This window comes from Oryctolagus cuniculus, chromosome 1, assembly GCF_964237555.1.
Source record: "Oryctolagus cuniculus chromosome 1, mOryCun1.1, whole genome shotgun sequence".
Taxonomy (NCBI): domain Eukaryota; kingdom Metazoa; phylum Chordata; class Mammalia; order Lagomorpha; family Leporidae; genus Oryctolagus; species Oryctolagus cuniculus.
Genome location: NC_091432.1, coordinates 117,853,089 through 117,995,463, shown reverse-complemented (window position 1 = coordinate 117,995,463; position 142,375 = coordinate 117,853,089). Strand labels below are relative to the sequence as shown.

Here is a 142,375-nt window from a genome sequence, read left to right as displayed (position 1 = left end):
TGCCTCCCTGGACATCACAAGCACCAGCCCGGGTAGTCCGGGGCTGTAGGCAGAGACCTCACATCCTACCCAGATTACTGTAGTAGATACGGGAGGAGACAAGTTGCATTCCTTCCCTGGCTTCTTTGCTCACTCATCTTTTCCCACTGGCCATACGTCCTGCTTCCCCTGCCCCTGCAGTCTCTTCTTCTGGGTTCCATGTCCCCCAGATCCCCCCACCCCCACCCCAGCCACCAAACCACCAACTCATATTCTAGAGCCCACCATGCGTTCAGTTTCTCTACTTTAGAAACACCGCTGGAGAGGAGGGGCAGCTAAGAAAGCTCCACCAAGAGCCCACTGTCCTTTCACAGTCCAACATTGCTTCCTGGAGCACAACATAACGCGGGAGGAGACAGGACGGGGATGTGTTATGCTGTGCTCCAGGAGGTGGGATTATAGGTGAAGTTCTTTTTATACTTCCCTCTAGTTTTTACATTCTCTAGGTTGAGCATGTACCTTTTAGAATAAGGGGGAAAATAGCAAATTTTTAGAGGAAGGTTGAAATACAGCTATTCAAACCAGGGCCAGGCTGGAATCCTGCTTCACACTTAGGAAAAATCACTTAATTGTTCTAAAGTTCAGTTTGCACATTCGTGAAATAACACCTACCTCACTGGTTGTTGCAATGCTTAAACGTAAAATGCTAGGTTCATGGCAAGCGCTCACAGATTGGCAACTACTCGTGATACTTGTGAGTTAAAACTACAACCACCAGGACTCGAGCCTACATTCTCTCTGCCTCTTGGCACCCAGGTGTGGGCAGGGAACCTGCCTCTTAGACAGAGTTGCCCTTTCCTTCCAAACCTCACATTTTTTTTTCCTTTCGTAGGCTATGGAATGAGTGGACGGTTGGGAACCTGCACAGTCAGTAACTGTCCTGAATGGTTAGTTGGGTTGGTTGAGTGAGAATGCGAGGGCTTTGAAGCAGTCTTTCTCCACCCTTAAGGGCTACAAACAAACTTACAACATAAAAATCTTTTATATGCTGAGCCAGGCGCTCTCATACCGGGCCTCCTTAGCAGCAACCTGCTTGGCGTTAGGCATTTGCAGCAACCAGGTTTCCGTGTGGGCGCTGACAAATGGTAGACACTTCCTTCCCTCGCCAGCAGGGCTCTCTCGCGGTCACTTCCCCCAGCCCCTCCACAGCTAGAGGCCCACAACCCCTCCCCAGAACCACACGAAGCCAACCAGAGTGAACCGATCGCAGCCGGCGCTGTACCGGGTGCTTAGGGGCTCGCAGGAGAGTCGCGAGGACCAGCCTGTTCGCCCACCGACGGCAGCGGCAGCAATATGGGGCTTGGGGTGGGGATCCAGAGCTGGGGGAAAGGAGTCGCTGCACCTTCGCGGAGCGACGGTTTGCAGTGTCTCAAGGTGGAAGTTCCTCCCCCTGTCTAACCTGCAGCTCCCCTGCATCAGAGCCCTGGCTCAGCCCGCAGTTCCACCTGGATTGCGCGGTGGATGGGCGCTCAGACGCCCCCGCCGAGGTGCGGAGCATTTTTCCCAGGGCTTCGAAGCCGGGCGGGCGCCTTCCACCACCCACTAGCCACCACCCTCCACCCTCCGCCCCCCGCCCCCCACCCACTTCTCGGCAGGCGCCCCTGTTTGCTCCTAGGTCTCCGCACCCCCTTCCATCCCAGACCCTTTCACTTACGGTGCAGCAGTCCATGCCGGTGTTTGGGGGGGCTCTTGGCTGGGGCGCGGGGAGGGGTGGGGTCTGTGTGTTTTGGGTGGGGGGGCTCTGGGGCAGTCGGGCGCCCGCCGCCGCGCGCGGAACCTGCGGCTCTCCTGTCGGGTCCTGTCTCCCGCGCTCCGCTCAGCTCGCGAATGTAACCTGAGCCCCGCGGTCGGCTAGCCAATTGGGGGACGCCTAGGGCAGGGTGGGCGGGGAGAAACGGGGCGGGCCCCTCCCTCTCTGGGCTGGCTGCGCCGCGCTCTGCTCCTGCCCCAGCCCGCCGCCCACACACTTCCATCCATCTCTCCTACACGCCCCATCCTCCCAAACTCGGCCCCCTTGCTGGCGAAGCGGCAGACTGCCGGGCAGATGTATCCCCGAGTAGGCAGAAGGAGGCCCTCTCCATGCCAGGCACATCTGGGCGCGCACCCCCTCCCACCTGCTCCCGCTTCCACCACCTAGCTGGAGTCCCGAATATGGCTCCCCCTAACTTCCCTCCCCCTCAGGCGGCTAAGAAAGGCTTCCTAGGACGGGCGGCAAAAAACATCCCACCGTCGCTCCTAGCGCGGGACGCAGAGAGCTGCTGGTGCTCAGCGCTGCGATGGACGCATAGCCACACACTAGCTCGCAAGCCCCACGTGCCCGTATATGATATTCCCCAGGCTAGCTAACCGTGCCTTTTTTTTCCTGTACACAATCTGCAAAAACAGCCATACAGACACCCTACGTTATGGGCGTGTGCAGGAGCAGTCAGTCACCCTACTCAAGATGTTTGCACCATCTATGTATCCATCCATCTATCTATGGTCTATCTCTCTCTTTCTATCATTTACCTATCTCTATGCCCTGCACCAAACAAAATCCTCTGTGTACAACACCATCTGTATGTATATAATCTATCCATAGAGATCTGGAGGCACAGCCTCCACCCCACACCCCTCTTTTCTTAGGAGACTCTGCTTAACTTCTTGATCCATTGCTTCAGAATAAGACAAAAACTGTCTCCCCCTCCCCCACTCCCTCTTCTCCTCCTGAGACAAGGAACACTAGGCAAACCCAAGTAGTTTAGGGGATTATCGGGAGTAGTTGGCTCTTTGGGTGCGAGATGAGGAAGGCTGTGGGCTGTGGGAGAGGCTGGGAAGGGGAGATAAGGGAGAGGCGTCCCAGAGGGGCTTCCTCCTGGTTGTCAGAGGCCCAAAGCTGGCACGGGGCAGGCTCTGTTGCAAGGTGGGCCATCTCTGAGAAAACCAGACTGCAAGGCTTTCTCAGCCAAGATGCCAGAGGTGAGAACGAGGCAAGAAGGGCTGATCAGAGCTTAGGAGGGGAAAAACGCCCCCCACAGCTCCAGGCAAGACCCAGGGTCTTGCCTTCATGCTGTAGGGAACACACAGCCACTGGCAAGCCATGGCACGGCCGTGGCGTGCTCCCTTCCCACCTGAATGTTCGGGCCAGAGGTTTTCCTTGCCAAGTCGAGAACTTGAGTGGTAGGGACATGCCAGTGTCCATCTGGATGGGGAAAGTGTTGGCCAGCTTGGGGCCAGCTGAGCAGAATGCTGGGTGGGATTCCAGGGCATGGGGTGTAGGGGTGTCTCTCCCAGCATGCTTGGGACTCACCCACCCTTGTAACTGAAAATCTGTTCCCCAATCTGTCTCTGGCACATCTTCCAAACCCCCCCCCCCCCCACCACCAAATGGCAGGATGTCCTGGGGACTCAGGCCGTTGCCTTAACCATGGGCATACCTGGGGCCTTAGGTTGTCCCACTTCCCCCTGAACTTCATCTCCAGATCCCAGAGGGGAGAGGGAAAGAAGATTTTGGACGGTCGAGTGGATTCAGGCCTGGGCTCTGTGCTTTTTCCTTCCCAAATTAGAGCTGAGGAATTCGGGATTTGGTGAGTTTGCAGTAAAGTCTCCCGAGTTGCTAGGCAACATCCCTCTGCAGCCTGCACTGCCTCTGGGCCCTTCTTCCTGCTGGTCAGAGCTGAAAGGGGGGGTGTCTTTACAACACCCCCCCCCCAAACTCCCACACAGGCAGCACAGCCCTTCCCTCTTCCTGAAACACCTTTGTGTGGGGGTGAGGGTGTCTGTGAGCACTGGTGGGCCCTGGGGGAAAGAGACGGCTACCGTCAGCTCCACCCGCAAAACAACCCTTTCAGCGACAGCCCACTTGAGGCGCCTACGCAGAACTGGCCACAGTGCTGGCCCTGGGGGATGGGCAAGCTCTGAGGTGAGGAAGAAGACAGAGACCAAGGCAGGGCCCGGAATGAGAAGACAGACACTCACACAGTCAAGCTCCAGAGGCGGGAGCAGCCACACAGATGGCCTCATGTAGGTGATCCGTGCCCGTAGGCGGAAGGCACGGCATGCAGGGACTCACACCCAGAGCAGGTTGTCGCCACTGCTGTCCCATTGCACATACTCACCCCATGAAGAGGCCCCTGGAGTTTGGCAGCAAGATAGCTGACGTCAGCCCTAAGCCCACAATTGTTGACTGGGTGAGCTTGGAAAGGTGCCAGGTGCACTACGGGATGCTGGGATCCGCTGGCTCTGCGGAGTGATGCCAGATGATCCTCCCCACAGCTGCCTGCCCGACCTGGGGTCTGGATGCCACAGGTCAGCTGTCAGAGTTTTGCCTATTAGCCAGCTGGGCTCGGACACTCTTGTTGCTTTCCTTCATGTCCAACTTACAAAGCTCTCCTCTGCCCTTGCCAGCCCCTCTGGCTACTTAAGGAGGAGAGCTGCAGGCCTGTCAAGCAGCTGAGCTTTGGAAAACCTGGGTTAGAAAGGGCCAGCTCTGTGGCATAGTGGGCTAAGCCTCCACCTGTGGCTTCAGCATCCCATATGGGCACAGGTTCGAGTCCCAGCTGCTCCACTTCTGATCAAGCTCTCTGCTACGGCCTGGGAAAGCAGTGGAAGATGGCCCAAATGCTTGGGCCCCTGTACCTGCATAGGAAAACCAGAAGAAGCTCCTGGCTCCTGGCTTCCAATCAGCCCAACTCTGGTCCCTGGTCTAGCCATCTGGGGAGTGAACCAGCAGATGGAAAACCTCTCTCTGTCTCTCCCTCTCTCTCCCTGTAACTCTACCTTTCAAATAAATCTTTAAAAGGGAGCTGGGGCCTGTCAGTGCAGGGTGCTCGAGTCAACAGGAATGTGGAAGTAGACAGGTGAGGAGTAAAAGCCACGGCAGGCAGGAGAGGAGATGGTAGCAGAAAAAAGAGAGGATGAAAGATGGGTTAGCAGGAAGCTTCTGTGGTCCTCCACCGATCCTTCTTGGGACAGATGGAGGGGGATTTGGAGTGGACTTGGTCCTAGTAAGCAGGGAGAAAAGCCAAGGCATGTGACAGTCTATTCGCCAATACTCATGGCTTCCCCTCCTCAGAGTGGGCACTTTCTGAGCGTGATGTCTCAAGCCCACAGAGCGGCTGCGTGCTGAGAAGAGGATGGGAAAGTAGGAGGCCTGTGCCTTTGTCAGAGCTGATCTGGGGGCTTCTTAGGTCAGGATTTCACCCGATTGAGTGGAGGGGGTGGGGGTAGCAGGAAATTCAGTTTTCCCTGCAAATATTTCAGCTTTTGCTGTCGCAGTATTTTTAGCAGCCTGGTTGGCAGAAGAGGAGCCTGGGTACATTTTTAAAGGGACCTCTGCCAGACTGGAGGCCTCTTTCCACCCTCACCCCACATGTTAGAAGGAGAAAGCAGGAGGCCCGAGGCAGACGGTACATTCAAACTGAAAAATCAGGTTTGTTGGGGCTTAGGTGACCATCTTCACCCCTAGTCCTTTCCAGGCAACAACAGCGTTGTCGTTGGTGGCAGCGTTGTCAAGAAGAGTAAATAGTGGAGCCTCTGCTGTGTGCAGGGTGCTGCCAGGAGTACAGTACGAAAGGCTCGATTTCATATACAGTTGGCCCTCTGTGGATTCAGCAACTGTAGATTGGAAATAGCTGGAGGAAAAAAGTTGTCTGTACTGAATATGGACAGGCTCTCCCCCCGTTAGCCCCTAAGCAGTATAGAATCACAGCTAGTACATAGCGTTTACATTGTGTTAGGCAATGTAAGTAACTAGAAATGGTTTGCTGTGCACAGGAGCTGTGCATAGGCTACTGTGGATACTGCATCATTTTATACAAGGGATATGAGCATCAGCAGGTTCTGGCATCTGCAGAGTCTTGGAACCAATCCCCCATGAGTGGGGTGGCGGCGGCGGTGGAGGAGGGATGACTGTGCTTGGTAAGGCAGGGGACAGAACCAATACCATTGAGTGAGTACTAGGATAACTCTGAAGAGTTAAGGACTGTGTGAGGAGGCATTGTTATTTTCATTTTATTTTTTATTTTAAAATTTATTTACTTATCAATTTCGTAGGCAGATCCACACAGAAAGAGAGGGAGAGAGGCAAGGGAAAAGAGAAAGAGAAAGAGAACGAGAGAGAGAGAGAGAGAGAGAGAGAGAGATTTCTTCCTTCTACTGGTTCACTTCCTAAATGGCCACAACAGCCAGAGCTGGGCCAGATCGAAGCTGAGACCCAGGAACTCCATCCAGGTCTCCCTGGATGGAGGTGGCAGGGGCTCAAGTACTTGGGCCATCTTCCACTGCCTCCCCAGGCTCATTAGCTGGATTTAAAGTGGAGCAGCTGAAGTTCCAATCAGCAGCCTGATATAGGATGCTGGCATCATAGGTGTTGACTTAACCTATGTACAACAATGCCATGCTGGCATTAGTATTTTAACCCATTTTTCCTAGTGGGAGCCTGAGGCCTAGCAAGGTTAAATGGCTTGTTAGTTGTCCTGTTAGACCCCTAATGAAGTGCAGAACTGGGTTTAAGACACAAGAGTTCTGACTTTGAATTCTGTGTTTTCCCTCTAAAGGCTCCCAGAACTTGGAATCAGATAAAATCCCCTTTTTTCCCCTAGACTATATAATCTGATCCAAAAAGATGTATGCGTGTGTGTGTGTGTGTGTGTGCGTGTGAAATAATCAGAGATATATGTCAAATGAATGATGCAGATAGTAAATGTTATGGGAGTTGAGGTGTGGGAGAAATGCATGGGAATTTGGATGATCAAGAAAGACTTCCGGGGCCAGCAATGTGGCATAGTGGGTTGGGCCTCTGCCAGTGGCACCAGCATCCCATATGGGCACCGGTTTGAGTCCTAGCTAATCCACTCCTGATCCAGCTCTTTGCTTATGGCCTGGAAAGGCATCAGAAGATGGCCCAAGCGCTTGGGTCTCTGTACCCATGTGGGAGACCCTGAGGAAGTTCCTGGCTCCTGGCTTCTGATTGGCCTAGCTCAGGCTGTTGTGGCCATTTGGGGAGTAAACCAGGGGATGGAAGACTTCTCCCTCCCTCCCTCTGTAACTCTGCCTTTCAAATAAATAAGTAAATCTTTAAAATAAAAGGACTGGCAGAAGGACATTTGAGGCAGGGCAGATGTTTTGAGTTATGCAATGTATTTAATGTCATTGCAGTCCAGAAGGACCCCAAGGACTGCTACCCTGACTCCTTCCTCACACACACAAGATTTTATATCTAAAGTTTCAACTTTATCTATGGTGACAGAGCCCATCAGGACCTGGAAGCTCATTCCTGCTCAGCAGTCTTGCTATTCCCTAGAGCTCTGACCTATACATGTGCCACTGTTCCTATTGATGGGTGGAGTGTCTGCTCCCTGCACCCTCATCCCATTATTTTTTCTGGGTCTCAGTATAATTCAAAATACTTGACATATGGACATCTGCTTGTCCTATTTCACTCTCCTTCCCTCAACCTTCTTCCTCACTTTTCCTCTTGAGTAAAAGCTCATGATGGCTGAGCAATATGCACCTGCTGGGCCTACATATCCTTCCTGAAACATTCAACAAACACACCTGTTTTTTTAAATATTTATTTTATTTATTTGAAAGGCAGGGTTATGCGGGAGGGGAAGAGAGACAGAGGAGGGAGAGGTCTTCCTTCTGCTGTTTCACTCCCTAAATGGCCACAATGGCCAGAGCTGGGCCAGGTCAAAGCCAGGAGCCAGGAACTTCTTCCAAGTCTCCTGTGTGGGTGCAGGAGCCGTCCTTCACTGCTTTCCCAGGAGCACTAGCAGGGAGCTGGATTGGAAGTAGAGCAGCTGGGAATAGAACTGGCACCCATATGGGCTGCAGGCGGTGCCTTTACCTGTTATACCACAGTGCCAGCCCCACAACACAACTGTTTTAATAGCAAAACAAATACCATCTTAATAAAATTTGAGCAGCACACCCTAGAGCAGATCCAATAATAACCACTTCAATTTGGATCCAGACAAATGCCTGCTTTAATAGATTTTTACAAGAAATCTTACAGGAGGTAAATTCTCACCTTATTTGTAGTCCAGTTAGGGACTTCTGTTTTTTTCTGGTTCAGCTGGACAGTCAGATTAAAGAGATCCCTGGTTCAGCCAGAGATGTGGGTCTGGTAACCTCAGTGGGGCTCAGGTGGAAGTGGGGAGCTGATCCAGGTGATAGAGAACTTCTTAAAGCCCTCAAATCATCATTTTATATACCTTGAGAATATACAATTTTTGTCACTTATGGAAAAAAGGTAAAAATAGAATAATGAAAGAGATTGGAACTGTTTCTTTTAAAATTTTTATTTATTTATTTGAATGGCAGAGAGAGAGAGATAGTGGAGAGAGAGAGAGAGACAGAGATCTTCCATCAGCTGGCTCACTCCCCAAATGGCCACAATGGGTAGCGTTGAGCCAGTCTGAAACCAGGACTCAGGAACTCCTTCCACATCTCCCATGTTGGTGGCAGGGCCCCAAGTATTTAAGCCATCTTCTGCTTTTTCAAGCACATCAGCAGGGCACTGGATCAGAAGCAGAGCAGCCATGGCTCAAACAAGCTCTCTAATATGGGGTACCAGCCGCATAAGTGGTGGCTTAACCCACTGCACCACAATGCTAGCCCCTGGAGTCATTTTCTTTATCACTGTAGTCTTAGCACAATATCTGGGCCATACTGGGCACTGAATAAAAATTTTCTGAATGATTGGATGAGTACAGGAGAGAATGAATGTCGAAATGAATGTCGAAAGGAAGCAAGGAGTAAAGAAAAGTATGTACGGCTTGGTCAGGCATGACCTGATTTGCAGAGATTCTAGTAGCCACCCAGGTATGGCTTCCAGAAGAACTTAGAAGGTGGCCTTAATTAGGGAGGCACCTCTTCATCTCTCTGAGGTTCGGTGTCAGGGCTTCCATTCTGAGGCGCCGACACACTGACACGTTCCTTGGAAGTCTGCACTGAGGCAGGCCCCTTCATGGAGGCAGCACGGCAGACACAACAGGACAGGGCCTGAAAGCTGGGGAGGAGCCATGGCTAGACCAGTTCACCTTGTTTGCTGTCACTCTCTCTTTAAATTTATTTCCTTCGTTTAGCTTGGTTAAGAGTTTCCATTTTGTCTCAGTCGTGCAAGAGGACATTCATGGGAGACTTATATACTTTGTCTTGGGCCAGAAAGTCCAAGGTTGGGCAGTCCGTTTGGTGGCAGCAGTTCCTAGAGAGGCATTGCAAGAGAAAAGTGGCTCTCAAGTTTTGTGGTCTATTGTGCTGTCTCATTTGGAGATTCCTTTTCCAGGACTAAGCTCTGAGGGGTTTCTTTTTATTTTAAAAGGTGGGACATTTCTTTGACTGGGTCATCTGATATGGTTGATCCCAACTGCCCTGAATAAGTTCACGTCTTGATGACTTCTGCCTATCAGGTCTAACCAGTAGCCTATCAGGTGGAGGAAAGCCAGCCTGTCATTGCCATTTATAAGGAATTGAGGATCTAGCACCTATCACTTTTTTTCCTTTCCTTTTCTTGCATTATTTATTTATTTGGGGGCAGGGCAGGGAGGCAGAGACAGAGAGCATTCCCATTCACTGGCTCACTTCCCAAATGCCTGCGATGACTGGCCAAAGCTGGGAGACAAGAACTGTTGCCTCCCAAGGTCGACATTAGCAGGAAGCTGGAGTCAAAAGCCAGAGCCAGGTATTGAACCAAAATGGGATGCAAGCATCCTCATTACTCGGTTAAATGCCCACGCCTATCATTTTCTTTAAAACAGTCCAGATTAGTCATCAGGTTGAAGAAGGTGTTACCAATAACCATCTTGCACTGACTTTTCATATGAGTTCCTCATAGAAAGCGTTGGTGTGGAAGGGAACTACCCTTAGGCTTTGGAAGGAAGGACATGTTGACAGAATTGTCCCAGGGAACTGTCGTACCATATGGCCAGGATATAGGTGAACAGCCCTTGTAGGGCCTTCACGATGGGCTAGCAGTAAGAGATAGCTTCCTTTAAGGGCACCATCCAACATGGAAGACACTTCACATACCCCTGAGATTGGATCATGACAGAGACATTTGGTCATTTGGACAAACAACACCTTTTCCTTGGTAAATAATGAAAATAATGCTATTCAGATAAACTCTGGCTCTTCCCTTGGGAAATGAGGATTATTTTGTTTGGGTTTTGTTTGTTTGTTTGTTTTTTGGCCAGACTGAAGCATTGAAAACTAAAAGATTATTAACTACAGGTTTTTGTTTATAATTGGGCAAAACATATAAGTTTAATGAGGTATGTACTAATAGTTATTTGGGTTGGTATATTTGTGTTATTTTTGCTTTGCCTTCATGGATTGTGTGTTGGAGTAGAGTGAGGGTGGGGAGAGCTGGAACATGAGCTGTTTTTGGATTTGGTTGTTAGTGGAAATGTTCCTGCTGCTCAGAGAGAAGTCACGCTAGGTAAAACCACACTTCCTCTTGCCCCTGTGGCCTTTGGATATTTCAGTAGATTTTCTGCCGGGTTCAGTGTTCATATATATCTAATAGACTCAAAGTTGTGCTGTAGACAAACTCCTGTGTAGTAGATATTCCTCAAAAGAGAAAGAGTATATTGGCTAGCCTTATGGCATAGGAAGTAAAGCTGCCTCCTGAGATGCTAGCATCCAATGTGGGCGTCAGTTCATGTCCTGGCTGCTTCCCTTTCGATCCACCTCTGGCTAAAGCCTAGCAAAAGCAATGGGAAGATGGCCCAAGTGCTTGGGCCTCTGCTACCCACATGGGAGACCTGGATGAAACTCCTGGCACCTGACTTCATCCTGGTTCTGCCCTGGCCAGTGTAGCCACTTGGGTAGTCAACCAGCAGATGGAAAACTTCTCTCTCTCTTTCTCTCTCTCTCTCTCTCTCTCTGTGTAACTCAGATTTTCAAATAAATGAATCTTTTTTTAAGAGTAAAAAGCTTGATTGCTTGGTCCTTATAGAAGAAAGAACACTTCCAGTTCCATTGGGAACAAGATGGTGGAGCTTTGCTACATTATGATTTGATGAACACAAATCAGATCATGAAAACAGAAATGTCCATAGTTGAGATAATATGTAGGATATGTACACCTTCCTAAAACCACCATGTAGACACTGTTGCTTTCTTAGCTAATATCTATGCATTTCTCCTTCTTGCTTGCTAATACACCTGCAATTTTGTTAAACCATTTCTAGTTGCTGAAGTCAGATTGACCACCTTTGCCCCTCATCTCTCTCTCTCTCTCTCTCTCTCTGTCTCTCTCTCTCTATTTCTATCACATTTGCCTCTCCCAGTTGTCCCATATTTGGAGTGTGGACTTGCTATAATTAGAATGACTGGTGATAAAGGGAAATTCTTTTAAGACAGAGATGAGAACCTAGAGATAGATGAGGACTGGATGGGTTTGGGCATCTTGTCTCTAACCAGATGGCTGATCTGTATTGATTTTTAAAAAGCAAAAAGTGGTAAGCCCTTAATTCTTACAAATGGCAGTGGTAGGCTGGTCTTCATCTACCCAAGTGGTGGGCAGAAGTCATTAACATATCAACTTGTTCAAAGGAATTAGGTCAATCATATCAGACCACCTGATGAAGAAACTTCCTAACTTTCTTAATAAAAATAAAACCCTCCAAGGTTACCATTGGGAGGAGATAGAGCTAAGGCAGAGCAGATATTCACCCAGAGTCCCTCATTTGTACGACCTGTGAGGTTCCTTCAGGGACAGCTTTGTCTTCCACCATTCCTATAAACCATATGGTTGCCAATGTATTATATTCTGAGCAAATTAATTAGATACTCTTAGGACAAGGACTCTCCACCAGTTCTTTGGCTAATGTAACTTTATCTCCTTTAAAATGGGATTAACTTAAATTCTTTTCTTTTTCTTCTCATTTTATTTGAAAGACTGTGGGTGGGGGGAGAGACAGAGAGAGAGAGAGAGAGAGAGAGAGGAGACTCTCAAAGATAGAGACGGAGAGACAGAGCGACAGAGATCTTCCGTATACTGATTCATTCCCCAAATGCCCACAATGTTCAAGGCTGGACATGACTGAAATCAGAAGCCTGAAACTCAGTCCAGGTTGACCACATGATGGCAGGAACTCAAGCACTTGAGCCATCATCTGTTGCCTCCCAGGGTGCACATTAGCAGGAAACTGGATCAGAGTGGAGGAGCTGGAACTCAAACCCAGGCACTACGATATTGGATATGGATGTCCCAAGTGGCATCTTTTTTTTTTTTTTTTAAAGATTTATTTGTTTACTTGAAAGTCAGATTACAGAGAGAGCGAGAGCGAGAGTGAGAGCGAGAGCAAGCGAGAGAGAGAGATCTGCTGGTTCATTCCCCAAATGGCTGCAACTGAGCTTCGGCCTGGATCCAAGAGTTTCATCTGGGTCACCCATGTGGGTGGCAGGGGCTCAAGCACTTGGGCCATTCTCCACTGCTTTCCTGGATGCATTAGCAGAGAGCTGGATCAGAAGTGGAGCAGCAGGGACTCGAACCAGTGCTTGTATGGGATGCTGGCACTGCAGATTGTGATTTTACCTGCTATGCCACAGTGCCAACCCTCCAAGTGGTATCTTAACTGCTGCACCAACCACTCATCACTGGGCATTACTTTGAACTACTATATGAGAACAGCTTGTATCAACAAACGGAAGCCTTTGGAACACTGAGAGTTTCCTTCATTTTATTATACATTATGATCATTGTAAAGTTGTGTGTGTGTGTGTGTGTGTCCATACATATGGATTTCTGAATTAACCTTAAGTTAAAGCTAATATTCCAAGATTCCAAAAGTCTGGCAGGTCTCAAACCATTATCCTGGGAGCCCTTTCTGTGCCAAATATTTATTATGAGCATTTAGTATGTGCCATTTGTTTTATACGAAGTGCATCACATGCTATATTCACCAAGATTCTTTGGCTGAATGGGATAGAAACTCAAGTGGAACCTCAGGAGAGTCAGATCCAGCAATGTCAGCTCTTAAGACTCTCTCCCTTCCTTTCTGATCTCTTGTCTGCTTCCTTCTGCACAAATCTGCCGGACCCATAATGTTGGCAATGTCTACAGGCTTCTCTGAACTTTAACCCTCACAGGCTTGGGAACATACAGACTGGGGAAGAGTGAGCAAACCCCAGGAAGGGATTCTGGCAGTCAAACCAACACATGTCCACATCAACACCTAAGAAGGCAGAATCTTCAGAGAGTACAGAGTTGTGGGCAGTCCCCTCCTTCCCTCCAGCCCCTTACACGGGTGTGTGCAGTATTAGCAGATGTCACACTGACTAGTCACTGTTTCCATCTTCCTCACTAGGCTGTGAATGCCTGTAGAAGCAGGGTTTAGTCTTTCAAAAAACATCCCAGCATCTAGCATAGTTTCTGACATGTGGTAGGAGTTCAATAAATATTTATTGAATGAATGACTATAATAGAGTGCTATAGTTCGTGTGGCTAAGAAAATAAGCATTCTGTGGTGTATACCACAACAATAAAAACTGCCACTTAAGATACTATTGTATATAGTTTGCAAAGTAAATTATAAGTACTTTGCCAAAAAATTTATGGATGCTCCTTGTTGCAAGCTAAACACAGTGAAAAGCAATGTACCACTGCATCTAAGCCTTGTGCTGAGCTGGGTGCAGAGGTCTTGCAAAGAGAGAGAGAGAGAGGAGAGAGAGAGAGAGAGAGAGAGAGACATAACCCAGACAGGTAGAAATCCTTTCCCAGACAGCACACAATCAGCTTGTCCATTTGAACTGATGCTCACTGCTCCCTGGAATAAGTCCAAGGTCTGCTAGGGTTCCAAGGAAGAACTGGGAGATATATTTGGAGCGGGGTTAGAAGAGTGACAAGGAGAGAGCTAAAAAAACATGACATGTGTGGAAAGGTTAAAGGAACTGGAATGACTCAGGTGGGAGAAGAGAAGGCTGAGAGGAAACTGAATGAGTTTCTTCGAGACAAAGAAGGGGCTGGGCTGGAGGGGGGTGGGGGGGATGAGGGCCAGCTGTCCGTTTTTGCCTCTGCATGTAGAGCACAGGGAAACGGACGCAGACCGAAGGCAGGGCTAAGATTAGAGAGCAGGAAGAACTTGGCAGGGAAGGAGGTTGTATAACCTACTTCTGGAGACAAGTTGGGGATGGAGGAGACTCCCACGCTCCTGGTCTGGGCCCAGTGGCTGTGGCTGTGGGGCTGTTCAGGCCCACTGGCTGGGGGCAGGGGAAGAGGTCCCTGTGGCGGCCTCTTTCTCCGTGTCCTCGATTTCCCCATTGGAAGTTAAGTTCCCAAATTTTGGAGCTGGCAAGGCAGCATCTCCCCCACCCACCACGCACCGCACCAGTGTTCCTGGGCTGGGTAATAATGCCTGTCATTTCCTCTCCCGGGGGAGTGGGGCTGCAACGCCCTGACAGCCCCAGGGATTGAAGGTAGCTAAAAATAGTGCATTAAATATCATCTGTTGAGGGGTACATTTGCATTGCTTTTCTTTCCCCCTTGCCTGCCTCTTCATCCTTTGTAGCAGGCCTGGCCTTGGCCTTGCCCTGGGCACTGGGGATCAGGTTCCCAGTACAAGTCGCTTTTGTTTTGCTGTAGAAGCACTGTCTAGACAAGAGGTTGGAAGAAGCAAACCCAGCGAGTAGACTCAAAGCCCTCTCCCTCTCCAGGGTTGCCCCTGCCGCTCTTCCTCATTTCCTCCTGGGGCCTCTGGCTTCTTCCGGTACCTTAGGTGCAGGGAAAGGAGCTGGGAGTGGGGGAGGCAGTGTTGACAAGGAGAGCCAGCCAGGGCTTTGTTCTCCCATCAGCCACTTCCGTCTGCTGCACAATCTCTCTGAGGTTAAATATTAATTAAGAGCAGAATGACAGTGAGAGCTGAGCAGTGTCACTTTCTGTCCCAACACAAATGCTAATTTCTTTCCCAGTATAAAGCGACTTTGGAGTGGGATTGGCAGCCCAGGGAGAAAAGCTGGGGAGGGGGAAGGAGAGGAAGCAACAAGGTTCGGGTGGTGGTGAAGGTGGCCCTGCCTCAGGACTCCTACGAGGATTGAGGCCAGGGCGGTATTGGTGCTGGCATTCTAGAAGGGAGACCAGAGCTTGCCAGGTTATGGCAGGTGCGCTCACAGCACAGTACCAGGCTCACCATGCTTTGACAATAGTTCAATAGTTGGGGCAGGGCTGGTTCTCCCCATTTTTCTAAGGCCAGGTTCTAAGAGCACTGGGTTCAGGGCTCATCAAACCCTGGAAATTGTTTGCAAAACTGAGAGAGAGAGAGAGAGAGAGTTGTGGGTTCCCAGCAGGGTTGGTACAATCTACCGCATCATCCTCAACAAGTGGAGCCCGTCTTTGAGGTCACCTCATGGTCCAGATGGCTGCCAGAGACTTAGCGCACATTTATATTCTAGGCAGGAAGCAGGAAGAGATGGGGTGGTAGAAGCATAAAAGGTCCATTCCCGTTTTCTGTTCCTCTCCTGACAAGATTTCCCAGAAATCCACTTCCATTTAACTGCGCATACGTACCTGCAAGAGAGGCTGGCAAGTGTGGCCTTGTAGCTGACCACGTAGCAGCTACCTGTAAACCAGTATTTCTGTTGACAAGATGCTTAGACAACCAAGAATTTCTGCTGCAGTCTCATAAAAGACCAGGAGCCTCTCATGTGGGACAAGGAGATGCTGCCGTCTGAGATGGCTGACATCTGAGAAGGTGTCCATGGCCACTGTCCAGATAAAGCCCACAGAAGAAGTCTTGAGAGGGCTACTTTGGTTTGGATCCTGATCCCACAGTTGGCCTTCAGAAGTCTCCCTGAGTGAGAACAGCAGGGTTAGTCTTTGATGGAGGAGCAGAGGAGGGAGTGTTGGCCATTGGAAAGGAGGAGTACGAAGGGCGAGGCATGGCTCTGCAGGGGCTTTGCAGCGAGCGCGCCTCGGGACAGCTTTGTTTGATGTCTGAAATTGTCTTCCTGGCAGCACATGGCTTCCCATAGTCTGGAACAGGTGGCTGAGAAGTGCAAAACATTTTTCCTTCTTAAGACAAGATGCCAATGGGAAAGGGTCTGGGCTGTGGCTGTGACCTGGGCAGTGTGGGATTCCACTTGTTTAGGGAGTGTCTTCAATTCAGTGCCTTGGTACAAACTATTTCATCCCTGATGGACTCATTGATCTCTCTCCTAAGTCAGCTCCACAAAACTGTTGCTGGCTTCTCTTGTCCCACCTCTGTCCCTCCCTGCCTGCCCACCGCACCCCAGGAACCTTGCAGTTCAGTTCTGTGATCCTCTGTGCCTGTCTTCATTACAACATTTATCACATTGTGTCAAATGGTCTACTTGGCTTCCTCCTTTGTCTTAAGAGCTCTTTAATGGTAGGGGAACTTTTGTGACCACTTACTGTATACAGTTTTTTTTCTTTAAGAAACAAACATTTATTTTATTTATTTGAAAGGCAGAGCAACAGAGAGAGAGAGGAAGAGGCAGAGAGAGAGAGAGAGAGAAATCTTCCATCTGCTGGTTTACTCCCCAAATAGCCACAGTGGTGGAGGCCAGGCTAAGATGAAGCCAGGAGTTAGGAACTCCATCTGGGTCTCCCATGTGGGTGGCAGAGGCCCAAGCACTTGGGCCATCCTCCGCTGCCTTCTCAGGCACATTAGCAGGGAGCTGGATGGGAAGTGCAGCAACCAAGACTCCAACGGGTGCTCTGATATGGGATGCTGGAGCATCACAAGCGGAAAATTAACCTGCTATGCCACAACTGACACAGGTATACAGCTCTTTAAGTATGGCTCAAAAAGTGTGTGATGGGCATGAGCAAATTTAAAGTCTTAATGAGCCCTTCCTGTGAGCAAAATGCTCTAAAAGTAAGAAGTGATCAACATTAAAAATGACCCAAGGGAGGGGGCCAGAGTTGTGGCATAATGGGTTGAGCTGCAGCCTGCAACACCGGCATCACATATGGGTGCTGGTTTGAGTCTGCTCCCTGCTAATGTGTGTAGGAAAGCAGCAGAAGATGGCCCAAGTCCTTGGGCCCCTGCACCCATATGGGAGACCCAGAGGAAGCTCTTGGCTCCTGGTTTCTGCCTGGTCCAGCCCTGGCTGTTGAAGCCATTTCTAATGGGTGGAAGATCTCTATCTTTCCATCTCTCTGTCTCTCCCTGTAACTTTGCCTTTCAAATAAATAAAATAAATATTTTTTTGACAGGCAGAGTGGACAGTGAGAGAGAGAGAGACAGAGAGAAAGGTCTTCCTTTGCCGTTGGATCACCCTCCAATGGCCGCCGCGGCCAGCGTACTGCGGCCGGTGTACCGCACTGATCCGAAGCCAGGAGCCAGGTACTTATCCTGGTCTCCCATGGGGTGCACCTCCACTGTACTCCCTGGCCACAGCAGAGAGCTGGCCTGGAAGAGGGGCAACTGGGACAGAATCCGGCGCCCTGACCGGGACCAGAACCCGGTGTGCCGGTGCCGCAAGGCGGAGGATTAGCCTAGTGAGCTGCGGCGCCGGCCTAATAAATATTTTTTAAAAAATGACCTAGCCACTGGCTTGTAGGAGTTTAAGTCTAGTAGGGGAGAACGAGGACTTGGTGATAAGGTGCAGGAGTCCTTAGCACACAGGAAGGAAAAGTGAACAGAACTGAAGAGGATCTGGGAAGGTCCCACTGATTTGTGCTAGGTCTTGGAGGCAGAGTCGCGTCCCTGTGACTTTAGGGCAGTGCCTGGGAACAAACGGGAAGGAAAAAGGAGAAAGCAGAAGCCATCTTTGGAGCTTCAGATGCTTTGGATTGGACAAGCCACATGGGAATCTAGAAGTGTTTCTATTTTTTTTTTTTATGATCTGGGGGAACTGGTGCTGTGTGTGTTGAGTTGATTTCAAGGTTTGACCTTTGTCTGCTTTTCCTGGAAGGAAACTTCAGCTGTTCTGTTCCCGGGTGGTTTGGAGGTGCTTGTGAAGGTGTCAGGATGGGGCGATGGTGCAGTTCAGGGAAGAGGAGGTGAGAGGCCTGGGTGGGAATGGGAGGGGATGGTTGTCATCTTGGCCTGAGGGTTTTGGAGGCCTGTGGGAAGGAGGACCCATGCTGCGCTCGTCCCCTCACCCTTCCCTTTTCTGTCTTTCTTAAAATACTCTGTGTTCCTGCAGCAGTGTGGCTGCTAATCTAAAATAAAAACAGCAGGAATTGCAAATGGTCAGGTTCTCCTAGCAACAGGAGCCGACCCACGCAGGGCGCGTGGAGCAGAGCAAAATTGTCCTGAGGCTGAGATGCAGGTGGCTGGGGTGAGGAACAAGTCTCCTCCAGAAACCTGGCCCCTCAACTTCCAGGAAGGATGGACTCCGGGGCAGCTACCTGCTGTGCAGAAGCTACCCCCATGAGCTGCCCTGGGGCAGTTGACTGAGGTTGTGTGGGGGGGGGAATGCAAGGGTAAAGAAGGGGGGTGATGGGCAAGAACAACAGCCCTTGTTGAAGCCGCCCTCGACCTCAGTAGCTGGGATGGTGCACCCCAATGAACTGTCGCCAGGATCTATCCAGGTGCATGACCCGGAAGGGCTTGCATTATTGTGCATGTTTCTACCTGTACATTTCAATCAACCCATGGAGCCTTGTCATTCCTAAGGTTATGAAACAAAAAAGGGGTAAGGTTTCCCAGAGTCCTAGGTAAGGGGGCCAAAATCAGGCAATTGCAAAAACTCTTAGGGACATCCAGTCTAATCCCTTTCTATTACCAACAGAGGAACTGAGGTCCAGAGAGGTAGGTGCCTTTCCTGCGAGTCAGCCCTCACCAGTGGCAGAGGTGGCACTGGTAAATAAGAGTGCAAGGTGAGACACTCCATTTTAAGTAGAAGATACAGATGTCCTGTCTCTGCTGATAAAGAGGCAATAAGGAGCCACGCATGACAAGCTTTCTGGATCACTGGAAGAAAACTGTCCTCTTGAGCACATCAAAAAAGATTGAAGACATCCGAAATAACTGGGGGCCCTAACCCCAGTGGGGGCACCTGAAGGGGAGAGAGGCTCGGATGGGAGTAGAAACAAAAGAATGTCACTCAGAGGGCCACACAGCCTCCCGTGAGTGCTATTCCTTGGGGGTCTCTGTAGGAGACAGGGGGTGGGGGTGAGAGGGATATTGCCATGTTGAGTTTTCAAAGCAGGAAACTGGAGAAAGTGATGTCTGGCTCAAGAAGACAGACCCAAGTGTGGGAGAACCTGGAAGAGAGTCCTGGAATCCTGGATTCCAGGGCCGCCCCTGTGCCCTAGACAGTGTGGTTTCCTATTACATAAGCAACTCTTGTGTTACTCACGTTCTGGCCTCCTCCTTCAAGACTCCTACAGCATCTCCCCTAGAAAGCACAGTGGGAGAAATGGTTCTGAGTTCCAGCTGAGTGCTGGTGACTGGAGCTGTGGTCACCCCTGAGGATTCCAGGGTGGCCTGCGGGGTGGATGACAGCAACAAACCAGGTAGGAAAACTGGAGCAGCAAGAGCTTGATTTCAGAACCATGAGTTCATGAATGATCTGGGCACATATCTGCACACTTTAATTTCCAATGTCTGGTGGCATGCCGCGGTCAGAGCCGTACCAGGATACCTTCGGTCCTAACCTTCCTGTGCCGCCCTATCCTTCCTGCCAAGGCCCAGCTGAAGCAGTTGGTTGATGAATAGAAGAAAGAGCACTGCCTTGGCATGTGCAGCCTGGGCTCAAAGTCTGGCTTAGAAACTGTGTGATCTTCGTTTCTGATTACTGGATTCTTTATCTGCAAAACAAGAGCATGTGTGTCTATTTCATAGATGTATGTAAAATTCCAGCACAGCCAGACATACAGTAGGCACTCAACAAATATTGGTTTCCACATTTCTAACTTGTGGTTGCAGTTGCTCAGGGACCAGGTGGGAGTTTCAACTGCTATTGCCAAGGCGGGGAATGCTATTTTTCAGGTAGCCCAAGATGGAGCTCAGAATGCAGTTCTTGCACACACACACAAGTTAACTTGCTTCACTATTTTTTAAATAGGTTTTTAGGGGTTAACTTGGGCATGGAATATCTGTGTCTATTTTTCACCATTGCATCTCCAGCATTTGCTAAAGTAAGCACTTAATAAACACTTGTTAAGTGTTGTTTATTTGAGAAAAGGCACTCAAAATGACAGATAAGCCAGCTTACGAAAGAAAATGTGAAACATAATGATTTTCTAATTCAGTTTGCTTGTCGAATCTCTTTGGGGTCAGGAGCCCAGGGTGAGTTTCTGATGTGCGTGTGGTATGCCATGGCCCTTAGCCCAACTGCTGGACAGCTCCCTGGCTAGGCCAAGACACAGCCTGCAGGAATTTCTAGAAATTTTTTTTTTGGGGGGGGGGTTGGGGGAAAGGGGAACTTTTATCTTTCCAGGAGATCTCTGAGGGGCTGTTGGGCCCAGCAGAGTGGATGGTCAACCTTGACCTTGGCCACTGCAACCTCTATCCTACCCTTCCAGCAGCACCGCTGAAAGACATATTCAACAGAAGTCTGCAAGAAGTCTGTTCCCCTAAATGTGTTTGCCTTTGGTTTTGTTGTAGACACACACACACAGAGCTATGAGTTTGAGTATGCATTCTGCCATCTTAACTCCAAATTCTGTTTCTCAGATGTGGATGTGCTGACTTTTGTCCCATTGTGAGATACCAGCTCCCTGTAGGGGTGCAGCAAGACTTCTGCGTTGGGCCTCAGCCCACTCCCCCTGGGAAGAATGAACTTGTAGACCTTATTTATAATCTCCTGGAGTCCTAGACTCATCAAGTGCTCAGATCTTATTCATTTATTTATTTGAGAGGCAGAGACACAGGGAGAGACATAGAGCTCTCACCTGCTGATTCACTCACACCAAATGCCTGCAACAGCTAAGACCGGGCCCAGCCAAAGCTGGGAGCTGGGAACCCGATCCAGGTCTGCTACGTGGGAGCAGAAATCCAGTTACTTGGGCCATAGCCATTGCTTCACAGCATCCACAATAGTAGGAAGCTGGAGTTAGGAGTCAGAGTCAGGAATCAAAGCAGGTGTAAGATTCAGGTGTCTTTTTTATTTTATTTTATTTGACAGGTAGAGTTACAGAGAGAGAGAGAGAGAGAGAGAGAGAGAGAGAGAGAAAGGTCTTCCTTCCATTGGTTCACTCCCCAAATGGCAGCTACGGCCAACATTGCGCTTATCCAAAACCAGGAGCCAGGTGCTTCTTCCTGGTCTCCCATGGGGTGCAGGGCCCAAGCACTTGGGCCATCCTCCACTGCCCTCCCGGGCCACAGCAAAGAGCTGGACTGGAAGAGGAGCAACCGGGACTAGAACCTGGTGCCCATATGGGATGCCGGCACCACAGGTGGAGGATTAGCCAAGTGATCCGCGGCGCCAGCCCAAGGTTCAGGTGTCTTAACCACTGTGCTGAATGCCTGCCCCTAGACCCTTTTCTTTTAGCTTCCTGTATTGAGCACATCCTAGATCTGCAAGAGGAATCAGAATTCCAGATTCCCCTTGTGAGAGAAAGTGTTTGGTGTTAGTTTTTCCCCTTCTAAAGGAAATCAGGCTGCCTGACACCAGTATCCATGAAAGTGGTGGAGAGTAAGAAAATCCCGTTTCTCTACACAGGTGGGAAATCAGGTCATCCACACAAAGGTATAGAACCCTCCCCCAGGCAGTGGAGAGCACGTTCTGGTTTCTACCCAGGAAAAACTCCAGAGGAAAACTGTGGCTGCCTACTACTGAGTATCAGGGGGGAAAGCAGAGATATTTTTAACATACGGGAATATCAGTGAACAGAATGCTAAGGAACTAGAAAACTTATTCCAATAAATATGAAGCATATGCTCCGCCTAAAGCAACTCCAGCTTTCGCTATATACAAATCTCACGCAGGGAAAATCATGTCGGAAACTGCAGAAGTATCTGACCGTGAGCAGGCTACTACCACTGTCTGCAGGGCGCTTGGAAGGCTGCACAGATGGACTGAGGAAAGTGAGGGTGGGCCAGGGTGCCTGGGGTCCTCGGTCATTCTGCCACGTGTGTCTGGGATTCTCCAGGGCTCTCTGGAGTCCTAGGGGTGGGACCCAGGCTGCAGATGGGTGCACCCACGCACACACAACTCCAGTTTGTAATGTCAGAGTGCGTGTCACTGACAACAGGAACTGCACGTCTAGCGTCACTACCCTGAATCCTCAGACGTGGAAAATGCCTGCAAGTGGTGAGATTCCTGAGCTTAGTGAAAACGGCACTTTGGGTTTCAGGCGACAGGTTCTTCCTCTTGCCACTAGGAAAGGCAATTTGTATTCATCTCATTAGTGAGGCTCTAGTAATTGGGGATATTAATTTTATTGCTAAATCTGACAAATATTTTACTCTCTCCTGTAGTGGGTAATTGCATCCCCAACAGCCTCTCCTTTTGTGCTGCCAGATGGAAAGGATGTGTGTTTGCCATTTTCATTAATACAATTAGTACCTTAGCATGCCGCCTGCCCCCTCCCTGGCTGCAGTCTCCCTGGGACCCGGAGGAGGAAGGGGAGATGAAGCAGGCAGCTTAGGTGCTGGGGAGGCTGGGGGGAGGGGCTGGCAGGAGAGCTGCTGGGAAGCGCAGCCCAGAGCCAAGTGAGTGCTGTGGAGTAGGGGGAGGTGGAGGAGAGGCGGGGCGCTGCCAAGCGCTAAACCACAACAACAGCACCACCGCCGCTGCCACTGACAACTGTGTGGTTAGGGAGCCACAACCCGTCAGCTTGCCTCCAACTCCCCCTGCATCATCTCGGTGCCAGCACAGCTCCCTTATACAAAGGGCACCGCACGCGTGTGGGCGCCACTGCCACCCTGTTCCCCCTGCAGCCTGAACACTGACAGCTGCTGCAGCCACTGTTGCCCACAGCTGTCCCCACCCTCAGACTCCCCATGCAAGGGGTAGCTGCCTGTTCCCTTTCGCATGGGATTAGGGTCCGAAGCCGTGCTCCGGCTGCCTCTTTGAATCCTTCCGTTCTCTGTGCTCATTCGGAAGGCTGAGAACTTTGTCAAATATTTACTATGCTCTTCACCCAGGCTCCTCAGCCATCACGGGACTCTGAGTGGCAGACGCTCGCTTCTGATGCAGCTCCCCTCTCGCAGGCATGGAGGCAGAAGCTGTGTAGCCCCCAGATTTTTTTTTTTTTTTTTTTTTACCAGTGGTCTGACAAAGGACATCCGTGATTTGCTGGCTGTTTGCTGGGACTCCCCTGGCTCCCGTCTTAGTTAGCCCTGGTTGCTGTTGCCAATATATCATAGATGGGGTGGCTTAAACAACAGGCATTGGTTTTTCACAGTTTTCGAGGCTAGGAAGTCCAAGATCAAGGCGTTGCAGAGCCAGTGTGCGGCAGAGGGCCCTTTTGCTGTTTTGCAGACAGCAACCTTCTCATTATATCCAAGAGAGAGCGAGAGTGAGTGAGAGAGAGAGAGAGAGAGAGAGGGAGAGCGAAAGATCCTATCTTAAAAAAAAAAGATTTATTTATTTATTTGAAAGTCAGAGTTACACGGAGAGAGAAGGAGAGGAAGAGAGAGAGAGAGAGAAAGAGCGAGAGCGAGCGAGCGAGAGAGAGAGATATCTTCCATCCTCTGGTTCACTCCCCAATTGACCACATTGGCTGGAGCTGCGCCAATCCAAAGCCAGGAGCCAGAAGCTTATTCCAGGTCTCCCACGCAGGTGCAGGGGCCCAAGGACTTAAGCCATCTTCTACTGCTTTCCTGGGCCATAGCAGAGAGCTGGATCAGAAGTGGAACTGCCAGGACTGGAACTGGTGCCCGTATGGGATGCCGGCACCATAGGCAGCAGCTTTATCTGCTATGTCACAGCGCCAGCCCCCCTTTCTCTTCTTACAAGTGCACTAATCTCACTTTATCTCCATGACCTACTTTTCTCCCTAAGGTCCTCCCTCCAACGCCATCGCATCAGGGATCAGTGTTTCAACAAAATGATTTTGTGGGGACACAAACAGTCCATAGCAGCTCCCATCTTAATACTGCTGTCAATGAAATGGGCACATGGTGCCGCTTATTTCCAACCTTGCCACAGCCAGACACAAAGCAAACTGGAGAGGACCCTGTCTCCTGCTCTTTCCTTCCTCTGGCCTCTGAGTGCTGCTTAGGGATTATCAAGGAAGAGTCCCAGAGGGGAGCCAGCTTTAGGACTGCAACAGACTGCTCCAAGGAAGGAGTCTGTCCTTTACGGACTGTGGTTGTTAGAGATTGGAAAATATTTTTTTTAATTGTCCTTTGGGGTTCAACAGGTTAAGCTGCCTCCTGGAACACCTGCATCCTGTATTGGAGTTCCTGGCTTGAGTCCCAGCTACTCCGCCTCCTACTGATGCATCTGTAAGGCAGCAAATGATGGCCTGAGTACTTAGATTGCAGCCACCCACATAGGAGACTGGATGGAGTTCTGGATTCTTGGCTTTGGCCTGGCCCAGTTCTGGATGGGGGAATTTTGGTAGTAAGCCAATGGATGGAAGATCTCTCTCTCTCCCTCTCCCACTCCCGCCCCCTCTCCCTCCTCCCTTCTCCCTCCCCCCTCTCCCTCCCTCTCTCCCTCCCCCTCCCCTTCTCCCTCTCTGATTTTGCCTTTCAAATAATAATAATAAAAATCCTTGGAAAGATCAGATTGTAGTGGCTGTAGCCACTATATTGTGCAAACAGTTTGCACACATTCGTATCACATCCTTTTTACTCATTTTGGGTTGCTTCTCGATAGCATCTTAGCCAGTGATGGCATGGGTGACAAAGACTTACTTTAAGACGCTCAGACTTATTACATTACATTGGGATTTGTGACACTGGGGTTGGAAGAACTTGAGTAGAAGCAAGCCCATGGTTCCTAATCCTGGTTTTGTTACTAGGAAACTCTGAGTTTCAGGTGACCTCTCTGATTTAGGAATAACACTTCTTGTTGAGAAGAGATGCACCTGACATTTATCTGTTTTCTCTGAGTGGAATGGACGCATCCTTCCCTTTCAGCGTCTGATCTGATCCCATACTCTTCTTCTTCCAAGAACCTTTCCTTGGCTACAGCTGTGCAAATTAATCCTCGTGAACATAACACCTGTCCCATTCATCTGCCACTTGGACAGTCTGATCTGGCATGATTACAAGTGCAGGAACTTATTTGGCAACCTGGTCCTGTTGCAAAGTTTTTTCTTTCTTTTTTTTGGGGGGTGGGTGGGTTCTGGACTCCACTCAAAACTAACAGCTTTATTATGAGCTCCTGATAAGTGGGTAAGAGAAACACAATCCTGTGTGGTATATGTTGCTTCTAAAGTCCAAAGAAGCCTGCCAAGCATCATGCCTCTTTCTTGTGGGTAGATGCAACCAACTGTCTTTTACTTTAGAAAGTGTATCTCGGCCGGTGCCATGGCTCACTAGGCTAATCCTCCAGCTGCGGCGCCAGCACTCTGGGTTCTAGTCCCAGTTGGGGCGCCGGTTCTGTCCTGGGTGCTACTCTCCCAGTCCAGCTCTCTGCTGTGGCCCGGGAAGGCAGTGGAGGATGACCCAAGTGCTTGGGCCCTGCACCCGCATGGGAGACCAGGGAGAAGCACCTGGCTCCTGGCTTCGGATCGGCGCAGCCCGCTGGCCGTAACGGCCATTTGGGGAGTGAACCAATGGAAGGAAGACCTCTCTCTCTCTCTCTCTCACTGTCTAACTCTGCTTGCCCCCCACCCCCCCAAAAAAAAGTGTATCTCGACATGAACCAGACCATTAGACTCTTAGGAACTTCACTGATGTAGCAAGCCAGCAAGTCATTGGATTCCCTATCATGTTACCAGTGAAATGGACTGATGGGCCATTCTATGGAGTTAGCAACACGATTGATGCAGCAGGTTATGGCTCAAATTCCTGCCAGGCTTCTGGCTGTGGCCTGCCCCAGTTCTAACTGTTTCAGGTATTTGGGGAGTGTGCCAATGGATGGAAGATCTCTGTTTGCATGCTTTTCAAATAAATAAATATAAAAAAAAAAAAAAGAAAATGAGATTACAGGATACAAGCCTCCACAGGGAGCTTTAGGAGGATTTTAACATTCAAATTCTCAGCCTCATCCATCACAAACATCTCATTTTGTATCATGGGGTCCCATTTGTTTCCTATCAGCACCCTGAGATTATATTAAGAAGCAAGAGAGTTTGAATATTTAGTTGGGTTTGCAGCTCTGCAACCATCGAACTAATTTTTTTTTCTTTAAGATTTATTTATTTATTTGAAAGGCAGAGTTACAGAGAAGCAGAGGTGGAGGCAGAGAGAGAGGTCTTCCATCTGCTTGCTCACTCCCCAAATGGCTGCAATGACTGGAGCTGGGCCAATCTGAATTCAGGGGCCTGCAGCTTCCTCCAGGTCTCCCACATGGGTGCAGGGGCTCAAGCACTTGGATCGTCTTCTGCTGCTTTCCCAGGCACATTAGCAGGGAGCTGGATTGGAACTGGAGCAGGCGAGACTCAAACCAGTGCCCATATGGGAGCTGGCACTGCAGATGGTGGCTTTTCTCACTATGCCGCAGCACTGGCTCCGTGAAATAATTTTCTAGACATGGTCCTCATCCATGTTAGCCCAGAGACTACAGAAGGACTCTTCTGGAGTGACCATGGAAGCTTTCTGATTTCCCATCATATTCTGAGTTGGGTATTCGAGGCTTTCAATATTTTTTCCCCTGTTTACTCATTTTAGAGCCATGGGAGGGAGTCAGCTGACTCCACAATCTTCATAATCACACTACTGTCGCCATGGCGACCAAGTATCACAGTCACTTCATTTCTGTTGCTCTTCACCTGCATCCATTCCTTGCTCCCACCAGTGATAAGCTGAGTCACTGTTGTGCCACTGAATGTCACGATTGCCCGGATTCCGTTTTCCCCAGTGAGGAAGTTAACTGTGTGCTTCTTAAATACGAGAGCAATAAAAGATCAGAATCCCATTATGGGGCTCTATTTTCTTGGGCACTCCTTGGTACTTATTACGGCAACTATCTACATCCTGGAAGGCAACAGATGACACACTCAAAGGGCGGTAATTGAGATGGATTGAATGAAGTGGATGTTTATAGAGCTGTAGACAGGGGTGGCTGACTTCAATTCTTTACCCTTGTATGTATCCATACCCTTTCCTGTCCTCCTGATGAGTGAGTATACTTCCATGCCTCACATCACTGGGCTGGGCTGTGTGACTTGTTTTGGCTCATCATATGGTATGTGAAAGTGAGCATGCCAGTTTCTTTCTTTTTTTTAAGATTTATTTATTTATTTATTTATTTGAAAGTCAGAGTTACACGAGAGAAGGAGAGGCAGAGAGAGAGAGAGAGAGAGAGAGAGAGAGAGGTCTTCCATCCGCTGGTTCACTCCCCAATTGACCGCAACAGCCAGAGCTCTGCTGATCTGAAGCCAGGAGCCAGGATCTTCTTCTGAGTCTCCCACATGGGTGCAGGGGCCCAAGCACTTGGGCCATCTTCTACTGCTTTCCCAGACCATAGTAAAGAGCTGTATTGGAAGAGGAGAAGCTGAAACTAGAACCAGTGCCCATATGGGATGCCAGTGCTTCAGGCCAGGGCTTTAACCCGCTGTACCACAGCACTGGCCCTGAGCATGCCAGTTTCAAGGTTAGGCCTCAAGAGGCATTGCATACAGATAGCCTCCAACTTACAATGATTTGACTTAGTGACTTCAACTCGAAGTGCTATAACTGTAATACTTATTCGGTACAAGCCATGCTGTGACACTTGAATTTTGATCTTTTCCCAGGCTATCTGTATAGTGTGATACTCTTTCCCACCCTGGGCAGCAGCAGTGAGTGCAGCTCCCAGTTGCCTTGCAATCGTGAGAGGAAACAACCATTCTACTGTGTGTTGTGTTGCCAGTGCTTTTTTTTTTTTTTCTTTTGGGGGTGGGGGCACAGAGAGCAAGTTTATTAGTCAATACTGATGGCAGGCATCATCAAAGAGAGAGAGGAGCTTGGAATGGTGCTGTGACCGGAGAGCCTGCTACAAGTCTCACACAGGGAAAGACATGGGTTCTGGGGATACTGGGAATATCCTCTGGCATTCAGCACCATAGAGACAAGCTCTTTGTAGTTGATACAACCATTGCTGTCCTCATGCCCTGCCACCAGCATCTCTACTTCTTCCTCTGTCATCTCACCCAGTGTGACAAGAACATGATGGATTCAGCACCCACGATGGTGCCATCCTTCCCTTGTCAGACACCTGAAGGCCTTAAACATAATCCTTGTAGGTTCCCTGGTCCTTGTTCTTGGCCAGTCTGCAGCATGGGCAGGAGGTGCCCACAGTCCAGCACCTTCACATCCATCTCGTCACTCTTGGACACTAAGCACCGAGACAGGACATTGACCACCTTGGTGTTGCTGAGGTTCTGGCCCAGGGACCTCATCACGGCCCTACACTGGTTGTACAGGATCTTGCCATCACCTGTCTGGTCAACCAGCTGGATGGCCTCCTTGAACTCTGCAGTCTGGCCCTTGATGCAGTCACACATCTTGACCGCTCAGCTCTGTAGGATCTTTTCCTACAGAAATGTCTGCCAGTGCTTTTTGTATAAAGGCATTCAGTAAATTGCATGAGACAGTCAACAACTTATTATATTTTTTCTTTTTAAAGATTTGTTTTATTTATTTAAAAGTTACAGAGAGAGGCAGAGACAGAGAGAGTGGTCTTCCATCTGCTGGTTCACTCCCCAGATGGCTGCAACACTGTAGCTGGGCTGATCTGAAGCTGAGAGCCAGGAGCTTCTTCTAGGTTCCCCACGTGAGTGCAGAAAGCCAAGCCCTTGGGCCATCTTCCACTGCTTTCCCAGGCCATCTGTGGAGAGCTGGATCAGAAGAGGGGAGGCTGGGACATGAACCAGCTCCCATATGAGATGCTGGTGCTGCAGGTGGAGGCTTAGCTACAGAGCCACAGAGAGAATGCCACAGAGCCGCCCTGAGAATCTTCTTTTTTTCTGGTGAAATTTGCACAATTTTTTTTTACCATGTGCTTTAATGTGAATTTCCATTATCCATTATTCTGGACACTGAGAAGGATCCTTTCAATCTGGAAACCTATGACCTTCAGATATGGAAATGTTTCTTGAATTTTTTTTCATTGATAATTTATACTATTCTATTTTCCTGTTTTCTCTTTCTATAAATTTCCCAAATTTTCCCTTCAATCCTTCTATTGGGTTTTATTTTACAAACTTTTTTTTTTTTTGACAGGCAGAGTGGACAGTGAGAGAGAGAGACAGAGAGAAAGGTCTTCCCTTTCCGTTGGTTCACCCTCCAATGGCCGCTGAAGCTGGCGTGCCGCAGCCGGTGCACCGCGCTGATCCGAAGGCAGGAGCCAGGTGCTTCTCCTGGTCTCCCATGGGGTGCAGGGCCCAAGCACTTGGGCCATCCTCCACTGCACCACTGGGCCACAGCAGAGAGCTGGCCCGGAAGAGGGGCAACCGGGACAGAATTCGGCGCCCCAACCGGGACTAGAACCTGGTGTGCTGGCACCGCAAGGAGGAGGATTAGCCTAGTGAGCCGCGGTACTGGCCTATTTTACAAACTGTTTAAAATTGAGATATGTTTCACATGATATAAAATTCACCATTTTGCAGTGCATTGCTTTGGTGGCTTTTAGTGTATTTACCATGTCGTGCAACAACCATGACTATCAAGTTCGATCACCCAAAAACATTTTTTCATCCCCAAAAGACACTCTGAAACTATTAGCAGTCTCAACTTTTTCCCACCTGCCCCTCCCCTGTAAATCACAAAACTATTATTTTCTGTGTGTATAGATTTACTTATTCTGGACATTCTATAAAAATGGGATCATACAATATGTGATGCTTTGTGACCAGCTTCCTTCACTTAGCATAATGTCAGTAAGGTTCACCCATGTTCTAGCATGTAACAATCTTTCATTCCTTTTTATGGTTAAATAATATTCCAGTGCATGGAGAATCCACATTTTATTGATCCATTCATCAACTGATCATTTGGGTTATTTTCACTTTTGGACTACTATGAATAATTTTTCTTTTTCTTTTCTTTCTTTCTTTCTTTCTTTCTTTCTTTCTTTCTTTCTTTCTTTTTTTTTTTTTACAGGCAGAGTGGACAGTGAGAGAGAGAGACAGAAAGGTCTTCCTTTGCCGTTGGTTCACCCTCCAATGGGCACCGCGCGCCAATGGCCACCGCGGCCAGCGCACTTGGCCGGTGCACCGCGCTGATCCGATGGTAGGAGCCAGGTACTTCTCCTGGTCTCCCATGGGGTGCAGGGCCCAAGTACTTTGGCCATCCTCCACTGCACTCCCTGGCCACAGCAGAGAGCTGGCCTGGAAGAGGGGCAACCGGGACAGAATCTGGTGCCTCGACTGGGACTAGAACCCGGTGTGCTGGCGCCGCAAGGTGGAGGATTAGCCTAGTGAGCCGTGGCGCCGGCTTGAATAATTTTTCTTAAAGATTTATTTTATTTATTTGAAAGACAGAGTTACAGAGAGAGGTAGAGACAGAGAGAGAGGTCTTCCATCCACTGGTTCACTCCCCAGATGGCCACAATGGCCAGGGCTGCACCAATCTGAAGCCAGGAGCACGGAGCTTCTTCCAGGTCTCCCACTTGGGTGCAGAGGTCTAAGGACTTGGGCCATCTTTTATTGCTTCCCAGGCCATAGCAGAGAGCTGGATCGGAAGAGGAGCAGCTGGGACTAGAACCGGCACCCATATGGGATTCCGACGCTTCAGGCCAGGGCTTTAACCCGCTTTGCCACAGCACTGGTTCCGAATAACGTCATTATAAATACTCATGTACAAGGGGCCAGAGTTGTGGAGCAGCAAGTTATGCCTGTGATGCTGGCATCACCTACTGATGAGCTGGTTTGAATCTTGGTTAATCTACATCGGTTCCAGCTCTCTGTTGATGTGCCTGGGAAGGCAACCGAGGATGGTCCAAATACTTGGGTCCCTGTCACCCATGTGGAAGACTGGATAAAATTCCTGGCTCCTGCTTTAGCTTTGCCTAGCCCTGGCTCTTGCAGTTATTTGGGGAGTGAAGCAGTGAATGGAAGATTCTCTCGCTCTCGCTCTCTGTCACTCTTCTTTTCAAAGAAACAAACACATTTTAAAATATTCATGTACAAGTTTTTTTTTTTTTATGGCCAATTTATTTATTTGAAAGGCAGAATTACAGAGAGGCTGAAGCACAGAGAGAGATCTTCCATCCACTGGTCCACTCCCCAAGTGGCTGCAACAACTGGAGCTTGGTCAGTCCGAAGCCAGGAGCCAGGAGCTTCCTCCGGGTCTCCCATGTGGCTGCTGGGGCCCAAGGACTTGGGCCATTTTGCACTGCTTTCCCAGGCCATAGCAGAAAGCTGGATCAGAAGAGGAGCAGCCAGGACTAGAACTGGCACCCACAGGGGATGCCGGCACTGCAGGCGGTGGCTTTACCTGCTAAGCCACAGCACCAGCCCCCACGTTCAAGTTTTTGTGTAAACATGTTTCCAGTTCTCTTGTGATACAGCCAGAAGTGGAAGTGCTGGCTCATATGGTAATTCCATGTTTAACCCTTTAAGGAATTGCCAAACTCTTCTGAGTTTTAGAATTCTACTAGTAAGTTATATATTTCTAAACACTCTTAAAAAGTTTGTAACTATTTCTTTAAAAAAGTGAATGTAATGCCTTTCCCCATGTCCCCTTTTAAAATTTTTTTTTCTTCTTCTCTCTGCCTAGTCTATCTCACTAAGTTAATTTCGTGTTTTTTTTTTTTTTTTTTAACAGGCAGAGTTAGACAGTGAGAGAGAGAGAGAGAGAGAGAAAGGTCTTCCTTCTGTTGGTTCACCCCCTAAGTGGCCGCTATGGCTGGCACACTGTGCCGATCCAAAGCCAGGTGCCAGGTGCTTCCTCCTGGTCTCCCATGCGGGTGCAGGAGCCCAAGCACTTGGGCCATCCTCCACTGCCTTCCCAGGCCACAACAGAGAGCTGCACTGGAAGAGGAGCAACCGGGACAGAATCTGGTGCCCCAACAGGACTAGAACCCGGCGTGCCAGGGCCGCAGGCGGAGGATTAGCCAAGAGAGCCCCGGCCTAAGTTAATTTAATTTTTAAATCTGTTTTAGATGTTAAGGGCTTTCCCCAAATGTCTCATAATCCCTGAGTGGTCAAGAGTGATTTTATTCAAGACTGGGGACCAGAAAGCTGAGGACTGCGGCCTTGGTCCTTAGCTTCATTGTCCTTGGGTTTCACCGTGATTTGATTGGGTGTTTGTTAATAATTTCTAATGTCAGCTACCTCCAGGTGGGATCTTCCAGTCCCTCGGTGGAAAGTTGGGATTTTCCCAGTTTCCCCAGTGCTCTGGGGGATGTCTAGGAAGGAGGACTGGGAGTCCCTGTACATCATCACACTGTCTTCCTGAGCCACAGGGGTTCTGCCCTCTGAGAGGCCTGGCATTTTCTGGCCTAGAGAGGATGTTCTTGTCCCTCTGGACTACACGTCTAGATTCCTGCTAGGTGGAGGGAGTGGCATGGACTGGGGAAGGAATCTAAATATCTCACTGCCTTGCCAACAACGTTTACCTATTTTTAAAATATGCATAAAAATTAAAACAAATTTCAAAATGTATCCTCTCCCCCTCTTCCTTCTAGTACCAGTGTTACAACTGTCTCCAATCCACGTGTCTCATGAAAACAACTGGCATTTTGATTCCTCTGTGAATGAATCACAGTCTAACCAGAAGACAGAAACCACATACTTATTTTAACAGGTAGAATTTCATATTTAGAATTGTTAATTGGGTATAAAGAATTGTTCACACCGTAACTGGAAAGTTTAAATAGAAAATTCAGTTATTTTTTAAAAGATTTTTATTTATTTATTTGAAAGTCAGAGTTACACAGGTAGAGAGAGGAGAGGCAAAAAGAGAGAGAGAGAGAGAGAGCGGTCTTCCATCCGATGGTTCACTCACAAGTTGGCAGCTACGAACCGAGCTGCGCCCATACGAAGCCAGGAGCCAGGAGCTTCTTCCAGGTCTCCCATGTGGGTGCAGGGGCCCAAGGACTTGGGCCATGTTCTACTGCTTTCCCAGGCCACAGCAGAGATCTCGGAGGGGGAGTAACCCGGACTCGAACCGTGACTCATATAGGATGCCGGCGCTTCAGGCTGGGGCGTTAACTGGCTGCGCCACAGCGCTGGCCCCCAAAACTCAGTTATTATGGAGACAGAACCGCAGGAAGCTGCGACCACATCTCGCCCAGAAGGAAGAAGTTGGAATTTACTCAGATTAGGAATTTAGAGAAAGGACCTTGGTCCTGAGACTCTGGTTGCCCTGGGCTGGTGTCGCTGAGGGCGTGCGATGATGGCCGGCTGTGTATGCGGAGACTGGATTCCACTGCTCTGGGGGCGAGGAAGAAGCAACAAAGGCGGTGAGACGGCCAGGCAGGCGTAGGAGGCCGACAGAAAGGAGGCCTCCTCCTCCCAAGTCTCCTGTGCTGGAGCCTAAGAGATATGGCTGGCAAAGGCGAGGGGGTCTGCTGAGCCCCGCTACCGCATGGCAAAGCTGACTGGAAGGTGGGCTTGAAGGGAGATTTCACAGTGGTGCAGTCAGCTTCGAAATGTACCCTCTCGCTGCTCAGGACTCCTGTGTAGCCCGTGAGACGCGTTTGAATTTCCAGACAACAAAATTGACTCCGTTTCCATCTCCTTGCAAAGTCATTCTCACATTCTCCGGTGAATGAGGAGACACGAATTCCAGACAACAATTGTATACGCACGGGGGAGGGAGTCTCACTATCTATTTCTGGACTTTATTAATTGCTGCTCAAATGCAGTCATAGTGGTATCTGAGTGTCTTTTTTAAAGCACTTTTTTTTTTTTTAATTTGAAAGAGAGTTTGGGGGGAAGGAAGGAAGGAAAGGAGGGAGGGAGGGAGAGAGAGAGAGAGAGAGAGAGAGAGAGAAGCGTTAACACCCTCTACCCCCCACTTCATCCCCACCCCCACCCCGGTTCAATTTCCAAATGCTGCCAACAGCCAGGGTTGGACTGGGCTGGGGCCAAAGCTGGGAGCAGGGAACTCCATCTGAGTTTCCCACGTGTGAGGCAAGCACCCAACTACTTGAGTCATCCACTGCCTCCTAGGTGTGCATTAGCAGGAAGCTGGAATCAGAAGCCGGACTGGGACTGAAACTCAGGCGCTCCAGTATGGGACTTGGGCAAGTTCATCAGTGTCTTAACTGTTAAGCCAAATAGCTACCCCTAGACAAACCTGTCTTTGGGTCCTTGTTTTCCTCCTTAGTTTCCCTCAGTTGCTTCAGAATTTGGGATGGGAAGATGGCAGTTTTATGTGTTGGTCCTTTTAAATGTCATTGGTGTGCTTCTCAAGTTTGTTAGTTTTTGTACCACTTTGCTTTCCTGAGAGCAGTATAAGTGAGTTCCTCTTGTTCTATATCATCCACTCTGTTGTCAGACCTTTCTAATTTTGCTGATCTATGATCTAGAAATTGCATCTCACTATGGTTTAATTTATTTTCCCTATCAGGGAAGTCAAATACCATTTCTTATATGTTTATTGAACTTGAATTTTCTCTTCTGCTCATATTTTTTGCTAAATTTTCTAATTTTTTCTTCTTACTGATTTTTAAGAATTCTTAATTTTTTTGGTGGAACATATTTGAAGCACTCATCTTCATTAAACTTTTTTGTAAAATATTTATTTATTTGAAAGTCAGAGTTACAGAGACAGGACAAGACAGAGACAGACAATCTTCCACCTGTTGTTTCACTCCCCAAATGGCTGCATCAGCCAGGGCTAGGCCAGGCCAAAACAGGAGCCAGGAGCTTCATCTGGGTCTCCCAAGCAGGTACAGAGGCCCCAAGGATTTGGGCCATCTTCTGCTGCTTTCCCAGGTACATTAGCAGGGAGCTGGATTGGAAGTGGAACAGCCAGGACTCGAACCTGTGCCCATCTGAGATGCTAGCAGATGGTGGCTTAACCTGCTGTGCCACAGCACCAGCCCCCTTCATTAAATCTTGACATTGTCGTATTTGATTAATAATATTCTTTTTTTTTTAGAAAAAGGATTTATTTTATTTATTTGAAAGAGTTACAGATAGAGTGAGAGGGAGAGAGAGAAAGAGATCCTTCATCTACTGGTTCACTTCCCAATGGTACCAGGGTTGAGACAGGCTGAAACCAGGAGCCAAGGGTCAGGAGCCTCGACGTGGGTGCAGGAGCCCAAGGACTTGGGCCATCTTTCTTTGGTTTCCCAGGCACATTAGCAGGGAGTTGGCTTGGAAATGGAGCAGCCAAGACTTGAACAGGGATGTCGACATTGCAAGCAGCAGCCTAATCCATTATGCCACAATGCCAGTCCCAATAATATTCATTAAAGAAATATTACACAGACTTGTGATCCTTGTGGTGTCTAATCCTATTCTCTGTTCCTTCCCTACAATTATCACTATTATGAATTTAATGTTTACTGTTCCATGTAAAGTTTTTATACTGAGTAGGAGTTTATATTCTGGATAATAATCTTTTGTTAATTTTATGCTTTTTGAATTGCAATTATCTCCTCTTGTTCTGCAGAGTGTTTTTCACTTTGCTTATGGTGCTTTTGATACATGAATGTTTTAAATTTTAATGTGATCATATTTATCAGATGTTTCTTTTATGGTTTGTGCTTTTTGTAGTATATTTTTAAAGTCCCTTTTTTATCTTTTCTGCACACTTTTTGTGAATGTGTCCTACCTCCTTGGTGAATGTCTCTGTTCCCTTGAGGAGAGGATCATGACTTCTGTGTGTCTTTCATCTTCTATGGTGTTAATCTAGTGACTCCTGGAAGGTCAGAGAGACCTGATTGGTGAGCAGTAGCTTGTTTCTCTGTGCATAGTTAGCTTTACCTGTGCTCCTTTAACTAATGCCTTGTGTCCTTTCCTCTCTTCCTTTTTTTTTGTCATAACTACATTTCTCCTTTTCATTCTTTGCTGAGGTCTCTTGGGTTATAGTTCTTTGTCACATTCTAATGAAAATTATTCAAAATAAAGGGGATGAATTAGTTCATACAAGTAGAAGGTCCAAGGACTTCACCTCTGATTCAGCAAGTCACGTCTATACAGGCATGTCTTGTTATATTGCACTTGGCTTTGGTGAGCATTGCAGATATTGTGCCTCTTCTAGGTCAGAGGCTGGTGGTAAAACCATGCTGAGTAAGTCTTATCAGAGCCACTTTTCCCATAGCTCAGATGGTTAACATTTTTTAGCAATAAATATTTTGAATGTTTATTGATTATTTTTATTTATTGGAAGGGCAGAAGAGAGAGAGGGAGAGGGAGAGGGTGAGAGAGGGAGAGGGAGAGGGTGAGAGAGGGAGAGGGAGAGAGAGAGAGACCTTCCATTTATCTAGTGATTCACTCCCTAAATGCCCACAACAGCAGGAGAGGCTGGGCCAGTCTGAAGCCAGGAGCTGGGGACTCCACCTGGGTCTCACAGGTGGGTAGCAGGGACTGAAGTACTCTAGGACATCGTTTGTTGCCTTCCAGGGTTTGCATAAGCAAAAATCTGGGTCAAAGTGGAAGCACTCAAATATGAGGTGTGGATGTCCCAAGAGGTTTTCCTAACCCACTGCATCACTGTGCCTGTCACTGCAATAAATTATTCTCAATTAGGGTATGTCCATATTTTAGGTATATGCTGTTGAACACTTAATAGACTATAGTAGAGTGTAAACATAACTTTTATATGTACTGGGAAACCAAATAGCATTCCATTATGTAATTGTACCATATTTTTTAAATCCATTCATCAGTGTGTGCATACTTACATTGTTTCCATTTCTTGGGTATTGTGAATGGTGCTGCAATAAACATGGGAGTGCAGATGTCTTTTTGACAGAATGATTTCATTTCCTTTGGATATATACCCAGTAGGGGAATTGCTGGATCATATGGTAGTTGTGTTTTTCTTTTTCTGAGGAACCTCCATACTGGTTTCCACAATGACTGTACTAATTTACATGCTCTTCAGCAGTGTGCAAAGATTCCCTTTTCTTCACATTCTCACCAGCACTTGTTATCCCTTTAAGCTTTTTTGATAACAGTCAAGCGTCCTGGGGTGAGGTAATATATCACTAAGTGTTTCATGTGCTCTTCCCTGAGAATTAGTGACATTGAGCATTTTTTCATGTACCCGTTGGCCATTTTTATGTCTTCCTTTGAAAAACGTCTGTTTAGGTCTACTGCCCATTTTAAATGGAACTGGTTCTTTGAGTTCCTCATTTATTCTGTTTTTTTTTTTTTTTTTTTAAGCCCCCATCAGATGTATAACTTGCAAATGTTTTCTCCCATTCTGTAGTTGTGTCTTCACTCTGCTGATTATTTCCACTGTTGTGCAGAAGCTCTTTAGTCTGATGAATAACAAATTGTCTAATTTTGCTTTTGTTTCTTATGTTTTTGGGGTCTGATCCAAAAAAAAAAATCCTTGCCAACTGCAACCTCCTGAAACATTTCTCCTATGTTTTCTTCGACTAGTTTCAAAGTTTCAAGTTTATATTTAAGTCTTTAGTCCGTCTTGAGTGCATTTTTGTACATGGTGAGATTGGGAGTAGGGTCTAGTTTTCCCAGCAGTATTTATTGAAAGACTGTCCTTTTCCAATCTGTTTTTTTTTTTTCCAGCACTTTCATTAAAGATCAGTTGACTGTGGATGCATAGATTTATTTCTACGGTCTTTATTCTCCTCCTCCTTTTTTTCCCCCAAAGAATATTCATTTATATAAAAGGCAGAGTGACAGAAATAGAGGGAGAGACACATAGAGAGATCTTCCATCTGCTGGCTCACTCTCCAGCTACCCACTAGCCAGGACTAGGCCAGGTTGAAGCCGGAAAGTAGGAACTCCTTTTGTGTCCCATGTGGGTGTCAGGAGCTCAGATACTTGGACCATTATCTATTGCTTCCCAAGTGCATTAGCAGGAAGTTGAGTTAGAAGCTTGGAGTAGCCGGGACTCAAACCAAAAACTCCAGTGTGAGATATGACAGCCAAAGAGGTGGTTTATCCTGCTACATCACCATGCTTGCCCCTAATGTCTTTATTTTTTTCCTTTGGTCTGTGTTTTTAGGCTAATGCCATCCTGTTCTAATTGCTATATCTTGATAATATATTTCAAAGTCAAATGGCTTAATACTTCCTGTTTTATTCCTTTTGCTCAAGATTTCTTTAGCTATTTGCAGTCTTCTGTGGTTCCACATAAATTTTAGTAGTGTTTTTAGAGTGTTGTAGAAATTGTCATTGATATCTTGATAGGGATTCTATTAAATCTGTAAATTGCTTTGCACAATATGAACATTTTAATCATACTCCCCTAATCCATGAAAATGGAATGTCTTTCCAGGTATTTGTATTCTCTTCAATTTCTTTCGTCAGTATTTTACAGTTTTCATTACAGAGATATTTCACTTCTTTGGTTAAACTTACTGTTATTTTTTAAAAAAATATATTCAAAATGGGATAACTTCTTGACTTCTTTTTTGGCTGATTTGCCATTCAAGTATAACAATGCTACTGAATTTTGCACATTAATTTTATATTCAGCAGTTTTGCTGAGTTTATTAGTTCCAAAAGTTTTTTTTGGTGGAGTTCTTGGAGGTTTTTGTGTATAAGCTCATGTCATCTTCAAACAGTGACAAATTGAGTTTCTCCTTTCCTTTTCAGATATATTTTCTCTTTTTATTTAAAGATTTATTTTATTTATGTGAAAGGCAGAGTAACAGAGAAAGAGATAGAGAAAAAGAGAGATAAACAGATCTTCCATTGACTGGTTTACTCTCCAAATGGCCACAACAATCAAGGCCAGGCCAGGCCCAAGCCAGGAGACAGGAACTCCGTCCAGGTCTTCTATGTGGGTGAAAAGGGGTCCAAGAATCTGGGCCATTTTCTGCTGCCTTCCTAGGTGTATTAGCAAGGAGCTGGATAAGACATGGAACCACCGAGACTCAAACTGTTGCTCTGTTATGGGATGCTGGTGTTGCAGATGGTAGTTTAACCCACTGCACCACAACTCTGGCCCCTTTATTTATTTTTCTTGTCTAATTGCTCTGGATAGGACTTCCAGTACTATGTTGAATAAAAGTGATAGTAATGGGCATCCTTATTCCAGATCTTAGAAAGCATAAAGCTTTTCCCCTTCAGTGTGATGTTGGCTGTTGGTTTGTTATGTAGTCCTTTCTTATGTTGAGATATGTTCCTACTATACTTAATTTGTTCATAATTTTCAAATTTCAAAAAGGATGTTGACTTTATCAAATACTTTTTCTGAATCTATTGAGATGTTCATGTGATTGTATCCTTCATTCTATTGATATTGTGCATCATGTTTATTGATTTGCATATATTGAACCATCCTTGAATTTGTGGGATGGAGTCCATTTCATCATGATGAATAACCTTTGGAGTGTACCATTGGATTTGGTGTGCAAGTATTTTTTGAGGAATTTTACATCACTGTTTACCAAGGTTATAGCTGCAACTTTCTTTTTGCTTTTGTTTTTTTGTCTGGTTTTGGTATCAGGATGATGTTGGCATTATAGAATGAGTAATTTAACAAGAATTGGCGTTAATTCTTCTTTAAATGTTTGGTAGAATTCAGCATTGAAGTCATCTGATCCTGGGCTTTTCTTTGTTGGGAGACTTTTATTACTTACTCAGCTTGTTCAATCTCACTACTCATTTGAGTAATTTATATATTCATGATTCAATCTTTGTAGGAATTTATTCCTGTGTCCAGGAATTTATCCTCCAGGAATTTATCCATTTCTTCTAGGTTATCAAATTTGTTGCTATCTGATTCCATTTTTAAAAAAGATTAATTAATTTATTTATTTGAAAATCAGAGTTACACAGAGAGAGGAGAGGCAGAGAGAGAGAGAGAGAGAGAGAGGTCTTCCATCCACTGGTTCACTCCCCAACTGGCCACAATGGCCGGAGCTGCACCAATCCAAAGCCAGAAGCCAGGAACTTCTTCCAGGTCTCCCATGTGGGTGATGACTTGGGCCATCTTCTACTGCTATCCCAGGCCATAGCAGAGAGCTGAATCAGAAGAGGAGCAGCTGGGATTAGAACCGGCGCTTCATCTGGGATGCCGGGGCTTCAGGCCAGGGCTTTAACCCGCAACGCCACAGTGCCCCGCTTCTGCATTCTTGTTTCTTTTCAATCCCAATTACTCAGATATTTGCTCTTCCCATGCTATCCCAAAGTTCCATAAGTTTTGATCGTTCCTCTTCATTCATTTTTCCTTTTTCTCCTCCAACTGTGTATTTTTTTTTATTTAATGAATATAAATTTCCAAAGTACAGCTTATGGATTACAATGTCTCCCCACCCCCATAACTTCCCTCCCACCCGCAACCCTCCCCTTTCCCGCTCCCTCTCCCCTTCCATTCACATCAAGATTCATTTTCAATTCTCTTTATATACAGAAAATCAGTTTAGCATATATTAAGTAAAGATTTCAACAGTTTGCACCCACACAGAAACATAGAGTGAAAAATGCTGTTTGAGTACTAGTTATAGCATTAAATCACAATGTACAGCACATTAAGGACAGAGATCCTACATGAGGAGTAAGTGTGCAGTGACTCCTATTGTTGACTTAACAAATTGACACTCTTGTTTATGGCATCAGTAATCACCCTAGGCTCTTGTCATGAGTTGACAAGGCGATGGAAGCCTTTTGAGTTCACCGACTCTTATCATATTTAGACAGGGTCGTGGTCAAAGTGGAAGTTCTCTCCTCCCTTCAGAGAAAGGTACCTCCTTCTTTGATGACCTGCTCTTTCCACTGGGATCTCACTCGCAGAGATCTTTCATTTAGGTCATTTTTTTTTTTTTTTTTTTTTTGGCCAGAGTGTCTTGGCTTTCCATGCCTGAAATACTCTCATGGGCTTTTCAGCCAGATCTGCGTGCCTTAAGGGCTGATTCTGAGGCCAGAGTGCTGTTTAGGACATCCGCCATTCTATGAGTCTGCTGTGTATCTCGCTTTCCATGTTGGATCGTTCTCTCCCTTTTTTATTCTATCGGTTAGTATTTGCAGACACTAGTCTTGTTTATGTGATCCCTTTGACTCTCAGTCCTAGCATTATGATCAATTGTGAACAGAAATTGATCACTTGGACTAGTGAGATGGCATTGGTACATGCCACCTTGATGGGATTGAATTGGAATCCCCTGGTATGTTTCTAACTCTACCGTTTTGGGCAAGTCAGCTTGAGCATGTCCCAAATTGTACATCTCTTCCATCTCTTATTCCCACTCTTATATTTAACAGGGATCACTTTTCAGTTAAGTTTCAACACTTAAGAATAACTGTGTATTAATTACAGAATTCAACCAATAGTATTAAGTAGAACAAACAAAAATACTAAGAGGGATAACATATCAAATTGTTCATCAACAGTCAGGGCAAGGGCTGATCAAGTCACTGTTTCTCATAGTGCTCATTTCACTTTAACAGGTTTCCTTTTTGGTGCTCAGTTAGTTGTCACCGATCAGGTGACATATGATATTTGTCCCTTTGGGACTGGCTTATTTCACTCAGCATAATGTTTTCCAGATTCCTCCATTTTGTTGCAAATGACCGGGTTTCATTTTTTTTTTTACTGCTGTATAGTGTTCTATAGAGTACATATCCCATAATTTCTTTATCCAGTCTACTATTGATGGGTATTTAGGTTGATTCCAGGTCTTAGCTATTGTGAATTGAGCTGCAATAAACATTAAGGTGCAGACCATTTTTTTTGTTTCCAAATTTAATTTCCTTTGGGTAAATTCCAAGGAGTAGGATGGTTGGGTTGAATGGTAGGGTTATATTCAGGTTTCTGAGGAATCTCCAGACAGACTTCCATAGCGGCTTTACCAGTTTGCATTCCCACTAACAGTGGGTTAGTGTCCCTTTTTCCCCACATCCTCGCCAGCATCTGTTGTTGATGTAAGCCATTCTCACTGGGGTGAGGTGGAACCTCATTGTGGTTTTGATTTGCATTTCCCTGATTGCTAGTGATCTTGAACATTTTTTCATGTGCTTGTTGGCCATTTGGATTTCCTCTTTTGACAAATGTTTATTGAGGTCCTTGGTCTATCTCTTAAGTGGGTTGTTTGTTTTGTTGTTGTGGAGTTTCTTGATCTCTTTGTAGATTCTGGTTATTAATCCTTTATCTGTAGCATAGTTTGCAAACATTTTTTCCCATTCTGTCGGTTGCCTCTTCACTCTCCTGACTGTTTCTTTTGCAGTACAGAAACTTCTCAATTTGATGCAATCCCAGTAGTTAATTTTGGCTTTGACTGCCTGCGCCTCCAGGGTCTTTTCTAGGAAGTCTTTGCCTGTGCCAATATCTTGCAGGGTTTCTCCAATGTTCTCTAATAATTTGATGATGTCGGGTCATAGATTTAGGTCTTTAATCCATGTTGAGTGGATTTTTGTGTAAGGTGTAAGGTAGGGGTCTTGCTTCATGCTTCTGCACGTGGAAATCCAGTTTTCCCAGCACCATTTATTGAATAGACTGTCCTTGCTCCAGGAATTGGTTTTAGATCCTTGATCAAACATAAGTTGGCTGTAGATGTTTGGATTGATTTCTGGTGTTTTTATTCTGTTCCATTGGTCTATCCATCTGTTTCTGTACTAGTACCATGCTGTTTTGATAACAACTGCCCTGTAGTATGTCCTGAAATTTGGTATTGTGATGCCTCTGGCTTTGTTTTTGTTGTACAAAATTGCTTTAGCTATTCGAGGTCTTCTGCGTTTCCATATGAATTTCAGCATCATTTTTTCTAGATCTGAGAAGAATGTCTTTGGTATTTTGATTGGTATCACATTGAATCTGTAAATTGCTTTTGGGAGAATGGACATTTTGATGATGTTGATTTTTCCAATCCATGAGCATGGAAGATTTTTCCATTTTTTGGTATCCTCTTCTATTTCTTTCTTTAAGATTTGTAATTTTCATTATAGAGATCTTTAACGTCCTTGGTTAAGTTTATTCCTAGGTATTTGATTGTTTTTGTAGCTATTGTGAATGGGATTGATCTTAGCAGTTCTTTCTCAGCCATGGCATTGCCTGTGTATACAAAGGCTGTTGATTTTTGTGCATTGATTTTATATCCAACTGTGTATTTTCAAATGATCTTTCTTAGAGCTCACAGATTCTTCTGCTGGATCGATTCTGTTATGGTTACCTTCTATCACATTGTGAACTTCACTTAGTGAAGTTTTCAGTTGAAGGATTTCTGCTTTTTTTAAAAAATTACTACCATCTTGTTATAGACTCTGTTAACAGAGTATTAAATTATTTCTCTGTGTTTTCTTGAAAGTCATTGTGTTTCCTTAAGACAGTAATTTTTAAATTTTTCATCTGAGCATTTAACAATGTCAGATTTGAGGTAGTTGGCTAGGTGAGGTCACGGTTCCTTGTAAATTCTTTTTAAATTAAATAATTTATTTGAAAGGCAGAATGACATATACATATAATTAGTGCGCGCGCATGCGTGTGCAAGAGAGAAAGAGAGAGAGAGAGAGAATCTTCTATTCACTAGTTCACTCCCTGAATGCACAGAATATCTAGGGGTGGGCTAGACCAAAGCCAAGAGCTTGGAATTCAATCTCCGTCTCCCATGAGGTGTCAGGAACACAAGTACTTGAGCCATCATCTGCTGCTTCCCAGGGTGTGCATTAGCAGAAAGCTGGGTTGGAAGCAGAGGTGAGGGTCAATCCCAGGCACTCTGATGTGGGATGTGGGATGTGGGTGTCCCAAGTGATGGCTTTAACTGACTGTGTCACACCACCCACCCTGACCCTCAGAATTTTTGATGCTTGTTTGTGCATGACTTCATCTGTGCATTGGAGAACTATTCTTGCCCAGTCTTCACAATCTAGCTTCATTTGTCATTGTCCTTCTAGAATCCATAAGAAGTATTTTTACCTAGCCTGTAGCTCTTAATCATGGCAGCACTAGGTGGCGCCCTATGTTGAGTTTTGCCACAAGTCTGCTACCATGCACTGCCTGAGTGACACCCTCAGCCCAGATTTGACATGCCACTTAGAATGAACAAGGGAGATGTCCAAAAAGGGGTGGTTAAGCACCCAATAAGCCTCCTGCCAGGGGTGGAGAAGGCCCAGACATCCACTGCTGATGGATGTCACAATGTTAGTTAACACCCAGAGCCCACAGTCTGCCCAGACCAGCACAGCACAGGGGTAGGGTCAAAGCCCCCAGTGCTTTGATCTGTGTGCTGCTGAAATGGGTGCACAATGAGGCTGCTGCAAGCAACCATAGGTGATGCTGGCTAGAATGTAAATCCAGTTAACTGGGGCCAGGGGACTCCACTTACTTGGCACTGGGCAGGTTCAGAGGCTCTGTCTGCAGGCCCTGGCCAGGGGATGGGACAATTAGGATCTGCCCAAGGTTGGGTTTTTCTAGTCTGGCACTGAGTACCAACACAGAATCCTGTGGTTTCTTTCTGTGGGCCTACAGTTGGAAGCTGGAGACTTGCTTCACTCTCTGCCAGAGGTGGAGGGAGGGGTGGTGGAGGTGTCCCTCAGCCGCCTAAGGAAGATCCCAAATCTCAATCTGCAGGGACAGGCCTGAGGCCAAAGGGATATGGGGCCCTAGTGGGCACTGGTATTTATCTTGGTAGGCTTGGTATTAGATTTAAAGCCTAATTCACTTTCCCTTTCCTGAGTGGGAGGTAAAGTATCTCTTTCTGATCTGTGCTACTTGGAGCTGGGGGAGAGGTGACATGGGCAACCCTTTCTTTCCTGCTTTCTTTAATGTATCTTTTCCTATTATTATATACTAAACCCATGCTCAGTGCTCTCTCCTGTCTTCCGTAGCTCTTATAAAGGTGACTTGGTGCATGAAAGGCTGTTTAAATTGGTGTCTCTGGGGGAGATGATCACCCAAATGACTCTCTCAGCTGTCATTCTGCTCTGCTCTCCCTCTTCACTCCCACAAAGAGTTTTTAAATGGGCATTACAACTTATTCCATCCTAGGTCAGGTCTACTGAGGATGGCTCCTGAGACAGTTTGAGTACATGTGGTTTATTAGAGAGTGCATTCAGGAGCACTATGTATAAGGATGGTAGGGAAGCAGGACTAGATAGAAGATGAACTGTAATAAAGTTGCAACAGGGTTCAGCCAAACCCATAGTGTGGAGCTGGGGTAACTCCATAGAACTGTCTTAGTTTGAAGCAAAGAATGAAGCCCTTGCACTATAACAGACTAGTCATTATAAGGGGCTGTCCCCAGGGAGGGTACAGCTTAGGGTGAATGGTTAGGGCAAGTTCTAGAAAAGACACAGACTTCAGTCTGGAAAGATTTACTGACCTGGGCAGCACACCACAGCATTTGCAACATTACCTATGCAAGTGACAAGTGTGTGACTCTAAATTCACTATTGCAACATTGCAGGGAACATGCTTCCCTACTGATTGCTTGCTAAGACTTCAAGCAAGTGTGCTTTCTATTGTTTCAAGGAGTGAAAAGATGAATTTTTCCAACAGCATCCAAAATTGGGTTTAATGCCTTGTTTGGCAAACAAAACTCTACTTCTTAGTGATACAATTTCAAAGGGTAAGATGCCTTAGTTCTTATTCTGAGACAGGAGTGTGTCTTCAGGAGTAGGATAGCAGATTCTCATAGCTTTCTCCCTTGTTTACCCCTTGGGGTTGTTCACACACTTCCTGTGGTGATCTGCTGCTCTTGGGGAACTTTGTCAAGTTGTGTGAAGATCAGCGTCATGGTATGGAGGTTTCAGTGACAATAATACTGCTACCCAGCAGGCTTCAGTTCTAGGGTCTGCACAAGAAGTAAGACACTGCTAACTTCCAGGCATATTTCATTCACAAATAAATGAATTCACATTCTGTGGCATTGAATTCTACACATGCAGTCTCTTCTGAGAACCTTGCAGGCATAAATGCTTGTCAACTCCAATTTGCATTTGTACAAAGCACTTCAGAATGGAAACATCATAAGTAGATACAAAGTGGGTCATCATGATATATTCATTATGGGTATTTGGGAGAGGGAAAATGAGAATAATAATGGAGCCGGAAGCCTTGGTTCTATGTTTATAACCCATCCTTTAGAAATACCCTCAAGTCTGGGAAATTGCATGGAAAAAAGTAGTACTTGTCATCAGCATTGTGACAGAGAGGGCAAAAGCCACCTCCTGCAATGCTGGTTTGTGTCCCGGTTGCTCCACTTCCGATCCAGGTCTCTGCTAATGGCCTGGGAAAAGGAACGGAAGATGGCCCAAGTATTTGTGTCCCCATACCCACTTAGAAGACCCGGAAGAAGCTCCTGGCTTTTGGCCTTGGCCTTGCCCAGCCCTGGCCGTTGTGGCCGTCTGGGAAGTGAACCAGTGGATGGAAGAATCTGTCTCTCCCTCTCTCTCTGTAATTCTGACTTCCAAATAAATAAATACATCTTAAAAAAAGAAAGTAGCACTTGATTTCTATATTTCATACCCTATAAACATCTCCCTACCACATCTAACAAAAAGATGGGAATAATTTCATAGAGGAAAACTCAGAGTATGATGCCTGCTACGGTATTTCCAAATGTTAGAAACCTCAAGTTGTTGTGAGGTAGAAAGAAACGGCTATGCTAACTTGGAGAAATTACTGTACAGTTTGTTTTAGGACAGCAACAAAAGTGAATGGCATGTTTAGAGGCAGAATGACAACAACTGTGTTAGTTAGCTTTTCCTTACTTGTTAAAAAACCTGAGAGAAGCTTCTTGGGAAGGAAAAGATTGATTTCAGCTTATAGTTTATAGGTTCACAGATGCAGATCAGGAGGCTTATTAGTTTGGCATCTAGTGGAGGCTGGCAGTGGCAGAGTGGGGAAGAATAATCACATGGTGAGCCAGGAAGCAGAGAGAGAGAGAGAGAGAGAGAGAGAGAGAGAGAGAGACTAGAAACACACGCAGCTTATATAACCAATGCTCTTTTGACAAGCACTTTCTAAGGTTAAGCCTCCAGTGATTTAAGGGCCTCCCACCAGGCCCACCTCTCAGATGCCATAAGCAAATCAAGTCTGCACCCTTCATCCATCAATCACTAACTTTGGAGTTAAAACATCTCCGTGAGTTTGGGGAGACAAGTCAGGTTCAATCTGTAATAATAATTGCAGACTTTATCCTGAGTGCAACTCTGATTCACAGAGAGTTTGGCTGAGCTCCATGTCACAGTGGGAATACAGAGCCATTCCCTGCAGATTTTGCTGAATTTATATTTTAAAATGCGATTGACTGATGATCATGACAAAAACTCCTATAGGTACAGTATTCAAAAGAATGTGGTATGAAAAATTCACGTTGACAAATTCTCACATTTAAGCTTCCACGGAGCAAAATTTTGTATATATTTTAACACAGTTTAAATCTCCTCACTCACATGCTTTTCCATATTCTCCTGGACTCCAAAGCTCTTTCATTTGGAGATTTGCGTGGAAAAACTCCAAGAAGTATCACTAACATTGCAAATTATGCAGCAGACTGTCCAAATGTCCACAGTGACCTGCCTTGCTGGCACCTCCCATGCTGTTATAATGCTTTATTTTAATCTTTGACACCTTTGGTTTTGACTTTATTTTTTTTTGACAGGCAGAGTGGACACAGAGAGAGAGAGACAGAGAGAAAAGTCTTCCTTTGCCGTTGGTTCACCCTCCAATGGCCGCCGTGGCTGGCGCGCTTTGGCCGGCGCACCGCGCTGATCCAATGGCAGGAGCCAGGTGCTTCTCCTGGTCTCCCATGGGGTGCAGGGCCCAAGGACTTGGGCCATCCTCCACTGCCCTTCCTGGCCACAGCAGAGAGCTGGCCTGGAAGAGGGGCAACCGGGACAGAATCCGGCACCCCGACTGGGACTAGAACCCGGTGTGCCGGCGCTGCAAGGCAGAGGATTAGCCTAGTGAGCCGCGGCGCGGGCTTGGTTTTGACAATTTAATCGGTGCAGTGTACTGAGGAGCCGTGCGGTCAGTAAAATATTGTGCTGGATATTTTCTGGATGCTAGCCACCATCTATTATCTCTTCTTCCTGACAATAATACTCTATTTCCTACAGGGGATTTAAGCTTACCACTTTTGTCCAGATTCTGGGTCAGAACTGACCAAGTGCAGGGTGTGTTCTGACAGGCATAAGCCAATCAGCATATCCCTTAACAGTAGTCTTGAGGCCAGCGCCGCGGCTCACTAGGCTAATCCTCCGCCTGCAGCGCCGGCACACCGGGTTCTAGTCCCAGTCAGGGCGCCGGATTCTGTCCCAGTTGCCTCTCTTCCAGGCCAGCTCTCTGCTGTGGCCAGGGAGTGCAGTGGAGGATGGCCCAAGTCCTTGGGCCCTGCACCCCATGGGAGACCAAGATAAGTACCTGGCTCCTGCCATTGGATCAGCGCAGTGCCGCAGCCACAGCACGCCTGCCACAGCGGCCATTGGAGGATGAACCAACGGCAAAGGAAGACCTTTCTCTCTGTCTCTCTCTCTCTCACTGCCCACTCTGCCTGTCAAAAACAAAACAAAAAAAATGAAAAACAAAACAAAACAAAAAACAAAACAGTAGTCTTGATGATTGCTTCAGGGATAGAACTATAACCCAATTGAAGCTGTTTGGGTGAAAGGAGCTATTTTCTCAGGCTCTTCTCACTTCTGTATAAATGACTAGAAAAGATTCACTCTTCCCTGCATATTAAAAAAGTCACTATGCAATGAACAAAATAGTAAGTCTCTATCTACCAGAGGGATGCAGGGATAAACAAGATGTACTAGATGGTATTCAGAAGCAGGGAGAAAAACTAAGAGCAAGGGAAATGGTGGTGCTTTTCTTTGGGGGGGGGTTGGCATTTTAGGAAGGTCTCATTGATTTTTGTTTATTGAATAAAAAACTGAAGCAATGAGGCAATGCCTAGGAAAAAAGCACTGCAGGCAGAGGGAACTACAAGCAGAAGCTCCCTGGGGTGGACGCGTGCTGCAATGTCTGAGGAAGAGCTTTGAGGCCAAAGTGGCTGCAGCCCAACGAGAAAGTAGGGTGGGATAAGAGGTAACCGGAAGTAAGATCTGCACAGAGCTCTGTAGACTGTTATTAAGACTTTTGCTTTTGCACTGAACAAATTGCAAAGCCATTGGGGATGTAAGCAGAGGAAGGACAATGACATGACTTAATAGGAAGATATATGATATGAAAGGATACTCGGTTGCTGTGCTGAAAGGGGAAAAGGGTGTATGATGAATTTTATATGTCAACTTGACGGGGTGAAGAAATGCCCAGATAGCTGCAAAATACTTTTTCTAGATGTTTCTGAAAGATATTAACATCTGAAGCAGTATACTGAGTAAATAAGATTGGTGCTCACCAACGTAGTTTGGCTGACATTCATGGGTTGGATAGAACAGAAAGGTAGAGGCAGGGCAAATTCTCTCTTTTGGATAAGAATCTCATCCTGTTCTTAGATACCTGAACTCCTGGTTCTCAGGCCTCTAGGACTCCAGGGGCCTCCACGATCTCAGGCCTTTGGCTTTGGACTGAGAGTTGTAGCTTTGGGTCCCCCGGTTCTCAGGTCTTCAGACTCAGACTGAATTACACCATTGGCTTTGCTGGTTCTCCTGCTTGCAGATGGCATGTAGTGGGATTTCTTGTCCTCTATGGTTGCATAAGCCAATTCTTATAATAAATCCCCTGGTTTTGTTTATACCTATATAACTATATATATACCATCAATTTTGTCTCTGTTCCTTGGGCACAGGGGCCCAAGGACTTGGGCCATCTTCTACTGCTTCCCCAGGACATAGCAGAGAGCTGGATCAGAAGTGGAACAGGTGGGACTTGAACCAGCACCTATATGGGATGCCAGTACTGCAGGCCGGGGCTTTAATTCACTGCGCCACAGCACTGGCTCCACAACGAGCTATATTTGAAACTAGAGTAGATCATGAGATCCTGGACTTCAAAGATTTAATGGAAATTTAAAATTATTTTTTTATTTGAAAGAGAACGAGACAGAAGAGAGATAGAAACAGAGAGACAGAGTTATCTTCCATTCACTGGTTGGAAGGGCAATCGAGACTTAAACTCAGGAACTCTGATAGGATATGCTGGCATCCCTAGTGGCAACTACTGCATGAAATGTCCACCTCTGATAGAACTTTTAGGGGTTATAGGATAGGAGTGAGTGCATTTTGTGTTTGGAGAAGATGTAAATACTTATTACAAGGACAGAAAAATGATAAGTGGAATTACTGGCCCCAATTCTTCACTATCCTATAATAGTATGTATACACGTGGACTTTGTCATGTCTACAGGCTTAGCAGCATATTTATGCATCCTCTTTTTTAAAAAATACTTTAAAAGAGATACAGAAAGATAGAGAGAGAGAGAGAGAGAGAGAGAGAGAGTTAGTTTCTTCTGCTGGTTCACTCCCCGGATGGCTGTAATAGCCAGTGCTGGGCCAGGCTGAAGTTGGGACCCAGGAGCTTCTTCTGCTCCCCACATGGGTACAAGGGGCTAAACAGTTGGGCCATCTTCTGCTGCTTTTCCCAGGTATTTAGCAGGGAGCTGGATCAGAAATGGAACAGCTGAGACACGAACCAGTGTTCATATGAGATACTGACATCTCAAGTTGTGGCTTTACCAGCTGTGCTACAAAGCCAGACCTCAAGGCATCCTCTTGACTTTGGGCTTGGTCAGATTGCCTTCTTTGGCCAAGAGGATATGAGTGGGAGTGGTATGAACAAAAGATTGAAATATTCATACATGCTAGGTTTTTGCTGCAGGTGTTTCTATGGCCACCAAGAGAAGGATGCGTCCTGGGTAGCATCTTTCAGCATGAGCTGTGAATAGAACCCATAAAACAGAGGCACTGCTGCTGGCCCTTAGGCTCACAGCCTGAAGCAGACCTCCCCAGTCAACCCACAGACCCTTAGCAGAGAGCAGACCTGAACCTAACCTTGAGATTGGAATTCAGTGTAACTCAGCTAACTTCCCACTAACTTAAACCCATGAGAAAAAGAACTGTTTTCCATCACTGAGTTTGGGGTGGGTTGTGCGGCAGCAGTAATGCTGCAATGACTGACCAATATAATGATTCTGGCGATAACTCTCAAGAAAGTAGATGGAAATGAAAACCAATGTGGTAACAATGAAAGTGGTGAGGAGAGTTTGGCTATGAGTCATATTTTATAGGCATAGCCTGCAGGTTTTACTGATAGCTTCCATACAGTGTGTGAGAAAAAAACAAGGAATTAAGGATGGATTCTGGACAAATAGGGGAATGGAGTTTCCTGATTTGGAAACACCGAGGGAAATGAAGATTTGAGAAGACAATTTCAAGGCCTGCTTTGGATATATCACTTTTTTTTTTCTTTTTTTTGACAGGCAGAGTGGACAGTGAGAGAGACAGAGAGAAAGGTCATCCTCCAATGGCCGCCGCGGCCGGTGTGCTGCGGCCGGCGCACTGCGCTGATCCAATGGCAGGAGCCAGGTACTTATCCTGGTCTCCCATGGGGTGCAGGGCCAAGTACTTGGGCCATCCTCCACTGTACTCCCTGGCCACAGCAGAGAGCTGGCCTGGAAGAGGGGCAACTGGGACAGAATCCGGCGCCCCGACCGGGACTAGAACCCGGTGTGCCGGGTCCGCAAGCCGGAGGATTAGCCTAGTGAGCCACGGCGCCGGCCTTGAATATATCACTTTTTAAAAACAATATTTTCATTTCATTTGAAAGGGGTGGGGAGAGGGGAGAGAGAGAGAAAGAAAGAGAAATATCTCTTCCATCCACTGGTTCATTGTCCAAATGCCTGCAACAGTCAGGATGGGCCAGGCTGAAGCCAAGAACCTATAACCCCATCCTGGTGTCCCATGTGGGAGGCAGGGGCACAGGTAATTGAGCCACCATCTGCTGCTGCCCAGAGCAGGCATTCGCAAGGATGTTGGATCAGAAGTAGAGAAACCAGGAATCAAACTATGTCCCAGGTGGGCATTTAATCTCTGTGCCATTCTCCTGCCCTAGAACATGTTACTTTTGAGACGCCCATGACTATCTAAATCTGGACCTTCAGGAGGGGGTTGAAAATACAAGCTTGGCTGGCGCCGCGGCTCACTTGGCTAATCCTCTGCCTGCGGCACCAGCACCCCGGGTTCTAGTTCTGGTTGGGGTGCCGGATTCTGTCCCAGTTGCTCCTCTTCCAGTCCAGCTCTCTGCTGTGGCCCGGGAGTGCAGTGGAGGATGGCCCAGGTCCTTAGCCCTGCACCCGCATGGGAGACCAGGAGGAAGCACCTGGCTCCTGGCTTTGGATTGGCGCAGTTTGCCGGCCGTAGCGGCCACTTGGGGGGTGAACCAACAGAAGGAAGACCTTTCTCTCTGTCTCTCTCTCTCTCTCTCTCACTAACTCTGCCTGTCCAAAAAACAAACAAACAAACAAACAAAAAAAAACAAAAACAACAACAACAACAAAAAAAACAAGCTTGGAGGGGAGAGGAGAAAGGTATAGGAGTAATTAGCATGGAAATGGCCTTTAAAATCATGAGACTACATGGAATCGACAAGTGGGTGCAGGAAAGGAGTCCTAGGACTGAGCCTGGGCAACTTTAGTGTTTAGTGTCTGGGGGAGTTGAGCACATTACCAGCAAAGGAGTTTGAGGAGGGGCACCAGATATATTCTAATTACGTGGGATTCATTTGCGCTGTTATAATCCATATCCATTACTCTCCATCTTTTCTTCTTCCTCCTTCACAAACATCACTACTAAATTTGTGTATTTGTGCGTGTGAACTGACAGTACGGAAATAGCAACGTTAATCATTTTGCATGTATAACTGAAAAAATGATCGCAAAAGGTAATTAGAGTCTTCCCCCACACCCACTGCTATATATCCTCACTAGGACAAAAATCTCCTTTTTCTCATTTAGTTTCCTCTCTAGGATGGGGAAGCAAAGTCCTTGCATTAATTCTAGGCACCCTTGTTAACCACTTAGGTGGAAGGCTTTGCTTGAGAACAGAGGGTATTGCAGACTGGTGCTCTGAGTGGAATAGGAGAATGAGCAGCTGGGATCCTGGAGGAGAAATGCATTTTCCCATCTCTAAGTCTGGAGGAGAGATGCATAGTGTATATGAGATGTACAGTGTGCATCAGAGACCTGAGGTTAGCTAGCATGTCACTCTCCACCAGCAGCAAGACCTTGGAAGGAGGAAGGCTACCTACCTGGAGGGGAGTGGAGACTAGAGAATAAGAGCCGGAGCCTTGAAAGCACTGACATGAGTCATTTGTGTTTCAGTGAAGATCATGTGGGAGAACCTCTCCTGTAGAGTCTGATCAAGGCCAGAGCAGTGCATTGAGGCACCTGAAATAAAACTGCTTTGCAGAAAGCACATGTGTGAGCCCAGGACAAGGATCTAAGAGTTTGTAGGAGAGCACTTGTTATGGCATAACACGTGGTTGGTTTTGCAAGTGCCTCAGGACTGAGCCACCCAGGGTTGTTACTGAGTTTTGGGGGACCATGACTGTAAACTAACAGAGGTGTAATCCTAGAACCAAAATGTGATGTGGAACCACCAACTGAGGCTGGCATCACAGGTGACAAAAGAATTCACCAGAACAGGTAGAGTGAGCACAGTTAGATTTTTGAACATGCTGCAAGAGAGCAGTGGGTAGGCAGGACAGCTAGAAACTGACTACTGGCTGCTGCACTTTGCAAGGGGAGGAGCTGGCAGGGAGGCCAGCCAGAGGTTCACAGCTGCAGCATGGTCTATGATCCGATGTGCACACTTGTAACTGCAGTAACTTCTTAGGGTGAGTTTTCTCATGGTCCAACTAGGTAATCTACATTCCTGGGAGGAGCTGGGGATCCTGCACCACCCTTAGCATAGGGACTTTCCCAGTCAGCTGAGTGCCCTAGGGTCACTATTCACATTCCCTAGGGTCACTTTTAACATTCCCGCCCTGATGGATTGATAATGACAAATCTTTGGCATTTGGATGAAGGTCTCATCTTCTATAACTGTTTCATATTGGATGGGGGCATTGTGTTGACTCTGCTTAAAATTATCAGGAGTTTGGAGTAATCTGGGATCTTGGATTCAGGGATCCAGTAGGTGGCAGAACCTCAGGGAAGAGGAGGTGAGCTGTTTCAGAAGTGTCCAGAGGTGGTCTGGTCTGGAGGAATTTGATGTTGCCTTTGGACAAATCAAGGCCAGTCTTGGCTTGTGGAGTTCTTGGGATAAGAAAGTCACATACTCCCATCCTGAAGGAAGATGATAATCAAGAACGCTCTGTTAAAATTATCTATGTTACCAGGGCCTGATAAGTTGTATATTGTTATCTTTTGTGCTTCTTTGTGTTTCTTTGTTCTGCAGCTGGTTATGTATAAATACTGCTGGGACTTTAGAATAAACGAGCCTTCATCAGCCTTGTTGTCTTGGCTCCATTCTCTGCAATCGCTTGTCTCTCTTTTCGGTCCCTCTCCCTCCCTTAGGTTCTGTTCGACTGGTGTGGTTGGCCCGCACAGTTGCAATCTTTGTTCCAATTACCATTTGGAAATGGATTTCTGTATTCTGGAGGAGATAAAATGAAATAGTCTGTTCAACAGATGCTTCACTTCTGATCCAGCTCCCTGCTAATGGACCTGGGAAACCAGCGGAGGAGGGCCCAAGTGCTTGGGCCCCTGCACCCATGTGGGAGACCCAGAGGAAACTCCTGGCTCCTGGCTTCAGTCTGGACCAACCCTGGCTGTTGCAGCCATTTGGGGGAGTGAACCAGCAAATGGAAGATCAATCTCTCTTTCTCTCCTCTCTCCCTGTATCTCTGCCTTTCAAATAAACAAATAAATCTGGAAAAAAAAAAAAAAAAAGAGGAGGTCCAAGAATTAGGGCAAGGAGGAGAGAAATGAGAGGAATCACCAGGGGCAGGAGAGAAAATAGAAACCATTCTTTCCAACTGGGGAGTAGAGAATCCAAGCCTAGGGTTTCTAATTTCCTCCTTTTTTATTTTTTTCAGATTTAGTTATTTATTTGAAAGAATTACATACAGAGAGAAAGAGATGGAGAGAGAGAGAGAAGTCTTCCATCTACTGGTTCACTCCCCAAATGGCCTCAATGGCTGGGGCTAGGCTGGGCCAAAGCTGGGCCAAAGCCGGGAGCCAGGAACTTCTTCCGGGTCTCCCATGTGGGTGCCAGAGCCCAAGCACTTAGGCTATCCTCCTCTGCTGCTTTCCCAGGTGCATTAGCAGGGAGCTGGATCGGAAGTGAAGTAGCTGGGTCTCGAACCAGCATCCATATAGGATGGCGGCATTGCAAGAGGTAGCTTTACCTGCTATGCCACAGAGTCAGCTCCAAGTTGTCTGAGATTGGAAGGAAATTAGAGAGACTTGCACCCACATGGGAGATCAGGAAGAAGCTCCTGGCTTCTGGCTTTGGCCTGGCACAGCCCTGGCTGATGTGGCCATTTGGGGAGTAAACCAGCAAATGGACAAATTTTCTGTCTCTGCCTCTGCCTCTCTCCCCAGAACTCTTCCTTTCAAATAAATAAATAAATCTTTAAAAAAAAAATAACTCTAGCGCCTAATGTTTTGAAGTTTCAGGGCCTGCTAAGAATTGAAAACTCCATTTACTCACTGGGAACCCTGGAAGCCAGGCATTCTGTGCATAATTTTTAGATATGCCCATGTTTTCAACTATATCCTGTTCTGATGAGGACAGATTCTTACCAAACTCATGCAAACAATTGCATTATCATAAACAGCCAACAATTCCTACAAAAGGTTATGAATTATACAGAAATAAGGTAGGGTGGGCAACTTCTGTCTCTGCTTATAAAAAATGTACCTTGGGTCTGCCTATGGCGCTGGCATCCTATGTGGGCACCGGTTCTAGTCCCGGCTGCTCCTCTTCCGATCCAGCTCTCTCCTGATGGCCTGGGAAAGCAGAGGATGGCTCAAGTGCTTGGGCCCCTGCACCAATGTGGGAGACCTGGAGGAGGCTCCTGGCTCCCGATGGGCCCAGTTCTGGCTGTTGCGTCAATTGGGGAGTGAACCAGTGGATGGAAGACCTCTCTCTCTGTCTCTCCCTCTCACTGTCTGTAACTCCACCTGTCAAATAAATAAATAAAATCCTTAAAAAAAGTGTATATTACCAAAGCATTGCATGCCATAGAAATCATGGGAAAGTTTTCCTGAACCTGGAAGATGAAACATTCAAATGTAGAACCAACCAACACTTTAAATAAAAGACATAGAAACACAAATTTCATTAATTTATTAACTAACTCTAGTTTGAGGTCCTTTAGCTGTTTTGTGGATTTTCCAGGTTTTCCCTCAAAGTTCTGGACATTCTTAACTAGTCCATCTATCTTAAAGCAGTCAGAAACCCGTTATTCAAAACTTTGGATGACAAAAGCCTTAAAATAGCCATGGCTAAAATTATAAACATCAGCAAGTGACAAGGAAAACCAGTTAGGTTCATTGTATACAGCATTTTAAAAGGCATTTGAAGAGTTTTACAAAATTGCTGTTCCTTTGTGGCCACTGGGCCTGCCTATGACGCTAAGGGCAGCCTCAAAGATCTTCAGAAAAGAGTCTCTGGGTTATTTTTCAAGATAACAATTTTAACTCTTTTAAGACTTAGCTTTCCCAAGCAGTCACGGCAAAGAACATGAGATTACCTTAAAGACCATTACAGAAGAGATCAAGCTGAAGCTAAGAGTTTTATTAAAGGGCCAGCCCCCTGCTCCAGTTTATATTAGGGCCAGACAACATTACAAAGGAAAATTAGATGTTTCTTTTTCAGGGTCTGAGGATCAAATTGATCCCAGTTCTTTAAGGTAATTGTCACATTTTCCGAAAACAGCCCCAAAGGGGGCAACATGGGCCAACAAGGGGTGACATGGCCCAACAAAGGGGCACAAAGTGGGTGTGTGTTCCATGGAGACATCCTACCCACTGAAGGGGACTCTATGGCACTTTTCTGGCTTCTAAGAAGGCCTGATGCTTCCTCCCTGAGAAGGAAGGTGTCTGATGCTGGCTGGCCAATCCAAGTCTGGAAGAAAGGGACAAAAGCTGTACTCACCCTTGAAGCACAAAGTCTTTCAGCCCAGGATTGTTCCAGGTGGGGAAGGCAGCCAAAAGGGGCAGGTAGGGGCGGGGAGTGGTGGTGGTGATGTCGGTAGGCTTTTCATCTTTCCTCAGGACAGAGGGAGCCTGTTAAGATGGAATGGAGAGAAGTGTAGTCCTCACTCCTGAGGGCAATGAGTACTGGGCATCTGTCGCTCCCCCATTCGCGGAGGAACGACACAGGACCTTGCGCTGTTCTTTTGTTTGCTCGGACCTTCCCGGGTTTGCTGCTGGTCCTTCCCGGGTTGGCTACCGACCCCTCCACCTCCGTGGAAGGGCGGTTCCCCCTGCCACTTTCCCCACTTCCGTGGAGGAGTGGCACACCGCCGGCCGGCTCTCTTGGGGGCTGCACAGGTGTTCCTTCAGATAGATGTTCCGCTTAGATGTTCCTGGTGCATGTTGTCTCTCTCCTCCTTTATAGTCCTCTTCCACCAATCCCAACTCTGCTGCCCACACACCAAGCACGCTGCTCTCCTCCAATCAGGAGCAGGATCAGCTCCTGCAGCTTATCAGTCAAGTTGGCGAGAGGCAGCTGCGTAGAAGCTGTTTGCTGTCTCTCAGCGCCATATTGTGGGAGAGCAGATGCATAGAATAAGTCTTAATTCCAGTAACTTAGTCTAGTCTCAGTTGCTCCCCACAGGCATCTGCAAATGAGGCCCTTCAGATCCCACCAGGGAGTTGCCCTGGCCAGGAGTCATCAGTTGCTCTCACATGCTTGAGCCGTTCCTAGAGGACCAGACAGAGGAGGAGGAAGGGCTGAGTATGATCAAAGGCATATGCAGATTTGCCTGGATGAGCCGCCACTGCCTGTGGCACTACATGTTGGAGACTGGCCCCCAGTGTTCACAGAGGTCCCTGTAGAGGCCAGCAAAATGTTGCAGAGAGTGACCAATTGAGGCTGATGTTGCCAGTGGTGAAGAAATTCACTAGAGCAGTCACATGGAGTTAGCAGAGATGGACTTGTTGAATATGCCGTGAGAGAGCAGGCAGGATAGCCAGAGGCCTCATGGACTACAATCCAAGATGTACATTCATGGCTGCAGCATCTTCCTAGTCAGGACGAGTTTTCCTGTGGTCCAACAGGTTTTCCCAGCCAGGTAATCTACGTTTCTGGGCAGAGCTGAGTCTGCACTGCCTTTAGGGACCTTGTCCATTAACTGCCCTGGGGCAACTCTCCACATAAAACATGGGACAACCACTGTGGTGTAGGCAAGAATCAGAATCAGCCAGAGCATCACCTGGTGTGCTAGACTGTACTACAATGTTATAGTAGAAGACAGCAGCCTTAATTAAATGGTAAGTGTAAGGCCACCACAAAACACACCAAACACCAGAATTAGAGGAAAGGTTTCTTGTCAGTGGAGGAAGCCCAAGGCGGGTGGGGTGCGGTGGGGAGGGAGGGAGGGTGAGGGCATAGGAGGGGAGTGGAGCTGACACCTGTGGTTGGGCCATGTGGTCACCTGGTTTCCAGCAATGGCACCAGCAGGCTATAGCCCAAGATGGCATCTGGGGCATAGATGGCACCACAGATAAGGCTGCACCATTTTATTAACAGTAAGACTACTTTCTCCCTATTTTACTGGGGGAGGGAACTATACCTTTTGCTCCATTTCATGAACTCTTAGTTTATTAGACAATAAACGGTAAGGAGGCCTTAAAAAGGAGAAACTAAACTTTCTAAAAATAAAGCCCTGGGACTTGAATGATTCATTGAAAGAAAAAAAAAAAGGCCCCTTAGTTTGTGAAACAGGTATCACCACTTGCACATTAAAGGGACTTGGTGAGCGGGGAGAGATGTTTGGTCTAGCAGTTAGTCACAGATTGGGAAGTCTGTGTCCCACATGGGCGTGGAGAAGTGGAGTGCCTGGGTTCCTTGTCTGGCTCCAGCTCTTGACTCCGGTTTCCTGCTAATGTTGACCACAGGAGGCAGTGGTGATGGCTCAGGTGATTAAGTTCCTGCCACTTACTGGCTCTGCCCACTGGGGAGTGAACCTAACAGAAGAGGGTTGGCCTCTGTCTCTGCTTCTCAAATAAGTAAATAAATAATTTAAAAAAGAGACTTTGGAAATTATGATACCTTTTGGTTCTTTTTTTAAATGTGGTATTGTTATTTGTCTTGTTTTGTGTGGATTTGAAGAGCAAGACAAAATAGAGTGTAAGCTGCAGGAACGTAAGAACAAATATTCACTACTAATTCCTAGCACATGAATGGTGCTCAGTATGTTTTCAATAAATGATTAGAGTATGTACAACAAATGAAAACTACCAAGCCTTTCTATTTTTCTAATAATTCAAGTATTCGTGAAGTTAAATAGACTACCCTTGAAAGACAGTGAAATTCTTCATCACTAGGAATGAAACAGCAGCTAAAGAACCATTTCAGATGTGTGATAGGGAGGATTTACTCATTAGGTGGTGGTTAGATATCGTAACCTGTGAATCTATAAAAACTCATACCCTGGGGCCGGCGCTGTGGTGCAGTGGGTTAATCCTCTGCTTGCGGCACCGGCATCCCATATGGGCACTGGTTCGATACCTAGCTGTTCCTCTTCTGATCCAGCTCTCTGCTATGGCCTGGGAAAGCAGTAGAAGATGGCCCGGGTTCTTGGGCCCCTGCACCCATGTGGGAGACCCAGAAGAAGCTCCTGGCTCCTGGCTTCAGATCGATCGGCACAGCTCTGGCCATTGCGGCCATCTGGGGAGAGAACCAGTGGATAGAAGACCTCTCTCTCTCTGTCTCTACCTCTCTCTGTAACTGTCTTTCAGATAAATAAAATAAAATAAATCTTTTTAAAAAACCCTCATACCCCAGTTCTGTAACTCTAAATCCAAAGGTCTCTCTACATAGACTTGGGAAGAGTATAAACAGTACTGATGACTCAAAGAACTCTTCAGTGGCAGGTATCAATGGCATGTTTATTAAACAAATGCTCATGACAGATTTTCACAACAGCAACTAATGCTATTTTGTAACACCAAAATTCCCTTACTAAGGAAAAAACTGACAATCAGAACAGGATTGATGGATTCAGCTGTTTTTCCATTTTTTTTTTTTTTTTTTTTTTTGCAGGTGTGTGTGGGGTAAAGCCAGTGCCCTCAATTGTTTTCCTCTGTTTCCTCTTCAGCTTTGTTGGTTCGAATTTTTTTTACATCTTCTCTGGCTAAGTGTCCCCGGAAGGCCGCTTGGATTTTGAGAGCAGCCATCTCCTCTTTATCTTTATCGTCTTCAGAGTCCTTCATTGAGAGGAGAAAAAGTAAGAGGCTTCTTAAATATTCCACATTTTGATGACATAAAAATAAATGTACTATATAGAGAGAACTCAGCCAAAGCATGTGGGAAATACAAGATGTGAAACTGTGCAAAAAAAAAATAAATGCATAAATTTAATAAATTTAGGGATGCAACTATCTGGAAGCTGCTGCTTCCTAAGGGAATTTTATATATTGACACATTGTATATGCACCAAATGGTGAATGCCAAAATAGCAAGCATTTTGTTTTGTCACTCTTTAATATGTCTCTGAAATAAAATATCATTGCCAACTTCTTTTTTTGCCCAAAATAATCCCTATTTAATAGTTTCCTGAGTGGTAACATTTTTGGGGGGAAACCAGTAAGAATCCCTGAAGCATGGTAAAAATGTTAAGAAGATTAGTAAATATACTGTTTCAAAATAATCATGATTACATAAAATGGCTTAAAATTATCTCCTAATTTCCAAATGATTGGCTAACCAAAATCATACTTTTAAAGTGGAGTGCCAAAGAGAGTTCCAGATTTAGTTCAGTAGTGTTGGATGTAACACTGCTAGCTGAACTTTGAACTTTATCATATAGCTTTTTTTTTTTTTAAAAAATAGGTACAGACAGTGAAATGCATGGCTCTTAAGTGTATTATTGAATAGATACATGGCTATTATTATCTTTTTAAATTATAAAAATAATACTACATATGCATTTAAAAAATTTGTGTTACTGGCAGTAAATGTTCTCTACCTTCCCAAATCCTTTTCTAAGATATATATTCTAATATATATATATTTAACCTATAATAATGATATATTTATAAATATATATCCTTTCAAAATTTCTATATTTTTCCATGTAACAGTATATCTTGGCTTTCTTTTTTATGTTATTATTCTGCACATAATTCTGCTTATCCTTTTTTTGTGACAATATTGTATTCCATTGTACTGATATATTTTGGTTTATTTACTTAATCTCTTATTGATGGACCATATTACAAACAGTAAGGCCAACTGGGCTCTTAAACTTTAAAATGGAAAACAGAATGCCATAAAACCCTCTGAGATGATGCCCCAAAATGGGCAAATAAATTATGCTCAAATTAGAAATCAACAGATCCCAACTCAAACTCATGAAAACCTACATACAGGCACCTGTGAAAGACACAAGGCAATCACACTTCCTTCCTTCTTCTTTGATTCCCCATTACATCTTGGTCCTATATTAGGCTTATTGGGTTGTATTGATATAATTCTGGAATAATTTGTAAGTGCCGTGAGGAGAAACCATGCTTCACTGGGTGGGAAACAAGGTATTCCTTGAGGGGAATGTTCATTTTGGGTGTCAATTATTGGATAACTAACTGTGACATTAAGACATAAAAAAGAACTCAGGAATTTGGCCTTTGACCTTGCAGAGAGTAAGTCCTTTCTCACTAGGTGTGATCCTTGAGTTTGGACTATGAAGAACACACACAACCATGATGTGCTGATAAATGTTTAACAACTGATTCTCCAGAAGATTTAAAAAAAAAAAAAAGCCCAGATTTGTGATGTTTGACATGGCCCTAATACTCCTTAAGTGGCTGATTTCAGATTATTAAAATGATGTTACTTAACATGAAGGTGGTTGGAGATGCCAACAATTGTCTCTTGAGAGTTGGCTCCAGCACACCTTTGAATAGATACTTTTGAAGATGAACTTCCCATGTCTGAATTGCTAGGATGTAGGTTATCAGGAAGACAGACATTTGTGTAGAGGGTATGCATGGAAGATGAATGAGTTGCATTGCATAAAGCCTTTTCTTTTGGCTATATGTAATTCTCTGTGATTTTCCTTTTGTTAGCTCTGAGCCTTTGCCAGTGTATGGTGGTGGCAGTGTCCATTAGTGAAAAATTCCAAAGGTGGAAGCTGAATCTCAAGGATCATGACTGGGGCTGTGAGTTCTGTCTACCTTTCTCCACAGGGAGATTTTCTACCCACTGACAGTCTTGGAAATGATTTTATTCTTAATGAGAAGAATGTGTTTCCCTTTGCAAGAGGCATGGATGAAAATGATTAACCAGATAGTTTATCACGGATGTTACTTATCTTGAAAGCAATATAGCTTAACAATATACATAATAGATTTACTCACATACTTAGGGTATAATTTTAAGCTATGTAATATCATTCTTGGGAATCCAATATACATGGAAAATAGTACATACTATGGTCAGGACTGGTGTCTCTTCCTCTGTCACAGATTGAGACTTTTCTTCAGCTTCACATTTCTCAGATTCATGCTCCTAGAGAGAAGGGAGAGGGCCAAATAGGCAATGTTTCCAAAATATAAAAGTCTTTCAACAAAATGCTTATGGGTAACTAAATATTAAAACTGAGAAGTAGAGGGAATCAAGTTTATCTTTTAACAACAGAAGTACACTGGAATATGAAAAAAAAAATGAAAATTCTCAAGGGAGCATGTATAAACAAACATCAAAGACAAAGAAATTGGTTAAAATGTTTGATCTTCTGCTTTTGCAATGTATTTGCCATTGTTTTATTAAAAACAAACCAGTCTTATACTAAATGTTGTTAAGATGCTGTAATGAATCCTGAGCAAAGTATAAAAAGGCGGTGCCAATAGTTTCTAAAGTAGAAATAAAACAAATGCCATTTTGCTTCATAGTATGAAGTTGAGTTGACTTTAAAAAAATATTTGAGGGCTGGCACTATTGGTGTAATGGGTAAAGCCGCTGCCTGCAGTGCTGGGCATCCCATATGGGCACCGGTTCAAGTCCCTGCTGCTCCACTTCCGATTCAGCTCTCTGCTATGGCCTAGGAAAGCAGTGGAGGATGGCCCTAGTACTTGGGCCCCTGCACCCACATGGGAGACCCAGAAGAAGTTCCTGGCTCCTGGTTCCTGGCTTCGGATCAGTGCAGCTCCGGCCATTGTAGCCATCTGGGGAGTGAATCAGGGGATGGGTGGAAGACATATACTCTCTCTCTCTCTCCCTCTCCTTCTCTCTCTCTCTGCCTCTGCTTCTCTGTAACTCTGCCTTTCAAATAAATAAATAAATCTTTAAAAAAATTTAAAAAAATTGAGAGGCAGATGAGACAGAAAGAACAAGAGAGAGAGAGAGAGAGAGAGAGAGCGAGAGAGCAAATGATCTCATCCCATCCTCTGGCTCACATCCGAAATGTCTGCAATTGTTGGGACTGGGCTAGCTACAGCTGAGAGCCAGGAGGTTTTTTTTTTTTTTTTTTTTTTTTTTTGTTTGTTTGTTTGTTTGTTTGAAAGGCAGAGATCTAGAGAGAGAGAGAGAGAGAGAGATCTTCCATCTGCTGGTTTACTACCCAAGTAGCCACAACAGCCAGGTCTTGGGCCAGGCTGAAGCCAGGAGCTTCCTCTGGATCTCCAAATGTGGGTGGGAGTGGAACAAGGACTTGGGCCATCTGCTGCTGCTTTCCCAGGAGCATCAGCAGGGAGCTGGATTGGAAGTGGAGCAGCTGGGACTCTAACATGCGCCCATATGGGATGCTGGCACTACAAGCGATGGCTTAATCTTCTGTGCCGACACTGAGAGCCAGGAATTCAATCCAAGTCTCCACCCTGAGTGGCAAGAATCTGATTACTTGAGCCTTCACCATTGCTTCCAAGGTCTGTGTTAGCAGGATGTAAAAGTCTGACACTGGAGATGGGTACTGAACTCAGGTGCTTCGATTTAGGACATGAATATTTTAACTGCTGGCTAACCGTCCGACACTGACTTTTTAATGAAGTTTATGAATTTAAAACTAGGTCAAAGAAGAAATTTCTGGGGCTGGCACTGTGGCATAGCGGGTAAAGCCACTGCCTGCAGTGCCAACATCCCATATGGGGGCCGGTTCAATTCTCGGCTGCTCTGCTTCTAATCCAGCTCTCTTCTGTGGCCTGGGAAAGCAGTACAAGACGGCCCAAGTCCTTGGGTCCCTGTACCCAGGTGGGAGACCTGAAGAAGCTCCTGGCTCCTGGTTTCGGATCTGTGCAGCTCTGGCCATTGCAGCCAATTGGGAGTGAACCATTGGATGGAAGACCTCTCTCTCTCTCTCTCTCTGCCTCTCTTCTCTCTGTGTAACTCTGACTTTCAAATAAATAAATACTTTTTTTAAAAAGAAGTAATTTCTGCTTTAGGAAGTGATTTAAATATAAAACAAAAAATCAGCTATGCCTATTTGACATGACTATTGAAGTCTTCTTCCAAAATAGAGGCATCACTAATTCATCACACATGGGAAGAGCCTTGTTAACATATAAAACAGAAATTTAAGGATATATAAGCTAATCAAACAAAGCTTTTAGAATTTAAAAAAAATGCCTGAAATGTTTATGCGACAGAATGGTTGAAAAATTTTTCTACATTATTCCTTTGATTTCAATGAAACACAAGAGAAATAAAACATGAACATAGAGAATACAGTAAAATAAACAGATCACCCCTATATCTGTAGGCACAAATGGATAGAACTTACTTCACTTTTGAACTCATGAAATAAGTCACAGCTACTTCTTCAGGAAACTCCCTAACTGTATTAGAGGATCTACCAACACCTGACCTTTTAGGTAGCTTGGCTAATGGTATCATCTCACTTGTCTAGTGTTCTCTGTGGGGAGCAACTGAGACTAGACTAAGTTACTGGAATTAAGACTTATTCTATGCATCTGCTCTCCCACAATATGGCGCTGGGGAGGAGCAAACAACTACGCAGCTGCCTCATCAGTTTGATAAGCTGTAGGAGTTGATCCTGCTCCTGATTGGAGGAGAGCAGCATGCTCGGCGTGTGGGTAGCAGAGTTGGGATTGGTGGAAGAGGACTATAAAGGAGGAGAGAGACAACATGCACCAGGAATATCCGGATAACATCTGAGCAGCCCCCGAGAGAGCCGAGAGAGCCGGCTGGCGGTGTGCCGCTCCCCCGCGGAAGTGGGGAAAGTGGCAGGGGGAACCGCCCCTCCACGGAGGTGGAGGGGTCGGCAGCCAACCCGGGAAGGACCAGCAGCAAACCCGGGAAGGTCCGAGCAGACAAAAGAACAGTGCAGGGTCCTGTGTTGTTCCTCCGCGAAGAGGGGGAGCGACATTCTCAAATTTTAATGTCCCTTCCAATTAACTTTAGGAATCTTGTTAAAATGTAACTGATCTGCAGGCCTGGAGCAGGGCCCAAGCTTTTAAATTTCTTTCAAGTTTGCAGTTGATGCAAGTGATACTGATTCCACACAGCCTTTCCCAAGCAACCTTCCTCATTCGAACCACAGAACACAGAGAATGCTTTGAGTGTCTATTTTCTCAATTCTCCCAAGGGTGGCATGGAATTAGACTCATTCTAGATAAAAAGTAAGCCACTGATTCCCCACCTGTGACAGTTTAGGGCTTAACTTGGTTTAAGGCTTATTTATTTATTTATTTATTTTGAGGAACCTTGGTTGAGAAAGTCTGTCTTGGATAGGTTGCTTCAGAGAGAGACAGGTTCAGTCTCTGAAGAAGTTAACTTTACAGAGAAAACCTGATACTATCACCATCTTTAATTCCAATCAATGTTTTGTAACATGTAAATGATAATGAAATATTGGAGTAATAGTGTTTTATTTTATAAAATATCATTGATTAATTCAACAGGGATTTGTTGAGTACCTGCTACTGCTAAGCTCAATAAAATTTGAATAAATGATGCATAATTATTTTATATTTTTCAAGCACCTTTCTTCTGTTGATAATCTTTAAATTTGAGCCAAGTGTCATCTTTAAACTTGAGCTAATTATCTGTGTGTGATTCAGAGACCTTAGAAAATAATTCCTCATGAGAAAAATGGCACAATTAAACAGTTTGAATAGGTTATTTGTCATACCTCACACAGTCCTTACAATTCTGGGGAGACTCTAAAAGTCTGTTTTGTGGACAGGCAGAATAAACAGCCAAATCCAGTAGCTTCATAGAACTATACCTGGAACGCATGGTTGTTATAGAAGCGGTCATCAACCTTAGCCCCCCATTCAGCTGGATCAAAGTTGGTTTCTGAATAATAAAGATACAGTAATGTCAGACTCATTTGGGCTCATTCAAGTAAATCTAGAATAGTAACAAAATAAGTTTCTTGTTTCAAATCACAGGTTCTTTACTGACAAGTTGAAAATTTATTGATATTGCACTTAGCCTAACATAGAAGACATTACCACCCATGATCATTGAATACAAGTATCCATGGATTTCAAACTTTTCTGAACCAAAAATAAAATTATTTAATTCTACTTTCCATGAACTTTTTGAAGTACCCTCATATATGATGACCAATTAAACATTAGATGAGCCTATGGAAATATTTAGAGAAGCACTAAAAAACATAATTTCTGCCTTCACAGAATTTCTAGAGGGAACAAATGTCAATACTTAGTATTAATACAGGCACTTACAGAAAAATATATAAAAATAAATGCTAAATAGTCAGGAAGTTTGGAAAAGTGAAAGATGGGAGAGTTATTTTTAATGATGCACATAAGACTGACATAGAAAGAAAGTGATACATACATTTAAACAAAATTTATTCTTTTTTCATTATGAAACTTAAAACTTAGATAGTAGCGAGAACAGTGTAACAAATCTAATATGCATCACTTGGATTCAATAATTATTAACTCATGATCTATCTTGTGTTACCTATAACCTTTTATTCTGATTAATTTTTTTACCCTTTCTTCTATTTCAAAGTCAACTCCAAGTATCCTAGTATTTTATTTATATTTCAGTATGCATTTCTGATACAGTTTAAAAATATAACCACCTTACCATTAGCACACCTAAAGATACTAACAATAATTTCTTAATATTAACTTTCCAGTCAACTATCCAAATTTCCCCCATCATCTAATATATTTTTTATTGTTTGTTCAAATTAAAATCCCAAAGTGAGCACACATATTCTTTTGTTATTTTTTCAATGTTTTAATGTGAAACTCCCAACCGCCTAATTTTTCCTCATAATTTATTTGTTGATAAGATTAGGTAATTTATCCACAGTTTAGCTATTTCTGACTCTACTTTCATGGTGGCTTTTAACAGGATCCTCTACCTGTGAATTTCTTGTGGACTGACAGTTTGATTTGCAGGTAGGATCTCATTTGTGAGGCTTTTTTCTTTTGTTTTATTTTTTTGGGTCAAGAGTGTTAGGAAAAGAGTTGCAGATTGGTCCTCCTCACACGGGGCACCATAAATCTTAGGAAGAGGCACAGAATAGAGAGGAGGCAATGTACAAATTTATAGCCAGACTGAATTTATTCAGAGAAAATAAATTCGTAGAGGTAAGTGACCAACTGCCCATGTGCACATGATGGAACATGTGGCAGAAGGCCTCGACCCCCAGGGTAGGGGGCAGCAGGTGAAAGGGAATTCCTGGAACTGGTCTTTCAGGTGGCCATGAGGGGTGGGGTATGAAGGCAATAGAGTGTGAGACCCAGTTGAGATTCAAGGGCAAGGAATACATTCCAATGTTTATCTATCTTCTGGGCAATGAAAGAGAATGGCTGAGGCTTATATCTTTGTTCCATCAAGAGTATTCTACTACTGTTGTGTAATTCTGTCAGGAGATATATCTAGTTATTATCTCTTGCTATAATTTTTACATGCTGATTGATGATCATTGTTTTAGGTCATTTAAAAATTTTATTTGGTTTATTTGAAAGGCACAAGGCAGAGAAAGAGACAGATAGAGATCTTCCTTTGGCTGGCTCACTCCCCAAATATTCACAACAATCAGAGCTGGGTCTGGCCAACTCAGAAGCCAGGAACTCCATCAAAGTGTCTCCCACATGTGTGGCAGGGACTAGAGTACTTGAGCCGTCACCTGCTGCCTCCCAGAATATGCATTAGCGATATCAATCAATAAAGAAAAATTTAAGAACAAAAAAGGAAGGTTATGGGTTTGATCCTTTTCCTTTAGTTACCAGTTTTCAGAATAATCAATTGGTTCTATAGGATCCTCAAGGGTGAGAAATGCATGTTCTTTGTTTCTGTTATGTATTCATGAATAGTTTTAATAATTTGGATGAATTTCAATCCACTGTATTTATTACTCTCACTGATTCTCTAGTTGTACAAAAGGGAGTTTACGCAGGTGCTCAGATGCCCCTGAATCCCTCACAAACAGCTCTGGCCATCTTTGATAGCTTCCTCCTCTAGGTGTTAAGCCTCACCTTGTATATTTTTGTCCAGTTCATGGATTCAGTTATCCAAGTAAGAAGTCCTGATTCCTCAGAAATGGTATTTAGAGATGATAGTTTAGGGACTAAGTAGATGACTTAATTGTATGGGTTGGGCATTGTTTTGAGGCTTTTTTTTTTTTTTAATGTATTAGAGATAGAAAATACTTCTTTCATTTTTTTAAAGTAAAAACATATAATGAAATCACACTTATTTTTCAACTCACATTTAGGATTACAGGATTTTATTAACGTCTTTGATTTATAATTACATGTCATTTTTTCCTACAGTAAAAATTTATTCCATCAACACTGGAATAGTTGCTTGCTTTATGTTCTACAATGTTCTATAGTGAGGGTATTCCAAAAAGTTTATGGAAATAGAATTAAAAATAAGCTCATTTTGGTATAAAAATTTTGAAGTTATTTCATAGTATGCATTTTTCACAAACTTTTGGAAGACTCCTCATATACATGAATTTCAATTTTTTTCCACCAAAATAAACTTATCTTGTTTCTTTATTCTTCTTCATTTTTGTTTTTACAGCTACATATTTTTTTTTTATTTTTTATTTTTTTTTTATTTTTGACAGGCAGAGTGGACAGTGAGAGAGACAGAGAGAGAAAGGTCTTCCTTTGCCGTTGGTTCACCCTCCAATGGCCGCCGCTGCAGCCGGCGCACCGTGCTGATCCGATGGCAGGAGCCAGGATCCAGGTGCTTTTCCTGGTCTCCCATGGGGTGCAGGGCCCAAGCACCTGAGCCATCCTCCACTGCACTCCCTGGCCATAGCAGAGAGCTGGCCTGGAAGAGGGGCAACCGGGACAGAATCCGGCGCCCCGACCGGGACTAGATCCCGGTGTGCCGGCGCCGCAAGGTGGAGGATTAGCCTATTGAGCCACGGCGCCGGCCACAGCTACATATTATTCCATTGAATGTATTCTTCACTTACTCAATAAATCTACTTTTATAGATATCCAGGTTGTTTCCACAAATGACGATGCAATGAAAAGTATAGAAATGTAATTTAAAGGTAAAATACATATGCAATTTTGGTAGGTATTGCTGAGTTATCCTCCTTGAGGCTGTATCATCTTACATCTCTCCCAACAATATATGAGTGCCTATTTCTCTCTATCTGATATGTTAGAGAGGCTGTTGTTGGTAGCTCATTGTAGTTTTGATTTGGACTTCTGTTATTATGGGTTACTTTGAGAATATTTTCATATGTTAAGGGCCATTTGCATTTATTTTTATGTGAACTGTATCTCTTGTCCACTTCTTTGATTGGGTTATGTGTTCTAGCACCTTTTTCACAAGCTTTGTTTACAAGGCTTATTAACCCATTGGGATATAATTACAAATATTTTCTTTCAGTTTGTCATTTGTAATTTCATTTTCTTCATGGTACTTTTTGCCATGTAAATGTTTATTTTTATGTTGTCAGTTTTTTATCTATCTGTTCCCTAATTTGCTTCTGGATTTTTGAAACAATTAAAACAAATTAGCTAGCAAATTTTCTTCCTAGGTTATATAAAAATTCACCCTTTTATGTTGTTCTTCTCATTTAAAAATATTTAAATGCTAGACCAGTTTAGCATTTACCCTGATGTACAATACAAGAAATTTATCCATTTTTATCTTTTTCTATTTTCATTCTAATATCATTTAATAAAACATCCACCTTTTCCTTAGTGATTTGAGATAGTTACTACTCATATTGTATGCTAACATCTTTGCTTTTACAAAGACAAAAATGAAAATTAGTAGTTACCTATTAAGAATGCTGGCAAGGAAATTCTTATACCGTGTGGAAGATTGGTCCACGATTGCTTTTGCCTTTTTGGAGAAACTAAATTCTGACACAAGGGGTCTTCAAAAAGTTCACAGGCTATGTATATTATGAAAAAAACCTGGGGCCGGTGCTGTGGTGTAGCAGGTGAAACTGCCGCCTGCTGTGCCAGCATCCCATATAGGCGCCAGCTCTCTTCCCGGCTGCTCCACTTCCAATCCAGTTTTCTGCTATGGTCTGGGAAAGCAGAAGAAGAAAGCCCAAGTCCTTGGGCCTCTGCACCCTCATGGGAGACCTGGAAGAGGCTCCTGGCTCCAGGCTTTGCATTGGCACAGCTCCAGCTGTTGCTGCCAACTGAGGAGTGAACCAGCAGATAGAAGACCTCTCTCTGTCTCTGCCTCTCCTTCTCTCTCTGTATAACGCTGACTTTCAAGTAAATAAATAAATCATTTAAAAAAAAAAGAAAATAGCCATACATGGATTTCAAAATTATTTTGCACCAAAATAAATATGTTTTAATTAAATTTTCCATGAAATTCTGAAGTACTCCCATATGTGTTTCAGTTAGATAATTCACCTTTGGTTGACATGGGTTGAAATGGGTGTGGTTCTTAATTTTTTAAAATATATTACCCATGGTTTATTAGTTAGAGAGATAGTATCCTGAGACCATTAATCTGAATCATCATTTCCTTTTATTATTGTGATCTGGTAACAATGACTCAAATGTTTTTGTAATGGGATATTTCTGAGTTCTAAAATTAAATAATGACTAAAGACTTTTTACTGCATCAACTATTTCATTAATTTAACATTAATTTATTTAATGGTCACAGTTCATGTCTTTTCCCAAAGGATTTCTCTTAACCTTTCACCTCTGAAAAATGTCTATGTTTTCAGTTGAATTGAAGTTTCAGACAATGCAACAAATATTCACATTGACTTGATATGGAAAAGCCCAACAACACTCAGGAAACTGGCAAAGATTTTGGGCTCTGCAAGGGGAGGACAGAGAAGACAGGGGGTGGAGCTGTGCAGTGCGCATGGACGCTGTTTAAGTTTAAGCTTTGTGTTAAGTTTCCTCTCTCTATACAATGATTTACAATGGAATGTAATAGCTTGTGGCTATTTCCAGTCAGCTTTACCATTTTGTTGGAGTATTATAATCCAAAGGAATGACAATTGCTTACACGAAATGATTGTTGTAATCAAGAAGAGGTTCTTAGTACAAATTAAAGGTCTAACGATTCCCATTTTGAGCACTGGGTCAGGTCCTGATAGTTAGGAACCTTTAAGTTAGCAACGTGGAAATTTTGTTTATGGAAGTGACTGAACTTTGTTTTGGCTCTCAACCAAAGACTTAATTGTTAGTGTGACTCTTAGTCTGTGCAGGATGGGACTTGGAAGAGTATAAAGAATGTAAATTCCCTTTCCAAACTGGCAGTACATTTTTCAGAGCAGTTTGTTTTTATGCCTTTAATGTAGAACAGTTTTGTATACTTCAGTGAGTATCAGTTTACTCAGTCTAAGGAATGTACAGCATTACTTTTTACAATACTTTTATAATACTTTCAAATGAGAAGAATCAAAATTTAAAGGGAATCACAAACTCTCCTGTCCAGAAGCATAGCCAGTGAACTGCTGGGGCTGCACAGGACCGGTCAACTGCAAAGCAGAGAGCAAGATGCTATGATCTTTTGTGGTTCCCTTCCACCCTGTGAGTCCACAAGACATACAGTGAAGGTCTTGGCAGTAAACTGATGACGTTCAAATTACATGGAACTCATTCAAGGGGCACACAATTAGTTCAAAGAGCAAGCTTCAAATTATTTGAAGCTACCTGCCTCCTAATAGCTCTCTGTAGAATGGAGATGACATTAAGCAAATTTTACCATAACCAAATGCTGAGTCTCTTATTTAAAAATGCCTATTGATTGCTTCTCGGCCTTTTGGCTAAATTCAAGTGTAAAAATGCCTATTGGATAATAGCTTACTCTCTCTTTTCTCTAGAAGGTTCTCAAAATATGCTGCTGCAAAAGCTGGAATGTTGTCCGGTTGCTCCCTCAGAATCTCACGTGTCAGCCCTTCAAGAAGATTCCCAAATCCTTGTGGAATTCGATAGTGGGTGTTGGAAAATGGAATCGACATCTCCTTGGCAAGAACTTGCCTATGTGGTACCTAGAGATTAGAGAGCACTTTCAATGTGTCTGATTTTAACTATGTAATCACAACCATGACAATGATTTCTGAAACCCAGAATTTCTGGACTTCCGTTCTTTTATCCCAACACAACCCAAGTCATCCATCTCTTACAAAGAACCCTCTGTTCTGTATTATGATTTAGAATATTACAAACCCAATTAGCCAAATTATTTTGAAAAATACAGATTTTCACTGTGACACTAAGCATGTTTTCTATCCTGTGGGGGAGGCCTAGAGGAAACTTCCTGAGCCTGCCTCGAATTTGAAATCCTGTCTTTAAGTTTCAAATCCCTGGTGGCAAACACCCTAGCCCCAGGGCGCTTTTGCCTAAGGATCATTAAGGTGGTATAATAGGAGTGGCTAAGACTCTTTTGCATCACATCACCCCACCCCTTGCCCATATCCACTCATCTACTCTGTGCCATCCGCTCTGTACCTCAGCTATTAAATACACCTCCCTTTTACAATAAAGTGAGACCCTGCTTCGACTGGGCTCCACACCGTGCCTGATTGTCCCCCGGGTTTGGGGAAGGCTGAGTGGCGGGTGGCGCACTTCCCCTCCTCGGTCAAGGCAAGCTGCGGGTAGCCTGCCTAATTCTCCAGTCGTGGCGAGGAACAGTCACCGCACTATCCCTCTTTTTCTGTTCTTCTTCTTCTTCTTTTTTTTTTTTAAGATTTTATTTCTTTTAAGAGGCAGAGTTACAAAGAGAGTCAGAGACAGAGAGAAAGTCTTCCATCTGCTGGCTCATTCCCCCAAGGCCAGAGCTGGATCTGAAGCCAGGAGCCTCTTCCGGGTCCCCCATGAGGGGTGCGGGGCCCAAGCACTTGGGTCATCCTCCACTGCTTTCCCAGGCCATAGCAGAGAGCTGGATTGGAGGAGGAGCAGCCAGGACTAGAACTGGCGCCCATATTGGGATGCCAGCACCTTAGGCGGGGATTAACCTACAGTGCCACAGCACAGGCCCTCTCTTTCTCTTCTTAAAACGGTAATTTATGCTATTCCACAGCCATTTAGAGAGAACCATTGTTAAATGAATGTTGAACTCATTATCAGTTGCTAAGAAGACCCAGTTTAGGCTCTTAAAAAAAAACTGTGGTGCACTAGGTTAATCCTCCACCAGCAGTGCTGGCATCCCGTATGGGTGCCGGTTCTAGTCCTGGCTGCTCCACTTCCAATCCAGTTCTCTGCTATGGCCTGGGATAGCACTGGAGGATGGCCCAAGTGCTTGGGGCCCTGCACCCGCATGGGAGACGGGGAAGAAGCTCCTGGGTCCTGGCTCCAGATCAGCACAGCTCTGGCCGTTGCGGCCAACTGGGGAGTGAACCAGTGGTTGGAAGACCTCTCTCTCTGTCTCTCTCGCTGTCTGTAACTCCACCCATCAAATAAAAAAAATAATAAAAAAAATAAATTAGGAACGAGTCCTGATTCTATTTAATTCTAACTTGTCTAACTGGAAGCCTCACACTTCAACTTTCCCTCCGCTGACTCATCTAAAGCCTGATCCACACGGCCTCCGAGTACCTTTACCTTTGAACTCTGGAATGAGGAAGCCGGGGTGGGGAGGGGAATGAGATGGTAGGTCATGATTTTCAAACCCCAGTCCCTAAACCTCTGAGATTGTTTTCCTAGTTTTGTCGTGACCCGTGTTGCAATTCAAGGGCTACACTAGGGGCAGGTGCCAAGCAGTGGGGTAGGCCACCGGTATGAGGGGCGCACGCGGGACCTGCCGGGTGTGTCAAGGCCGGAAAACGGCGGGCCCGTGGCGAGGGGCTGAGACTGGGAAACTGGACGATTTAACGAGGCCCACCCGCGGAGGGCTTTCTCTTTTTCTTGTCTTTTCTTTTTTTTTTAAACGCAACAGAAGTGCGGAATCTTTCTGGGGCTGTACAAGGCCGGGTGAGACCCCGAGGAAGCGCTGGGGAGTGGGAGGCCCGCCGGACAGCCGTTGGGGCAGGGTCTTGAGGCCCTGGATTTCAGACCCTCGCAGAACAGGCTGCCTTCGCTCCCAAGCTGTTTGCTCCAGGGTTTCCGGGACGAATCGGGGATAGTGGAAGAATACGGCAGACGAAGGGAAAAGGCGAGGCCTCGGCACTGCAGAGGAAGTGGGGGAAACCGCCTCACCTCTTCTTTCTCTCCGAGCTGATACCCAGGATTCCGGTTGTTTTTTCTCGTTGCTGGGTAACCGTTTTTTTTTTAAAAGGGAAAAAAAAAAAAAAACTACGGCGGCCGGGACGGGAAGCGGCAGGCTTTTCGCCGCCGCCAGAGGGACGGTCCTGGGAGGGGTGGAGTCGGCAGGCCGCGCCCCGCCCGGGCCACGCCCTCTGCCCACGTGGCTCCTCCCCCAGCTTGGGCGCCCTTTCTGAGTCCCGCGTGTTGGCGGCGGTTCGTCGCAAACATGGTCTCGCCTGGATCAGTCCTTGCGCTGGTGCTGTCAGTAATCCTGTGGGCCGACAGAAGTGCAGGTGAGGCGGTCCGGCGAGGCCGCACCGCTGCCCCTCAGCCTGCGCGGGCTCCCAGCCGCCGCGTCTGCTGCGGGTTCCGGTCCGCGTCGCCCCTTTCAAGGTCGGAGAAGGAACCCCAGCTCCGAGCCGGCGGTGCCGACCCAGGCCTGGCCCGCAGCAGCCTGCCGGCCCCGAGCCTCAGCCCGACTGCTTTCTCTCCTCCCTTCCTCTCGCCCAGGCTGCTGGTGGGGCCCGAGAGTCGAGTTTCTTTGAGCGGGGGAGGTCCAGATGTGCCCAGGGTCTTCGAGTGCCTGCAGTGCCTGCAGCCGGAGCTCAGGGAAGGGGGCGAAGCCACTTAGATACTATTTGGAAACAGGTGTCTGAGTCATCCGAAACGTTTCAGCAGCTGCCCCCTCAGTGGAGCCCTTGGGGAGGGTTTGCTTCAGGCTGGATTCCTTGGGGAAATCAAGTTTTACTAGTTTAAGTGGTTATTAGGGCTAAGAAATACAGCCCCCTCGCTAGCTCAGAGTATTTCAGGCTCAGCTTTGATTTCGGGTGCAGCTTAGATACAGGTGGAGGGAAAAGAATGCCTGGAAGTGGCCAGGAGGGTCACTCAACAATGGCTCTTGTGCAGGTCAGAACCTATCGTTTAAATGCCCTAGACTGGACACTGACTGGGTCAGGGTGGAGAAACCAGTAGGTGAAATGTGTGTGCTAATGCAAAGTCCGATCTTAAGGAGGGATCTTTTTTGGATAACACCCCCCCCCCCCCTTTGCCTGCCAAAGATCTCTGTAAGGAAATTAAGGTTGAAGTGGGAGAGAGCAGTTGCAGAAACATGGCTACTGTTCCACCTAAGAACTGGAAAGCTACCTTGAATCAGGTGGACTGCAGCCCATAAATGTTTTCTCAGAGTTTAACGGAAGTGCAAACTAGTAGCATTGTCTTCTTGCCAGGGACCTTTGATCTGGGAGAAGGTATAGAGGAGGGTAGAGCCATGGTTTTATGAAGGCTCTGTCGAAGGCTGTTAACTTTTTTTTTTTTTTTTGACAGGCAGAGTTAGACAGTGAGAGAGAGAGAGAGAGACAAGAGAAAGGTCTTCCTTTCTCCGTTGGTTCACCCCCCAAATGGCCGCTACGGCCGGAGCTGTGCCGATCTGAACCCAGGAGCCAGGTGCTTCTCCTGGTCTCCCATGCGGGTGCAGGGCCCAAGTACTTGGGTCATCCTCCACTGAGAGCTGTTAACTTTAAGATCACTGTTTCATGTTCTCCTTTGGGTCATGCCATTACATTGCCTTCATGAACATTGACTACATTGTCTGTTCACTTGTGCTCTGAATTTCCCTTCCCAAAAAGGGAAATAGCTTTCCTTTAGATCTCCCCCCGCCCCATGTTTATCATGCAGTATAGGAGATGTACAAGATTGTATGTAACAGTGAAACAATGAAGAGTGAACTAGAGCGGGGCCAGTTTTATGGTGTCCTCCAGGGTGCTTCTTCCCAGTACCTCTGCCAGTTTTCCCCCAGAGGCAAAGTGGTAACTGCTGGCCTGCCTCATTTTATATGTCTGCTTTTAATTAAGCACATTAAAAAGAAATTCAAATGTTAAATGAATTTGTTTGATGCCAGCAATTACCAATCTCCCTTCCTTTCTCATTCTCTTCCTCTTTTTTTTTTTTTTGCTCAATTCCTTGGTAATATTTCACTGTCTAATCAGCTTAGAATTTGAACTTTATAAGGACAGGGAATATTATTATTATTACTACTTTTAAAGATTTTATTTATTCGAGATGTAGAGTTACAGAGAGAGGGGCAGAAAGAGAGGTCTTCCATCCGTTGGTTCACTCCCCAAATGGCTACAGCTGGGCCAATCCAAAGCCAGGAGTCAGGAGCTTCTTCTGGATCTCCTATGCAGGTGCAGGGACCCAAGCACTTGGGCCATCTTCTGCTACTACCCCAGGCCATTAGCAGGGAGCTGGATAGGAAGATGAGCAGCCGGGACTCAAAGCAACGCTGCAGGCAGAGGCTTGGTCCACTAGGCCACAGCACCGGCCTGGGAATATTATTCTTGATTTACTGCCATTACCTAATTGTGGCAAGTGGAAATTGTAGTCACTCTGGAATAAGGTGACTTGATGTCTAGCCCTGTCATAAACTACTTCTGTGCTCTGAGGCCAGAACTTACTGTCTGCTGACTGGTTAGCACTGTGCCTGCCCCAAGTGAGCTCCTCAGGAGAATGTAGGATCCCTGCCGGGAGGGATTTTTCTTTGTTGTTATTTTTGTTTTGTTTTTCATTGTTATACCTCAGTGCTTAAAATAGTGGCCTGGCATGTGGCAGGAACCAATAAATAAATGTTTATTGAATTAATTAATGAACATATAAGCTATTTAAAAAAGATGCTTCATGTACTTGAGTCTCTGTCTCAGTCAATAATAGGATTCAACCCCTTGATCAGGTAAGTAATGTGATTATACTAAGATTAAATAAAGATCTTTCCACCTCCAAAGTTCCTTAACCCAGCACAGAGCCAAACACTAAGAGGTTCAGTAAGGGTGTGCTGGTGCAGACAGACCGACTGGAAAAGGTATTTCCCCAGCTTATGGATTACTGGCTGTCCCCACAGCTGTGCAAGTAGGAGCCAGTTTTTGCTGTTTCCCCACCTCCAGTCTCTTTACTTAGCTCTTATTTATGCCTTTGGTTTTCAGTTTTTGTTCCATATGAAGCACCTACCCAAGACAGGGCCCTCCCACACTTGTGCCTCCCCCTTTTCCCCCAAGCAGGCTGCCAACCTGGTTATATAACCTCTTCCTAGAGCATTTTGCTCATGGTAGCTGTGCATCTTGAGCCCGGTAGGCCCCTCTGGGTGATCCTTGTTTGTCACATAGGTTTCATAATGGAGCCAGCCCATAGGAGGGCACTGGAGATTTTTAGGGACCAGTCTGTTACACCAAGAGCAGTATAAATAGGTCACTGAACCTGTGTGAGATCCTGTTAGCTGTACTGGCCGGTTAAGTATAGCCTAAGGGCCATCATCATTTGCAGCTTCCAGCGAGAAAAATGTCAGCCCTATTAATTCTGATTCTCTTTTCTGTCTATCATTTTTGTTTAAAAACCTTTCAAAAATCCTAATTTTGATGATTTTAAAGGACTTTCCTTTGTTTAGACAAATTTGGACGTAAGTTTTATTATTTTCCTTGTGAAGTTTTGATAAGGAATTCACTGAGATAATTTGGATGGATGCTTGTAATTAATAAAATACTTCCATATAGGCTGGATGATAAAAATAGGAATGATCTCATTAAAGTGAGTTCTTATTCAGTCTTGTTAGTGACTCTCCAGAATAGATGTGTTTCTCTATTTTTTTGGGTTATACTTTAACATGTGAAATGGATAAAATTGTGGTGGAAAGCCTTTGCTCTTTTTGACCTTCCTTCTCTATCTGAAATTACTTGAGGAGGATACAGACTTGGAGATATTCATAAATACTTGTTTAGAATTTACAATACTTTCTACTGGGTTGTGAAAAAATCATACGAGGGTGGCATTGTGGTGGGGTGGGTTAAGCCACTGCTTGGGATGCTGCATCCTGTATCAGAGTGCCAGTTCCTGGCTCCTCTGCTTCTGAACCAGTTCCCTGATAATGTACCTGAGAGGCAGAGGATGATGGCTCAAAGTGCTTGAGTGGTCCCTGCCACTCACATGGGAGACCCGGATGGAGTACCTGGCTCCTGGCTTTGGCCCAGCCCAGCCCTGGCTGTTGCTGCCATTTGTGAGTGAACCAGCAGGGAAGATTCTCTCCCCCTCCCTCTCCCTCTCCCTCACCCTCTCTCTGCCTTTCAAGTCAAGGCATCAATCCTTCGGTCTTAGAAACGATTGACTTTAGTCTGATGTAAAGGAGGAGACAGAGAAAAGGAAAACAGATTAGAGAAGGCTGCTTTGGAGAGAGGCAAGCTTCTTTATTTGCAGCTAAAAGGAGTAGGTGTGGTGATGGAAAGTAGGGGAAGGAAGCGGTTTATTTTCCTCATAAACACCATCTGTGTGGTGCGTGGAAGACCGGTAGAGTTAGAGGGATCTGGGGGGAGAAGTCAAGCGTTAGGGCCAAGCCTGAAGGCAGAGGAAGGTAAAGCGTTCTGAAGGGGAGGGGAGGAGGCTTGTGGCCCTGTGGTGGCCTGGGTTCTTTGAGTTTTCCTTAGTGGTCGTTTTTTGTACTATGGTGCATATTGTTGGAAGATGTTTTGTTATGTTGCTTACCTTATTAGAAGGCTTAAGATCCGGTTCCAACAGATTAAAGGACTGAGGCTGTTCAAATTGTTCGGTATGAGAACTGGATATTCCTGGTTGGTTACCTGATCCAGTTGGTGCTGGATCTCCCGGGTGTGCCCTTGCTAAATATTTGTTCAATCTTTTTAGGTGTTGGTTTTCGCTTTGCTTCGTACATCAGTGATTACATGGTGCTGCAGAAGGAGCCTGCTGGGGCAGTAATCTGGGGCTTTGGTACACCAGGAGCCACAGTGAGGGTGATCCTGTACCGAGGTCAGGAAGCCATCATGGAGAAAGTGACCCAGGTGAAAGGTAAGGCCACCCAGCCTCTGTTCAGCTACCAGTATTGTCTTCTTCTGCCACCTGCTGGATTATCTGAAAATCAATGTTGATGCTCCATCCATCAGTTCACCTGTCCATCCTTCCATAAAAGTTATTTACGTATTTATCACGTACTAGGTGCTGGGGAAATAAAGAAAAACAAGGCAGCATCAGAATCCCTGTTCTCAAGGAGCTCATGGAATATTGGAAATAGACACCAAGGGGTATGGTGCAGTGTGTTGACTGGTGTGATGAATGTGTGTGTGGAGAGTTACAGGATGCAGAAGAGAAACGTCTGACTGGATTGGGTGATATGGGAGGATTTGCACAGAAGGTGACAGTTGAATCAGGTGTAAAACAGGCAGTATGGAGGTGTGGTTAAGAACCTAGCTCTGGAATAAACCATCTGTGTTGACTTTGTCATTTAATGGCTGTGTAATCTTGAACATACTATTTAACATCTCTATGTTGCTGTTTCTTTATTTGTAGAGATAGTCATAAAACTTACAGGATTATCAGGATTAAATGAGTGAGCCAACGTAAAGTACTTAGAACCATGCCTGGCACACAGTAAGTACTCAACAATTTTTAGCTGTTGTTATTACTGCTACCATTATTATTTAGGCAGTCACTCAAATGTTTATTGAGTACCTACTATGTGCCAGATACTATGCTCCGGATTAATGATACAGTGAGGAGTAAAATGGATGTGGCCTTTCCCTTGAGGGAGCTATTGGTTAAGGGAAGGGACAAAAATAATAAGGCAATTACAATAAAATGTGAAAAGTACTACAATGAGGAAGGACAGGATCCTATGAGAGCACTTGGTAAGGTAGTAGGGATAATGAACTTAGTCTAAGGCTCGTTTTGCAAGGTGAGTAGGACAGAGGCAGAGAGGCGTGAATGTGCATGGGTCATTGGAGGAATGCCAGGCGGGGAGGTTAGTCTGAGACACTCACTGGTGGCAGATGACAAGAGAAAAGGTTGGGAAAGTAGGGAGGCATATTTATTGTCACTAAGGGGTGGATACCTTGTTCTGAATCAACATATTGTTAAGCAGCAAAGTAAGATGATTGGATTGGTATTTGAGAAAGAACCCTGTGCCAGCACTGTGGAGGGTGGGTTGGAGTGAGAGAGGACATATCTAACCTATATACTGTTAAGATTCCCAGGCATGAGTTCTTTGCCGAGAGAGTAGCAGTAGGGACGTTCAAGAAGGTTAAGAATAACAGCTCACGTGCAGGGGGATTTTACAAAAAAGTCTCTAGAAGGGATATATGATCTATAACACAGTGTGGGAAGTAGGCAAAGCTACAAGTTTGCAGATGCAGGAAAGCAAGCTCAGGACTGCGTATTGATTATAGATAGCTCTAGAGCTGTGGGGGGATGGAGGTGAGAATGGGGGAGGTGAGGAGGCTACCCTAGGGGGTGGTGGAGATCATGTGCAGGTTGGTGCTTTGAGCTCTGACGAATGTGTACGTGACAGGGAAGCTGCTGGAAATTTCACTGGACCCTGAAGACAAGAATTGCCTGGTTGGTTTTGTCACTATCTAAACTGATTATCCAATCCTGAGTGATTCAGATCCTGGTGTTGTCCCCTTCATGATTGGTTTCTGTTAGCAAGCATTTCTAAATACTATGTGCCAGTCATAGATACAAAGGAAGTGCCTCTAGTTCTTGGATTTCAAGACTTTCTAATGGCAGGAATGTTGTTCAGTGAAACTAAGAGGCCTGAAAGGGCAGCTTTCGCTGCTGGTGACTTGCAGAGTGTACGGAACGTGAAGAATTCAAGGGACTGGCAGTGCTGTTGGTGCTGTGTCCCTCTTAGAAATGAGCAGCACTGTGTACAAGTAGTGGTGCTTTTGGTAAATGACATTGATTCAGAAACCAAAAGTACTGCTATGGTTTCAAAGTAGGAAATGGATTTCCTTGGCACTAATAATTAATATTTCAGTAAGTATTTGGGAGACAGAATAGGTAGTATTGTAGAGATATAGAAAGCACATGCTATTATGTAGCATTTCAGTTTTAACAGATGTTCTTGTGCATTATTTTTTAGATTTTTTCCCCCTCATGCCTATTTTGAGACTAATATTTGAGGTGGGCAGAGATGAGCAGGAGGGTAGGTGGCGATGGGAAGAAATAACAGGTAATAGTTGGGAGATGAGCCTTCCTTTTCCTCCAAGTGATTGTGAACTTACTCATTTATCTTCAGTTCAATTTCATAAACATCCGTTGAGGGATTACTATGCAAAAAACACTGGGCTAGAAACCCAGGAAAAGATGAAGAGACCATAACTGGTGCCCGTCCTTCAGGAACTCAGCCGCATGCTGTCCTTTCACATTTGGCAGTTTAGGTTTAAGTGGTGCTGCAGCCAGTGCACTGCAAAGTGGTGGGTCAGCTGGCATGAAAACAACCAATAGAACTCAAGGGAGTCAAGTGACTCATCAGCTATTCTGATAATTTCATCGGAAAACAGCTTGATGGTACTGGTGGTAATCGATTTGTTTATCAGACTCTCCACATTTGCTTGGTAGATAAGACAGCTATCAGTGTAGAGAGATCTGCAGGCCTGCTTCAGTGGGCATCTTATTTTTTTTCTGCCCATGGAGGAGAACAGATGAAGTGTTACTTGGAAAAAAGGAGGCAGACATGTAAGAAATTATATAGGATAGAAAAGGTGTCTCAGAAGAGAGACAGTATAGAGAATATTGGAAGGTTGACTTCTTATTTTAAAAATTAGAGGTGAGAAGAGAGAGAGAGAGTATACTTTCGTCTGCTGGTTCACTCCCCAAATGCCCACAATGGCCAGAACTGGGCACTACCAAAGCTGGGGGCCAGAGATGTAATGGTGATAGAGACTCAACCACTGGAGCCATCACCTGCTGCCTCCCAGAGTGTGCAATAGCAGAAAGCTGGTGGTGGGAGTGGAGCCAGGACTTGAACCTAGGTACTCCGACAAGGGATGTGGATATCCCGAGGTCAGGTATGTTCTCCCCCTTAAAAATGTATTTAGTAATTAACAAAGCAGACACACACACACACACACACACACACAATGCTCACTTTCATCTCTGTTGGTTTACTCCCCAAATGCCTGTAATGGTCAGCACTGTGCTAGGGCCTGTGCCAGGAGCCAGGAACACAGTCCAGGTCCTTCCACAGGGGTAGCAGAAGCCCATTTACTTGAGTCATCATTGCTGCCTCCCAGGATCCGCATTGGCAGGAAGTTGGAGTCAGGAGCTGGAGTTGGGAATCTCACCCAGGCACTCCATTTTGAGGTACAGGCATCATAATTGCTAGACTAAATTTCTGTTCCTGGAGGATTGACTTCTATTTTAGATTTTGATGAGAACTCTGGGATTCTCAGCTAGACTACCTTACTTTTCCCTAAAGGTAATATTTATTTCCTATAATCCCAGAAAGAAGTGATATTTAACAACATGAAGATTTTTGTCCAGTAGACTGACATTTAAGCATTTGAAGAATTAAATCCTTATGGATGAGCGAGAACCTGGTCACGTACTGGGCCAGTTCAGACCATGTTGTCAAATGAAGTATGGTGATTTTTTTTTTTTTTTCAGACACATGGCCTAAAATCAGGGAGACATCTCACTTTGACATAGACGGTGAATGTGTGCACATGTTGGTGATACAATGAGGGTGTGTCTGTATTTGTCATCGTGATTGAAGTAAATAAATACATCTTTGCTGCCTCAATTCTCTGACCTCTAGACCCTCTTTTGAAGACTAATCTCATCAAGTCAGGCCCAGGCAGGGTGATCTCCCTTTTTATTCACTTAGAGCCAACCGCTCAGGGACCTTAATCACACTTGCAGAATTCCTTCACCTCATTCCCAAAGCCTAATCTAATCACCAGAGTGCTGTCTCACCTTCCTTTGCCATTTTCTGTTGGTAGGTAGGAAACCACAGGTTCTGCCTCTACTTGAAGGGAGGAAATAATAAATACAAGGCTGTGACTTTGGAGGAATGGGGTCACCCTTGTGTGTGTCTGCCACAGCATTGTTTTTTTTCCATTTTTCTTTTAATTAATTTTTAACACATTCAATATGATTTGTAGTCTAAGAACATAATGCTGTTCCCCTCCTCCCTCCCTTCCCGCAGTTTCCTTCCTTGTACCCTTCTTTCTTTTTTAGTTTTTGAGATAACATATTTTTAATTTACATTACAGTAAAAAAGCTTAATACTTCACCAAATAAGAGGTTTAAGAAATAAAAGCAAAAGGACCCTAGTTTATTGGGAATGTAGACAATGGCTATAAGCCACAGCATTCTATGGTAACTTGCATAAGCTTGTTTCGTGCATAGGGAAATATTTAAGCTTTTCTTCTTGTGTTCATATTTGGTAGTGGTGGAAATGAACTTGAGGTTACAGAGTAAATATAGATTGGCGAGGGACAGTTTAGGCGTATGGCCTTTACAACTGGACCATGCACGCAAACCACAGAACCACTCTGCAGCTGGTGCAGGCACAGGGTTCTGTGGGAGAGAAGTGAATAGGGCTGTGGCTTTCAGCTCTGGGTTTTTCCTCTTTGGAAGAGAAAGGCCATGGGTAATTTTTCCTTCTCTCTTGGCATCTGAAATTTTGGCACAATAACCCAGAAAATAATTAACATCTGATGTGACTAGCAAAAAGAAAAAAAATTATGGCTAATCATGTTTTTAGAAAATGCTTTTCATTCCCCTGCCGCCGCCCCCCCCCCCCCCCCCCCCGCCCCAATTTGATAAGGTTGTTTGTTCTTCCCTTTCTGAGGTGGGAGTTAATCAGGGAAGTGGAAGGAAAAATGGAGATGGAGAGGTCTTCACTTAGGCCCTTGGCTGGAATATGAAGAGGAGAGCAGCTGACAGAAAAGGCCACCAGATCTGCTAACTGTTAGACGTGAAAACATAAAGCCCCAGTCAATTCACGGGGCTTTCTCATCAGTGTAACCCAAAGCCAGGGTTTATTTTCTGCCGTTCACTTGACGGAGTGCCTGGCACGCGGTAATCATTCTAAGTCGCTGTATAATGAAAGAAGGAAATTAATCTTCCTACATGGTAGAAGAAAAAACGTGAGGGAGCAGACTTTTTTTTTTTTTTGACAGGCAGAGTGGACAGTGAGAGAGAGAGAGACAGAGAGAAAGGTCTTCCTTTGCCGTTGGTTCACCCTCCAATGGCCGCCGCGGCTGGCGCGCTGTGGCCGGCGCACTGCGCTGATCCGATGGCAGGAACCAGGAGCCAGGTGCTTTTCCTGGTCTCCCATGGGGTGCAGGGCCCAAGCACCTGGGCCATCCTCCACTGCACTCCCTGGCCACAGCAGAGGGCTGGCCTGGAAGAGGGGCAACCGGGACAGAATCCGGCGCCCCAACCGGGACTAGAACCCGGTGTGCCGGCGCCGCAACGCCGAGGATTAGCCTAGTGAGCCGCCGCGCCGGCCAGGGAGCAGACTTTTAAAGTGGGATTAAGGGGCCGGTGCTGTGGTATAGTGGGTAAAGCTGCTGCCTGCAGTGCTGGCATCCCATATGGCTACCGGTTCGAGAACTGCCTGCTCCACTTCCGATCCAGCTCTCTGCAATAATACTGGGAAAGCAGTAGAAGATGGCCCAAGTCCTTGGATCCCTGTATCCACATAGAAGACCCGGAGGAAGCTCCTGGCTCCTGGCTTCAGATCAGCACAGCTCTGGCAGTTGCAACCAGTTGGGAAGTGAACTAGCAGATGGAAGACTTCTCTCTCTTTCTTTCTGCTTCTCCTTCTCTCTCTGTGTAACTCTGACTTTCAAATAAATAAATAAATAAATTAAAAAATAAAGTGGGGTTAAAATGAGAATTTACAGAAACCTGGGCCTTGATTGGTAAAAGAAGTTATATAATAGCAAGTGATTGGCCAGATGGAGGAGCCCAAGTAACGGTTGCTAAGAAAGCCCATCAGGATCAGTGGAGAACCAGCTGGATGGGGAATTTGCATCCAGTGATGGTCTAGTGATGGTGAAGTCTTTCTGGTTGGTAGATACAGTTTTCACATGGACTTAACCTAGTGGACTTGATGGGTCAACAGTTTCTAAAACCTAAAACTTTTTTTTTTTTCTAAGATTTATTTATTTATTTGAAAGAGTTACACAAAGAGAGAAGGAGAGGCAGAGAGAGAGAGAGAGGTCTTCCATCACTGATTCACTCCCCAATTGGCCGCAATGGCTGGAGCTGCGCCGATCCGAAGCCAGGAGCAAGGAGCTTCCTCTGGGTCTTCCCATGTGGATGCAGGGGCCCAAGAACTTGGGACATCTTCTACTGTTTTCCCAGGCCATAGCAGAGAGCTGGATTGGAAGTGGAGCAGCTGTGTCTCGAACTGGTACCCATATGGGATGCCAGCACTGCAGGCGGCGGCTTTACCCGCTACACCACAGCACTGGCCCCAGTTTCTAAAACTCTTAACTGGACTTCAACCAATCGGTCCTGAATTGACAAACTAAGGACTGATCAATTCTTGTCAATTGTGGCAGCTTTTGCATTTATTTATTTATTTAAGATTTATTTATTTACTTGAAAGGTAGAGTTACAGAGAGGCAAAGGCAGAGAGAAAGTGAGAGAGGTCTTCTATCCACTGGTTCACTCCCTAAATGGCTGCAACGACCCAAGCTGGGCTGATCTGAAGCCAGGAGCCAGCAGCTTCTTCCGAGTCTCTCACGTGGGTGCAGGGGCCCAAGGACTTGGGCTGTGTTCCACTGCTTTCCCAGGCCACAGCAGAAAGTTGGATCAGAAGTGGAACAGCCGGGACTCAAACCGCTGTCCACATGAGATGCCAGCACTGTAGGCGGCAGCCCTATCTGCCATGCCACAGTGCCAGCCTCAGCTTTTGCATTTTTGCTTTTGGTTTCAGAGTGTATGCACCTGCTGTCCTCCTTGGCTGACACAGTACTTCCATGGGAGTCATCCCCTTTGTCTTATGCTGGTGTCACTAAGTTAGCTTGACTGTTAGTAACCTCTGTAGTGCATCTGGTCTCTCCTGCCTGCACTGTGAGTTAACTACTCCTAACACTCACTATTGTGTCGGAGTTTGTTTTCTTGAATTCAGTGGGAGAGGAACAAAACTAGGAACTAAAAGATTTGAGGGCTAGCTCAGAAGAGGGTTCTCCAAGATCTTTGAGAAGGTTGAAAGGAGGCTTCTCTGGGAGGACAGATGTTGGGAATGCGGCTCAGGTACTGATGCTCAGTTCCCCTCCGACTGTTCATTCCTGGCTGGATAGGAGCTCATCCTCTGGCTGTCTTCCGTTGGTGTTACCATCTCTTGCCTCTGCCCCTCTTATTGTCTTTTTATTGCTGGGCAGCAAAACTTTTCAGAAGCTCTGGGGAAGGTCGTTTTCTTTATCAGTCATGCTGCCTGGGTTGAGGATAAGTGGGGATACCTAGCTAAGCGGTGACTTGGAGTAAGTGGTGCAGTAGAAGGTTAGGAAACAGTGCTGTCCTGGGTTTTCTGGGGGCTGTCTCCGTCATCGTGAAAGGTGATGTTGGCGGCAGAAGGACAGAGCTCCAGGAAGAGATGTCAGTGCAGGAAGCCTGGAAAGACCTTGGCAAGCCTCTGTGGGGACAGATTGGGATGTCTGCCTGTTCAGAAGCGTGAGCCATACGGAGCACATCACACCTGTGCGACACAATCTGTACTAGCTGCCCACTGTTTCCAAAACAGTGATTTTTCTGGTTTAGGTGAATTATACATTTAATATGTTCATGTCTTGCTATTGGTGATAGAAAAACCAAAGTGAACATTTGGTACAGGGTTTGATTGACGTCTTAGGGATGGGAGTAACAAGCCCGGTTGATTATGCTTTTCAGAGGAGCAAACATGCCCTGTTTTACTATTGGCTTGGTGTTTTAGGACATTTCCCCCAGGCCTCTAAGCAATCTTTATGGCTTAAGCTTTTACTAATCTCCTGTCATGCATCTGGACTTCTCATGCTTCTGTTAGCTCTTGCTGATTAGAGAGAACTTTGCACAGTGTCTTGAGCATAGTAGGCACTGGATGGTCTATTTATTTATTTATTTTATTTTTTAAAGATTTATTTATTTATTTGAAAGTCAGAGTTACACAGAGAGAGTAGGAGAGGCAGAGAGAGAAAGAGAGAGAGGTCTTCCATCCGCTGGTTCACTCCCCAATTGACCACAATTGCCAGAGCTGTGCCGATCTAAAGTCAGGAGCCAGGAGCTTCCTCCAGGTTTCCCCTGTGGGTGCAGGGGCCCAAAGACTTGGGCCATCTTCTACCGCTTTCCCAGGCCATAGCAGAGAGCTGGACCAGAAGTGGAGCAGCTGGAACTCAAACTGGCACCCAAATGGGATGCTGGCATTTCAGGCGGGGGCTTTATCCACTATGCCACAGCACCGGCCCCTGGATGGTATTTTTATAGTTAGTATTTCCCATGGGTAGTATATAAAAACTTCAGACTACTCCATTTTCAGTTGTCATTATTCTTTCTCCGTGAATTTAAATTGATCTCATGAGCACAAATTATAAATCAGTTCTTTGGGACTATGTCAAGAGATTTTTATTTTAAAATGTTCATTTCTCTTTTTTTTTCTATTTTCCCACTTTTATGTCTTCAACTTTGTTCATGTTATTTGGTTTTTGTAGGCATAGTTTTTCCATTTTGGAAGATATTTTCCTAAAGTCTCTGAATATGTTGGCAAGGTGGTCCAGTGGTCGTTGAGAGATAGGCAGGTGGGTGGTTTCTAGGGAGTAAGCTATGAATTTCTGGAATGGGATGTTGGGTGGCTTCTCGTTTCCCTGAAAACTCCAACTCTGTAAGAATCATTTGTTGGGCGAATTGAAATATCTTCTTCACAGAATTTGATTTATATGCCTCCCACTGCTTTTTGATGTGTCAATTTCTCCACCCACCTGTTTGTCCATAGGAAAACCCAGGACCACTGGCAGTATTCGTCCTTCCTAGGAACGTGGGAGGAGATGATGGAAAGGGTGGTACCACCAATTAAAGGGAGATTTTAGATTATCAGTGATTTCCTCTAACTTGCACTTACATCTGATTGTGTAATTACAAGTTAGTTTGGGGCACTGTGTAAATCTAGAAGATTAGATTATGTTAATATTGACAGTTGGATAGTACAACAAGAATTTCTATTTTTTGTTTTTTCTAAACTCCCTTGAATTTTAATGTGTGTATTTTTGTCTGTTCTCATTTTGGATTATAACTGTGTAACTTTTTTTTTTTTTTTTGGGAAGTGCTTCTGATAAAAATAGTGAAGGATTGGTACAGATTAAGGATAAAAATGCTGCCACTCTTGTCATTTCCATCCTCTTGTCTGAAATTTGGCCAATCTTTGTAGCTTTGAATTCAGTTTATCATAGAGGCTGGCAATAACCACAAATGAGTGTGACTGGGCTTTAATTTCGTGTAATTAGTCGATTGTTAATTCCTTGGGGCTCTGTTACTGTTTCAGCACAGTCTAGTAATACCTGGATGGTGGTACTGGACCCTGTGAAGCCCGGTGGACCTTTTGAAGTGATGGCTCAGCAAACTCTGGGGAGGATGAACTCCACTCTGAAAATTCATAATGTCCTCTTTGGAGACGTCTGGCTTTGTAGTGGACAGAGTAACTTGAAGATGACTGTTTCACAGGTAATTTGCAGAATCTCAGCCATGATAATTAATGTTGGTGATAATGAGGAGGAGGCAGCGAAGGGAAAGGAGGGCTGCTTCTGTCTGGTGAGTACTTACCACGTCTCAAGGTCTGTTCTACGTTTTCCCTGTATTAGTTTGATCTATCAACTTTGAGAGATAAGTCATTGATTAAAAACGTAGTTATTAACTAGTCCTAATACTTTCCATATACTTTATTTCCTTTAATAGGTTATGAAATTGAGAAAGTTATTGTTTTCTTTAGCTCCTCCGAAACTAGGTTTCTTCCCAAGTTCATTTGTATTTTTTTTTTGCTTTGTTTTCACTGTTTTTGAGAATTGTTTAGATTGGATATTTTAAGATCTCTAAGTAGGCTATAATCTCAATTCATTTCTCTTTTTGAAAGATTTGTAAAGTTGAGTCCTTTCATATACTTTTGGATTTCCTGTTTTGTTTCTAAGCTTCTATTCATTATTCTCTTTTTTTTCTTCTGAAAAGCATATTACCAAATAACGCTGCAAAAATTATCTTACTCTGGAACTGCTTCATTTGATTTTCTGATTGACAATCCAGATTCATGTATTTTTGTCTTCATAACTGATATTTTATTACCTCTTACTTCCTACATTACTTAAATATATATGGAAGCTTTTGGAACTGAGATGTTTGTTAAACTGAACTTTGACTAGGCTCTTAGCATAAGTGAAAGGAAGCAAAATTGAAGTTTTATCTCTTGATAGAAGCGTGGTTTTGTATGGAAGTGGAGTTGCTGTTAACTCGTTAAGGAAAACAGTACTTTCCTTAATGCTTTAATTATAGTTCCCTGTTTGCATAGAAAGGCATGGACCAGATCTGTTTGTATCTATATAGTCACTTTTTTTCAATAACATTCTGTGCCAGGGGAGCCCATCCCACTTTCTGTCAAGCTAAATCACATTCTTTCTGCCTAGCATTTACTCTTGAGCACCTTCTGTGTGATGTCAGGACTGCAAGCTCTGAGATACAGGGCTAGAAGAAAACAGATTTCGCTGAAACATCCAAGTGATAATTTTTTTTTAAATCACGCACTTAGTTTGCACAACAGCATTTTAGATGCTCACAGTCCCCAAACGCCAAGTTTTCTGGTTGGTTAGCAGTGTGTAGGACCTGATTTTTTGATGAAAAGGATGCTCTATGTGACTTCCTCTTTGTTCCTTTTGCTCCCTTCTCTACAGACTCCCAACACACACACACACACACACACACGCACACATGCACAGAGACACATACACACACAGATACACAGACATGTGGACACACACACAGACATACACACAGACACAGACGCACATACACATACACGCACAGAGACACAGACACACACAGACACATGGACACACACACAGACATACACACAGACACAGACACACTGACACACACACAGACACATACACAGATACACACGTACAGACATACACAGGCACAGATACAGACATACAGAGACCCCACAGACACACACAGACCCACACAGACACATACACAGATACACAGATACAGACACACACAGACACACACACAGATACACACAGACACACACAGGCATACACACAGACACACACAGGCACACATGCACGCACCCTGTCTCTTCCTCCTTTTCTCCCTCCCTGTGACTTCTCCGGGTAGATAAGAGTCCCACTATAACCTACCACTCTTCACATTCAAAGAAGGAAATGGCAGATTGTATGCCCATCTTGTTGTTAGGGTAAAGTGGAATTTTAAAATTGGGTGTTATTTATAACACTGAGTGAGATGTTTATAAATGGAGAAAAGTCTAAATGTTCATCTGTCGCCTCCTAAGTCAGGGTGGGTCTCAAGATTTGGAGACTTCTAGTTAGGTTCAGTAAAAGATGGCCATTGTTGGACAGGAAACCCATTTCTCAATATCTCCACACTTCCCGCTTTACCATTAGAGAAACTAAAATCCAGAAAAGGATTGATATCACATTACAATAAAAGAGTCACAAGACTTAGGATGGCTAAATTCTTTATTGTTATCATCTGAGCTTTAGAGCCTATATTATATACAATGGTAGAAGGTAACGTAACTTGCAGAAAATCCCAATTCTTTTCTGTAAATCAGGTTTCTCGGTGTCCTTCAGCACATGCGTGCACATGCACAGACGCACACTCACACATGCCTTGTATCCCCATGCAGACTCCATGCCAGGATTCTCTGAGGAAATAGATTCTTGACGTGTCTCCATTAATTCAAGAATGTGGTATAAAGGTTACAAAATGAACACCGGTGAGCAGCTGCTTTGATGGTGAACGGGTCTGGTCCCCAGAGGGGCAGCAGTGGTCTCTCACAGCCTCAGCAGCATTAATGACTTCAAATACCTTGGTATTCATTTACATCCTCATTTAAATACTTGGTAGGAAAATAATTATGCTGAGGTGTTTGATGAGATGAAATCTGATCTCAGCAGATGGAGTAAGGCTTCCCCTTTCATCAGCAGGGAAACCAAGTGTCATTTAAATGAAAATCTTCCTGAAATCTCTTTATTCCTAAATTTGCTGCCAGTATCCCTGAGGGAATGCTTCCGTCAGAAAGGCCTCGGGATGCAGGGAATGGAAACCAATTTCAGAAGTCATTGTCAGCCAGGTACAGCAGGAATTTTCCCCCTTCCCCTGTTTTTGTGAACACCTTCTGTGGCATTCAAGTTTTGGCTTGAAGCAAGGCACGAATGTGAGTCTGAGAATGGAAGTTTTTCAGGCAGTGTTTTGGATCCAGTCCCGTGTGCTGGTAACAGTACGGGGGACTGCCAGCTCCCCTGACTCCACTGGCCTGGCAGGATTCTGCAGCGATAGCAACGGGTCTATATGACAAGCAGCATGTCCCCCCAGACTGCCTCCCCAAGCTGGCATCTCAGTGCCAGGAGGCACTTGAGCTCCCAGTCGGTGCGGAAGCTCGTGTGGGTGGAGAGAATGGGAGCAGCTTCATCCCGTTTCCATGGAAGCAGCATACGATGCTTGGTGCTAAGCGCAGGACTGAATTTCAAGGGAGGTGACTTTTTACAGGTACTTGCTGCTGAAAAATAATTTCCCTGCCAGAAGATACTGTGTGCGCATTAGCCTGTTTGTACTGTTCAGTGTTTATTTCACATGTAGCTTGCCAGGCAAGCTCCTGAATGAACACTCTGGATTTCCTATGGAATTTTCCTGAGACCATGTGTAATCTCTGTCCGGAAAGCAGGAAGACCAGTAGCCTTGACAGGCAAGAGCTGTTGTCACCCAGGGAGCGTTTCAGGCTGTGGCTGCCAGTGGGACCAGAAAAGCCATTTCATTTGCATCGGGCTATCTTCTTGGCTGCAGCGGGCCCAGCGGCAAGTAGAAAGGCGATTCAAGGGGCAGCACATTGCAGAGCCGTGCTCTGTGGGGCACCCTGGCTGCTCCCTCATTCCTCTTAACACTGTGGGCTGGAAGGCCAGCTGTATTCTCTGTGGTGGGTGGGAAGCAGAGCGAGCCAGCTGCACACTCTGTGGCTAGTGGCCAATGGAAAGTGTCCCAGCCTCCTGTGCCTCTCGCTGTAGCAGCCGGCTCAGCTGGAGCGCTTGTTCCCCGAGGCGAATGGTAACTAGCTAGGCTTCCTGATGCTCTTGAGAGCCCTTTGTTTTGGGAGAAGCTGGACTAGGCTGAGGGAGAGGGGGGGATGGACAGAGGAGTCAAGAAAAAAACATACACACAAACCAAAATGCAAAGCAAGAAAATTCTGATCTATTCGTTTCAAAATAGAGGAAAAACATAACTTAAAAAAATCAGGACTGAAGGAAATAGCACTTGTGTGCAGTAAGTTCACGGAAAATGGGACTTAATAGGATGAACAGATACTCCTCCGTGTAGCACATACATTCCTGTCCAGAAAAACCCTAAGCCGCTCCTGTCGTGCTCTTGGCAGCTGATGAGCCTTCAGAAGGTGACTTGGGAAAATGGGATCTGTGTTTGGAGGGACACTTTTCTTTGCTGAAGTCCTTAGGACTGTGCTGAACTGTTAACCTGACCACCAACTTTTACACTGCCATGCAACCCATGCTGTTCTCTGGTGATGTCCCAGCACCAGCATGAGAATGTAAGCCCAAGACTGAACGATCTTTTAGTAGTGCTGCAATTCTGTCTCAGGTGTGGCTTGTTGACTACACTTCTCCTGCTTGGTGTGAATTTCCCTGACCTGCTTCCTTTTTTTTTTTTTTTTTTTTTTTTGACAGGCAGAGTGGACAGTGAGAGAGAGAGAGACAGAGAGCAAGGTCTTCCTTTTGCTGTTGGTTCACCCTCCAATGGCCGCTGCGGCCGGTGCACTGCGCTGATCCGATGGCAGGAGCCAGGTGCTTCTCCTGGTCTCCCATAGGGTGCAGGGCCCAAGCACTTGGGCCATCCTCCACTGTACTCCCTGGCCACAGCAGAGAGCTGAACTGGAAGAGGGGCAACCGGGACAGAATCTTGTGCCCCGACCGGGACTAGAACCCGTGTGCCGGCGCCGCAAGGTGGAGGATTAGCCTATTGAGCCACGGCGCTGGCTCGGACCTGCTTCCTTAAGCACCATTTTGAAAGAAATTAATTGCCATGGCTTTGGGCGATCAGATTCTTTTTAGAGTTGACAGCTTCGAGTTTCATGACATCACAGTGGTCTGATTAATAGGCAGTGTTCTTTAGCCTAAACCACTCCTCAGCCCCTCTTGTCTAATACAGACCCGCTTAAGATCACAAGTTTCATTATCTTTCTGCTCTCCTTGGGAACATGACTCAGCATGGTCTCTGTCAAAGTAGGTTAAGGTGATTGAGTCCAGCTCATTACTGGTTTTGGCTATTCATTTGATCTCAGTATATTGAAGACACAGAAGGCACACCACAGATTGTTAGTGTTTACTAAGAGGCCACGGGCTAGTTCACCATCCACTAGGTTAAGTGACATTTGAATTTCTCTTCCAGATATTTAATGCTACGAAGGAGATGTACAACATTGCTCCCTATCAGTCTGTCCGCATCATGTCTGTCTCTCTTGTTGAAGCCGAGGAGGAACTGGAGGACCTTACTGAAATTGACTTGCCATGGTCTAAGCCCACCCCAGGTACATGATTTCGTTAATATGTGCCAGCTCCTTTGTAATGGGTTAGCTTCCTAAGTAGAATCTGTAAGCTTGACGTTTGTTGTTGTCTACTTATTGCTATTCACCAACCCTGTCACTCATTTCTCATCGGCTCTTCATTGCGTTCCCGATGGTGACTGTTTCATGTTTTCTCCCAGGGCTCCACTGATCAGAATTCCCTTTTGCTATGAGGAAGTGACCCTTCCTCCAACTTCAGTGACAGTATTGAGGGCCTTCAGTGTGAGCTGTGCCAGCACTTCCTTCCAGTGCCTCACCCCCCCCTTCTGTCCCTTAGCCTCTGTTCTCCCCCCCAATCCACTCAGCATGGGTCTTTATTTTATGGTTGTTCGGTGTTGGAATCTGTGCTAGCCCCCAAGGATAGATACAGCAGTGACTAAGTCAACTACACTGTGCTCTCAGACCAAGCTAAATATAACCAGCGGCCTTCTCATGAGGCTTCGGATTTCTCCTTTGCTTTGTTAAACCTTTGGAGGGCATCTTTTGTTTTCATTCTTTCTGCTGTCCTGCCATGTGTCTCTACGGAATCCTCTGTAATCTGGCTTCTGCATCCACCTCAACCGCTGTTCACTTCCAGGTTGCTGCTGCTGTTCTCATTATAAACTCTGGAGACCTCTGCAGCATTCAGCACTGAAGACTGCCCCTTTGGAAAGCCACAGGTCCCTCCTGTCTCGTGTGGTTCTTCCTCATCCTCGTGTTCTTCCTCTTTCTTGTCTTCAGTCCCTTCCTTCAAGTATGGTCCCTGTGTTCTTTCTGGGCCCTTTGCTTCATCTGTACATGCTTTATATTGGTGAACGTAGTTGCTTCTACATTTTCCAGTGTTCATTTGTTCAGCAAGTATTTGAGTTCCTACTATGTGCTGCTGTTACCCAAGTGTTACAAGAAGGGATACAGTAGGGCGCGTTGGGCTGGGAGGAGGTAGTGGTTGCAAGTTAGAGTGGTCAGGGACATCCCAGCTGAGCGGGGTGACATTTCAGTAATAACCTGGAAGAGGTGAGTAACAGCTGCAGAGATCTGGGACGCGCGTGGGGGCAGGTGTCAAGTCGCTCCCACCTCTCCTGTCATCATGTTTCTTTCTCACTGAAGCTGGAAGGTTCTCCAGTGTTTGGAGGATTTGTATCCTCAGATTGGACCCGCATAGATGACCCAGGATGCCGTTTTCCTCCAAAGGTCCTTGCCCTTACATCTACAGGGTCCTTTTAGCCATGCAAGGCAACGTCTTCTCGGTGCTGGGGGAAGGGGGCAGGCATCTTTGGGGGCTTGCTAATCTGCCTACCTCACGTGTTGCACTTTGAAGTGTCGTTCCTTTTTCTCTGCTCCCATATGTGGCTCCAGCCTCCTTCGCAGTCTTCCACCATTCTCCTTTTGTAATCTCTGTTCCAAACACTTTCAGAATGTTTCCTGTCCTTTGTGTCTCTTCTCCTATTTTTTTTTTTTATCCCTAGAATGCCAGCTCTGCTTATTAAACTATTGTCTGTCCTTCAAAACTTGCCCTCCCTTCTTTGCCTTCCTCTCGACCTTTCCACTCTACCTCCTATCAAGGAATCCTCCTTTACACCAGCTGCTCACAGCCAGCCAACACCAGCCAGCACACCCTTGCTGATTCTCCACTATGTCCTAGATACAGAATGCAGAAGCAAGTAAGATGATGTCCCTGCCCTCAGGTAGCCAACAGTGGAGTGAAGCAAGGGAAACACTAAGCAGATTATTATTGGGAAGTGTGGTGCTAGAGCTACGCGTAGAAGATTGTGGGAGCTAGAACAGGAGCTCAGTCTTTATTAGGATTTTTATGATCTGCCTCTTATTTTAAATTCTTCCATTGGTGTTAAAACCCCTTAATGTATGCTTTTACCTATTAAGGCACTTAAAATATTTTGCCACTTTTTTATTTTATCATATATTTTATTCAACTAAATACTTGTCTTATTCTGTAAACTATAGGGCCTATGAAGAGAGCTTCCGTGTTTCTCCACGTCTCTTTCATTGCTGTATCCATACCATCTACTAGTTCCTGACCCATAGTAGGTGCTCAATCAATTTTAGTTCCTTTGACTTTGATTGAAATTCTCACTACTGTATTATCAGCTTTTGCGCTGCCAGAATTATACTGAGATTGAATCTTTCATGGTGCCACACTGGCGACTTCTACACAGCACATCTTTAATAAGTGGGTCGAGTTGCTGCCATCCACTGTGTGTGCATGCCTGTTCCTCCTCCTCAGCTTTGTTCTTCGGTGGAGGTTGCTCCTGGGGCCTGCAGTGGTTGCTGGGAAGAGTGAGACACTGACGAGAGTTAAACCTCAGGAATGAGTGGTAGGGAAGAGGAGAGATGGGGAAGAGGACAGCCCAGAGACCCGGTGCCTTTCTGCCTCTTCTCTATTGAGGAAGGGTATTAATATTCCCAGGTTCTGAGGCACGTGCAGAGGGCGGAGAAGTGTGGGAAACCCGCTTGCCTGGTGAGAGCTTTGGCTCCCTGAGTATGTACACGAGTGTTATTTTTCACTCAGATTACCATTTGCCTCTGTCCCCGGGTGAGAGCAGCATTTTCTCACTACCAGAACAAGCATCTTCGGCACCTGAGAAAATAGTGAAGCCAGATAGAAGGAGACTGTCCCCATGACTATAGTTTCCTCGTTGGGAGACTCTTGTTAGGGAAGGTTTGAAAGAGGTGCTTGGTCTTGATGCTGTTTTTTCTTGTTTCCTCTCTTATCCTACCTGTGAAAAGTCTTAGAAAGGAACAGAAGGGATGAGCACACCCGTCCTTTTACCCATACCCATCTAGTAGTTACAGTTTGTATCTGTTTCCCTTTTCCCTGACTGTTCTTCCTGAACTCTTTCTGTGAACAGGCAACTTAGGCCACGGAAACTTCACCTACATGTCAGCTCTATGCTGGCTGTACGGGCGCTACCTGTATGACACTCTGCGGTATCCTGTGGGGCTCGTCTCCTCCGTCTGGGGTGGGACAGCCATTGAAGCCTGGTCATCTGAAAGGGTGCTGAAAGCCTGCAACATCCCTGATCACGGGTAAGAGCGCGTTCTCCAGGCTGGGAGAAAGCCTGCCAGGGCGAGGACCATGGTCTCCTCTGGGAGTTGGGGATGAGGGTACTTCAAAAAGTTCATGGAAAATGGAATTAAAAAATAATGGGTGGGGCTGGCATGGTGGGTAAAGCTATACAGGGTGCTGGGTTCTCTCCCAGCTGCCGCACTTTCAATCTAGCTCCCTGCTAATGGCCTGGGAAGGCAGCAGAAGGTGGCCAAATGTTTGGGCCCCTGCACATGTGGGAGACCTGGGTGATGCTCCTGGCTTTGGCCTGGCTCAGCCCTGGCTGTTGCAGCCTTCTGGAGCGTGAACCAGTGGATAGAAGATCTCGCTCTCTCTGTCTCTCTGCTCTTGCTCTCTCTTTGTAGCTCTTTCAAATAAATAAATCTTAAAAAAAAAAAAAAAAAGATGGGGCCGGCACTGTGACATAGTGGGTAAAGCCGCCACCTGTGGTGCTGGCATCCCATATGTGTGCTGGTTCTAGTCCCGGCTGCCCCTCTTCTGATCAAGCTCTCTGCTCTGGCCTGGGAAAGCAGTGGAAGATGGCCTAAGTACTTGGACCTCTGCACCCACGTGGGAGACCTGGAAGAAGCTCCTGGCTCCTGGCTTCAGATCGCCATAGCTCCAGCCATTGTGGCCAGCTGGAGAGTGAGCCAGTGGTTGGAAGACCTCTCTCTCTCTCTCTCTCTCTCTCTGCCTCTGCCTCTGCCTCTCTGTAACTCTGCCTTTCAAATAAATAAATAAAATCTTAAAAAAAAAAATAGATGACAAGCATACTCCATGAACTTTTTGAAGTACCCTTGTATATGTTGAATATCCAAATATGTGTTGAACATAATGTAGTTTATTGATATACAGACAGGATATTGTTTTCTTTGTCACTACCATAATCACCTGAGTGTATAGTAAAAAGGAATTATGATCCTTTTCTTTAATAATATAAATAGTTAATACTTATTAAAAGCTTTCTGAATGACAGAGACTGTTCTCAGCAATTTATATATATTAACCCATCTGATACTCCCAACAACCCCTTGGTGTGTCAATACCATCAGCACACCATGGATCAAGACACCAAGTCTCAGAGGTTTGCAACTTGCTCATGGACATGATTACTAAGTGGCAAAGTCAGGCTTCCGTGCCTATTCCTAAGCACTGTGCTCTACTGCAGAGAACAGACAATCTACTAGGAAGAACAAATATGGAAGCGTGCACCCAAAGAAATCTACTGGTATACTGATGTGAAAGTCCACTTAGCAAGAGCTGGATCAGGAGGAGTGCACCAGGGAAGGAAGGACAAGTTAATACCCACCCTGACACTAAGTATTAGTGTGGAGATGAGCAATGGGAGACTGCTTTCATGGACCTTGTCTTGTTCACTTGAGAAGGCCTTGGGGAGGATGGCCTTGAGCTCTCTGTAGGGCTTGAACAAAGCTTCTCGGTGGGCAGAGGAGGTGTTCAGCTTTGGAGCAGGAAGAATGGTAGAGCGGGTGAGAGTGTCAGGCCCAGCAGGAACCGGGAGAGGGGTCAGAAGCCAGATCTCCCAGATTTCTTGATTTAAGAAGGCATACATCAAGGATGTGAGGGTGTAGGTATTCTTATTTACAACTGCTAGGAGGATAAATTCACCCAAGTATTCTTTTCTTTTTTAAACATTTTATTTTTTGAAAAAAGATTTTGTTTACTTGAGGGGTAGAGTTAGAGAGAGAGAAAGAGAGAGAGAGAGAGAGAGAGAGAAATGGAGGGAGGGGAGGAGAGAGAGAGAGAGAGAGAGAGAGAGAGAGGGAGAGAGAGAGAGGTCTTCCATCCACTGGCTCACTCCCCAAATGGCTGCAATGGCCGGAGCTGAATTGATCCAAATCCAGGAGCCAGGAGCTTCTTCTGGATCTCCCACATGGGTGCAGGGGCCCAAACACTTAGGCCATCTTCCACTGCTTTCCCAGGCCACAGGCAGAGAGCTGGATCAGAAGAGGAGCAGCCGGGACATGAACTGGTGCTCACATAGGGTGCAGGTGCCACAGGCAGAGGCCTTAGCTTACTGCGCCACAGCGCTGGTCCCAGCACCCAAGTATTCTGCAGATAAATTTGGGGACATATTCAAAGATTTTATGCCTTTTGACTCAGCAGTTTCTTTTCTAGGAATTTATTTTAGGAAACGAATTAAGCAGGTGTTCCATGATTTAGCTATAACAAAGGTAATCATGGCATTGCTTATAAAGCAAAAAATTTAATAAAACAGTCTAAGTGGCCACTCACTGACTATGAATCAGATGAATTTATTGCCTGTGGGAGAGACTCAGAATAAAGCACTCCTCCCCTCCGGCTTTGATTACCTTCTCTGGGACCTGGGAGGATCCATCCTGCACTCCCACGAGCTCATATGGTTATCGTAGGAAGAACCTGGAAGTGAAATTTAGAGGCTGTTCACATGTGTTTAGGTACAACAGAGCAGGTCATTTTAGTTCTGTGTTGCTTTTGTCAGATGTTTACCCCAAGAGGGAGGGGACAGATACCCAGCTTAGGAGCCATCACTTGATGAATCATTAGCTCTCCGGTGACACTTTGGCTTCCTACTGACTTTAGGTACATTCCGGAAGAGTCTGTTACTGGCCCCAGGGAGCACTCTGTTGTCTGGAATGCCATGGTCCATCCATTATGTAATATGACTCTGAAAGGAGTGCTGTGGTACCAGGGTGAGTGTTCAGTTTGTTATTTTTCCATTGTGTTTGTTACTGTATTGCATAACAAACCACTCTAGAACTTAGTGGCTTGAAGCCACCATAATTTTATCTCACTCTTTGGTTAGCAAGGTTTTTCTCTCTGGGCTGCTTCAGCTAGATTTCTTTTCTCTCAAGCTCTTGAGATTTATTTATTTGAAAGGCAGAGTTAGAGAGAGAAAGAGAGAGAGAGAGAGAGAGAGAGAGAGAGGTCTTCCATCTGCTGCTGGTTCACTTTCCAAATGACAGCAAAGGCTGGGGCTGGACCAGGCTGAAGCCAGGAGCCAGGAGCTTCTTCCCAGTTTCCCACATGGGTGCAAGGGCCCAAGCACTTGGGCCATCTTCCACTGTTTTCCCAGGTGCATTAGCAGGGAGTTTGATCAGAAGCAGAGCAGATGAAACTTGAACCCATATGGGATACTAGTGTCACAGGAAGCAGCTCAACCCACTACACCACAATGCTGGCTCCTCAGCCAAGTTTCTTTTGGGACTACTTAAGTGTCTGGGCACCTGGCAGGTGGATGCCCTGGATGAGCTAGGCCTATGTACTAGGGCACCAGGATTCTCCGGTGGCCTCTCCTCCTTCAGCAAGCTAGTTAGAACTCGTTTGTCATCTACATTGTACTCTCAGGCTCCCAGGGCATCCAGAGAGATAGTGAAGCCCACAGCAGAAGCACTTGCTTATACCATGTTCACTGACATCCCATTGGCCAGTGGAGAGGGACCGTGGGAAGGCACACCTCAGGGCATGGATAGAGGGAAGGAGGTAACCTGTGGCCCCCTTTCTCAGTCTGTCATAACCCCTCTCACAGTGTTGACTATTTTTAGGGGAGTCCAATATGGATTATAACAGGAACCTGTACAATTGCACGTTCCCTGCACTCATTGAAGACTGGCGCCAAACCTTCCATCGTGGCTCTCAGGGCCAGACAGAGCGTTTCTTCCCATTTGGATTTGTTCAGGTATGTGTTGAGAGGAGGAGAGTTTACTTGTGGCAATCTATGTTTTTTTTGTCCTCATTGTGTGCTGGTCATGAACTGAATACGAGGTTTCATTCCTAGCTCAGTGATGGCACAAATGAATCTTCAAGAAATGGTTAAGAAGTAACTAATACTTCTTCCTCTCCCTTAAGATTTACTTTTTATTTGAAAGAGTTACAGAGAGAAAGGGAGGGAGGAGGGGTAGGAGAGAGAGAGGTAGAGATATCGACATCTTCCATCTGCTGGTTCACAGATGGCTGTACAGCCAGGGCTGGACCAGACCAAAACCAGGAGCCAGGAGCTTCATCCAGGTCTCCCATGTGGGTGGAGGGGCCCAAACACTTGGGTCATCTTCTGCTGCTTTTCCCAGGCCATAGCAGAGAGCTGGATTGGAAATGGAGCAGCCGGGACTCAAACTGGTGCCCATCTGGGACGCTGGTGTCTGTCAGCAGCTTTACCTGCTAATGACACAACGCTGGCCCAAATACTTCTTATTAAAAAAGTTGTAGTTTTTTGGAAAAAATATCAAAAAGAAAAAAGCTAAAACATGGATAATTCTATAGTCCAGAAGTAAGCAGCCTTTTTCTGCTTATGTGTGTTTGAAATAAGACCCATACAGGCTGGCGCCGTGGCTCATTTGGTTAATCCTCTGCCTGTGGCGCCTGCATCCCATATGGGCTCCGGGTTCTAGTCCTGGCTGCCCCTCTTCCAGTCCAGCTCTCTGCTGTGGCCTAGGAGGGCAGTGGAGGATGGCCCAAGTGTTTGGGCCCCTGCACCTGCATGGGAGACCAGGAAAAAGCACCTGGCTCCTGGCTTTGGATCGGCACAGAACTGGCTGTGGTGGCCATTTGGGGAGTGAACCAACAGAAGGAAGACCTTTCTCTCTGTCTCTCTCTCACTAACTCTGTCAAAAAAAAAAAAAAAAAAAAAAGAAAAAAGAAAAAAGAAATAAGACCCATACAATAATACTGTACCCTATCTTTCTTTTTAAAAAATATCTTATGTGAACATTTGTCATGTCTATAAATACTGACCTTTAACATGATTTGTAATAATTGCAGAATATTCTGAAATATGGTTGTATTGTAATTTATTTAGTTCTCAACACATGAATACTTAGGTTATTTTAAATGTTTTGGTTTTACAAGTAGTAGTGGCGTGTTTATTTTCCTTGAAGCTAAATCACTGTGTGGATGCCTAATTATTTCCATAAATTCCCAGGAATGAAATTGCTGTGGTGAAAGGCATACCTTTATAAGGCTTTGAACATGTCCCCAAGTTTCTCTGCAGAATTTATTTATATCTTGGCAACTGTCTGTGAGAACGTCCCCCTCCCCACACCTCCCTCACTTGCAGTATTTCTTTCACCTGCTAGAATGTTCCATCCTCTCTTGCTCTCCTTGCAGGGATGGCCGACTCCCATACTTTCCCCATTTCCAATCATCCTGCAGTCTGGATCTTAGTTAAGGGACTTCTTGCTACCCTCCCAAGTGTTCCCCCAGATAATGATCTTCTCGTACCTTCCACTTCCCCATTTTGCTTTCATGTAGGTGGTGCACATGGCCAGATGATTTTCTCTATCACAGTTATATCCCTGGTACGGAGTTGGTCAATAGTCATTAAATAATGGCTTAAGCATATGCACAAAGGAAAAAAAGATATCAGAGAAGGAGCCTTTCATTAGAAAGAAAGATTCTCTTTTCAGCCTTGCCTAAAAAAGAATAAACATATTTGGCCGAGCTCCTAATTGCCTTGCTTCACGTGTTCATCTAAGATCCGTGGGCACCAGACTTTTTGGTGGGGGTCTAGCTTTTCTGGACCAGAGGCAATTAAATAAGATATAATAAAAACTTGCAACATAACTATGAGACAGTCATTATGTGAATGGAACAGGCACAGTTCCAGACATCGACCCCACACAACCCCAGATATCTCCTGCTCATCACCTTCCTGTCTCCTCCACCTTTCTGACGTCTCCATACCCCTTTTTTGAATATAGATTTTTATAGACCCTTCTTCCCATTTAAAATTACTTTATGATCACTTTCTTCATTCTTATTTTTGTTTTGACTTTGAAACAAAATTATTCTCATTATTTTCAAAATAGCAGCTCTTGTCAACAGTTGTGTATTACTTTTGGTAGAAACCACACTTCTCTCTTCTCCCTTACCCTGTGTACATGGTGATTTGAATGTGACTTCAGCTAATTCAAACTCAGAGTGGTGGTCTTTTTTTTTTTTTTTTTTTTTTTTAAAGATTACTTGGACGGTACAGTTAGAGAGAGAGAGAGAGAGAGTGCTCCTTGTTTGCTATCCATTGTATGAGGTGTTAGGAATTACAGTCTATCAGCAAGACCTGGGCCTTGTACAAGTTTATAAGCTGTGGGCCTTAGCTTTGTGATATTTAATGAAAATATGCTGGTTACTTATGGAAGCCTGGAAGTATAAATTTTCCTTGAAAGGAAACTATCCAATGTGATGACATAGTAGTTCAGGGCATGAATCTGGAACGAGACTGCCTGGCTCTGACACTTCTTGACCTGTGTCATTTTGACCACGAGATACTTATTTCCTTCTTAGTTTAAGTATTAGATGAGTTAGCCCCACGTAAAGTCTTGCACATGCCAGATAATGTTAGTATTTTTCACTGTGAGAGAAATCAGGAAATCTGGAGAGGAAAGATGAATTGGCTTCATAGAAGTGTTGGATTTGGGGGCCGGCGCTGTGGCATAGAGGGTAAAGCCACTGTCTCTGATGCTCTGCCATCACTGTGCTTCTTGATGTTATCTCAGATTAAGAAAGTGGAAGGAATTTCATTTGGGTATGGAATGTGCTGGTGCCCCCATGTGTCCAGTTTGTGGTAGTGTAGTCAAATAAATTGCTGCAGGAATTCTCAGCAAACTGCCATTTTGAAAACAACTCCCCTTGGCCTGTGAGGCTGTTAATTGAATTTCTCTCTGCTGAGCTTCAGCCTGGTACTTAACCATAGATTCCTTCTGGCAGCTTTGTGTCTGTGTTCCATATTGTGACCCTGCTGGTGAACACGCTTCTCCTTCCGGTCTCCTGGGTGTTGTGTAGAAGGCGTAGGGTGACTCACTGGCTCTTTTTTGTTCTAGTTGCTAGTTTTCATGAGATTCCACTGGGTAGGTTCAGCACCTTGTATTATTTCATATGGTAAAGCTGGTTTGCATAGGATGATTCCAGTGAGAGAGCTGGAAATGTCCTCTTCGTTCCATATCATAGCCAAGGCTGCTCTCTGCTATCATTGCGACCTGCTCCATGGTTTCCAGATGGGTTTCTAGTCTTTCTAGAGTTAAGTGGAGAAGTAGAAAGTGTCCTCCATTTAAGCTTTATTTGGCCACTTTTGTAGGGATGATGTCAGGTGTTTCTTAGGCTATGTGAGTAGTAAAACCATCTGTGATGCAGCTCCTCTGGTGGGGCTGAACTTTTAGAAATGGAGTCAAAAGCCAGCGTGGTTGATGGCCCAGACCTGCCCAATTTGTGATCTGACTTACTGCTAATCATGATTTATAAAAGAGGGTTATAGGTTGGTGACTCAGTGGCTGGAACTAGAGCTAAGAATAAGATGCTTTATAAATCAAAGAACAGGGTGACGTAAACATCAAAAAAGTAAGGAAGAAATAGTGGGACTTCATGCATCACAGCAATACTAAAGAATTTTTCTGGGGAGCTGGCACTGTGTGGTACAGTGGGTAAAGCCTCCACCTGTAATGCTGGCATCCCATTTGGGTGCCATTTTGGGTCCTGGCTGCTCGACTTCCATTCCAGCTTCTTGCTAATGCATCTGGGAAAGCAACGGAGGATGGCCCACACTGCACCCACATGGGAGACATGGAAGAAGCTTCTGGCTCCTAGCTTCGGACCAGCCCAGCTCTGGCTATTGTGGTCATTTAGGGAGTAAACCAGTGGATGGAAGATCTCTCTCTCTCTCTTTCTCTCTCTCTTTCTCTTCCTGTAACCCTGCCTTTCAAATAAATAAATAAATATTAAAAAAAACAAAACAACTATTTTTTCTGGAAGCCTCTGTCCTTTCCAGGAGTAGGAATGAATTAACTTTGAATCTAGAGGAAATCAGTCTAGTCCGCTACGGTGTCTGACCACTTATCACTACTTGACTGTTCCTACATGATTCTAAGCCACTGCCATCCCTCCCTTGAATTATTATCTCTTTAGGATGTTCTCACCGCGTCCAAGTGGTGCTCAGACTGAAGCTCCAGTGGGGCGCCCCCATGTGGCTGAGGTCAGTAAGGCCATGTGTGACCCCACCTCCTAATTCTTTCTCTCTCTCTGCTTCAGCCACACTGACTGCCTGCCTTTCTTTTTTGTAAGCACAACAGGAATATTCCCATCTCAGGGAATATTACCATTTTCTGTTCCTTCTGCCTGGAAAGCTGTTGACTTGACTTTATAGTAATGCTTAACATCCATTATTGTGTATGTAGCAGCTTAGAATGACGCCTCACACACTAGTAACCCCAGTTTGTATGGGTGAGGAGCCTGGGCATGCAGGGTTCAGTAGGGTCCTCTGCCGTGGCACAGAGCTGGGGTCTCATTTGAGGCTGAGTTCTCACAGCTCATGTCACTGTTGGCAGAATCCATTTTCTTGAGGCCGTAGAACTCATGGCAGCTTCCTTTTTGAAGACCAGCAGGTGAGTGTCTGACCTTCAGACCCTCACCCCAGGGGCTCACCTGACCAGGTCAGGCTCACCACAGTCCTTTTCCTTTTGGGGATCTTGAAGGCAACCAAGCAGGGACCTTACTTAGATCAGCAAAGTGCCTTCATCTTTGCCACCTGGCAGAAGATAATAACAGGAGTGATTTTTCATTACCTTTGCCATAGCCTATTGGTTGTAAGCAAGTTACAACCTGCTCCCCCAAAAGGGGAGGGTATTTGATGAGGGCGTGAGGCATTGTGGCTCATCTTAGAATTTTGCCTCACACATCATAGATTTTCATAGCTGCTTTTCATGGGCCTTCCCACTTCCTTCCTTGATCTATTTTTCTCTAATCTGCTGACTTTCCCACAGGAAAGTAATTTACTTTTTTACCTTGTTTATTGGTCTTCTGTCCCCACTAGAATGTAAGCATGGGAAGGGATTTCTGTATTTCGTTCCCTGCTCCGGCTCCTGGGCCAGTGTTTAGTGCCTGACACCGAGTGGGTAAACATCTGTTAGAAGACTGAACCGATAGATGGTACATGAGCTGTTGGTCCTACAGAGGCAGCATCGTTTCCCAAATACTCTACTACTACTTGCTGCAATACCCCCAGTTCCAAGTGGATGACTCAGATTCTACAGATTCCGAGTGCGTCGGTCAGTTTGTCTTATTTCTGACCATCCCGTTTCTCTTACTTATTTCTAACCTCTAGTTTAGGCTTGTGTTTTTGTGTGTCCAGTTATCATGGTAGTCTCTGTCTACTTTAGTCCCTGCCCCCTTTTTTGGGGCCAGAGCCATTTGTGTGATCACTGGGTTAATCTTTTGTACAGGTCCATTGTGTCACATCAGTAATTTCATGGGCTTTCTTATTATTGGGTTGAGATTCATGTAACCTGAAATTTATCATTTTGAGGTGTTCAGTTCAGTGGTATTTTAGTGTATTTGTAAGGCTGTACAGCTGTCATCCCTACAGTGGTTCCCTGTTGCTCACAGAATCAAGTAGAAATTCTGTGTCCAGACACTTAGTCTGCTGTCTTTCCAACCATGTGTTTCCCAGAAAAAAATCCCCCCGTTTGTCTGGATTGCTCTCTCTCTCAAGACAGCCATCCTCCTTCCTACCTTCACACCTTATAGAGGTCTGCCAGGTGAAGTAAGAGCAATCCTGTGTGTGTGTGTGTGTATGTGTGTGTATGTGTGTGTTTTACAGATTCAGAGGTCATGTTTTCCTGTAATAATCTTTGTTCTAAATATATAGCACTTGCTGTACAATCTTATGTTTAATCCATACTGTTTTATTCTGCTTACAATTTCTTGTTTTTATTTTTTATTTCTTATGTGCAGGTCTGTCCCCCAAACAAAGCTGTAAAGTAGTTGCACCAGTTAGCCACAACTATGTAACAAACCACCACAGTACCCCACACAAAATAACCTTTTTGATTACAACTCAGGTGTCTGGGGATCTGGGCACTTGGTGCTGTTGGCTCCAGTGCGCTTTTTTAGACCTCTGTGCATCAGCAGGAGCCTCTGCTCCCTCCACTTGGGGCATGGCCTGAGTGGATTAGACAGGCAGCTCTAGTGGTACATATGAGTACCGAACTGCTAGATAAGGTCTCTTGAGGCCTAGGTCGGAATTGACACAGCATGACTTCTGCTTCCATCCGTTGGCCCTAGCACACCACATGGCTGAGCTCAGAATCAAGGGGAAGGGAAATAGAGTCATCCTCTTCCCGGCAGGAACAGCAAAGCCGCGTGGCAAGAGGGTGAAAGAAGACTTGGAAGCCTTGCAGCTTGCCACACACTCCAGGGCAGATTCTCTGCTTCCCCCTGGTGCTTTCTCCTGTCTTGTATTCAGATCTGTCAGTAGCCTGTTTTGTGACAGACTATCTCAAAACGTAGTGGCTTACAACAGCAGCCATTTTATTTGCTGATTTTATGGGTTGACTGTCAGGGCTCAGCTGGGATGGTTCAGTGGCGCACTTTACAATGTGAGCCAGGCTTGCTCTCATGGCTGTGATTTGAACTAGAAAAGCTAGAGTTCTCTTGACTGGCCCCTCAGTGGGGATTGCTGGGACCCGAGAGCCTCTCTATGACCTTTCCATTTCCAAGGCCTCTCTCCAGCTAGGTAGTTGGATCTGTTTTTACATGGCCAGTGCAGGGTTCCAAGAGAGTGAAAGTGGAAGGCGGGGTCTCTGAAGGCAGAGCCTCAGAAGATGCACAGCATCCATTCTGCTGCATTCTCTTGGTTGGAACAAATCGCGGGGCTGGCCCAGATTCAGTGGGAGGAGAAACAGAGCTCACTTCTTGATGAGAGGTGTGGCAAAGCCGGGTCGTGAAAGGGTGCACGGGAGGAGAGCGGTTGTTGCTCCATTTTTGGGAAGACACTGCTACAACAGTAAGGAGCTCAGTGAACACCTGTTGAGTGAGTGTTTGAACAAACGGTGAAGCAGAAGCAGTGTGTAGGTAAGAGAGACTCCAGTGCATGGTTCTGATATAACGATGTCTTCCTTCCTAGTTGTCTTCATATTTGGCTCCGCCCAGTCCTGATGAGGGATTTCCCCACATCCGTTGGCATCAAACAGCAGACTTTGGGTATGTCCCCAACGTAAAGATGCCCAACACCTTCATGGCTGTGACCATGGATCTTGGTGACAGGGACTCACCCTTTGGCAGGTATGGTTGCTGCGTGGGCTTTGCTTGAACAGTGCACGTTGTTTGTAGTTCTTCACTCTGTGTTCACTTGTGAGGGGACAGTTTGGATCAAGTCTTGGAGCTTAGAAACACAATGTCAGTCATTTCCCCTGGGCTCTGCTATATCATCAAAAAGCTCCTCAACAGCTCAGTGTCTTGATATAACAAAAATTTATTTCTTGCTCATATCTCATGTCCAGAGAAGACCCGCAGAGACTTTGCCAGGCCAGACCAACAGGGGCTCCAAGTTGATTTGTGCTCCCTGAGTCACCCTGAAGTCTCATGCTGACAATTAAGCACTTCTTAAGCCGCTTCTGCTCATACTGCATTGGCAAACCACATCACACGGCCGTGGATTGCTTTAGTGAGAGCAGGAAGTGGACTCTCGCATGTACTCAGAGGAGGAGGGGTGGAATGTTTCCGAACAGTTCCAGTGAATACCACATACTGGCTGTAGAATACAGGAGGTTTCAAATATGAAATGCAGCCTGACATGTAATGTCTGGATTCTAATAGGAACTTTGACAATATTTGTTAAATGAACAAATAAAAGCTGGGACCAAAGTATGAAGAGCTGATTCAGATGAAGCATGACTTTTTGTGATGGGAATAGTCCTACATTGATTCCAACGTCTTTTCCCACCCACAGTCCCTCCTTCCACTTACTCCTTCTTCCATGCCATCTATTGTTTCCAGGGCCCGCTCCATAGACGCCCAGAGCCCTATTCCCGCTACTATTCACCATTTCTTTTAAGCTGATAGTTCAGTGAATCTTATTCTTGCCTTCTTAAAGGATGCTTTGTGTAATACTTTTTCTGAAATGTGGATACTGTTGAGCTCAAACCCTCAGTTCTCTGCCTTCTCTGCCTTGCAGCGTCCATCCTCGTGATAAGCAGACTGTGGCCTATCGGCTGCACTTGGGTGCCCGGGCTGTGGTTTATGGTGAGAAGAATTTGATTTTTCAAGGACCGCTACCTGAGAAGATTGAACTCTTGGCTCGCCAGGAGCTGATCAACATCACATATCACCAGCAAATCCAGTTGCAGAGGCAGGACAATAAGATATTTCAGGTGAGACTAGCAGAAAAGTAGGGGTTCAGGATGCCTTCCTGCCGAGGCTCCTCCCTTTCATCACAGCATTCTATTGCTTGCTTGGTGGGCCGAGCTTTTCTCAGAAGGGCAAAGCAGCAGCTCTTGATGCATTAGCTTCGAGGCAGTTCTGACCGCACCATCAGGGACAGGGAAAGAAGCCCTATTAAAATGCTGCTCCTGTTGTGCCCTCCCCGGGCCGAACAGCCAGCTTTGCTTGTGGAAGGGCCTGCCGTTTCCTTTGTAGTGATCCAAAGACCTTCACTCCAGAATGTTTCCCTCGTCCTTGGTGTCTTTTCCTCTGACGCTGTCCTCAGTTCTGACATTCTTTGAGCTTAATGTCTTGAGATGCTTAGGTTTAGTGATTTGTAGCTTAGTGTGAGTTAATGTAGTGAGGCTGCTTTGTCCTAACACCTAGCTAGGATCTTCCTACTAGGGAATGGGGCTGATTAAAGAGGTTGTTTGGGTGTCTTCTTTAGCTGAGGGTGTGGGGCAGAGGAGTTCCTAGTTCCTTTGGGAATCTTGAGGCCTGTAGACTGGGTGGGTGTGAAACAAGGGCCCTGCAGGGGATGAAAGCGTATTACAGATAAACAAGGCGCTGACCTGGAGCTGCAAGTTCTCCAGAATCCTCACCACAACGTCTCCCTCAGATGCTTGGTCAGTGCTGAAGGTCTGTTAGCTTCTTTCCACACTGGGTTTGATGTCAATTTAGAGACTCCCACGATCCCTCTGGATTCCTACTTCTCTGCAGTCAGTTGCTGGCATTTGCCCATGACATGGCCCCAGAATCAGAGTTGGGGTCAGACTTTAACCTTTTGCATTTAGATGATTTGTGTCAAATGGGATTGCTGTCTGCTGGTCCTTCTTCATCCTCCTCTGGGAGTGTTGGGGTGCAGCAGCAGCAGGGGCAGCTTTGTTCACCCTTTTGTAGGAGGGGTCACTGGGAAAGTGTTGGAGAGCCTTCCCTAAATGCTCTATGACTGCTTCCTGTGCCCCCCCCCCAGTATGTTAGTGTTTTATTTATTCATATTATTCATTTGTCTAATCACATTATCAACCTGGAGTCAGGTTTGTCCCAGGTGAATGAGTCCTTAGGAGGGTCCTTCCCTCCCTTCCAGTGTGTCTAAAAGAGCAGCCTCTGAGCTGACCGCTCTTGTTTTCTGACTCTCTCTATCAGATCTCGTGTTGCAGTAACCATCAATGCAAGTGGCTTCCAGCTCCCATGAGCACGTTTTCCACCCGGACTCTGACCCTGAACACCAAACCTTGTCGTGACTCCGTGGCTGCTGTTCGCTATGCCTGGGACTCGTGGCCTTGTGAATATAAGCAGTGTCCCATTTACCACCCCAGCAGTACCCTGCCGGCGCCTCCCTTTGTTGCTTTCGTTAATGGACGTTAGGACAAGGTTGCCCAAGGATAGCTGCAGTGTGATCAGATCTTGGAGATAAGGGTGGGTCCTTTAGATTTTGGCGTGCAGTTCAGACAATGACATTATTGCTTTTAAAGGAAATTAATAGAAAACCTCATCGAATAGCTTTAAACTGGCCATGAGCTGGGTTGTTCTGTGGCTGCTTCTATGCTGAGATGAGCCTGGGCTGGTAGGCAATCTGAGATGCTTTTGTCCCCTACTTAGTCTAAGAGTCTGTATTGAACTACAAACAAACTGGATCTCAATGTCATTCACTTCCCTTATATTACTGGAAGTGAAATATCTAACATTTATGCCCCTTTTCTTCCAGAAGTGTGGAATCTCAGGGTTGGAAGAGATTTTTAAAGGCCATAGAGGCCAGCTAGTGTTTGTGTTCTTTCCAGAACCTCTGACAAGTTGTTACTGAACCTCTGTATGAAGTTTCCATTTTAAACTTCCTACATTTTTTCCTAATGTGGCACTTAAATCTTCCTCCTGTGAAATTTTCCTACTGTATGACAGTTTTTCAGATAATTGCAGACTTATTTTTGATTTTCTTCAATCCAAAAACCAATTCTGTTCCTTTAGTCTCAATAGTGATAACGTGAATGTTTAAAGCAAACAAGCCAGAGCCCTGTGCAGGCATTTTGGGAGGTGCTGAGGGGCTGTCTGAAGGAACAGAGAAGGCACCAGGTGGTAGGAGCCAAGTGCAGGCACTCAGGCTACCAGTAGCAGGAGGGGTGGTGGAATCACGGGCTTAGGCCGACATGGAAGTAGAGATACTGAGGCAAAGGGGTCGTTTACAGTCAAATAGGAACCTCTGAGTCTTTAAAGGTAAATGATTTAAGGGTAATCCAGATGGAAGAAAAATGTAAAGCTGAAAGTAAAGCTATGGGGCCAATATTGTGCCATAGCGGGTAAAGCACTGTCTGCAGTGCCAGCATCCCATATGGGCACCTGTTCGAGACCCGGCTGCTCCACTTCCAATCCAGCTCTCTGCTATGGCCTGGGAAAGCAGTAGAAGATGGCCCAAGTCCTTGGACCCCTGCACCTGCATGGGAGACCCAGAAGAAGCTCCTGGCTCCTGGCTTCGGATTGGCGCAGCTCCAGCTTTTGCAGCCATCTGGGGAGTGAACCAGTGGATGGAAGATCTCTCTGCCTCTGTAACTCTGCCTTTCAAATAAATAAGCACCTGAGCCCCTGCGCTCACATCGGAGACCTGAATGGAGTTTCAGGCTTCTTGCTTCTTCCTGGCCCAGCTCTGGCCATTGTGGCCACTTGGGGAGTGAACCAGCAGACAGAAGATTGATCTCTCTCTTTCAAATAAATAAATCTTTTCAAAAAGAAGTTGGAAATAAAAGTATTATAATTAGTGATGAATAATATATTTGTCTTTGAAGCATGGGAAAGATGAAAGACTGTAATCTGTGGTTTGCTTTCACCCTTGTAATGTGGAAAATGATAACTAAGGCAGTATCGCTCTCTCTGTACATCTTCCAAGGGGTTCTGGTGTATCTCTGAACACAGAAATAGCTTCTTCAGTGCTAAGGCAGAACAACAGTGCCCCCTCCAGAAGTGATGTACTCTGCAAGGATCATTGGCTCCTCTGAAGACTTCCTAGCAATGAACTTTCAAGGCCCACACTTTGATCATGCACCCATCTGGCCCCAGGGAACCACAAAGCTAGGAACAGACTCCTGAGAAAAAGTAAATGCCTCTGTCCACTCACCCCCACCCGTGGGCTGTTCACTTTGAAGGCAGCTAGAAGTAGTCAAGAACTCTAAGCCAGGCTTCTTTAATCTCCACCCCTCCAAGCATACTCAGTGTGAAAAAAATTCAGTTAGGTAGTGGGTAACATTAACAAAGCCATGTGTAAATTTATTTAGTGATTCAATAATGTAAAGAACTATGGGAATTCAGTGTATTTCTTCAAATGAAAAGAACTTGGAACTGAAAATGAAATTTATAATCACTGTACCAGAGCTGGACACTAGAGAAAAATATAGACAAAAAAATCATCCACAAATTAACCAGAAACACTTTTGGAAGACGATTGCTTTGGGTTACATAATTTTCTATACTACATAGTATGTTGCTTTGTACCTTTTTGTCTATTTTATCTAAAATTTCCTATGTAAATAGAATATAGATTTAGTGTTTTGCTTGTGGAAGTCCCACACCTTATTTAACCAGTTTCCTATTGATGGATATGTAGGTTCTTCATTTGTTTTTTGTTACAAATTTCCACAGTTAAATTGTGAGACTGTTACATGCAAACATCATACCATACATATCCAGTTATTTCTGAGCAGCCTTAATGAATAAATATATTTAAAGATAACTACAGCTTAACCCTCCCAAAGATTTAACAGTGTACATTCCCGCCAACACATTCAAAGTCCCTTTCTCCTCTCACCCTCATTGACATCAACTGTCAAATTAAAATCCTTTCAATTTGGTAGATGAAAGTTCTACTTAAGGCACTGTCAGGTTTTTAAAAACCATGACCCACAGAAAAAATATTTCACATTTTGTGTATCACTATACATGTGTAGGTGTGCATGTGATGTTTATATTGACGTTCAACCTTTTCCCATTTGATGCATTCCAACATGTTCTAATTTTTTTTTTTAAAGATTTATTTAGTTATTTGAAAGTCAGAGTTACACAGAGAGAGAAGGAGAGGTAGAGAAAGAGAGAGAGAGAGGGGTCTTCCATCCAGTTGGTTCAATCCTCAACTGGCTGCACTGGCCGGAGCTACGCCAATCTGAAGCCAGGAGCCAGGAGTTTCTTCTGGGTCTCCCACGCTGGTGCAGGGGCCCAAGGACTTGGGCCATCTTCTGCTTTCCCACGCCATAGCAGAGAGCTGGATCGGAAGTGGAGCAGCCGAGTCTCGAACTGGTGGCCATATGGGATGCAGGCCTTACAAGTGGTGGCTTTACCTGCTACACCACAGTGCCAGCCTCTTACCTATTTTTTTTTTTTAAGATGTATTTATTTATTTGAAAGTTGGAGTTAGACACAGAGAGGAGAGGCAGAGGCAGAGAGGTCTTCTAGCCACTGGTTCACTCCCCAATTGGCTACAATGGCTGGAGCTGTGCTGAGCCGAAGCCAGGAGCCAGGAGCTTCTTCCAGGCCTCCCATATGCATGCAGGAGCCTGAGGACTTGGGCCATCTATGCTTTCCCAGGCCACAAGCAGAGAGCTGGAAGTGGAGCAGCCAGGACACGAACCGGCACCCATATGGGATACCAGCACTACAGGTGGTGGCTTTACCCATTATGCCAAAGTGCTGGCCCCTTACTTGGTTTTAAAAGGTGTTAAGTCTTGACTCCTTAAGTTTATGAATAACTAATGAGATTTGTAGTCTGAAAAACAACTTGAGGAAACTTACACCAATTTATTAAAAAATTTAACATCTACATGAGGCTTTCTTTTAATACGTGTTTTACTAAAGTCGTGATAAGATGGGAGATATTTGTTATATGATAAAAGCACTTATTTCTGTGTGAGTGCCAATCTGCTCAAGCAACTGATGTAGGGAACACAGTTAAAATACTAAAACATTCACAGCTTTGCATAATCCCCTTCCCACCCTCGGTTGGCTTTTAGCCCAACTTTATTGTTTTTCTTTTACACTGTAAGATTTATACAAGCATATAAAAAGATTATAATTAAGTCATAAAAGCAATGCCAGCAGTTCATTGCGGCCAATGCATTGTGCTCCAACACTGCTACGATCCTTTCCCTCTGTTGGCTGGATTTCTCACTGTTAAGATGCTATTCTTACCAGTGTGTGCACATCAACCATTTCATTCTCACTACCCTGTCCCCATTCTTGAACTTTTTTTTTGTCTCCTGTTATTCCAGCCAACCCTGCGTCTCTTGTTTCTGGGGACCTAAGGCATCCAGTAAGGTAGTGTGGAGTTACACTGACTTGAGAATAGGTGAGGCAATACACCTCCACCTTAATGCTATAAGCAGGGTCCAAAAAATTCAACAGTAACTCCATGGCTAATGAAATATAGCTGAGTCTTTTATGGAGGATGGGAGTTAATCTCCAATTATGTCTGGATTTGTATCATCAGACAATTTCAGTGTGCTGAGCTGAAAGCGCATTCTCCAGTAGGGTACCGAGGAGACGTATGAAGGGTTAAAGGGACCTAGATCCCCTTGAAGGGTGTGCAAGCTGAGGAAAAAGATGAACCGTGTGCCTTGGGCGGGACTTTCCAGCTCGAGCTAAAGGATTTGATTTTCATGATACCCTCAGGAAAATAAAGCAGCTGTTTAGGCTGAGGGGCTGGGGGAATTGATATTTTTGAACTGGGATCAGAATCAGCAGAAGGTTGTCAGAATCTTACTATCTCCTTCCTGAGTCTGTAGTTGCTACAGACTCTGTTTCTACCCCCTCAACGACTCCTAAGTTAAATACCCCCAGCGTGAGGATATCTGGAGGTGGGAGCTGTGAGAGGTGACTAGGTCTCAGGGGCAGAGCCCTCAAGAGTAGGATTGGTGTTCTTTATAAAAGTGACCCCAGAGAGCTCCCTCCCCCCTCCACCCTGTGATGCTAACAGCAAGAAGGCAGCTGTCTATGAAGCAGGAACCCCTGACCACTCAGTCTGCTGGCACACTGAACCTGGACTTCTGGCCTCTGGAACTGTGAAAAATAAATTTCTATTGTTTATAAGCCACTGAACTATGGTATTTTTTAATAGCTGCCCGAATGGACCATGATGATTCTCTCACTCTAATTTATAAAGGAGTAAGATTTACTCTAGGCAGAGCTAAGCCAAAAATATTATATCCTGATTTTAAGATGAAAAGAAGCAGACTTGTCAAGAGAAATTTATTACTAAAAATAAAGCAGCCTTAGATTTTCCCAGGGTCCACAGTCACCACGGGAACTCCACGAAGAAATATCTCCTGAATTAACCGCTTTCTTCCATATATTGTAAGTTTTAGTTAACTGAAAAGATCCACCATGATGAAAATGATGTATATCTTGTCCCTTCTCGTTCAGTCTGAAGATGGAATTGGGCTGCAATGTGGTGGAGAATTCAAGTCCTGCAGCTGTGCATCTACCAAGGACTCGGGTGTCAGGAACTCGGGCTGGTAAGGAGAAACAAAGACTGCAGGCTGAAGCTCTGGGAGGTCCAAGGTTCCTGGAAAAAACAATTCCTTAAGTTCCACTGCTGTCTAGGACTTGCAGGAGACAGTTCTGTTCTGGTCAGACCCGTATGTCCTTTCAGTTCCTTAACACATGTGCACCTGCCAGGCCAACTATGCCCACGGTTTGGTAAGGGAAGGCAGATACTCTTACAAGAAAACTGTGGCTGAAATTGACTAAACAACTTGCCTGCTACATTACCCTTTATGACGCCACTGACAACCCATGACCACTGCACCCATATGTGAGAGGGAATCCATGGAACATGGGCAGGGCCAAATCTACTACCTATGCCCTGTGAATTCACTTGAAACTCCATTCTCCGCTTAGGTTATGGTGAGACACCCTAGTTTCTTGGGTACCCTGCCTTGCTATAATGACAGGCACTCACTGTGACTTCTGTGAGTAATCTGAGAAGCTGGTAGGATAAGGTCCTCTCAGACTCCGCACCTATCCGCAACTGGATCAGTGAAAGCTTGTATCACTTATTGCCCAGAGTTAAGGTATTCAGCCATGTGTGAAGAGCGGGAGATGGTCAATTTTCAAAGCAGAAAGGTAAAGTTAAGATACCTGGCAGAACGGGATCATTATGATCTTCATCAAACATCTGTCTCTGAAAGGCTTCAAAGCTCATAGCTGCATTGTTCTCTGGCAGCCCCAGTGGTAGTTGCTCATCTCCAGGTTTGCACACATCAAATTTCACCCACTGGTAACTGTATGATCAAAGGGAATCGTTCTTTAATGATTACTCAGTTGTCTGATAGCCCTTATAACCCTTTTTTCCCATATATACCTAAAAATATTAGCTACAAACAATAAAAACTAAAAGAAAATAGGTAGGTCTCTGTAGTGACACATTATTTTGCTATACTTCTCAACCCTTTTGCTGTCATGATATACACAGAAAATAATAAAGGTTGAGTATTCCCAATCTGATAATCCAAAATCCAAAATGCTCCAAAATCCAAAACTTACTGAGCATCAATATGGCACCACAACTAGAAAATTCCACACTTGACTTCATGTGGTGAACTGCACTCAAAACACAGATAAAAATATTCTATAAAAATTATCTTTGAGCTATGTAGATAAGGCATATATGAAACATAATTGAATTTCATGTTTTGGCCTGGGTCCCATCCCCAAGTTACCTCATGATAAATACACAAATATTCCCAAATCCAAAAAAATATGAAATCTGAAACACTGTGGGCTCAAGCATTTCATTCAGAAAAGGGCTACCCAACCTGTCATAATTACTCAGTACAGTGATTCCTGCTTCCCTGTCCAGGAGGCTAAGGGGGTTACTATCAAGGACAACGGTAGAGAAGCAAGCATGCCTTGGACACAGAAGCTCAATAAACACATGAATGAACAATGGAGTACTGCCAGTGTCAGGTCCCTGCTCTGCTGATCACTGAGTTTCTCTCAAGGGAAATGGTCTTCACCACACTTACTTGATACATTTTCGAGCTCCTGGACAACTCTGGATCAGGTTGTGGATGGTTGGATGAGAAAACCCAAAAAAGTCAGCTCCAGATGGAAGCAGTGTAGGCATTAGTTTCCCCCTAAATAAAAGAGGGAGAATTTTAGTTTGAGAGCACAGAGGGAGATGAGGATGGTATGAGCACACACGACAAGCTTTCTAAGCTGGAGACTCTAGTTGCTAAGCTCTGTGAAGAAGGATGCACGTGGTCTCTACAAAACAAGGGCTCTCCACTCACTAAAGGCAAGAGAAAAGGTCTCACCCTACCGACAGTGATCCTTTTAGCTTGTCTTCAAGCTGCTGGTCAACTTACAGAGTAGCACTTATGGTCTGCAGCAGTTCTGCATGACAAGCATCTGCAGAAGGACCGATGATGGCATTCTGGGGGTCATCTTCAGGGACAATTTCAAACTGAGAAAGATGAAGGAACAATCAAATCAACCCTGAAGGAGCGAGAAGCAGAGCTATTTTATTCCTGTTAAGGTATTTCTGCATGTTAGAACTTGAAGCTGGTGTATACCACACTAGGAAATGGGAGCAAATCATTCCTACAGTGCTGTTAGAAATGCCAACAAATCCAAGGAAACAGGGAAAGTCCACTGACTGAATTCTACATTTGGCTGACTGCTTTCCAGACCCTTTCCTATCTATTTATTTATATCCTCAAGTACAAATAGAATGATATTTTAAAAACAAATCACATCTACATTATTGTATGCTACTCGTTTTTCAAACTGCAAATTTCTCTAGGAAACAGACTACCTAGAAATATTCTGGGTCAAAGATATTAAGATTGTGATAACTGCCAAATAGCCCTCCAAAAACTTTTACCCATCTTCACCAACTCTAGCCAACACTGGCTATTACCAATCTCTCTGATAGTAATTTTTTTTTGACAGGCAGAGTAGACAGTGAGAGAGAGAGAGAGAGAGAGACAGAGAGAAAGGTCTTCTTTTTATGTTGGTTCATCCCCCAATGGCCGCTCTGGCGATGCGCTGCGGCCAGCGCACAGCGCCGATCCGAAGGCAGGAGCCAGGTGCCTCTCCTGGTCTCCCATGTGGGTGCAGGGCCCAAGCACTTGGGCCATCCTCCACTGCCCTCCTGGGCCACAGCAGAGAGCTGGACTGGAAGAGGGGCAACCGGGACAGAATCCGGCGCTCCGACCAGGACTAGAACCCGGTGCGCTGGCGCTGCAGGTGGAGGATTAGCCTAGTGAGCCGCAGCGCTGGCCTCTGATAGTAATTTTGTCTATGGGCAAAATAAAATCTAATTTTTATTTTCTTTGCATTTCCCTCATTACTAGTGAGGTTCACTCTCATCAAACACCTGCACAGTTTCTTTGGAATGCCTGTTTTATTGGTTGCTTTTTATCTTATTCTATTGGAATACTTTATCTGGCTAATAATCCCGTGGTATCTTTCTTGTTTTGTGTTTAAATGTCAACTATGATTACATTTTGTCATTTACAAGTGTTTAGATTTTAAAGTCAAATCTGTTTTGAGAGCAGAGGGAGATGAGGATGGTATACAAATGGAAGGATGGTATGAGTACACATGACAAGCTTTCTAAGCTGGAGATTCTAGTTGCTAAAATGTCTGAAGAAGGATGCAGGTGGGTCTCTACAAAACAAGGGCTACTTTCCTGTATGGATTTTATGTCTCATGTCTTGCTCAAGACATGAGAAATATTTTCACCCCAAGATTATAAAAAGCCTGTCTGCATTTTCCAAAATATTTTTTGGTCTAATAAAACATTCTAGATGCTGGTGTTGTGGTACAGTGGCTCACCCCATATGGGCACCAGTTGGAGTCCTGGCTGCTCCACTTCTGACCCAGCTCCCTGCTAATATGCCTGGGAAAGCAGTGAAATGTGGCTTGAGTACTTGGGCCCCTGCCACCAACATGGGAGAGTAGGATGGAGGTCCACCCTGCTGGCTTCAGCCTGGCCCAGCCCTAGGCACTACGACCATTTGGGGGAGTAAACCAATGAATAAAAGATCTGTCTCTCTCTGTCTTTCCCTCTCTCTGTGTAACTCTGCCTTTCAAATAAATAAATATATCTTTAAAAATTCCATAAATCTAAAGCATTTAAAAGTCACACTGACACAAACACATAAATGAAAGAGTCCAGTATTACATAACAGATGTCTGGCTCAAAACCTAAAAATGTCTAGTTAGGTTGATGAATTAAGAAAAAAACTAAAAACTCCAGATTCTTCTTTCCAAAAAATGTTTAGCACTTTTGTCCTTCAGAGGAAATTAAGAATCAGCTTTCAATTTCCATTAAAATTTGATTTTTTTTAAAATTTGTGAGGAAGACACACACACACACACACACACACACACACAGATAGATACAGATAACTGATGGCGGGGGTGGGGGGGGCGGGGAGAAACACATGCACCCATCTGCTAGCTGGTTCACTCCCCAGATGTCAGCAATTGCTGGGGGTGGGCCAGCTTGCAGCCAAGAACTTAGTCCAGATCTCCCATGTAGGTAGGTGGCAGGCACCCAAACTCTTGAGCCATCACCTGCTGTGTCTCAGGGTCTGTATTAGCAGGAAGCCAGAGCCAGGTCTCAAACACAGGCGCTTCAATATCAGACATGGGCATCTCAACTGGCAGGATCTTGATTTGCAATGCACTGGGAAGTTTGTTGTAAATTAGGGTACACCGCCATGATAGTGAGTCTTTTCAGCCAGAACACTTTCTATAAGAACTGCTGCATGACCAGTCACTTGAACTCTTGGCTCTAACAGTGCTCTGACAGGAATGGCACAGTATTATCCGCAAACGTCAGTGAGGCTCGGGTTTCTCGCAGCTTCTGTTTAAAGGTTACTCAGCTTGCCTCCACTCTCTCCAACTCAATTTCCTAGTGATCTGGAAATTCATCAGTTACTGAAGTTTCGAACTCCAAAAATGTTCTATCTTTTTCCCAGCAATCAAGAAGTGATGGCTGGGGAAAATGAACTGCCTTGAACCTGAGCACTGAAGAGAATGAACAGGGGACGGTGTTTTGATGTAGTGGATAAAGTTGCCACCTTCAACACGGGCATCCCATATGGGAGCTGGTTCATGTCTTGGCTGCTTCACTTCTCACCCAGCTCCCTGCTAGTGGCCTGGGAAAAGCAGTAGAAAATGGCCCAAGTATTTGGGACCCAAGACCCAAGTATTTGCCATCTCTCCTGGCTTTGGCCTGGCCCAACCCTGGCTATTGTGGTCATCTGGGGATTGAACCAGTGGATAGAAGATCTCTCCTCCCTCTTTGTAGCGCTTTCAAAATAAATAAGTATTAAAAAACAAAAAGGATGAATAAAGGTATTTAGTAAGACTAGGAACCAAGTCTTCCAGGTTCTTAAGAATATGTACAGCTAAAACCAATATGCAGCTTCTTTGCCACCTCCCATGTTGGTCCAGTCTGAAATGGCAGAGTATCATAACTTCCTTGTATTGGGCCTCTGCCTCACATAAGCAGGCTGGATCAGGCTTCCCATTGTCACAATACTGACGGATACAGCATGATTCAAAGGAAAGGGCATCAGTTTGAAAATCAGATACAGATTTACATCCCCGTACCTTTCTGTATCTTGGGGCTACCCAAATGATGATTATGAAGTTATCAACTTTACAGTGTGTCAGAACAGGAAATACATATTAATTAAGTGCCTAGAACAGAGAAGGTTCTCAAGGAAAAGAAAAGAAAAAAATGGCCACTTTTACAGTGGGTACCTGAGGCTGCACCCCACCATCCTTGATCTGACAGGTGTACAGACACTTCTGGTCTGGGCACTTCATGCTGGCATAGACTCGAGTACTGCAGTAGCCCACAGGGTAGATGGCACTCTCATCATGGAAGCCAGGTCGGTCGGTGATGATCTACAAAAAGATTCCCCCAACCTGGGGTTGAGGTCACTCAAGAATTCACAAGTCCAGTTTACAGTGGTGGCCTCTGTAACCACATAGGTCTGAGAAGAAGGAGTCAACTCACATAGAGAAAGAGCACACGTTGTGCAGCAGAGAAAAGTGACCCGGTTTCGTAGGATTGTCTGGGGTTGGTATGGATCAGCAAGGGGCTGCTGCTAACAGGAATAGGGAAGGAAGGCTCAGTCCCAGTCCCGTATTTTTCCGATTTTCCTCTCTCTATATGGTTGGTCTCACTCACCTCCCCTAGGCTATATACTGTTAGACCCCCTAGTCCGATGGGGAACACAGGCCGTCCTGAGGGATCCAGGGCAATGGGCTGAACCAGCTTGCGAGCACCTCCCTCCATTTTCTTTCTCTTGGATGTTTTCTTCAGAACTGAAACGCAAATCTGGGGTCACCCACCTTAGGCCCTTCCCAATGGTGAGGGGGAAGAGAAGAATTCAAATGTGAATGCTAAGCCCACCCTGACTTTATACAGATGCTCCTTGTTCACAGTGGGGTTACAGCTACATAAACTTGTCGTAAGTTGAAAATACTGTAGGTAGAAAAGGCATTTATTACACCTAGCCCATGAACACCATGGCTTAACACAGAACACAGCACAATGTAGAGTGTCAGCGATTGGGTGACGGGGTGTCTGAGTGGGAGCTGCATTTGCTGCTGTAGCCCAGAGTCCTAAAACAGTATAACACCATATAACATCAGCCCAAGACAAGACTGAAATTAAAAATTCAAAGTATGGTGTCACTGAATGTGCATCACTTTTGCACCATGGTAAAGTTGAAAAATCCCAAGCTGAACCATCGTTAAGCTGGAGTCCATGTGTACTCACTGAATGGGCACATGGGGTTTCTGTCCCACCCACTGGGTAGTAACCAATCTAAATACTGGCACTCAGGAGTTACAAGCTTTATACTTTTTAAGGTCTTTTAATTCATCTGTAAAACGTCAGAAATTTCCCAAGTCAACAGTGTGCTCAAGGGGCCACTTAGTCCATTTTCCTCTAGGAAAGACTGACCCGAGAGCAATCCAGCGAGCTGGGGGAAGAGGAGGGCCCAATCTGCTGGCCAGGTCCAGTAAGACACTTGCTTCTCAAGGGCTATTAGGGTTCCATAAGGACCAGATGAGACGTTAAGTCTAACTGTGGCCATGTATTTACCAGTTAGTACCAGGTCTTTGTCATATTGGGTAGCTCAGCTATGTGACAACTAGTATCTCCCAAAGTACCTTCCAGTTTGTTGTTTTCTTTGCCTTTTTCTTTTTTATCCTTCTTGGATTTCTTCCCAAAAGGTTCCTCAGCCCCAGTGCTGGGCCCAGAAATGGGCCCAGCTCCCTGTATAGTTCCCACAGAGCTGGCCACACCATAAGTCAGGGGCAGACTGGAGCTGTGGGAAGGCGCTGCAGCCTGCACTTCCCCTTCAGTTAGCGCCTGAAGCTGGAGGAGCTTCTTTAGCAAGTACCTGAGGTCAGAAAAGAAAGGGAGCAGAGGTGTGAGCAGTTTTATCTCAATTCTGTATTTTACTCAAATACTGGAGAAAAAGCAGAATTAGAAGCAAAGATTATTACACTTGCAAAAGTAAGATTCTTATTGGACCCTGGGATTAATGAAGCCCCAGAGAGTCAGCATTACTTTAAGAAGCCAAGGAGAACGATTGCAACTTTTCTGTCTTGCATCTGGAGGGTTTCTCTACCTTGATATTGGAAGGTGTTAGGTTTCTAAAGGGCTTATATCATAAATTACAGATATACATAAGCCCACTGTACTTTGCACAGAGTGATACATTCTACATAAATATCCACTGAATGAAAGGCAGTTTCTTTCATCCTTTGGCTTTTATAATTGGGGAGTTATAACAGGATTCCTCATTAGACGTGTGACAGGGCTTTGTCTCAGAAAGATGATTAGAGCAGCTGTCTCATCATCATGGTCCAAAATAACCTGGCTGTGTAGGAACCAATATTAAAGGCTGTAAATTTTTCCGTATTTGATCACGTGGCCAAGGGGCTGTGCAATTCATAGAAATCACACTGGAGAAAAAACCCCAGAGTAATAATACTCTATCAATCACCAAAAACGTGAATCTGAACACAAAATAAAGCCAGCTCACCTTCTTTCCTCTTTTGCTTTAAGAAATTTTTCCTCAAGACGAGCGATTTCATCACAAATAGCAGCATTTTCCTTTAAGAAAAATTTTGAACATCATCACATAAAATGAATAAAAGATCAAAGCATTATATTGGGAAGAAGATTCGTATTTCAAACCAAAAAACTATTGCTAAGTGAACTGAATGAGCTATTTTACCTTGCAGGCAAGCTGCAAGTAAACCTAAAGGTAATAAAGGTAGCTAGATTCTACTATGGGCAGGGTAATTATATAATTTATTATCTAATCTGGGACTCCTCTGAGCTAAAAGGGGGCAATATCAATGCTTATTATGCCAGAACAATATGGAAAACCATGATTGTCTTGGGCAAACTAAGATGTATGGTCACCGTGATTGGGGTAATCTGTGGCAGAAATAAAGGGTATACTGCTTAAACCTACAGATCTAGGGAGTGTCCATCCCCAAGGGCCTTGACTCCCATATAATAAGAACCTGGGAGAGAAAACTTAGATTAGTAAAATCACATTTCATGTGTAAAATTCTTAAAGTACATATCCTGAAAGGGATGCTTCAATCTGGAAGCTCCACAGGTGGAACCTCAACCTTCCAGTGTTCAAAACAACATGCCTTTTCTTTTTTCTTTTTTTTTTTTTTTGTGACAGGCAGAGTGGACAGTGAGAGAGAGAGAGACAGAGAGAAAGGTCTTCCTTTTTGCCGTTGGTTCACCCTCCAATGGCCGCCATGGCCGGCCTGCTGCGGCCGGCGCACTGCGCTGATCCGATGGCAGGAGCCAGGAGCCAGGTGCTTTTCCTGGTCTCCCATGGGGTGCAGGGCCCAAGCACCTGGGCCATCCTCCACTGCACTCCCGGGCCACAGCAGAGGGCTGGCCTGGAAGAGGGGCAACCGGGACAGGATCCGGCGCCCCGACCGGGACTAGAACCCGGTGTGCCGGCGCCGCTAGGTGGAGGATTAGCCTAGTGAGCCGCGGCGCCGGCCAACAACATGCCTTTTCTTCACAAAACCTTCACGTACTTGAAGGAACCAAGACCCTTTTGGTAACAGACTCCAAGCTTTAGGTTCCTTTGACATATAGGGCCAAAAAAAAAAAAAAAAAAAAAAAAAAGGGACTGGTTATTCAGATGTCAGGTTCTCTCAATTCTACTTTTCTTATTTTTTCCCCAGCGCTCACAGCACATACTGAATAGATGTTTCTGGAATGAATATTCCAATTCCTAAGTCTTTCCCCAAACGCTGAGATGTTCAAGTTTTTGTTAGAAAGATGTAAACTGCTGGTTCAGATGCGGGAGGGGATTTGTGGACTGCACCTCAGCTTCCAAGCACTGGAGTAAGCATGAGCAAGCCTGAATGGTGTAACACAGAGCAAACCATGCATTCAATAAACTCAGAAAGGAACAAAACACGTGGGAGGGTCAAGAGGTTACAAAGAGAGACGGCGGAAAGGTTCATGTACCTGTTTAGGAAAGGTAAGTTTTAAGGATGTGGGGTGCTTGGGAAATAGGCCGTGTGCTGGGCGTGATAAGCTGGAATCTGGGGGCCCAAGTTGAAATCAGGGTTCTGACACAGCGCCCTCGAGCAAATTCCTGTCTCTACGGGCTTCTGTGTTCTCATTTGAAAAAACAATGCCTAACTCTCCGGATTATCTCCACAACTACAGGTGCATTTCTAAGAATTCTGCAGAAGCCGTAACAATGACTAAAATTTATTGGCACACACTACTGGGCACCACGGACTTTCCTGTTCTCATGTTATCTTTCGTGAACTCTGCAAGGTAGTTTTATTTACAGACGAGGAAACAGGACCAGAAAGATGACACAGTCTGTCCCAGGACACAAAGCTAACATTTACTGAAAAGCTAGCTATCTTCATACTGTCGCTCTGGGGTTAGGGGAAGACTTGGGGAGGGAGTCTCGAGGCGGAGCGACATCAGACTCACAAACACGGTGGCCTTGGCCGCTTTGCGCAGCCGCAGGTACTTCAGGCGGTACTTCTCGTTCTGGCTCTTCTTCGGCAGCTTTTTCATCCTGGCCTTGCTGGGCTGCAGAAGGGCCCGCGGCGAGGAGGCAAGGCCGCCCGGCAGGCTCATGGTCCGGCCCCGCTATGGGGCCTCCGGACCGCGGCCAGCATCGGCTCCGAGGTCGAACGGCGGCTGGCAGAATCGGGCCTCTACCAATCTAGCGCTCCAGAAGTTTTTAAGGTGGAAAGCCCCCGACAGGGGTCCACCAACGGACCCGGCTACTCGCACTTCCCAGCACTTCCGCGTCTGCTTGGGACGGCTGCGCTGCCCGGAAGTGACGTAAGGCGCCGGCTGCGTGTAAGTTCCGGGGCCGTTCTTGTTGGGTCTGGGCCGCGTGTTCTTAGTGCTCGCCTCGGGGAGGGTGGGTCGGGCCTGAATTCGGGTGGAGGAAAGGGGATGGGGCGGGGTTGAGTTCGGGTCGGGGAGAGGGGATGGGGCGGGGTTGAGTTCGGGTCGGGGAGAGGGGATGGGGGCTGCCGGAAACGCCTGCTGTGACTCGTGCGTCTGTGTGCTTCGCTGCCTGCGGTTGTTGAGCTAAAGCGAGGACAAACCAGTCTTTACGACGCCAAGTTCCGCTTCGCATCCCCCCTGGCCGCAGTGTCCCAAAACCTGTTTTTGCAGCACGCAGGTGTTGGGGGTCTGCTGGTCTCTTGGCTTCCTACCATTGATTGTGCGACTTCGCATACGCTTTTCTTTTGCGAAGATCTTGCTAGGAGCTGGGACTACAACAGTGAACAAAGTGAACAGTGAACAAAGGCCTTGTCGTTCTCAAAGTGTAGATTCTAGCTAGAAAATTTAGCAGGGCAGTTTTAACGAAAGGTGTGCCCAAGGAAACCAAAAGTGTGTGTGTGTACGTGGATCTATAAAAAAGTTCCAACTTTATAACCAAAGCTACTTAAAATCACCAAATGAGGAGGATGGGCAAATCTTGAGAATGGAGTATTGGTAAATGCCCGTTGCTTAAGGCTTGCTTGCATTCTTGCTGGTGCCACTAACTAGTTGAGTGAGCCTCTTATTCACACCTATTTTTTTCTTCTCAAACTGAATATATTTGTACTCTTTAATGGAGGCAAATGGGATTTTTAAATTACAAAGTTCTCTGATACAAAATATACATTATATATTAAAAAGTGTAGATTTCTTAAGTTGTATATGGGTATTCAGGAAAATGTTACATAGTTAGATTAAATTCATTGAGTTACTGGAGAAAAGATAACAAGCAGAAGTCAAAAGATTGGTTTAGAATTGATGTCTCAGGTACTTTGTTTCTGAAATTACAGGCACTCTGTAAGATGGTTTTAATACAGTGAGAATGAGGCCGGCGCCGTGGCTCAATAGGCTAATCCTCCACCTTGCGGCGCCGGCACACCGGGTTCTAGTCCCGGTCGGGGCGCCGGATTCTGTCCCGGTTGCCCCTCTTCCAGGCCAGCTCTCTGCTATGGCCAGGGAGTGCAGTGGAGGATGGCCCAGGTGCTTGGGCCCTGCACCCCATGGGAGACCAGGAAAAGCACCTGGATCCTGGCTCCTGCCATCAGATCAGTGCGGTGCGCCGGCTGCAGCGGCGGCCATTGGAGGGTGAACCAACGGCAAAGGAAGACCTTTCTCTCTCTGTCTCTCTCTCTCACTGTCCACTCTGCCTATCAAAAATAAAAAAAAAAAAAAAAGAAAGAAAGCAGAGAATACAGTGAGAATGCTTCTGGAAGTCCTTTTATGACCATCCATATGTAAGTTGTGCTTGTTGGACCTTTTAATAGTTCGATTCTTTAGGATGTCAAGTTTGCCTTTACAAACATGCTGAAGATAACCACATAGATTCATTTCTGGAAATAGCCAGAATTATTTTCAGCTCACAGAATACCCACACTAATGTCTTTGATAATATAGACTGACACTTTACCTTGGAATCTAAATGGTCCCTGTAATAGGAAGATGTCCCCCTCCCCTTCCTTCTCCTCCCCCACTCCAAATCTTATTTGCTAATTACTCAGTGTATTTGTTGTCCAGCTATATGTTGTCCTTGTATACTTTGGGGTCTGAGCTAATTTGAATCATTGATTTTCATGTGCATGTGTCATATCTAGTGGTAAGGGAGGTGCTTTTTGTCTTATTTTGCAGGCTACTCTGGCCAATGTGGTTTAATGGAATTTGCATGAAATGTTTACCATTTCTTCTTCATTAGAAATATTTTTTAACTTTCTATAACATTGCTTGCAAGTTTTAGAAATTCAGGACATACAAAACAAAGTGCACTTAAAAAAATCTGTAGTGGGTTCCTTGGCAAGCACTACTTTGCATTTGTTAGTATACCTGTTTAATATTTTCATGTAGGTTAGGTCCTGGAGAATATATTTTTGTTCATTTACCATTATTATAATCATTTAACAGTGTTAAAGACTTCTCTGTGAACATGATTTTAAATGAATGGCTAGCATTCTGGTTATGGCTATATTATATTTTGCATAATTATTTCCACATTGCTTGATTTTTTGGTCAGTTGCTTTGTGCACAAAGCTTTTTCTCAATAGGAAAAAGGCTAGGTTGTGTGCTCCAACAAACATGATGCTCCAAAGAATGTGATGCTGTTGAGCAACCAATTGAGTCACTTGTTTGTCAGAAAGATATTTATTTAGTGCCTGTTGTGACACAGCCTTTAGGGTGTCTAGGAGGGAAATACAGACAAATAAATTAATAGTGTTAATACAATGTAGTACATTTATTTAGAGGTAGATTTTGTTTGATCTTGCAGCTCCCAGTTAAGAAAGGAGGGAGGAGATAGTAATGTCTTCTTTAAGGAAATATTCCTAGGAAGACCTGAAGGAGAGGTAGATGTTGGCCTGGTGAAGTATAGAGGAGGCATCTTGGAAACAACATATTCAAAGGATCAGCATCACGAGAAACATGGGAACTACAAGTAATTGATTAGAGCAAAACAGGTGTGTGTAGAGAAGCCAAACGAGAGACTGAAGTAGTCATGGCATGGGATGACATGGTTTGGATCATGAAAGGTCTTGTGTACCTGCTAAGAAGTTGAATATGTATACAATGATGATAGGAAGACACTGATGAATGTCTATTATATATCAGTCATCTTATTGTTTAGGTGACACATTCTGAATTTGTCAGAAGCAACATAACTTTTCTACTTGCCTATATGAAGAGGCATCTAAAGGTCCTATGCACAAATTTTCTCAAGAAATACATAATGTGTAGCTCTAAAAGGAAATGTGAAATAAGAGCGTGTATGGTATTATGGGCTGAGCAGGGCCTTTGGAGTGAGATCAAAGTTCTATTAAATCCATGCATAGGAGTGAGAGGTATAAGAAATGGGGGTGGTGAGTCAGAGGTGAGAGAGAAGGTACTGAATAGTACTTCACTGTTGATTGTGTTTACTTCAAAGTACTTGCTATTTAGTGATTGGTTATAAATGAAGATATGGTATCCTCAAGAGTACTAAAAGCTTACCTGGATGATTAAAAGTTGTGAAGGAGTCCACAGACCATAACCTCAGCCCTTGGTGAAATGAGTCTCTAGTTTAGATGTTAAAAGGTGCATCTAGATACCTCAAGGCTCCACGCATAGTTGATGAGTGCCACTGACCTTGTTATACTCTGTCCTTAAATCCCACGAGCAGATTACAAGTTGAAACCATTATTAGCTCCCAGTGCACTTTGAGGAGCATAGGGGGCCTAGGCAAGTTTGAGACTTCCACAAAGCAAGCTGCACAAATTCCTAGGATTTTAGGTCACACCAAAGGGTTTCCAGGGGTTTCACATCTTTATTAATCTCTTACATGTTGCCCTATTTGCTCTTTGGGATAAACCAAAGTATGTATTCTAGAAGGCCCATAGAGTGAATATAGTGAGAAGAACCTGTCTTCAGAAATAGTCTTTAGAATCTTCTTTCCTTGTAGAATGTCTAGATTTATTTATGTTTACTACCTTCCAAGAGTGTACTAGATCTAATTTTTAGTTTTCTGACTCTTCACCTCTACCTTTCATATATATTTCCATGTCTTGATTATATCTTATTATCTTTAGATAACGTGATACACGATGTAGGATTCAGCTGAATTCAAGCTTAGCCATTCCAAAGTAGGTATTTTTGTGTGTTGGTATTGTGGCATATAAGGAATGAGGAGACTTACTTTCCAAAAAATTCCTTGCTCTATGACTTCTTCACTATGGGTGTTCGTCACATGCCCGGTGGGTGAGATGTTTAGGTTTTGAGGGTTCTAAGCCAGCCAATAAAGTCATGAAATCGACCACTGTGTCAATATTGTGCTTCTGGTTGGTTGTGTCCTTCAATACACATAAGACATTCAACCAGCTGAAGGAGATGAGTTCAGAGATGTTGGCTCGGAGGAAAAGAAGGATTACATTGAGGTCATTGATTGGGCATCCCAGCATTTTCCTGCTGAGGAGATCAAAAGCTGGGAGCATCTCATAGATGGATAGGAGTCGTTTGTCCCATCGACATAGCCGTGTGAGGTTGTATATTATCACTGGAACCAATAAGGTGTATACTGCTACACTGGAGAGGCTGACAATCTGGAAAATGGACAGGGAGGTCAGCCTGCATGTGATGAGATTGGGGACATGGGTCTCATCGCTTAGCAGCCCTGTCTTGATGGAGCAGCTGAATTCTTCTTGGAAGAAGACATCCAGGTGGAAGTGGCCAAGGTACAGATAAATGGCTGAGGTGAAGAGGAGCAAGAGGGCGTTCCTCAGGAGGTAGGTTGCCACTAGTGAATGTGAGCGCTGCTTGCATGCCAGGTACCGCTCTAGCAAGGGGAATTCAAAGTATCGTTCTTTGCGGGCCCTGGTCAGGGGAAGAAAGGAGGCAAAGTTAGGAAAGACCGTTTAGAACCATACCCCAAGAGAGTCCTGTGGGTAAGTATGTATGCAACATGGCATCCTTGGCTCACATGAAAATCTACCTTCCCAGAGTATAACCTCACTTCCTGCAAAAGACATGTGTGACTATATCTTGATCCTCCAGGTATATTAATGAGCAGCAACTGATGAAAGGTTATGCTAGATTTCTTCCCAGCAAGGTAGACTAAATCTCCAAACTGAGGTAGGATCCTTAGGAGGCAATAGGCTTATGAAAACCATTCTGCAATGGGGCTTTAAAATGCATTAGCTTCTTGGCTGTTGTACTCTTTGTATCAGCTTTGTGCAAGTTTATTCATTTTATACAAATAAATGTGCTAACAAGTATTTATTGAGAGCTGTGGTGTTCAGGTGCATGTAAGTATGTCTGTGCTTTGAGGAGACTTGAAGTCTGCCTTTTGAGAAGGGACAGATAAGACATGCCAACATAATAGATATATTAGTATATATAATAGTATATATATAATAGTAATATAGATAGTAATAGTATATATCACTGATTCAAAAGTTAGCAGGGTAGCAGTGTGGGCTGAAGTGTTCAGAAACAATTATAGGGAACTTGGGTTTAAAGCTGAGCTTCAAAAGTTCGAGAGGGACTTTTTTCAAAGGATAGAGTAGGTTTGTCTACACAGAGACTCTTTTTTTTTTTTTTTTTTTTTTTTGACAGGCAGAGTGGACAGTGAGAGAGAGAGACAGAGAGAAAGGTCTTCCTTTGCCGTTGGTTCACCCTCCAATGGCCGCCGCAGCCAGCGCGATGTGGCCGGCGCACCGCGCTGATCCGATGGCAGGAGCCAGGAGCCAGGTGCTTTTCCTGGTCTCCCATGGGGTGCAGGGCCCAAGCACCTGGGCCATCCTCCACTGCACTCCCGGGCCACAGCAGAGGGCTGGCCTGGAAGAGGGGCAACCGGGACAGAATCCGGCGCCCCGACCGGGACTAGAACCCGGTGTGCCGGCGCCGCTAGGCGGAGGATTAGCCTAGTGAGCCGCGGCGCCGGCCTGAGACTCTTAACTATCCACTTGGTGCGGCCTACCCTGGGCTCCCTATTTAAAATGAAGTCTATCCCTCCAGCTTTCCTGAGCCCCCTCACCCTGCTTTGCTTTTTCTTTTCTTCCTGTCACTTATTTCCTAACACATATTTTACTTAGTGGTCTCCTTACTTGTTGCCTGTTTTCCATCAATAGAATATAAGTCCCACATGGATAGGTTTTTCTCTTTCACCCCCTATTTCTCCCCACATAGCACTCAACACAGTGCCTGGTACTCAGATGAAGGAATGATTAAATAAATACATAAATGATTTATTTAGGGGAAGAGGAGGAAACGGCTTAGGTCGAGTGGAAAGTTTTGTCAGCTGCTAGAAGTTTGAAAAAGGAGCTCTGTTGAGTGCTTTGAACAAATATTTGGGAGAATTTGAGTACTTTTGGTAGGCATGAGGGGAGCTACTTAAGATTTTTGAGCAGGAGAATAGTGCATGAGAGCGATTTTAGAGAGATTATAGAGAGATGAATCCCTTTGTGGCTTAGTGCGTTCATCTGCGAGTTACAGGCAGAGTCTGTTCTCTTCTACCTTTACAGAAATGACAGAAAGCTCATGAGATGATGTGTTAAGCACTTTGCACTCTTAAGAAGGAGGGGTTAGAAGATAACTTAAAGATTACTATGCAAGGACATCATTTTAACACTTGACCAAGTCCTTCATAAAAATGTAGAAGAGAAAACTCACTTCTCCAGCTCATCCCAGAAAACGTGGGGGTCGGAGCTCTTCTGCCGGATCTTCAACATGTGCTGCACTAGGCGGATGGAGCGATTGTAGGATTTGTCCAGTTCACTGATGATGAACAGCAGATCTGAGCTGAGGGCGGGTGCAGCTGCATACTGCCACAGCAGCACTGGCAGGTACATGGCCATGGCCAGAGCCAGCAGGGAGTAGGGGAGGGCCTGCAGGGCAAGAGTCAGAGTCGACTGAGGAGGGAGCACAAGATGTTGGACCTTGAGTGGCAGCTCTTAGTGAGGTACTATCCTCTCCCCAGTTCTTGCCTTAGGAAGGGAAGGTTCTGTGTGGAATGGGCTACTACCTGCAGGACCTGCAGCTGTCTACTGACTGGGATGAATATTGTGAATTAGGGAAGGGATAGTGGGTTTTCCTGCTCCCCACATCCATCAAGAACCTTTTTTTTTTTTTGATTCAATATCTATGTAGGGTCCTGGTGGAGGACTGGGTTGGTGGAGGAGAGAGAGAGAGAGAGAGAGAGAGAGAGAGAGAGAGAGAAGGAAGCTCCCTTTCCTCATACCAAATGTGTTTTGAGTAACTATGTTGGGTTACTGACCAACAATGGCTATGGCAATCCTATGGGAAAATCCCTTGTCTTTCATGTAGCTTCCCCTGACTTCTCCAGTGCACAATGGATTCTTGATAATGCCAAACTATATCGTCAGACACTATATGTCAGGTATGCAGATGTAGAAACTGACTTTCAGGGATTACATGAGCCTTATCTCCTCAACTACCTTATTAACCACTTGAAATAAGGGACTGAAATGTGTGCTCCCCCTCTCCCCCATCCCCCAATTAATATGTTGAAAGTCCTAATCCTGAGCATCTCATTGAGAAGTTAAATAGGGTCATTGCAGATGTAATTAATTTAAAATGAGATCATACTGAAATATGGTGGCCCCTAACCCATTGTAACTGGTATCCTTAACAAAAAGTTTCTACAAAGTGTTAGACGTGCACACAGAGAGAACACTGAAGGTGACGTGTCTGCAAGCCAAAGGAAGGGGCCCAGAAGATCATTCCCTCATAGCCCCCAGAGCAACCAACCCTAATGACACTTGGATCTTAGATTTCTGACCTCTAGAATTGTGAGATGATACAATTCTGTTTAAAGCACTCAGCCTAAGGGTCTTTGTTAGGGCAGCCTAACTACTATAGGGATGTTTTCTTAGTTTTTTATATGATAATTAAAATACCTAACAGGAATGGGCCCAATATTTTGCCAACAGTAAAATCTCTATATGAAAAAAAGCTACATTGTGCTAGGTGATTAACATTTATTATTTCATTTGATTTTCACAAAGATGCTATCACAATAACTCTCTTACAGGTAAGGAAACTGAGACATGAAAAGATTAAGTTACCTGTCCAGGGTTACACATTTACTAGGCGGGTAGCTACCATTTGGAACTAGGCTCTCTTGATTTTGGAGCTTATTCCTTTAATGAGTACTTGACCTATAGCTTTTCCTGAACCAGGGGTGCTTTGTTATTTTTGAGGAGAGTTTGAAGAAAAAGAAGGAGGATACAAATTGGATATTTGATTGCATGTGGGTAGAGGAGAAAGATGTGTGTGTGTGTATATGTGTGTGTGTGTGTGTGTATCAGTCAGGTATCTTTTTGAAACTAAACAAGAAAGATAGGTTAGGAAAGGTATATAAGGCCACAAGAGGAAATTAGGATCTTTTCATTGTATCCAAGAAACTGCACTTCTTGAAAATAAACCTGTTGCCCCAGACAGTGTGTCAGTAGATTTGAAGTGGAGCCAGGGAATCTGAGTCAAAAGCCCTTGCTGGGGATCCTGACTATCAGGGGACTTGACCCTTCTCTACATGTGGCTCCTTCTGACCCTAGAACTTGTTACCCAGTTTGTACTTTCAGCAACAGAGACCTCAGGCATCCTTCCCAGACAGTCTGTAGTTGTGTCTGGATGTGGAACTGTGGTATTTTGAGGCCTTGTAAATTACCATGCCTAGAAAATGCTGCTGGTGATTTTTGATTAAACATTGTTAATTGAACATATCTATTGCCACTACTGCCAAAACTCCCATCAGGCTGACAATACAGAATAATTATATATATGAATATAAATCCTCCAAGGTCAAAGAGAATAGGAAGGGAGACAAGAGCACCGAAATGCTGGAAACTCAACAAGCCTCACCCATAGGCACAAAGTTTCCAAATGCATAAAAGCAGGCAACCTAAGATCACCAGGCCTTTGAAGGATGCCTGAAATATGAAAGTCAGAGACCCAAATAAATGGGGTAACAGGAGGGAGAGGGAGAGCTGAGAGGGAATGTAACGACTCAGTTCTGTCACCCTCCACTCAGACATGAAACAGGCCTGTTACAGTCTCTGCTTTACCTTGTGTGGCCAAAGAGATTTTGTCTTGAACTGGCCAGGCTCATCCTGTTCATGGTGAACCAGTGAGTCCCAACAAGAATTGTCCACGTAGGTAGCCTGGCGAACACTGAAGTTACTAGGAGGGAAGCAGCTGATTGGAGACCCTGGAGCAGGAACACAGTGTTAAGGCAGCTCTGAGTTGGCATGGAGGAGTGGGAACGCAGGGGGCTATCATTTAAGAGTTTCCTAGCCATTCCCTCCACAACTCTTCTCTGTGTGTCTGGTGGGCACTGTCTTCTCCCCAGGCTGTTTTCTGGGGAGTCAGGGGACACAGCTATGTCAGAGTGGGATGAGGCATGGCAGGACAGCACCCCACTGTTAGTTCCAGGCTCGCCAAAAAATGCACTGACTTAGCCTTTTAGGTCTGCTGTTCTTTTCTCTCATCTCATCCCTGGGTTCCCAGTTAGGCAGGAAGTGGGGACTTTTGCCCTCCTCTAATTTGCTGTGAGCTGGCATCTTTAAGCTCTAAAATGCAGAGGATTAATTTCCTGGACTTCTGAACCCAAATCAGCAGAAAGAGTGCTAGAAAGAAAGTGGGATTATGGGAGACTCTCTGGCTTTTTATTTCTCTTTCATTCTATGGAAAGATGCTGAGCTGGGAACCAAATCTTCCCCTCTTGTGGAGGGATGAAGATGGCAGTGGGAGGTTGGCATATCCCACTGGGAAATGTGGTCAGCTAATGGCACAGCCAGGAAAGAAAGCCAGAAGTCTCAGTTCTCAGGAGGTCCACGTTCTCTTTAATAGAGATGGTGGATTTGCTAAGTTAACCCACTACCTAGAAGACTCAATACTTGCGCATACTAATATCTGCTACCTCAGATGTGCCAGGCTTGGTCTAGTACTTATTGTGTGTTCTCCAATCAGTAACTCTGGAGGTAGGGGTAGGAAAAGAACTCAGAGAAAATGAGAGACATGTTGGTAGTGTGGAGAGATCTGAGGTCCTGAGTTAACAGAGCCCCAACCTCTCTCATCCATATGAAAACCAAAATAAAAGTTTAATTATTGAAATGACATAAAATATATGAAAAATGAAACAGCATCGAATATTTTTAAAAATTATGAAGTTCCAGAGATGACTTCTAAGGCTTTTTGCTGCCTCTCTGCTCTGCTGGTACCTTGCAGACTCATGCATCATCTGCCTGTTGGGTGATCTCGCACAGCCCAAACTCCTGAAGCCTACATGGGTGATGTGGGAGCTGACTTCAGAGCCTGTGCAAAGAGGGAAAGGAAATGGGGGTCTCTCTCACGCACTGCTCTGGGAAGCAACTTACCAGAAGTGAACTCCTGGGCAAATGCCAGGGACATCAGCAGCAAGGGGAAGCCCACAGCTACGAACTTGACCATCCGGTCCAGGGGCAGTTCCAGGTGCAGTCCTTTGAGGCGGGGTCCCCTGCGGTCGGGCAGCAGGGCATCCGAGAGCATGTACTCTGCAGCTGTGTGTGCGAGTGACATGGTGCTGCTGGGCTCAGGGGAGCGGAGGTGGCAGGCGGTCCTGGGAGAGCAGAGAGAGGAGAAGGCAGCTTCCCCTAGCAGGCTCTGAGCAGGCAGCGCTACAGGCCAACCTCGTGGATGTCTGTGCTAGGAGGAGCCGATGGTTCTCTAAATAACGGCTCCAGCCCTCAGCTAGGCTCCCTGGTAATTAGAGGGAGGCCTGGTCTTTAGTGGGTCCTCTTTGGAGGAGGGTCAGTACTCACCTGGGGCTGGTGCCAGATTGCTGTCTCTGGATTGTCTCAGAGCACATGGCTTTATCCTGTCCTCTCATTAATAAAGTATTTTCAGCAGGGCAGTGGAGAGAAGGAGGGCTGTGGAGCTAGCCCCCCCCCCCCGCCCCCCGCCCCATGTAATTGGCGTGGAATTTGGGTGGGGATTGCTTCAGTGTGTTGAAGGCCCTCATTTTGTGGTTTGGGGTAGGACTGGAGCCCAAGGACTCAGCTGGCATAGCTACCTCTACAGAGTAGTCTTTGTTCCAGTGATGAGCTCTGTTCTGGGCCCAGGCGTATTTCCAGAAACTGCTCTGTGTTGGGTATTATGTTTCCTTCCCTGATTCTGGTCTTTTTCCAAAAAATTTCCACAAATTTACAACTACCAGTTTCTTTTTAGTTCCTTTGGCTCTTTGGAAAGATGGGGGTTGGGTGGGGTTTGTGTGTGTGTGTGTTTGTGTGTGTGTGTGGGTGTGTGTTTATCTGTATGGTGGTGTTGAGTAGAGGAAAAAGGGACCCATCCTCTCCTGAAGATCTGGTGGTGCTCATTGTTATTTTTATTTTTTTTAATTATTTATTTATTTGAAAGTCAGAGTTATACAGAGGGAGGAGAGGCAGAGAGAGAGAGAGAGAGACAGACTCTTCCATCTGCTGGTTCACTCCTCAATTGTCCTCAACAGCTGGAGCTATGCTGATCTGAAACCAGGAGCCACAAGCTTCTTCCGGGTCTCCCGAATGGGTACAGGGGCTCAAGCACTTGGGCCATCTTCCGCTGCTTTCCCAGGTGCATTAGCAGGGAGCTGGATTGGATGTGGAGCAGTCAGGACTTGAACCGGTACCACATGGATGCCACTACCACTAGGCCACAGCACTGGGAAGTGACACAATTTTTTTTAAAGATTTATTTATTCATTTGAGAGGCAGAGTTAGAGAGAGAGAGAGAGAGAGAGAGAGAGAGAGAGAGAGAGAGAGTCTTCCATCCTCTGGTTCACTCCGCAAGTGGCTGCAACAGCCAGTGTTGGGCCGATCCAAAGCCAGGAGCCAGGTGCCTCCTCCAGGTCTCCCACCCAGGTACAAGGGTCCAAGCACTTGGGCCATCCTCTGCTGTCCCCCCAGGCCACTAGCAGAGAGGTGGATCAGAAGCGGAGCAGCCATGACATAGACTGGCACCCATATGGGATATTGGCAGAGGCTTAACCTACTACACCACAGTGCCAACCCCAGTAGTTCTTTTTCTTAAATAACAAAATTCCAGTTAATAAACGTAGAGGGGCTGGTATTGTGGCTTAGTGAATTAAGGTGCTGCCTTGGATGCCAGCATCCCATATTGGAGAGCCGGTTGGTGTCTTGGTTGCTCTGTTTTCCATCCAGCTCCCTGCCACTGCGTGACACAATTTTTAAAATGAGGGCCATGAGCCTGTGTTATGGCACAGTTGGTTATACCATCACCTGCGATGGCAGCATCCCATGTGAGTGCTGGTTCAAGTTCTCATTTTGCCCCTGGCACCCACATGGGAGATAAAGTTGGAGTTCCTGGCTCCTAGCTTCAGTCTGGCTTAACCCTGGCTGTTGTGGGCATTTGGGAAATGAATCAATAGATGAAAGATATCTATATCTCTGTCTCTCTTGTTCACTCTGTGTGTGTGTGTGACTCAGCATATCAAATAAATAATCTTTAAAAATAAAAATGAGGGGCTGGCACTGTGGCTTAGCTGGTAAAGCTGTCGTCTGCAGTGCTGGCATCCCATATGGGTGCTGGTTCGAGTCGTGGCTGCTCCACTTCTGATCCAGCTCTGGGCTCCTGGCTTCGGTCTGGCCCAGCCTTGGTCGTTGTTTCCATTTGGGGAGTGAATCAGTAGATGGAAGATTTCTTTTTTATTTTTTATTATTATTATTATTATTTTTGACAGGAAGAGTTAGACAGAGAGAGAGAGAGAGAGACAGAGATAAAGGTCTTCCTTTGCCATTGGTTCACCCCCAAAGTGGCCACTTCGGCCAGTGTGTTGCGGCCAGCGTGCTGTGCTGATCAGAAGCCAGGAGCCAGGTCCTTCCTCCTGGTCTCCCATGTGGGGCCATCCTCCACTGCAATCCCGGGCCACAGCAGAGAGCTGGACTGGAAGAGGAGCAACTGGGACAGAATCCGGCGCCCCAACCGGGACTAGAACCCAGGTGCCGGCACCACAGGTGGAGGATTAGCCTAGTGAGCCACGGTGTCGGCCCTGAAGATTTCTATTCCTCTGCCCTTCATCCTCCATAGTTCTGCCTTTCAAATCAATCTTTAAAAATGTATTTATTTGAAAGGCAGAGTTACAGAGGGAGGAAGATCTTCTGCCCCTGGTTTACTCCCCACATGACTGCCATATGGGATCCTGGAGTCCCAGGTGTTGGGTTAACCTGCTACGCCACAACGCTGACCACCAAGAGGCCAACTCTTATTCAGAGATTTCCTGTGTGTGCTAACTGGAATGACCCAGGCTTGGGAACAGTAGTACACACATCTGTATATACTATATGTCTGAATTCTTTTGTTATAGATTATATTTATGAGAATAATCCATTTTGTTGCCTATTTTTGTACTTTATACACATAGAATTACATGCATATATTTTTATGTATATATTCTGCTTGACATAGTTTTGATAATTCATCCATGTTGTGTGTATCAGAAATCCATTCCTTTTCATTGTTTAGATATACAACAGTTTATTTATCCATTCACCAATTGATGGGTAGTTGGATTTTCAGGTTCTGACTATTGTAAAATAAATTTGCTGTGAACATTCTAATAAATGTGTAATGCTGAATATAGGTATACATTTATGTTGGAGATATACTGAAGAGTGGAATTGCTGGCTCATAATGCTATGCATTATGTTTTCTCAGCGATTATTTAAATTCAAGCTTTGACCAAAATTTATGAGTCCTGATTGTTCCATATCCTTGTCATTATTCTTTTGGAATTAGAAACATTTTAAAGCTATTTTGGAAGGCATATAGAAGTAGTGCATGGTGGTATTAATCTCAGTTTCTCTGATGACTAATGAAGTTGGTTATCTTGGACATTTGGATACTTTGTTTTGTGAAGTGTGTGTTCAGATCTGTTGGGTTGTCCATCATTTGCTTATTGACTTATAAAAATCCTTTTAATATTCTTTTTAAAAAGATTTTATTTATTTATTTGAGAAGCAGAGTTAGAGAGAGAGAGAGAGAGATCTTTGATCTGCTGGTTCACTCCCCAAATGGCTGTAATGGCTGTAGCTGGGCCAATCTGAAGACAGGAGCCAGAAGCCTCTTCCAGGTCTCCCACTTGGGTACAGGGGGCCAAGGGCTTGGGCCATCTTCTACTGCTTTCCCAGGCCATAGCAGAGAGCTGGATCGGAAGTGGAGCAGCTGGGACTCCACCTGGCATCCATATGGGATGCTGGCGCTGCGGGCTGCAGCTTTTACCTGCTATGCCACAGTGCCAGCCCCCTTTTAATATTCTTTTTTTCTTTTATTCAGTTTATGGTTTATTATAATTCTGTTACACTGACAATGAACATAAGGCAGCATGTTCTTTTTTTTTTAACTTTTATTTAATGAATATAAATTTCCAAAGTACAGCTTATGGATTACAATGGCTGCCCCCACCCCCATATCTTTTAATATTCTTAATATAAAATGACTACCAGACACGTCTTGTGTATGTTTTCTTCCATTCAATTGATTGCTTTTTCATTCTATTAATGATATTTTTGATTATCAGAAGTTCTATTTAATATAGTTAATGCATTTTTTGCTTTTATGGGTAATGCTTTATGTATCCCATTTAATAAATCTGATTATTTCAGTGACATGAAAATTTTTTCCTAGGTATTCTCTAAAATATTTTTATTTTATATTTTTCGCTTAGGTTTGAAGTCCATATAGATTTTTCTTAACTTGTAGTTTGAGATGGAGGTCAAGATGCATTCTTTTTTTGTACATGTATTGAAGTATTCCCTCTTTATTCTACATGAGAGTTCATTGTAAAAAAAAATCTATTTCTCATTGCATGCAGTGTTGTCATTCATTGTCATAAATCAGAAGACTATGTTCCAATTGAAAACTTTTCTTTTTGTATTAATACTATATTATTTTAAGTACTTTTGTGTTCTAATAAGTCATGACACTTGTAAGTTCTTCAGTTTTATTGTTTTTCAAGAATGCCCTAGCTACTCTTGAAATTATATGGATATGAAAGTATATCCATATAATTTTATAATCAATTTATTAATTCCAGCAATGAAAAAGCCCACTAAAACTTTTAGCTGGAACTTTTAAATCTGTAATTTAATTTGGAGTACAGTTTATGTCTTTAGAGAATTGAATTTTCATATATCCTTCCATTTGTTTAGGGCTTCTTTCTTTTTTTAAAGTTTTATTTTATTTGAAAGGTAGAGCAACACACACACACACAGAAAGTGAGATAGAGATAAAGCTAGAGACAGGCAGACAGACAGACAAAGAGAGATTTTCCATCTGCTGGTTGACTCCTCAAATGGTTACAACAGCTTAGGTTGGGCCAGGCAGAACTGGGGAGCCTGGAACTCTATCTGGGTCTCCCATGTGGCTGGCAGGGGCCCAAGCACCTGGGTCTTCTTTTACTGCTTTCCCAAGTGCATGAAAGGAGCTGGATTGGAAGCAGAGCAACTGGGACTGAAATTGGCACTCTGATATAGGATGCTAGCATTGTAAGCAGTGGCTTAACCTGCTGTGCCACAATGCCATCCCCTTAGGTCTTCCTAAATTTCTGTCTATAGCAAGTCTTAGTTTTCAGCATGGAGGCTTTATATATCTATTATTATGTTTATTCCTTGGTATTTGATATTCATTTTTTAACTTTTTATTTATTTGTGAGATAATATTTTTAATTTACTTTATAGTCAAATGCTTAATGCTGTTGTTACTGTATCTGTTTAGATTTATTTATTTATTTATTTGAAAATTAGAGTTACAAAGAAGGAGAGGAAGACACACACATACACACAAACACACTAACACAGAGAGAGAGAGAGAAAGAGAGAGAAAGTGAGAGAGCGCTTCCATCTACTGGTTCACTCCCCAAATGGTTGCACATGGATGCAGGGGCCCAGGGACTTGAGCCATCTTCTACTGCTTTCCCATGCACATTAGCAGGGAGCTGGATCAGAAGTGGAGCAGCCAGGTCATGGACTAGCTCCCATATGGGATGCTGGCACTGCAGCCTGCTACGCCAAGTGCCAGCCCTTAGTTTCTATTTTTTCATTAAGAATTACACAAAAATTTAGGGCTTAACAACAAAAAATTTATTAAATATTCTGTAGATTAGAAATTTAGGAGCAGCTTAGCTGGTTTGTTTAGGCAGAGAGTCTCATGAGATTATAGTCAAGTTGTTGATTGAGGCTATAGACATCTAAAGACTTGAATCCATTTTCAAACCATTTAGCAGTTATTGGGTGTGAGTCTCCAATCCTTGTTGAGTGTTGACAGTAGACCTCATTCCTTGCCAGATTGGGTCTCCACAGAGAGCCAGGGAAGCTGGCTTTCCCAGAGTAGGTGATCTAAGAAATAAAGCAAACAGGGAGCCACAGTGCCTTTCTTGACCTAATCTCTGAAATCACAGCTGCTGCTTTTGCCTTTTCATATTCACTAGAGAGAAGTAATTAATCTTGCTCAAATCCAAATAATTAATTTTCTTTATCCAAGAAGAGGTAAATTAAGTTCCACATTTTGAAGTAGTGTCAAAGATTAGTGGACTATTTTAAGCCACTATTTTAGATAAGTTAAATTTTTGAGGAAATTGTCCATTTCTATCTAAATTGGTAAATTTATTGTCATGCCGTTATTCATAGTATCCTCATATATCAGTTTTACTATGTAATTTTAAATATATGTGTTAAAAGAATTTTACAGTGAACACCTGCAATTTTTAATTCTATCCTTAGATTTTCCTGGTCTT

At 45.1% G+C, this 142,375-nt stretch overlaps 5 protein-coding genes and 1 pseudogene across 6 annotated transcripts in view; 1 reads left to right on the top strand and 5 right to left on the bottom strand.

Annotated features, from left to right (window-relative positions):
• The window catches only part of NRGN (neurogranin), a 7,367-nt gene extending 5,482 nt beyond the window's left edge, over positions 1-1,885 (bottom strand). Inside the window, exon 1 of the mRNA XM_002708741.5 lies at positions 1,694-1,885. Coding sequence (XP_002708787.1) covers positions 1,694-1,708 — 15 coding nt within the window. The 5' untranslated portion in view covers positions 1,709-1,885. The remainder of the gene's footprint in view (positions 1-1,693) is intronic.
• Positions 1,886-27,902: 26,017 nt separating this feature from the next.
• On the bottom strand, positions 27,903-28,486 carry LOC100342763 (myosin light polypeptide 6-like; annotated as a pseudogene).
• A 31,508-nt stretch (positions 28,487-59,994) lies between these two features.
• SPA17 (sperm autoantigenic protein 17) lies at positions 59,995-74,812 on the bottom strand (the record flags this gene model as incomplete). The annotated part of the gene is given in 5 exon segments (NM_001082626.1): positions 59,995-60,333; positions 62,558-62,635; positions 66,309-66,379; positions 72,341-72,526; positions 74,684-74,812. Coding segments are annotated over 4 exon segments (441 nt in total).
• Positions 74,808-112,310, top strand: SIAE (sialic acid acetylesterase). Of its 2 annotated transcripts, none has more exons than XM_002708317.5 (10): positions 74,808-75,011; positions 79,399-79,560; positions 89,018-89,196; positions 94,159-94,297; positions 97,180-97,357; positions 99,957-100,066; positions 100,919-101,052; positions 108,259-108,416; positions 109,309-109,504; positions 110,700-112,310. In XM_002708317.5, the coding sequence occupies exons 1-10, from the start codon at positions 74,945-74,947 to the stop codon at positions 110,919-110,921; spliced, it is 1,545 nt and encodes a 514-aa protein (XP_002708363.2). In that variant the 5' UTR covers positions 74,808-74,944; the 3' UTR covers positions 110,922-112,310. The 2 variants fall into 2 exon arrangements, with proteins under 2 accessions (XP_002708363.2, XP_051674728.2); XM_051818768.2 differs by having other exon boundaries at positions 74,845-75,011; positions 89,018-89,283.
• Positions 112,311-115,761: 3,451 nt separating this feature from the next.
• TBRG1 (transforming growth factor beta regulator 1) lies at positions 115,762-125,935 on the bottom strand. Its single transcript, XM_002708745.5, has 9 exons — positions 125,566-125,935; positions 123,614-123,684; positions 122,733-122,965; positions 121,744-121,880; positions 121,311-121,457; positions 117,896-117,993; positions 117,554-117,664; positions 116,667-116,809; positions 115,762-116,091 (listed from the first exon to the last, which is right to left on the bottom strand). The coding sequence occupies exons 1-9, from the start codon at positions 125,713-125,715 to the stop codon at positions 115,946-115,948; spliced, it is 1,236 nt and encodes a 411-aa protein (XP_002708791.2). The 5' UTR covers positions 125,716-125,935; the 3' UTR covers positions 115,762-115,945.
• Positions 125,936-129,372: 3,437 nt separating this feature from the next.
• PANX3 (pannexin 3) lies at positions 129,373-136,540 on the bottom strand. The gene is made up of 5 exons (XM_002708747.4): positions 136,410-136,540; positions 135,987-136,207; positions 134,676-134,818; positions 132,262-132,476; positions 129,373-130,464 (listed from the first exon to the last, which is right to left on the bottom strand). Exons 1-5 carry the CDS (start codon positions 136,475-136,477, stop codon positions 129,825-129,827), a joined length of 1,287 nt encoding a protein of 428 aa, XP_002708793.2. The 5' UTR covers positions 136,478-136,540; the 3' UTR covers positions 129,373-129,824.
• Between the last annotated feature and the right edge of the window lie 5,835 nt (positions 136,541-142,375).

What these genes read in the sequence shown, in the direction of transcription:
- PANX3 (XM_002708747.4), bottom strand. Translation starts at nt 136,477, where the DNA reads ATGAGAGGACAGGATAAAGCCATGTGCTCTGAGACAATCCAGAGACAG. An exon ending in AATCTCTTTGGCCACACAAG is followed by an intron (nt 132,477 to 134,675) that starts GTAAAGCAGAGA and finishes CTTGCCCTGCAG; the next exon opens with GCCCTCCCCTACTCCCTGCT. An exon ending in TTCTGGGATGAGCTGGAGAA is followed by an intron (nt 130,465 to 132,261) that starts GTGAGTTTTCTC and finishes TCCCCTGACCAG; the next exon opens with GGCCCGCAAAGAACGATACT.
- SIAE (XM_051818768.2), top strand. Translation starts at nt 74,945, where the DNA reads ATGGTCTCGCCTGGATCAGTCCTTGCGCTGGTGCTGTCAGTAATCCTG. An exon ending in TGCAACATCCCTGATCACGG is followed by an intron (nt 97,358 to 99,956) that starts GTAAGAGCGCGT and finishes TACTGACTTTAG; the next exon opens with GTACATTCCGGAAGAGTCTG. An exon ending in TCCCATTTGGATTTGTTCAG is followed by an intron (nt 101,053 to 108,258) that starts GTATGTGTTGAG and finishes CTTCCTTCCTAG; the next exon opens with TTGTCTTCATATTTGGCTCC.
- TBRG1 (XM_002708745.5), bottom strand. Translation starts at nt 125,715, where the DNA reads ATGAGCCTGCCGGGCGGCCTTGCCTCCTCGCCGCGGGCCCTTCTGCAG. An exon ending in AAAGCAAAAGAGGAAAGAAG is followed by an intron (nt 122,966 to 123,613) that starts GTGAGCTGGCTT and finishes TTCTGACCTCAG; the next exon opens with GTACTTGCTAAAGAAGCTCC. An exon ending in TAATGATCCCGTTCTGCCAG is followed by an intron (nt 116,092 to 116,666) that starts GTATCTTAACTT and finishes TGTTTTTTCCAG; the next exon opens with GAACCTTGGACCTCCCAGAG.